General features: G+C 39.4%; 1 protein-coding gene across 3 annotated transcripts; it reads right to left on the minus strand.

The window, feature by feature from the left end:
• Positions 1–30,986: 30,986 nt before the first annotated feature.
• On the minus strand, positions 30,987–90,773 carry SLC35F2 (solute carrier family 35 member F2). Of its 3 annotated transcripts, none has more exons than XM_082628963.1 (8): positions 90,437–90,772; positions 57,990–58,165; positions 55,910–56,037; positions 45,768–45,927; positions 44,745–44,901; positions 44,146–44,198; positions 42,928–43,082; positions 30,987–31,104 (listed from the first exon to the last, which is right to left on the minus strand). In XM_082628963.1, the coding sequence occupies exons 1-8, from the start codon at positions 90,544–90,546 to the stop codon at positions 31,078–31,080; spliced, it is 966 nt and encodes a 321-aa protein (XP_082485089.1). In that variant the 5' UTR covers positions 90,547–90,772; the 3' UTR covers positions 30,987–31,077. The 3 variants fall into 3 exon arrangements, with proteins under 3 accessions (XP_082485089.1, XP_082485090.1, XP_082485088.1); XM_082628964.1 differs by lacking the exon at positions 30,987–31,104 and adding an exon at positions 32,557–32,586 and having other exon boundaries at positions 90,437–90,771; XM_082628962.1 differs by lacking the exon at positions 30,987–31,104 and adding an exon at positions 38,251–39,285 and having other exon boundaries at positions 90,437–90,773.
• Positions 90,774–144,179: the final 53,406 nt, after the last annotated feature.

Raw genomic sequence — 144,179 nt, forward strand, 5'->3', positions numbered from 1 at the left:
ATACTGTACTGAAAGTGAAAAACGATAATTGTTAAGTGTATCAGTTGTTTCCCCTTGTGATCACAGGGCTGACTGTGAGCAGCAGTTCACTGTCACTGCCCAGAATCATGAGAGTTCATACTACATATCACTACCTGGAAAAAGATGAAAATTCAAAATTTGAAGTACAGTTTCTACTGAATGCGTACCGATTTCACACCATCAAAAAGTCTTACATGGAAAGGTTGTAAGTTGGGGACATACAAAGAGTGGAGACAAATGAGGAGGAATGGATAGGAAGGGGACTGATGCTTCTCTGAGTATGGTTTTGACTTCTGGAAGCATGTTAATCTTCTATATATTCAAATAATGAAGTTAAATCAACAAGAACTGGGGGAGACCTAAAACCAGATGTGAACAGAAACAAGTGAACTCAATTGCATTTCAAATGAATGAGAGAACATGGAAAGCAGATTTCAAACTCTATTTTTAGTAGGTTTGTTTTTCATAGGGATATGGATGCAAGAATTCTGAATCTTATATTTATTGTAGGATTGAGTAAGAGAGTAAATGGTAGTATGTTTGAGGAAGCCAGAGTTCTCACTGTGTAAGAAAAGAGGTACAATTACAGATGGGGGAAAGAGAGGAAGACCCCTGTGGTGCTGAATTGTTGTAAGCATGAACTCATTATTTCTAAAACATGCCTGTAACACTAAACATCCCTAATGTCCAGATCTTTGTTTATAGTAGCAGTGGTATCACCAAGTTTCAGGGAAAGGTGGATGTTGTAAAGGTGGCTTGTTGCGGTCCAGAGTAGGCTGCTCCAAAATGTGCCTCAATGGCATATTGATTATTTTGAATTAAAGTTACTTAAATGGTCAACACAAGAGGGACACTCCAACCCTCCTTTCTGTTTCCCTAAAAGCAGGAGATAAATCTCTTATGTAAAAGGTGCACTCCAAGCGTCTGGAGGAAGGACACCCTAATCACCAAAGACAGGGAATTAGGGCCAAGAAGCCTATACAAACAAACTTGTTACTTCTCTAGTTTACTACTCCAAGCCCAAACTCTGTTTAGATTCTTCACTGATTGGGCACCCAAAACCTAAGTTTCTTTCTCCTGGCAATTCCTCACAAACTTATTGTTTCTTTGTCTATGAAGTATAAAAGCTGCCTGCTTTGGCCACTTCTTAGGTCCCATTTCTATAGCACCTCCATGTGCATCAATTAAAATGTGTTTCTTGGGCTTCCCTGGTGGCGCAATGGTTGATAGTCCGCCTGCCAATGCGGGGGACACGGGTTCATGCCCCGGTCCGGGAGGATCCCACATGCTGCGGAGCAGCTGGGCCCGTGAGCCATGGCCGATGGGCCTGCACGTCCGGATCCTGTGCTCCACGATGGGAGAGGCCACAGCAGTGAGAGGCCCGTGTACTGCAAAAAAAAAAAAAAGGTGTTTCTTTTTCTCCTATTAATCTGTATTGTGTCAAATTTATTATTAGTCCAGCCACAAGAACTCAAGAAGGGTAGAGGGGAAAATTTCTCCCTCCCCAACAGGCTTATGCTATGCGAAAAAATTTAACGGGTATCTACATTTCACATTATTAATGTAAATTCCAGAATGTGTTACATATGTGAAAGGTAAATCCATAAAGCAAATAAGAAAAAAATTAAGAAAATATTTTACAAACTTAGTGAAGGATTTCTTAAACAAGAACTAGAAAACAGGGACTTCCCTGGTGGTGCAGTGGTTAAGAATCTGCCTGCCAATGCAGGGGACACGGGTTCCATCCCTGGTCCAGAAAGATCCCACATGCCACAGAGCAACTAAGCCCATGCACCACAACTACTGAGCCTGAGCTCTAGAGCCTGTGAGCCACAACTACTGAGCCCACGCACCACAATGACTGAAGCCTGAGTGCCTAGAGTCCATACTCTGCAAAAAGAGAAGCCACCGCAATGAGAAGCCCGCACATTGCAACAAAAAGTAGCCCCCACTCGCCACAACTAGAGAAAGTCCATGCGCAGCAACAAAGACCCAACACAGCCAAAAAAAAAATTAAAAAAAGAAAGAACTAGAAAGCAAAAACCATAAGGAGAAAAGTTGATGAGATTTGACTATATCAAATAAAGGATTTCTGTTCAACAAAGCATACCATACCGTGCAGTGGTATGGTGACAGATTAGAAAATGTTTGCAACATAAAAAACCAATAAGGAATTAATTTCTAGGTTGTACCAGGAACACCTGGAGACATATAGGAAAAGGAAAAGACATCCATCTTTTAAGGTAAGTAACATAAATAAATAATCTGATTCACAAAATGGAAAAAACAAATGACTAGCAAATATATGCCCCTCAAGACAAGGTCTTTTTCTTCATTCAACACACAAGATTTTCTTGTTCTGGCCATTGAGTCCCTGAGCCAGTCATTGCCTCAGTCTTTAATGCTTTTCTCCTAAAACTTCCTATGAATGACTCCTTCTTACTCTTCAGATTTTAGTTTAAATGTTATCTTTTCAGAGAGGTCTTTCTGAAACCAAGAGGGGTCCTGTGAGGCTCCCCGGCATGGAGGACTTTTTGTCCCCATTTCTTGTAGGCAAGACTCCAGCCTCCATGACCTTCCCTGAGTTCCAAAGGGCAGATTCAAACAATTGCTAATGAAGGGAGGAGCAGCGAGGAAACCACCAGACGCAAGATTAAAGGGAAAAGAGAAGCTCATCAAGATTAGGAGATCCACCACCTGAGACCCTGCACACACCCTAATCTTGTCAGCAACCTCACCCTTTTGAAACTTTGCAGAAGAAAAAAGAATACACAACTGTCACTGCCTTGATCCTTTTCACTTACTCCTGACCACAAGCCCCAACTATAAGACCTCTCCCTAATCCCCAGGGATGGGGGGGCATGGTTCTTGAGGGCATGGTTCTTTGACTGGCAAAGAAATAAAGCCACTCTTTCTTTCTTATCCATAACTGCCTCCATATTTCTGTTTGGCATCGGTGCACAGAGCGTCAAGATTTTGGCATCAAATTTTCGGGGTTTGTCTGGGATAGACTCATAGGCAGGCAGCCTCATAGGGCCCCTTGGATTGATCGGACCCTCAGGGATTTCTCCCCGCACCAGCCTCCTCAGGGAGAGCAGAGGGTTGGAGGATTTCTCTGGGGCCAGACTGCCAGGGTTCCCCTGCCGTAGGGCCGCTCCCCAATCACACCCGGCTTGCCTTCTCGGTTGTGGAACTCCAAGGCTGCAGTGGAGAATGGGGGAGAGGTTGCTCCAGCAGCTGCTGAGGCTTTCTTTGCCTTGAGGACACCTCCCTTTTCCCTTTCTCACATCGGCCCAGGCTTCTACTCTGAGAAGACATTAACTCTTGAAGGATCAGAAAGAGGGCATTTGGTACATTGCGACACACCTGCCAGCAATTTGTTTAAGTCCCACGGAGTGCACACCGGGATTTTTTGACTTTGTCCGTTTGGGGAACTTCAGTTCCAATTTGGAGAATTATCCCTGTGAAGGGAAATTCCGTTTGTAAGGTGTCAATTTGGACAAAGGTCACGGGTCTAGTGGTACTGGGGAGTCACGTTTGGGGCATTTTTGCCATTTGGCTTTTGATTTCTGGGCTTCTCTTTGCCTTTTGTTTTGAGTGTGTCTTCCGGCTGGTGAGGTTTGGTTTGGTTTGGTTTGGTTACTTTGGTTTGAGTGCACAGACATCTGTTACTAATTGCTTGAGCTAGGATGGGAAGCACTTCCTCTAAAGTTCCACCTGAGAGTCCCTTGGGAAAAATTTTGAATGACTGGTTGACCTATAGCTATGATTCAGTGACAAAAAGAAAAATGGCCTGAAAATGGGTCTCTTACAATTAGCTCCTGACATTCTAAACGCTCTCCTTCTAACTTTTCTGAACTCTTAAGGGGAAACCAAGTTTCCCCTCACTCCTGCAAGTTTCCGTACTCCTTCAGATTCTTCTGATCAAACTAAGACCCCACCTCCCCAGAGGTACTATCCCTGCTGGGACAACATTTTATCAGCCAGTCTGCCCCTGTTATCAGGGCCAATTTAAGCACTAGGTGGTCTAAATTTTAGCTATGAAACTATGACCATGGAAAAAGAAATGATTTTTGACAGTGTGGCCACAATATTCTTTAGACTCTGGAGAAAATTGGTTAAGATAAAAACTTTTTTTGGAAATTGCAAAATCCGTTCTTTTTGCACGTACAATTAGAGAAAAGTAGCTTGTTAAAATACTTTTTTTCAAAATTCTGACCCTGAGGGAACAAGCCCTACTTGGACAACTTGCTTTTCTCTCCCTGTGCCTTGAGACCATGGCTCTCAGAAACACTTATCTAATCTAGATGATCTCCAATTCCTGAGACTGAGAAAAGAAAGGGGGTGGGGTGTGGGGAGAAGCCTTTTAACTTTTTTTTCTTATACCAACTGTTATTTATAAACTAGTGAGTTTTATATTGTGATATCTGATTCATGACTAAGTTTGGAAAATGAAGCTATGAGATCTCTTGTGTCTGTCTGGATATATGTATGTCTCTGTATGTGTCTTTGTCTTTGGATATTACTGCTGAGGTTAATTTGTAAAGCACTCTATTTAATTGGCTTAAAGAAAAGTAAGCACTTACAAATCAAACAATTCTAAATACAAGAGAAATTAAGCTAAATGAATTTCAGGTTCACGTGAACTGGGAAATATTAGTATTAAATTAATACATGGTAATAATGTTTAAGTTTGTTGATTTAATTTATATAGACATATCTTATAATACTTTCATTGCACCTAGGTTTACTATAAGTTAAATAAGGCCTTATTATATCTGTTGCAAATTTGTCAGCAAGGAAAGTAACTCAACGTGAAGAAACTTTTAAGAAACGAAAATGCAAATGAGATAAGAGCTTTTAGATAAACTCTATTAAGAATAATTATGCTTTAGGACTAAAATAGTCTCTCCAGATTCTGGTAACTTAAAATTCTAGAGTTGTGCTAAATTAAGTGATGGAAGCTTATTGAATAGCTAGTTCATTCCCAAATAAAATAAGATACTGAAACATTAATTACTGAACATTGGCTTCCTTTTACAGAGAAACAAAAGGTATTTAGGACTATTAATGATGTTTGGTGCCACGTTCTCTAAAGAAAGCAAATGTTTTTAGAAAATATCACTGGTGTTTATGTCCACCAGTCTACAGAATGCTAATGTAAAGGACAGTTTATAATTGCTTACTTCTTAGTTTTCACAAGAAATTACGGTTTTAAGAGCTAAGGATTCTAATTTAAACATATAATTAAAGCTAATAGAAATAATAAAGGAAATATTTCAGTATACAGTAGGAAAGAAGGATGTATGTTTTCAGTAAAGAAGCCATGAGGAATGGAATTGCATTTTATTAAGGGAAAAGGAAGCAGGCCTGACTTATAGCTGGCTGTTTCTGAATGGGAAATAAAGTGATGGATATAGAAATGATAAAAAGATTTGTGGAAAGTGGACCCCGAGAAAAGAGTTTTGCGCATGGTCAGGATTGATTAAGATTAAAATAAATTTAATTGAGTAATATGAATTTTAAAAATAAGTGGGTACAGGGCTTCCCTGGTGGCACAGTGGTTGAGAGTCAGCCTGCCGATGCGGGGGACACGGGTTCATGCCCCGGTCCGGGAGGATCCCACATGCCCGGGAGGATCCCACATGCCACGGAGTGGCTGGGCCCGTGAGCCATGGCCGCTGAGCCTGGACGCCCGGAGCCAGTGCTCCGCAACGGGAGAGGCCACAACAGTGAGAGACCCGCGTACAGCAAAAATAATAATAATAATAATAAGTGGGTACAAAAATTGAATTTGTTTTTTCTCTCTTAAGAGGACAAGATTTCTTAAAATGTTGAACTGCCTTTGATAACAGATTTCAAGTTTTATTATCCCTTAAGTGATCTGTTCTGTATTTGCCTTTGAAATACTTTATTGTTACTTTGGCTAAGTGAGTAACTATTGTTTCACAGTGACCTGTGATCCTATCTGATTGAGTGTTCTAAACCCTTTTTGACATTTTTTTTTTTTAACAAAACTTCCTAAATCAAAATGAAGCCCTTTGGCTTCCCTGGTGGCGCAGTGGTTGAGAGTCCGCCTGCTGATGCAGGGGACACGGGTTCGTGCCCCGGTCCGGGAAGATCCCACATGCCGCGGAGCGGCTGGGCCCGTGAGCCATGGCCGCTGAGCCTGTGTGTCCGGAGCCTGTGCTCCGCAACGGGAGAGGCCACAACAGTGAGAGACCCGCGTACCGCAAAAAAAAAAAAAAAAAATGAAGTCCTTTGACCTCTAGCTAACTTTGGGATGATTCAAAGGGCCCTTGAAACATCCCAAAGAGAGATATTAAACCAATTAGCTTCATTTGGTATGTTAAAAGTACAGGGGAAGTATTGTCAAATGAGTAATAAATCTTCTTAGGTTATATTGTATGGTAAATGTCTACTAATATAGATATTCTGGAAATTATATGGAATTCCTAAAGATCTGACATGTCCTGGTAAAACGTTATCAGTCATAAGTCAATCTTAAAGTATTGTATGTCACAGTAGTAACCAAGTTGCTTTGTCAATTTTATTGTAAACAGATTTTAAACATGCCTTCTTAAGTCTTTTGTCATTATACAGTTATGGTTTTATTCTGATGCCTTTGCAAAAATGCTTCCTCTTCAAGAAGATTTAGAGAAAGGACTTTTGGATAAATACAAGTTTTTGACTTTCAGGCCATAAATGCTGAACTGGGTAAGAAATTGAAGAATATTAATGAAAAACCTGATGGCTTCATAAAGCCATTAACAAAAAGGATTAGTTACATAGAACTGAGTGAACTGGTGAATATGGTTATAAGTGTTATAGCTTTTATCTGAAAAATTATTAGTTTGAATCTGTGTTTTCCAGGTGCAAGGAAAACCTTCCCTTCAAACTAATTATGACTTACAGTAATTTGGTAAATTTTACCTTTGTAAACAAAATTGAAACCTTTATCTTTTCTCTCTATCTGCTCCCTCCAGAGATTGGAAACTCTTAGGTTCCCAACAGCTTTATCAGATAAATTAGGAAGGCTACCTCACTAACAGGTACAGAAATCTCAAGGTATTTTGGGAACCTTGAAAAGGGAGGAATTCACTTAGATCTGTTAGGTGAAATTTGTGATAAGCCCTTGGCTTTCCTAGCTCTGAGAAGTCTTTTTAAAGTTCAGTCTGAGACTCTTATAAAAGTTCAGTAAGTAAAAAGTCTATATAATCAATTACAGTTATATAAATCATCAGGCCAAATTTATTGAGACCAGACTTATTTTGCAAACAAATTAGTCTTGATTTGGTTACATTTGGTAGAAAAGAGGGTAATTTTAGAGAGAAAAAGATTATGTTTCAGTGAATATTAAATTCCACCTTTGTTAATGGAGGTCTGTATTTACTAAGACTCCCTCCCAGATAGTTCCTTGCTGTTATGTTATATTAATGTAAAGTTTAATTATTAAAAGGACACTGTTTGTCTCTGAAGCTCTTCTTAGTAATCTGTCTTTGCCTGAAGATCAGATGCCCCACAACCAGCAACCAGGGATTATGCATACTGGAAAAGACATAATTTAAAGGACTATTCCCAAACCAGATGAAAGGACCCATATCAGGTACTCTTAACTAGTTCATGCATTGTAAAACTGAAGGGAATGGCCCGTTGGATTAATTTTCACTCACAAAGGGCCCCTGCACCAGACTGGCCTCTAGAGAGGATGGCTGACCTCAAAATCATCTTAAAACAATGCTCAAACAAAGGAGAAACTACACTCATACCAGGACTAAAAGAAGACAACATCAGAAGTAGATAGCTTACCCAAGATGCTGGACATGATTCGTATGATCATTTACAATGTTTTCTTGACTTCTTGGACCCTTGCATATGAGTCAAATGTTTTCCTATCTTGGGCACGATCCTGTTCTAGTTTTTTTTTTTTTTTTTAAACTAATCTAATTGTTGGATTTGTGACCAATTACCTGTGTCTAGTAATTCTGGGTTACCTTGGTGGATTTCTCCACTCCAAGGCTCTAATTGGAAATTTATTTTAAAAGAAAAATTATAGTCATGTTCAGGCCACTATTGATAATACTAGGTGAAATCCCCTCACCTAGCAAGTTAATAATGCCTGCTCTGACTCTGGCCATAAATATGAATTTTCCTCAACTACTCAAGTTCAGAGCAACAAGCAAACTTTCAGCCAAAGAATAAACCTTCCACAATTATGGGATGGATTTATGTAGTTAACAGCTAACTATGGTAATTTAAGTTTAAAGTCACCTCTATGTTGGGAACTATTAAATCATACTAAGGATAATCTGTCTAGTAACATTAGGATATTAAGCTGGGTGCCTTATGGACAGTGCCAATACATAATTTCCCTTAGAGATAAAGATTGGTACAGAACAGACTAAGTCAGATGACCTAGGATATACTGGGCCTAATGGAAGTTCTTGGCTTAACTCTTACTTATGACTTTACTAATACTGCTAGCTATGTTATTTGCAGTTTGTCTGTTTTACAAAATTGTTTCTTATATTACCAAATGTGTGACTGAGCCTCTGATGAAATGATGTGTAGTTCCATACGAGATCAATGATTGTAATAGTGTAACTACAGATATGGGAATAAGCAAAAAGAGGGAATATTTTCCTGGACCATAAGAGATCAGTAAGGCAGGTGTTCCAGAGACTTTAGCTGCAAGAAAAGCTTAGTCCAATATTAGCACATTGAGTGGTCTATCAGTGAAATCTTCACCAAACCTGGAAATGAGCATTCCTAGCACTGTGGGATGAAATGGTCATGAAATGACCCCCAAACCATGGTCAAATTTATGACCTTGAAGGGGCCTTGTCAGCTGAAAATTGGCACTTGCCATCTGCCTCTGCAAGGATTAAGTCAATGGCCACTGTGGTCACTGACCTTCAACACCCCCTGAAAGGAATTCAGGGTGGAGATCAGGAATGAGGCACTCTGTGCTCTGAGAAAACCTGGCACAACAGGCCTTTAGATAGTTAGATGTTTTCAGGAGATTTTATGAGCCCAAATTCTAGCATCTTCTCATATCTAGAAAAACAGTGAAATCAGTGACATCTGCTTTAACATTGAGGAGGGGACTGCATTTGAAAGTCAAAGTGGAGTAACTATGGTAAAACTAGATGACCATTGTGGATGTGATTTCAAATGCATTCATTCCTGTTTTTTTTTTTTTGCAAACTTGAATTTTCTGAACTATATCAGACTTCACAAAGATTTTAAAATTCCCCCATCCTCTTCAACTGATCAAGGTTGAATAGAGGCCTTTCCAGCCAGAACTGGAAAAAGCATTGGAAGTTACAAAAAACCTTCTTAAGGACATTATTAAGAAAACTCTCACAAAGCTATGCAAAAAAAAAAAAAACTCATCTAAAATGGGACAAGGTCTTGCCAATTATGGCAAGGTCTTGTTCAACAGATTGGTCAAGTGTTAACCACTATGCATGAGTTTGTGTTCCACAGGTCTCCCCCTCACCTGAAAGCTCCCTTGCATGCCTTCAAAGCAGAAGACCAGGTGCTGCTGAATGTGTGAAAAAGAGTAATGACCTGAGCAGCAGCTTGAAAAAAAAATGGATGGGATCCTATGATGTTCTTCTCTCTAAAACTGAATGGAGTAAAACCGTGGGTATATCCCACCAGAGCAAGAAGATTACCAGGGACTGATCAGCCAAGCCTGCCTACAGCCAGCAAGCAGACTCCTGGGAAGCAGACATCTCACCCTTTGAGAAACTTTAAGTATTTGTTCTGACAAGCAGAATGAAAGTTCTGTTTTCTTATCCTTTCTCATACTTTATTCATACACTGATTCCTTCAATAATTCTAACTGCTAGATATGTGGTCAGCTTCCTATTTCCATGTCTTCAGGATTGCCTTGATGGATTTTCCCCATACAGGGAATGGTTTGGAAACAACTGGCTTCAGACTTATTCTCCTAAATACCTAAGAAAATGAAATCTGGGCTTCCCTGGTGGCGCAGTGGTTGAGAGTCCGCCTGCCGATGCAGGGGACACGGGTTCGTGCCCCGGTCCGGGAAGATCCCACATGCCGCAGAGCGGCTGGGCCCGTGAGCCATGGCCGCTAAGCCTGCGCGTCCGGAGCCTGTGCTCTGCAACGGGAGAGGCCACGACAGTGAGAGGCCCGCATACCGCAAAAAAAAAAAAAAAAAAAGAAAGAAAATGAAATCTGTTCTGTCTACTAAAGTTGACACTTCTTTCACCTCTAACTGGATCTATTGCACCAAAGTGGCAGAACAAGGGATTGAAATCTTAATCATATAAGACTCGGATCCAGGACTTGGAACACAAATATTTCTAATTTGGTATCTATTCCCCAAAATTTAGGCAGGACTATGCCCCATCTCAGCAGGAAGTAGTTAGAGCAGTTGTCGCCCTGTTCCCTGACAGATTTGGGGAAAGAGAAAACCGAAGTAGGGATTAAACCCCCCTAAAACCAAGTTCTTCTGCTGAGTTTATGATTAACATCTCTATCCAAAACGATTGTTCCCTTCCTCATCCAACATATGTTCTCCTCAAGATTGAGGAGTATCAAAGAAAAGGGGAGAGTGAAACTGAGCAGAGCCCTGTGGGGCTCCTGGGTATGGAGGCCTTTTTGTCCCCCATTTCTTGTAGGCAAAACTCCAGCCTCCATGACCTTCCCTGAGTTCCAAAGGGCAGATTCAAACAATCGCTAATGAAGGCAGGAGCAGCAAGGAAACCACCTGAGGCAAGATTAAAGGGACAAGAGAAGCTCATCAAGATTAGGAGACCCACCACTTGAGACCCTGCACACACCCTAATCTTGTCAGCAACCTCACCCTTTTGAAACTTTGCAGAAGAAAGAAGAATGCAAAACTGTCACTGCCTTGATCCTTTTCACTTACCCCTGACCACAAGCCCCAACTATAAGACCTCTCCCTAATCCCCAGGGAGGAGGGCACAGTTCTTGAGGCACTAGCCTACTGGGTTCCCTCTTTGCCTGGCAAAGAAATAAAGCCACTCTTTCTTTCTCCTCCATAACTGCCTCCATATTTCTGTTTGGCATTGGTGCATAGAGAGCCAAGATTTTGGCATCATTTCCATTCTGCTCTACTTAACATAGCCATCCCACTACTTGCCCCATCATTCTTTATTACACCAACCTGTTTTATTTTCATCATAAATTTATTATTCAGTGGCATATTCTTCTTTATCTATATGTTAATTCCTCTCTCTAACTCCATAGTAAGACCCATGGAGTAGGAAATTTGTCTGTCTTGTTCAACCTTGTGCCAATGTTTAGCACATAGTTGGTGTTCAATTCATATTTGTTGAGTTAATAAATATATTAATATATGAAAAATGTAATGCAATCCCTGTTGCTGGCTTAATGGGTTTTCCAGACAAGAATGTTCAGTCATAATTAAATGACTAATTAATGGAATCTTGCTAAGTAATGTCAAGTATCAGATGGAGAACTGGACAGGATGACCATTTAATAGGATCCTTCTAAAAATAATATATTATGAGCCAAAGGAACACAGTTCCCTTGGATACCTTGTTTTGACCACAGTGGCTAGAGCTCATTATTTTAGTCCAATGGATTAAGCCAATTGAAATTCAATCTTCTTTAGGACTGTGCACATTCTAAACACCATCAGGCAGAGGGGCCCTGATGTGAATTCCATCAACAGGAGGTGGTGTTTGTGTGGAATATTCCACCAGGCAGAAATACTCATGAATCTTTGTGACTCAACAACACAGACAGTTGCTTCCCACTTTAAATCCTGGGGAGTGACAGTCACCACATGATAGTGGAAAACCGCTACATTTTGCTAACCAGATCCCATGTGAAAAAAATCCAGTCAATTTCTTATGATCATATCTCACGAGGAAGCAAGATCTAATGGTACCACATCTGCCATTTCAGTTAAGGTGTGGAGACCCTGATTTAACAAATTGTTGAATTTATCTCAACAGAGTAATTACATGCTTGGAAAATCTGTCATAGGGCTTCTCAACATGCCATGTGATTTCTAATGATCATTTTTGTAATTTTCACTTGCCCAGTATAACATGAGCTTCATCCCTGTGGATTTGCAGGGATGTCTATTTATGAGGTTTGGTTTGGTTTGGTTTGGTTTGACCTTAGGTGAAGAGTTAAATTAAATATAATCCTAATTCTTAACACATTATCATCATCAGTCCAGGCAAAACACCTCTCTTGCTCTATTTTATCTCTTTACTCTTTGACTTCATTTCTGACCCCCAAAGACACTAACTATAATGTATTTTATATAATATTCTGAACTAGGCATATATCCTCATGAAATTTGTGGTGTTGTATGTTTATGTACTTTTAATATAATTTCAATCTGTTTCTTCCATCACTTCAACACCATTTTTAAGATATATCTATTCCTGCATGTATATCTAATTCAAAGCTTCTATTTCAGTCTGTACTCACTTATTTTAATTACCCATGCTTTTGTGCAAATGTTACTGCTATTGTCAACAGAATTCTACATTATTTTCAAGTTTGTTATTACTGGCCTGGAGAAACAGTGTTGATTTTTTTATAAGTTGACCTTGTAACCAATAATTTTGTCAAATATTATTAGTTCTAATATATTTCCATGTTGAATATGTCAACCAAAAAATTAATCAGTAGTCAATCTAAGAAAGAAATGGAAAATTTTACTTGAACCAACCTGATTATAACCTGAGAGACAGTCTTTCAGAAATCTCTGAGGACTGCTCTGCCCATTAGAGGTCAAATCACAGTTATATACATATTTGAGATAAAAGATTATACATCAAAAGTATTGACAGTTTATACAATTCATATCTGCACATACAGAATGACCCCTTATAAGCTTAAGAAAAAATGTTATCTCCTAAGGAGGTCTGGCTAATGCAGATACACAATGCACACTAAAGGGGAGGAAGGAGGCCGAAAAAAGCAGAGAAAAATTTTATTTAAATTTTTCTTGTCTTGCCATAAAATATGGATTTTATTTCATCAGATAGATTGGTTTTATCTCTTTCTTTTCAGTCCTTATGTCTCTTGTGCCTTTTTCTTGTTTTAGCACTTTTATGTTAAAACAGTAGTGAACAAGGCTATTCATTGCTGTGAAAGCCTAGAGAGAATCCAAATATCTATCAATAAGGAACTATTTGGATAAACGATAGCACACCCACACAATTTTATACAGTACTATACAACTATAAAAGGAAATGAGGAAGATCTCTTATTTTGCTATGGAATAATCTCTGAGATATATTGTTGAATGAAAAAACAAGGTTCAGAACAGAGTATATAGAAACACTCTGTTTCTTTTATCTAAGGAATAGAGAGGAGATAGATACAAATGAGAGAGAGAATTTGCTCCTATAAATTGTTTAAAATGATTAAAGAAGACAATTTAGGTGATACAACTTTGAACTTCAGAAAGTGGGCAGTCTTCATTCCCAAAGGTCCAGAGACCTACGAAATAGAGCAGGAGGCAGGAAGATTTTATAGGATAAAGAATAAGGAGCAAGTCAAATAAAAATAGAAAATGAATAAAGAACAAGGAAATAAGAATAGAGCCCAAAGTTGGCTTGGCATTTGGGGATTGGCTGACTAGACATGCTGGGCTTCTGGTCAACTGGAGCATTTACAGGGATGTGAAAGTTACCAAAGTTTGCTGATGTGTACCTGTCACCCTGGGCAGGAACGACACTATTTGGGGCCTAGAAATTTATTTCAGCCAAACACTCCAGGATTTGGTACAACCTAGAGTAGAGCCAGAGCCTTAACTCTATATGCTTCTAGGAGAATTTCTTGACCTGACATCCCAGCTCAGTAATTATTGTCTGTATTCATTCTGGCTAGTGCCATATCTATTGAATCCAGTTTTCAACTATTATGTTTTCATACTCAATATTAAAAAGCAAAATTCAACTGAGTAAATCTGAAGATCTAATTAAGCGATTCATGAATTTAGGCAGCATCCCATCTAGCAACTAAAAGGGCACTAGCAACTAGAAGCGGTTGTACAAATGGAAGGTTTTTGTAGGAAGAAGGGTGGGGCAAGGGAGCTATTAGCAAAAGAAAAGAAAGGATTATTTTTAGGCCAGGATATTTTCTTTTTTGTGGGGATGGAATTTAGCAAAGGTTTTACCCTGCAGATGCCTCTTCTCCCTCTGGGGGATGAAGAGGACCCATGTAGCAGATTACTTCATTGGTGCTGACCAGAAAATTCCAGACTGGTTGGTTAAGATCACATTTCTGGTGAAGGTTGAAACTGCAGTTAGGTCAGGTGTTAAATCTAGGCTTTGGCACAAGTGGTGCTATTTGGGGCCTGTGGTTTTTCTCTTTAACACCGGAATATCTACTTGGGTCTTCTTGGTTGCTTTCTGTCCCTGCTCAATATTACCAATATCATCTTCTATTTCTTTGAAGAGATTTATTAAGCTTAAATTAAAAGCCTTACTCCAGTCCCCTGGAGGTCCAGTGGTTATGACTAGGAGCTTTCACTACCATGGCCCAGGTTCAATTTCTTGTCAGGGAACTAAGATCCCGCAAGCTGCGAGGCACTGCCAAAAATTAAATAAATAAAGCCTTAGTCCATGTTTTACATCAATTCTGTTTCCTCTAGCAAAGGTCATTTGGGTGGTATTCTTTCTCTCAAACAGACTGGACTCCCATTATCTCGATATTTTTGCCTCTGAGTTCATTTTCCCCTGGTGATATGCCCAAAGTGAGGAGTTGTGGCCCAGACCCTTGCTTGTACTAACCCTGGGGAGTTGGGGGAAGAAGGTATTCCACTTTTTGTACCTTCACCAGGTGACCCTGACTTAACCTCTAGGTTGTTGGAGAGGCTACATAAATCTCTCAAAAATCTCCCCGAAAGATCTTTTTTCTCTCTGCATTGTAATTGTCCAATCCTTCTCGACACAAAGCTCTTAAAATTCTTGGAATTTCCTAAATGAGAAGAGTGATAAAAGTGAAAGGAATGTCCGTGTTATTCATAACAAACCCCTTTCAGCCACAACTGAGTTTATCTTAATGTGATGACTCTTGGAGGATGGGGGCTGGTTATCAGAAGAACGAACCAGTGATTAGAAGGATTCAGCCCCATCCTTTGACCTCTGGGGAAGGGAGATGGTATGGAGATTGAGTTCATTCACCAATGGTAAATGATTTAATCATTCATGACTACATAATGAAGCCTCCCCAAAAACTATAACCAAAGTTCAGAGAGCTTTTGGGTTAGAGAACACGTCTAAGTGCTGGGAAGGCCACCCTGAGTAGGCAGTGAAATCTCCATGTCCCTTCCTACAAAACCTTGCCTTATGCACCTCTTCCATCTGACAGTTGTATCCTTGTATAACAAGCCAGTAATCCAGTACATAAACTCTTTTCCTGAGTTCTGTGAGCCATTCTAACAAATTATTGAACCTGAGAAGGCTGCCACTGTTGAAGGAACCCCTAATTTATAGCTGGTCAGTCAAAAGTACAGGTGACAATCTGGGGCTTGTGATTGACATCTGAAGGGGGATGAGGGAAGTCTTGTGGGACTGAGCCTTTTAACTTGTAGGATCTGATGTTAACTCTATGGTAGATAGGGTCATAAGTAAAGCAGCACGAGTATAATAGTAGAGAAAAACAGTGTTGTTTGTTCTTTTAGGAGGAGATGGGAGGGAGTAGGGAACAAACAGTGGCTCAATAATCTGACTGCATCATTGTCATCTGCTCCACACCACGGCCAATCATCCTGCTGACTCTTCAAGTCCTGGACCAGAGCTGCTATATTTCTGTTCTACATTACAACAGAGCTCTCAGTGACCCACTGTGGGCGATGGATAAAAGAGCATAACTCAAAATTTCCCTCCCCTGTCTTACTGGAGCCTGGTCTTCTATCCCATGTTGAGCTTTCCTTCCCATACCAGGTCATAATCACTTTGTATTTCCCCAAGTGTTTCTCATGGACTTCTCATGGATTTTGCTCCAGTACTTCAAATCCTAGTGCTTTTCTCTCATTTCTGTGATATGACTATGGTTCCGTTAGAAAAAGAGCCAACAGTCCTGTTAATTCACTATCATGTCTAGAACCAAAAGTAGCTTTTGTCCCTTATCAGCACTAGTTGAAGTCTCATTTGACCTTTGATTTTTGAAACTTTATGCCTTATAATCCTGTTTCTTCCATCTACTAGAGATTTGATCATGAGCAAATCAACCCTCTGCAATCTCTGATTTTTTGTCCCATCTCACGTAAAATAACATGCCAAATCTTCTGTAAAATGTGTTGTACAAAGTAAATAGAGAGTAATTTAGAAGCAGCATAGTGTTAGCCTTTACTGCTTAACAAACTATCCCAAATCTTAGGGGTTTAAGACAACCTGTTAAAAAAAAATTTCAACTGAATAAATTTAAAAGATCTTATTGGCTGTATTCAATGATTCATGAATCAGGCAGCTCTGAGAAGCTGTACAAAATGAAAGATTTCTTTATTCAGAAGGAAGCAGGAACAAGGTAGTTATACTAGGCAAAAAACATATTGGTTATGGTGATGTCACTTTCCTTTAGGGGATCAGGCAATTCCTGATTAACTGGTTTAAGATTCTATTTCTGGAAGAGCTGAAAATATGTCTCGGTGACGTGGGGCTTAACATAAGTGACTCCATTTGGGGCCTGTTGTCTTGCTTTTAACAAACCACAATTTATTTAACTCATGATTTTGTGGGTTAGCAATTTGGCCTGGGCTCAGCTGGGTGGTTCTGGGAATTGGCTGCTGTCAGCTAGAATAAAAGAGTATGGGGAATTAAACTGCTGGGAATTAAAAAGGTACTGCCAGACCCAGCAGCTCTGTGGAACAGCATGGGCCTGTCCTAGAAAACACAGAGATATGTTTGTCTGGGCCAACAAGTGAGAGAGAGAGAGAGAGAGAGAGAGAGAGAGAGGGAAAACAAAACACTGGAACACGTGTTTCTCATCAACCAGCAGGCTAACTCCGGCTTATTCACTTGGCGGCAAGAAAGGTTCTTATAGTGAGAGCGGAAGCACGTGTGGTCTAGGCTTGGAACTGGTACAGTGTTTCTTCTGTTGCATGTGATTGCCCGAAGCAAGTCATAAAATCAGTCCAAACTCAAGGGTTAGAGAAGTAGACTCCACCTCCTGATGGGAAGAACCATGAAGTCACAGTCCAAGGCCTTGGACACAGAGAAAAGCAATCTGCACCCACTCTTGCAATTCACCACAATTTGTTAACAGAATTTCTGGAGACTAATTGCCTGGGTTTGAATGCTGGCTCTGTCTCTTAGTGGTTGTGTGACCTTGAACATTACTCGACCTCTCTGTGCCTCAGTTCCCTCATCTGTTAGATGAGGATAATTATAGCACGTATCTCATAGGGTTATTGTGAATTAAATGAGTCGATGCTTTTAAAGTACTTAAAGCAGTGCCTGCCACAGGAGGCCTATATGTGCTTCCTTTTGTTTTGTTTTGGTTTGTCTTCCCCTTGTCTCTCTCTACTTCCTTGCCTGTGCTCATCATGTTTCCTCTTAGACAAGAGATCAATCTCTATCACCCTCCTTCCCTCCCATCAAAATTCCACCCATCCCTCAAAGTTCTGCTTAGATACTTCTTACCCTCGGCACTCTCCCTTTTTCCTTTTAATTGGCATTACTGCTTGCCCCTCTGCATTCCAACATCACTCTTTGATAGCAGTTGTCACATTCTGCCTTGCATGGATGATATGTTTATTCATCCCCCCAAAATAATGAGCTCCTCCATATTCCAGGAATGCAATAAAGGGTGATGAACAAGATATACAAAGTCCTGGGCTTACTGGACTACAGTAGAGAAGACAATTGTGTATATGTTTGTCTATTCTAGATTATAGCTCCTTATGGTGGGGATGAAGTCAAATTCATTTCTTCATCTTTCACACACTCTAGCTACAGTAGGGACTCAAAAGCTGTTAATTGAATCAAAATATATTGAATTGAATTAAATTGACTCAAATGTTATCAAATTGACAATGCTTTATTTGGGTCACTAGTTAACTCTCTTTTTGGTTGCTTGTGCCCAGGTAGCAAGCTAGATTGCACTTAATGTTTCAATAATGTCCCTCCCAAAACATCTCCTCGAGCTCTCCCTCTTCAGGCGCTGAAATTAAGACATTTTCTCCAGCTAAAACCAAAAGGGTTAGCTTCCAGAGCAAGTGTCCCTTGTGGCTTTTCATAGAGTCTGTGTGAACAAACCCACTTATCTTCCCCTTGTGCTACTTCCTGTAAGATGAAATTTTGTCCATGACTCAGTGCTATAATAGACCGTGTAGTTAGAGCTCTGACTTGGAAAATACCCTTGTGCCCTGAATCACAGAGAATTTTGATGGTACTAAGCTTGTAGGAGCCTCTACTATGGAGTGGTTTGAGAAGTCAGTATGGTGTAAGATAAAAACAAACTGAATCAGAAAATAAATATAGGGGGCTTCCCTTGTGGCGCAGTGGTTGAGAATCTGCCTGCCAATGCAGGGGACACGGGTTCGAGCCCTGGTCTGGGAGGATCCCACGTGCCGCGGAGCGGCTGGGCCCGTGAGCCACAACTACTGAGCCTGCGCGTCTGGAGCCTGTGCTCTGCAAGAGGAGAGGCCGCAATAGTGAGAGGCCCGTGCACCGCGATGAAGAGTGGCCCCCGCTTGCCACAACTAGAGAAAGCCCTCGCACAGAAACGAAGAGCCAACACAGCCAAAAATAAATAAATAAAATACTGAATATATAACTACTTTAAGAAAAAAAAAATCCTAGCTTAAAAAAAAAAAGAAAATAAATATAAAGAAATCCATAACGTTCTGATTTTTCCTATGACAGCTATTTTTTTAAATAGAAATTATCAAATTCTTTCAGAATATTTTTTCTCATTTTTTATGGGTGGGGCTGGGAGGGCCCTAAGCAAATATATGGTCTACATATTTAATAGCCCAGAGTGGAGCCAGCTGTTGTTATTACTCATAATTAACAAAACTGAGATGAAGAAATAGGGTAAGGGAGGTAAGGGATTTAACAAAGACCACAAGGTCAGTTATTAGCGGAGCTGAAACTCCAGACTTGCTTCTTGCACACTTCCCAATAGAGCATTCTGCACAAATAGCAATGTGTGTGTGTGTGTGTGTGTGTGTGTGTGTGTGTCTGGGTGGGGGTTATGTGTTGGGATCAGAAGTAGAAAGTATCTGCAAAAAAACAAAGAAAAAATAAAACAAAAGAAACCCAAGGAAGGCTGGAATTCTGAAGGTCTGGTTTGATCTGTTATCTCCCTGTGGACACAGTTGCTATGGGGAATAAAAATTCCCAGGAGAGTTGGATCAAGGTCTCTGGAACTTGGAATCTCAAAGTGAAGCACCCATCCAGGGTACCCTGGGCCAGAGAGGGAGCCAGTTCTTGCCTAACCGCCATGGAGCAAGAATCAGGGTTGCTTTTTGGGGTGGGGAGGCAGCAAAAGTGTCAATCCATCTGTTGTGTCTGGTAGCAGGGCTTGGGAGAGAGTGTGAAAGAAATAGCAAGTAGAGCAGATTTTCAGTTTCACAGATGGATGGTAAAAGAAATCAGAATGCAGTCTTATAAATCTTAGAAGCTTGATGTCTGCAGCCCAAGCTGGGGGAATATGGAGCCGCCAAAGTAATAATCTTAATCAGAATAATGTCCTTTCACCAGTTATTCATTATCAGGATGTCAGGAACAGGTTTCAGCTGAACAAAGTCCCATACACCTTTTGTTCCTGCTTCCGTCAGTTGTTTATTTTCCAAAATTTTCATTTCAACACCGCCACCTAGTGTCCAGTTATCTGATTTACCAGGCCTCAGGTTATCCGTTGAAGGAAACACTATTCAACTCTTAGGAAAGTTAATATTCTCTGCCTTAGAAAGATGTCTATGACACCTTGTTGAATGAAAAAAAGGAAAATTTAAATTGTACTATATAGCTATGTACTATATAGTTCCATACATGTAGATCTGTGTGTATATATGTGTGCAAAGTTTAATTATATATCCATATGCATAAAAATCTAGAAAAATATTCTCTAAATTATTGATGGTATCTCTGGTTGGTAGGATGTGAGGAAATTTTTTGCGATTTCCTTATGTTCACTTCGTCAGTTTTCCATAACAGTAATAGATCATCTGTGTTAATAAGAGGAAAACTTATTTTAAAGGACCAAATGAGCCCCACGATGAAAATCCACCCAAAAAACGTTATTTTCTGGAGTTAAATAAATTCAACAGAAATGTACTGAGCATCAACTATATACAATGCATAATTTTGATCTGAAAGTATACCTCTAAAGTCAGATAACATCCTTCTACCTTTTAATAAGTGTTTACTATGTGTTAGGCACCATGCTGAGTTTTTCGCATTCTGAATCTTAATCCTGAAGGTGAAACTACTAAAGTGAGAGTGCTGAGGCTCAGAGAGATTAAGTAACTTACAGTTAACTTACTTAAAGTCACAAAAAATATATGAGATTCAGGGCTTCCCTGGTGGTGCAGTGGTTGAGAATCTGCCTGCTAATGCAGGGGACATGGGTTCGAGCCCTGGGCTGGGAGGATCCCACATGCCGCGGAGCAACTAGACCCGTGAGCCACAACTACTGAGCCTGCGCGTCTGGAGCCTGTGCTCCACAACAAGAGAGGCCGCGATAGTGAGAGGCCCATGCACCGTGATGAAGAATGGCCCCCGCTTGCCACAACTAGAGAAAACCCTCGCACAGAAACGAAGACCCAACACAGCAAAAATAAATTAATTAATTAATAAAACTCCTACCCCCAACATCTTCTTTAAAACAAACAAAAAAGCATACGCCCTTAATACACACACACACACACACACACACACACACACACACACACACACACACACACACACATATATATATATATATATATATATATATATATATATATATATATATATGAGATTCAAGTCCAGGTGTTTCCCCAAAACCTGAATACTGAACCACTGTACAATTCCATTCCAAGTTTCTAAGGAATTCCCCCACATTATCCAAAAGGGAGGTTTTTTATTTTGTTTTTTTGAATGCTTATTGTCAGGCACCATTCTTTTTTTTTTATATATATATATTTATTTGGTTGAGTTGGGTCTTATTTGTGGTAGGCAGACTCCTTAGTTGGGGCACATGGGCTCCTTAGTCGTGGCAGGCAAACTCTTAGTTGCCGCATGCATGTGGGATCTAGTTCCCGGACCAGGAATTGAACCCAGGCCCCCTGCACTGAGAGCACAGGGTCTTAACCACTGTGACACCAGGGAAGTCCCTCAGGCACCATTCTTTAATCCTCATAGAAATCTATGAAGTACATATTTTTTAGAGTACAACCACATTATAAGTAAACAAAAGCCCTTCTTTATATGATAACTTTACCTAAGGTCACAGAGATAATAAACACAACAAATAGTGTGCTGAGCACTTGCTATATGCCAGGACTTGTTCTAAGAGCTTAAGATGTGTTGACAGTTTAATCCCATGAGGTAATAGGAATGATTACCCTTCTCATTTTGCAGATGAAGAAAAGGATCAAAGAGGTTAAGTAACTTGCCTACAATTTAAGCCAGTAAATAATAGAGCTGGGATTTGAACACAGGTCTGACTAACTACAAAACCCAGGCCCTTCCCTCAATCTGATTTTTCTCTGGGCTCAGGGTACTGATCAACACATATTTCAGATAAATAATTTAAAGATGAGGCTGCCATCATCCCCATTTTACAGAAGAGGATCAGGGCCCAGAGACTTGAACAGAATAATTGTCCATGGTCACTCAGCTAGTTGATAAGAATAGAACCAGGATGTCTGACACTCAGCCTTCTTGTACCCCTATACCACTTGACCCCTGGATGCAAGTGTATATTAACCACAAATGGTCGGTGTATGTTTTCTAGTGCTGTGTAACAAACTACCACAAACCTGGGGACTTAAAAGAACACAAACTTACTGTCATATGGTTCTGGAGATCAGAAAGCTGAAATGGTCCTCACTGAACTAAAATTAAGGTATGGGCAGGGCTGTGTTCCTTTGCGGAGTCTCTAGTTTTCTTGGCTTTTTCCAGTTTCTAGAATCTACCCACCTTCCTTCTTTCATGGTGTCCCACCATCTTCAAAGTCAGCAATGGCCAGTCAAGTCTTTTTCATGTTGTATCACTCTGATTCTGCTTTCATTGTCACATCTCCTTCTCTGACCCTCCTGCTTCTCTCTTTCACTTATAAGGAGCCCCTGTGATTACACTGGACCCGCCCAATAAACCAGGATATTCTCTCCATCTCAAGATCTTTAACTTGATCACATCTGTAAAGTTTCTTTTACTATGTAAGGTCACATATTCACGGGTTCCAAGAATTAGGACTTGGACATCTTTGGGAGGCCATTATTCCACCTAACATGGCATACTGACCTTTAGGATTTTTACTTATTTAAAATTATAATTAAAAAAATTTATGCCTATATTAGTTTGTCTTCATTAAGTTAATAATGAGTCCTTGAAGGAGGCTGCTATTTGGAGTGTCAAGTTCTCCTCTCACAAAGAGTAGACAAAAATTTCCTTACTTGTTTGGCAGGAGGCTCCTAACCCTCTAGGAGAATTCTAAGGCTGGAAGGTCCTATCCCACACCCACACTTCTGGACTGTATGCTGTTTACCACCATACCAGGCTCCACAGGGAACTGTCTGTGTCATCCTTGTTGTGCAGCACTTCCTTCACAACCCACTATGGTTTCCCCTTCTGAGAAGTACCAAGACAGGTCACAGCTGGAAGGTGGAAGGTAGAACCCAGGTGGGTCATATAGAATAGGAGCAATGTAAGATGAGATAGATTTGAATAGAAGGAATCAATGGCCATAAAAAGACTATTCGAGAGAGACCTTAGAGATGGAGGGGTAAGACGCGGAGATCACCTTCCTCCCCACAGATACACCAGAAATACATCTACATACAGAACAACTCCTACAGAACACCTAACGAATGCTGGCAGAAAACCTCAGACTCCCCAAAAGGCAAGAAACTCCCCACATACCTGGGTAGGGCAAAAGAAAAAAGAAAAAACAGAGACAAAAGAATAGGGACGGGACCTGCCCCTCCGGGAGGGAGCTGTGAAGGAGGAAAAGTCTCCACACACTAGAAAACTCCTTCACTGGTGGAGACGGGGGACAGGTGGGGTCGTGGTGGGGAAGCTTCAGAGCCACGGAGGAGAGTGCAGCAACAGGGGTGCAGAGGGCAAAGTGGAGAGATTCCTGCACAGAGGATCAGTGCTGACCAGCACTCACCAGCCTGAGAGGCTTGTCTGCTCAGCTGCCGGGGTGGGTGGGAGCTGAGAGCTGAGGCTCAGGCTTCGGAGTTCAGATCTCAGGGAGAGGACTGGGGTTGGCTGTGTGAACACAGCCTTTAGGGGACTAGTGTGCCACAGCTAGCTGGGAGGGAGTCCGGGAAAATGTCTGGAACTGCCTAAGAGGCAAGAGACCATTGTTTCAGGGTGCACGAGGAGAACGGATTCAGAGCACCACCTAAACGAGCTTCAGAGGTGGTCACGAGCCGCGGCTATAAGCGCAGACACCCCTAAACGAGCTTCAGAGATGGTCACGAGCTGCGGCTATAAGCGCAGACACCAGAGACGGGCATGAAACGCTAAGGCTGTTGCTGCAGCCACCAAGAAGCCTGTGTGCAAGCACAGGTCACTATCCACACCTCCCCTCCCGGGAGCCTGTGCAGCCTGCCACTGCCAGGGTCCCATGATCCAGGGACAAGTTTCCCAGGAGAACACACACACACCTCAGGCTATTGCAATATTGCGCCGGTTTCTGCCGCCGCAGGCTTGCCCCACATTCCATACCCCTCCCTCCCCCCGGCCTGAGTGAGCCAGAGCCCCCGAATCAGCTGCTCCTTTAACCCCATCCTGTCTGGGTGGGAACAGATGCCCTCAGGCGACCTACATGCAGAGGTGAGGCCAAATCCAAAGCTGAACCCCAGGAGCTGTGCGAACAAAGAAGAGAAAGGGAAATTTCTCCCAGCAGCCTCAGGAGCAGCGGATTAAATCACCACAATCAACTTGATGTACTCTGCATCTATGGGATACCAAAATTGAGAATGAATCATCCCAAAAGTGAGGTGGTGGACTTTGGGAGCAACTGTACACTTGGGGTTTGCTTTCGGCATCTAATTTGTTTTGGTTTTATGTTCATCTTAGTTTAGTATTTAGAGTTTATTATCACTGGTAGATTTGTTTATTGATTTGGTTGTTCCCTTCCTTTTTCCTTTATATATATATATTTTTTTCCTTTTTCGTTATTTGTGAGTGTGTATGTATATGCTTCTTTGTGTGATTTTGTCTGTGTAGCTTTGCTTTTACCATTTGTCCAAGGGTTCTGTCCTTCTTTTTTTTTCAGTATAGTTTTTAGTGCTTGTTATCATTGGTGGATTTGTTTTTTGGTTTGGTTGCTCTCTTCTTTCTTTCTTTCTTTCTTTCTTTTCTTTTTTCATTACTTTTTATTTTTAATAATTTTCTTAATTTTTATTTTAATAACTGTATTTTCTTTTCTTTCTTTCTTTCTCTCCCTCTTCCTTCCTTCCTTCCTTCCTTTCTTTCTTTCTTTCTTTCTTTTTCTTTCTTTCTTTCTTTTCAGTCTTGGTGCTCCGGCCGGGTGTCAGCCCTGTGTCTCTGAGGTGGGAGAGCCAAGTTCAGGACATTCACCCACCAGAGACATCCTGGCTCCACATAATATCAAACACCAAAAGTTCTCCCAGAGATCTCCATCTCAATGCTAAGACCCAGCTCCACTCAACGACCAGCAAGCTACAGTGCTGGACACCCTATGCCACACAACCAGCAAGACAGGAACACACCACCACCCATTAGCAGAGAGGCTGCCTAAAATCATAATAAGGTCACAGACACCCCAGAAGACACCCCCGATGTGATCCTGCCCACCAGAAAGACAAGATCCAGTCCCACCTATCAGACCACAGGCACTACTCCCCTCCACCAGGAAGCTACACAACTCACTGAACAACACTTAGCCACCAGGGGCAGACACCAAAAACAACAGGAACTATGAACCTGCAGACTGTGAAAAGGAGACCCCAAACACAGTAAGTTCAGCAAAATGAGAAGACAGAGAAACACAGCAGATGATGGAGCAAGGTAAAAACCCCCCAGACAAAACAAATAAAGAGGAAATAGACAGTCTACCTGAAAAAGAATTCAAAGTAATGATAGTAAAGATGATCCAAAATCTTGGAAATAGAATGGAGAAAACACAAAAAACTTTTAACAAGGACTTAGAAGAACTAAAGAGCAAACAAACAATGATGAACAACACAGTAAATGAAATTAAAAATTCTCTAGAAGGAATCAATAACAGAATAACTGAGGTAGAAGAACGGATAAGTGACCGGGAAGATAAAATAGTGGAAATAACTACCACAGAGCAGAATATAGAAAAAAGAATGAAAAGAATTGAGGACAGTCTTAGAGACCTTCTGGGACAACATTAAACATACAAACATTAGAATTATCGGGTTCTCAGAAGAAGAAGAGAAAATGAAAGGGACTGAGAAAATATTCTAAGAGATTATAGTTGAAAACTTCCCAAATATGGGAAAGGAAATAGTCAATCAAGTCCAGGAAGTGCAGAGAGTCCCACACAGGATAAATCCAAGGAGAAACACGCCAAGACACATATTAATCAAACTATCAAAAATTAAATACAAAGAAAAAATATTAAAAGCAGCAAGGGAAAAACAACAAATAACACACAAGGGAATCCCCATAAGGTTAACAGTTGATCTTTCAGCAGAAACTCTGCAAGCCAGAAGGGAGTGGCAGGACATATTTAAAGTGATGTAAGGGAAAAACCTACAACCAAGATTACTCTACCCAGCGAAGATCTCATTCAGATTTGACAGAGAAATTAAAAGCTTTACAGACAAGCAAAAGCTGAGACGAGTTCAGCACCACGAAACCAGCTTTACAACAAATGCTAAAGGAACTTCTCTAGGCAGGAAACATGAGAGAAGGAAAAGACCTACAATAACAAACCCAAAACAAGTAAGAAAATGGGAATAGGAACATACATGTCAATAATTACCTTAAATATAAATGGAATAATGCTCCAACCAAAAGACATAGACTGGCTGTATGGATACAAAAACAAGACCCATATATATGCTGTCTACAAGAGACCCACTTCAGACCTAGGGACACATACAGACTGAAAGTGAGGGGATGGAAAAAGATATTCCATGCAAATCGAAATCAAAGGAAAGCTGGAGTAGCAATTTTCATATCAGACAAAATAGACTTTAAAATAAAGACTATTACAAGAGACAAAGAAGGACACTACATAATGATCAAGGGATCCATCCAAGAAGAAGATATAACAGTTGTTAGTATTTATGCATGCAACATAGGAGTACCTCAATACATAAGGTAAATGCTAATAGCCATAAAAGGGGAAATGCACAGTAACACGATCATAGTAGGGGATTTTAACACCCCACTTTCACCAATGGACAGATCATCAAAAATGAAAATAAATAAGGAAACACAAGCTTTAAATGACACATTTGACAAGATGGACGTAACTGATATTTTTAGGACATTCCATCGAAACAACAGAATACACTTTCTTCTCTAGTGCTCATGGAACATTCTCCAGGAGAGTTCATATCTTGGGCCACAAATCAAGCCTCAGTAAATTTAAGAAAATTGAAATCATATCTTTTCTGACCACAACAATATGACACTAGATATCAATTACAAGAAAAAACTGTAAAAGGACCAAACACATTGAGGCTAACAATACACTACTAAATTACCAAGAGATCACTGAAGAAGTCAAAAAGGAAATCAAAAAATGCCTAGAAACAAATGACAATGAAAACACAACAACCCAAAACCTGTGGGGTGCAGCAAAAGCAGTTCTAAGGGGGAAGTATATAGCAATATAATCCTACCTCAAGAAACAAGAAAATAAACAACCTAACATTACACCTTAGGCAATTAGAAAAAAAGAAGAAAACAAACCCCAAAGTTAGCAGAAGGAAAGAAATCATAAAGACCAGATCAGACATAAATGAAAAAGAAATGAAGGAAACAATAGCAAAGATCAATAAAACTAAAAGCTGGTTCTTTGAGAAGTTAAACAAAATTGATAAAGCATTAGTCAGACTCATCAAGAAAAAAAGGGAGTAGACTCAAATCAATAGAATTAGAAATGAAAAAGGAGAAGTAACAACTGGCACTGCAGAAATAAAAAGGATCATGAGAGGGCTTCCCTGATGGTGCAGTGGTTGAGAGTCCGCCTGCCGATGCAGGGGACACGGGTTCGTGCCCCAGTCCGGGAATATCCCACATGCCATGGAGCGGCTAGGCTCGTGAGCCATGGCTGCTGAGCCTGCGTGTCCGAAGCCTGTGCTCCACAACGGGAGAGGCCACAACAGTGAGAGGCCCGTGTACTACAAAAAAAAAAAAAAAAAATCATGAGAGATTACTACAGACAACTCTATGCCAATAAAATGGACAACCTGGAAGAAATGGACAGATTCTTAGAAAAGTACCTTCCAAGACTGAACCAGGAAGAAATAGAATATATGAACAGACCAATTACAAGCACTGAAATTGAAACTGTGATTAAAAATCTTCCAACAAACAAAAGCCCAGGACTAGGTGGCTTCACAGGCGAATTCTATCAAACACTGAGAGAAGAGCTAACACCTATCCTTGTCAAACTTTTCCAAAATATAGCAGAGTGAAGAACACTCCCAAACTCATTCTACAAAGCCTCCATCACCCTGATACAAAAACCAGAAAAAGATGTTACAAAGAAAGAAAACTACAGGCCAATATCACTGATGAACCTAGATACAAAAATCCTCAACAAAATACTAGCAAGCAGAATCCAACAGCACATTAAAAGGATCATACACCATGATCAAGTGGGGTTTATTCCAGGAATGCAAGGATTCTTCAATATACGCAAATCATTCGATGTGATAAACCATATTAACAAGTTGAAGGATAAAAACTATATGATAATCTCAATAGATGCCGAAAAAGCTTTTGACAAAATTCAAAAACCATTTATGATAAAAACTCTCCAGGAAGGAGTCACAGAGGGAACCCACCTCAACATAATAAAGGCCATATATGACAAACCCACAGCCAACGTCATTCTCAATGGTGAAAAACTGAAACCATTTCCTCTAAGATCAGGAACAAGACAAGGTTGCCCACTCTCACCACTATTATTCAACATAGTTTTGAAAGTTTAACCATGGCAATCAGAGAAGAAAAAGAAATAAGAGGAATCCAAATCAGAAAAGAAGAAGTAAAACTGTCACTGTTGGCATCCTAAAGATTTGGTAAAGTAGCAGGATGCAAAATTTCTGCACAGAAATCTCTAGCATACTTATACACTAACGATGAAAATTTGAAAGAGAAATTAAGGAAACACTCCTATTTACCACTGCAACAAAAAGAATAAAATACATAGGAATAAACCTACATAAGGAGACAAAAGAATTGTATGCAGAAAAGTATAAGACACTGATGAAAGAAATTAAAGATGATACAAACAGGTGGAGAGATATACCATATTCTTGGATTGGAAGAAGCAACACTGTGAAAATGACTCTACTACCCAAAGCTATCTACAGATTCAATGCAATCCCTACCAAACTACCAATGGCATTTTTCACAGAACTAGAACAAGAAATTTCACAATTTGTATGGAAACACAAAAGACCCAAAATGGCCAAAGCAATCTTGAGAAAGAAAAACGGAGCTGGAGGAATCAGGCTCCTGGACTTCAGACTATACTACAAAGCTAGAGTAATCAAGACAGTATGGCACTGGCACAAAACCAGAAATCGATCAATGGAACAGGAAAGAAAGCCCAGAGATTAACCAATGCACATATGGTCACCTTATCTTTGATAAAGGAGGCAAGAATATACCATGGAGAAAAGACAGCCTCTTCAATAAGTGGTGCTGGGAAAACTGGACAGCTACATGTAAAAGTATGAAATTAGAACAATCCCTAACACCATACACAAAAATAAACTCAAAATGGATTAAAGACCTAAATGTAAGGCCAGACATTATAAAACTTTTAGAGGAAAACATAGGCAGAACACTCTATGACATAGATCACAGCAAGATCCTTTTTGACCCACCTCCTAGAGAAATGGAAGTAAAAACAAAAATAAACAAATTGGACCTAATGAAACTTAACTTTTGCACAGCAAAGGAAACCATAAACAAGATGAAAAGACAGCCCTCAGAATGGGAGAAAATATATACAAATGAAGCAACTGACAAAGGATTAATCTCCAAAATTTACAAGCAGCTCATGCAGCTCAATACCAAAAACACAAAGAACCCAATCCAAAAATGGGCAGAAGACCTAAACAGACATTTCTCCAAAGAAGATATACAGATTGCCAACAGACAAATGAAAGAATGCTTAACATCATTAATCATTAGAGAAATGCAAATCAGAACTACAATGAGGTATCACCTCACACCAGTCAGAATGGCCATCATCAAAAAATCTACAAACAATAAATGCTGGAGAGGATGTGGAGAAAGGGGAACCCTCTTGCACTGTTGGTGGGAATATAAATTGATACAGCCACTATGGAGAAGAGTATGGAGGTTCCTTAAAAAACTACAAATAGAACTACCATACGACACAGCAATCCCACTACTGGGCATATACCCTGAGAAAACCATTAATTCAAAAAGAGTCATGTACCACAATGTTCACTGCAGCACTTTTTACAATAGTCAGGACATGGAAGCAACCTTAGTGTCCATCACAGATGAATGGATAAAGAAGATGTGGCACATATATACAATGAAATATTACTCAGCCATAAAAGGAAACGAAATTGAGTTATTTGCAGTGAGGTGGATAGACCTAGAGTCTGTCATACAGAGTGAAGTAAGTCAGAAAGAGAAAAACAAATACCATATGCTAACACATATATATGGGGTCTAAAACAAAAAACAAAAAAAATCCTTCTGAAGAACCTAGGGGCAGGACAGGAATAAAGACGCAGACATAGAGAATGGACTTGAGGACACGGGGAGCGGGAAGGGAAAGCTGGAACAAAGTGAGACAGTGGCATGGACTTATATATACTACTAAATGTAAAATAGCTAGTGGGAAGCAGCCACATAGCACAGGGAGATCAGCTCGGTGCTTTGTGACCACCTATATGGTTGGGATAGGGATGGTGGGAGGGATATGCAAGAGGGAGGGGATATGGGGATATATGTATATGCATAGCTGATTCACTTTTTTATAAAGCAGAAATAGCACACCATTATAAAGCAATTATACTCCAATAAAGATGTTAAAAAAGACTATTAGATAACCAGGTAATCAATACTCCCTGGCAAGATGTAGACTATTTCCATTATCCTAGAAAGTTCCTTCATGCCCCTTCCAATAACCCTTGTGCTGTCTTGAGGCAGCCACCATCCCAATTTCTATTCCCATAAATTAGCTTTTGAACTTCATATAAATGGAATCATACAATATGTACTCTTTTGTTACTGACTTCTTTCACTCATATAATATTTTGTATTCATGTTATTACATTTATCAGTAGTGTATATTTTTTTGTTTCTGAGTGTTAGTACATTTGCAAATATACCAAAATTTATAAATCCTTTCTCCTGTTGATGGATCAATTGTTTCCAACATTTTGTTATTATGATTAAAGCTGTAGTAAGCATTCTTGTTAATGGAAGGCCACTGGACTGACAATCTCTGTTATCTCAAAGGGCCCCGGGTAGTAGTACCCCACATTTTAGTTAGCAGAGTAGGGAAGTATGTAAGTAAGTAATGGGGGAGACCTGGTACATATGCCACTTGAACAGTTGTACCTGAGGTCAGATACTTACAAGAAAACTGTGTGAACTTGTCCTTAGCCTTCTTGAAGGTAGGGAAGTAACAGAAATACAGCAGGACATTCTGAATGGAGGAATGTAGTTGCTTGTGCTATACATTTGATAGGTGAATCGTTTGCTGTGTTGGTAGGAGACATAGTAATAGAAGAATACTCACTATACCTGGTGATATTTTCCATTCGTCTGTCAGTCTGGAGATCATTGAATATGGACTTGGAGGGCTTTTGACTCCTCCAAAACCAAAAAACAAACTGAGGGTCAATTGCTAAAATCATGGCATTTAGAGTAAATTATCAATGACAAATAATTTGACAAAAGAAAAGTTGGTTGATGGAGTGCATGAAGTGCCACATTGCAAAGGATCTACCATCAGGACAATTTGGAACAGAAATGCAGGATAAGCAGTCCAGCCTACCTGGTACAAAATTTGAATGAAAGTACCCCTCAACCATTTGGAATTGCTGAAGCCCCTGTGTTTTCAGGTAATTCAGGAAATGGGGAGAGCCCCTAAAAAGAGAACTTCTTACTAATAGGATTATGAGTTCTAGAATAATTCATTAGTAAAATAAATGAGACATAACAGTGCCCCCACTTTATGGAGCAGTTTATATTTGTGACATTAATAATGACATTACTTTGCACTTCCTTTATTTTTGGATCTTCCTTCTTCACTGTCAACAACAGAAACAGCTGGGGGTCTTAAGATAACAAGGTAGTGAGATAATGAAACTTGAAATAGCCAAAGTGTATGAAGAGAGTGACTGCAAGCCTAGGTAGGCAGAACCAGCCCCCTCAGAGGACAGTGGGCCCCAAACATTGCCAGAGGGGCAGTACCCCATGTGCTCAACACTTGACATGCATTCTTTCACCTAATCTTCACATTTTCAGATGAGAAAACAGACACACAAATGAAATCACTTGCTGGAGGCTCACTCAGCAATAGGAAGAGCCAGGATTGTACCCAGCTGTGCTCACAATCACTATGCCAGCTGCTTTGTGATCCCAAGGCTGATGGTTTCCTCCAGAAGAGCTCTCTGGTCAGGTTTGCCAATCTATTTGTGAACTCCAATTCACCCAGGAGTTTTTTGGTTTGGTTGCTTTTTCGTTAATGGTTCTTTTAAGCTGTAGATGAAGAACTCCATCTCTCTCAGGGTTTAATATAGCAGCACATTAACTATTCTGGCTGGCATGTCTAATAGTTCCCTGGGTAGCAGGCCTGTGTTTGGGAAGCAGCCAAAAACTGAAGCTCAGAACTTACTTTCAAATTCCCAAGGACTAAAAACACTCTCTGGCAGGCTTGAATGCTACCAAATCAAGAACTGTCAAATGGTTGTTCTTGAGTGTCAATGCTTAAAGCTCATAATTCTCCATGTATCTAAATAATAATTATTTAATTATATTAGGGGCAAGTCCTTCTTCCACTTCTTCTTTTTGTAGTTAACGCTTACTTCATTGTCCAAGCTTCAGCTCAAATCCATCTCCTCCTCCTAGTAGATGGAGTCCACAGGGTTCTCTCCCTTCTCGGAGCACTCGTAGCCCTTCCTCTCTTGTCCCACTCAGCTGAAAACACGTGAATTATTCCCAACTGCATTATCTATCACTGTTGAAACAGCAAAATTAGTAACGAGGGAAGAAAATTAAAAGGATAACCAAATTGAAAGAGGTATTGTTTTTAATTGTTATAAATTGGTCCCCAGATAGGCCTGTGGCCTTAGAATGTGCTTTAACCTTCTAAAAGGGACATTTCTCCACCTGCTATGTTAAAAGGTGAGGCAGATGATGAAGTGAAGGAGATAGAAACCATGATGTGCTTCAGTTCAACTTACTGAGCTTAATGGTAGGATAGCCAGCTGGAGAAATGTACATGTTAGAAGGTTAAAGAACATTCTAAGGCCACAGGCCTATTTGAGGGCCAAATTGAGTTGTCTGTCTTTGATGCCCCCAGTTACTTTTCTTGAACTCATCCTATTACCAGGGGCCTAGGACTCACACTTTCCCCAGTTTCTTCTCCCTGCACACTGCATCCCTGTTTGGGGGATCTATGTGAGTGTCCTCCCATAATCTAGCCAGCCTTCCTCTAAAGGATTAGCATGTGGCCACTGAACTCCAGGCAATTTGAGAGTTCCCTGCTCTCTGCAAATAGATCTCCCAGACAGTGTCCTTTGGCCTAGCCTAGATTCCTCCTGCACTGCTCTCCACAAGGAGATGTGGACTTGAACCATGTTTCTATGTCATGACCAAAGAGTTCTCAGGACTGTGCTTACCTGTCAAATTTAGCTCTCAACTAAGCCAAATCCCCCTGCTCTGGCATGTCTCACACTTTAGTTATCAGATCAGATATTAAGACTTGACCCTCCCCCTCCTATTGAATGCTCTAAATTGATGGGAGACCAAATAAATTGTGTATACCCACTGTATCCAAGTAAAGTCACTATATACAGGCATATGTTGGAGATATTACAGATTTGATTCCAGTCCTCTGCAATAGAGCAAATATCACAATAAAGTGAGTCACACAATTTTTTCTGGTTTCCCAGTGCATATAAAAGTTACGTGTAGTCAGTTAAGTGTGTAATAGTATTGTGTCTAAGAAAAAATGTATATAACTTAATTTTAAAATACTTTATTGCTAAAAAGTGCTAAGCATCATCAGAGGCTTCAGCAAGTCTTAATTTGTTTGCTGGTGGAGGGTCTTGCCTCAATGTTGATGGCTGCCAACTGATCAGGTTGGTGGTTGCTAAAGTTTGGGGCGGCCATGGCAATTTCTTAATATAAGGCAACAATGAAGTCTGCTGCATCACTTTACTCTTACTTTCATGAATGATTTCTCTGTAGCATGCAATGTTGTTTGATAGCATTTTACCCACAGTAGAACTTGTTTCAAAAAGACCCCTAATAAGGAAGTCAGCCTGTCCTTTGAAGCTTTGAAGCCAGGCAATGATTTCTCCTCTCTAGCTATTGAAAGTCCTAGATGACATCTTCTTCCAGTAGAAGCCTCTTTCATCTACATTGAAAATCTGTTGTTTAGAGGAGCCACATTCATGAATTATCTTAGCTAATCTTTTGGATAACTTGCTGCAGCTTCTACATCAGCACTTACTGAGTCACCTTGCACTTTCATCTTATGGAGCTGGCTTCTTGTCTTAAACCTCATGAACCAACCTCTGTCAACAGCAAACTTTTCTTCTGCAGCTTCCTAACCTGTATCAGGCTTCACAGAATTGAAGAGAGTTAGGGCCTTGTTCTGGATTGGTCTTTGATTTAAGGGAATGTTGTGACTGGTTTGATCTTCTATCCAGGCCACCAAAATTTTCGGCACATCAGCAATAAGGCTGTTTTGCTTTTTTATCATTCATGTGTTCACTGGAGTAGCACATAATTTCCTTCAAGAACTTTTCCTTTGCAGTCACCACTTGGCTGTTTGGCTCAAGAAGCCTAGTTTTTTCAGCTTTCAACATGCCTTCCTCACTAAGCTTAATCATTTCTAGCTTTTGATTTAAAGTGAGAGACATGTAACTCTTCCTTTCACTTAAGCACTTAGAGGCCACTGTAGGGTTATTAATAGACCAAATTTCAATATTATTGTGTCTCAGGGAATAGTGAGGCTGAGGGAGAGAGACAGGAGAATGGCTGGTTGGTGGAATAGTCAGAATACTCACAACATTTATCAATTAAGTTCACTATCTTATATGGACACAGTTCGTGGCACCTGAAACAATTACAACAGTAATACCAAAGATCACTGATCACAGATCACCATGACAAATATATAATAACAAAAATTTTGAAATATTGTGAGAATTACCAAAATGTGACACAGAAACATGAAGTAAGCATTTGCTGTTGGGAAAAATGGTGTTAATATACTTGCTCAATGCAGGGTTGACACAAACCTTCAATTTGTAAAAAACCGTGATATCAGCAAAACACAATAAAGCAAAGTACAATAAAATGCGGTATGCCTGTACACTTAATCCAACAGCTGGACTAGGAAACTGAAGTTCTATAGAAATGCCTCTGGATGTGTGTCAGGGGTGAGGGCAGATTCCCTGAAACTGCTTCAATCAATCTTATCAACCAACTGCAATTTCTGGAAAAATAAGATGTCAGGGGGAGTGGTCTATGTAGGAGTTGGTGATGGTGGTGATGGTGGTGTGTGTGTCTGTGTGTGTCCCAACATGTAAAGGTACCTGCACTGGACTTTTTATGAAGACCAAGGCGGATAAGGTCCCACATGGGACCACAAGACCAAAGTCAGAATATGAATCTGAAAGAATGTGAAATACTCAGGGAAAAGTGGAAAAGCACAGTCACCAAGCAGAAAGAAGGCAACATCTGAGGTCAAGGAAAGTGGGACTCCAAGCTCCAGCTACTAGCACTGTAAGTCCTCTACATCTCACCTGGTGTATAGAGTCTGACCTCCCCACCGGGCAGGCTGTGAAGAATAGCTCACTGAGTGATGATTATATGGCACCATCTGAATGCTTGTTATGGTAAGTTGGAGCCAATAATTGTTCAAATGGCCCATGTTTTTTATTTGTATCATTTCTCTCCCCTTTCCAATTTTCTTCTCCAGAAGTGTCTGCACTTTAAGATTTCTAAAGAGGGCAATATTTAAACCAGGAATAAAGTGTATGAAGAAAGCATTGGGGGAAGAAACTTTGGGACATTAAATCCTACAGGTAAAATTTTGCTATCCTAAAGAGGCTTTACTCCTCTCGATATTCCACATATACATAGACAGACTTCTCAAAACACTCTTTATAAAAATACTATTGAAGAACTGCATGTTCAGCATTACCTAATTTCCTCATAAATCTCTTGCCTTTTAATAAGCTAAGTGGCTATTTGCTGAATTTCTCTGATTTATTGGTATCTTTTGAGGGCTGAGGATATATCCAGATACTAAGTGATTAAATGTGGATGAAAATGGTACATCACCATAATAATGACAGAAAAGAGAATCGTGACTAGGCATACAGAAGACCTCACAGAGATGCATGTCGACAGCTTCTTAAAAGGGCAGGCTCCAGAGCCGCAGAGAAAACTGCACCATCAAGCTAGTTTTTACAGGAAAATCTTCCCAGTTCCTCTCACTGGAGGTGCATTCCACAGGGACTACAGCCCCCTCAGAACTCAGTTTCAAGAAGCAGTGGGAACTTCAGGCTGCCAACTAAACTGAAGGGAATCCTGGATCCTGTATTCACTTTAGCCACCAAACTATGTGACCTGCAAAGGATATTTCAACTTTTCTGACACCTGCATTCTTCAACTGTTAATCAAAGGCAATCCCTGCTGAGGACAGTCATCATAATACCCTCTCTTAAAACAAAACACTTTGATTTAACAGAACATTATGGAGGCACTACAAAATGAAAGATTATGTCACAGGTCTTTTTTATAATTGTTAAAGCGCCACCTGCTGGAAATACTGATCTTACATGCCAATTCTCTGTGAGACATTGGTATCAGAAAGGTGAGAAATGTTAACTACTCATCCACAAAAGAGAACCTAGATTCAAAATGCAGATAATGAAAATGGCGCCAGCAAAGCCCTCCCTTCTTACAGTGTTACCACAGTCCAATTGCACAATTTATTACCCCTATTCAACACTAGGGAATGACCTAGCAACTCTATTATATTATTCAGCAGGATTTTTTTTTAATGGCACAAATATCTCCAAAAAATATAGAAAAATCAATATTACTCTAATAGGCTGAGAAAGAATTTATAGGAGGTTTTCAACTTAAGAACGTGTTGTGTTTCAAAAGTTTGTGTGTCGGGCTTCTCTGGTGGCCAGTGGTTAAGGATCCACCTGCCAATGCAGGGGACACGGGTTCGAGCCCTGGTCCGGGAACCCACATTCCACGGAGCAACTAAGCCTGTGAGCCACAACTACTGAGCCTGCACTCTAGAGCCCACAAGCCACAATTACTGAGCCCGTGCGCCACAACTACTGAAGCCCACGCACCTAGAGCCCGTGCTCCTCAACGAGAAGCCACCGCAGTGAGAAGCCTGTGCACTGCAATGAAGAGTGGCCCCCGCTTGCCACAACTAGAGGAAAGCCCGTGCGCAGCAACAAAGACCCAATGCAGCCAAAAACAAACAAACAAACAAACAAATAAATAAATAAATAAGAAGCTTGTGTGTAAGTCAGATGTTTGAAAACCCATCTTCCATGAAAGTGGTATTATGCAGGCTGGTTAAACTGACAGTCTTCACAACTTCCTTAAACCTTGCACAGCCTTGCAGTACTATTGTTTAGTTGCTGAATGTCATTCATAGCATTGCTTCTTTGGAACACTATTCTGAGTTTTAATTTGGGATGCCCAGGTTGGAACTCCTCTGCCCTTTCCAAAGGGAGCAAGCAAGGAGAAACACCAGGATTAAGGGTGATGGGTAGAAAGAGAGTAGGGTAGGATAACTTATTCCCTATAGACATGTATCTGCATAAAAGGCCTCACTTTAGATCAATATCTCCCCTTAAACGTTCTGAACTGAGACCAAAGACAAAATTCATTTAATAATCACTCAAGAAGTAAGATGACCAAAGGACTAGAAAGGTGATAAATTGCTGTTGACCTGGAAGAGCTCAACCCATGGTGAGGAGAGGCAGGTAAACAGCAACACCTCAATTCAATAAGTGCTACGAGGAAGATGTGAACAAGCAAGGGCCCTGGGAACCTAGAGGAGGTGGGGGACCCAGCCCAGATGGCCTAAAAAAGCCTTCATAGTAGAGATGACATTTGAGCCTAGCCTCAACAGACATGTGGGATATTGTCACCTGAGATTCTCTACTTCACCACTATCCCTATATATACAGGTTTATTATTAAGCAAGATATTTTAAGAAATAATCAGTGTATTAATCAAACTGGAAGTCTTCTCCAAAAGGCCAAACATTTTAACATAATCTTTTTTCCACTCACTGACAGTTGTTAATGGTAAGGAGTGAAAACCAAACATCAGTTTTAATTGGCTGCAGGAAATGAAAGGTTATTTCACTCCAAAAGGTTTTTTTAAAAACCCATTAAGGTAATTCAAAAATTTTAAATGTTTATTCCAGCAAATGATCTGGGAGCTTACTCTGATTTCCCCTCCATTCTGGCAGAGCCCCAAATAGATAGGTTTGCTTCGCCTTAAGAAGACATGATTCTGAAAAGTTGGATATGAGGAAAGCTTAAATATATTAAGTCATTTAAAATCCACAAGGGGAATTAGGTAATCAAAACAACCACACAGTAAATATATTTCCATGAAATCAAAATTTTTTAATAATATGAACACTTACCCTCAATTTCTTTATTATATTTTTACCTAAAAAAGTTTACATACAGAGTTTTTGTAAAGTGGCATACTAGTAGTTGATATCATAATGATGCTACATATTAACACTCTGTATTGAAGAAGTATCATAAAAATCTCATGGCACATTATTTGCTAAGAAGTGGCATAATAACAATTGGGAGAAGGTTCCTAGGTTTACTGTACTCTACTTTACGGCTTCTATGGTACTCACAGTTGTATCTCAGGATTACTCAAGTACTGCCCCACCCATGTTCCCAACATGTGAAATCAGTCACCAGACCTCATCTAGTGGCCTAAAGGCCACAAGGCTTGTAGAAGGACAATAACTGCCTCAGCAGGACAAAACTCAGATGCCTCCAAATGAGGAAACCTACTCCAAAACCATCCTGGGCTGCCCCTCCTCCTGACTACCCCGCCCAGCCTGGACAGCCTGCTTTCAGGCTCTGTCCTGAGGCTGGCTCACACCCAGGTATCTATCCAATCCTGCTTTCCTACTTGTACCTCTAAGACCCCAGTGTGGGCCCCATTCCTTGTCTCCCTGACACTAATAGGTATTGGCCCTCAAACACACAGAAACACAATTCTGGCCTTGGCTTCTGCCCTATTTTGGAATTTCTACTTTTGATACATTATTTTGTATTCCTTTGTAAAATCTAACCACTGGATCCAATCCAATGCTACAGAGTATTCACTCTGAGTCTGATACTTTTCCAAGTATCCCAAGGCAGTAGGCTCTGCTTTATCCAGGTGACAGCTTCCAGCTTCCCAGGAAACCCCAGGTGTATGTGTGTGCCTTCTTCTCCAGCTACAAGACTGCAGAGTGGGCTTCCTGGAGGTTCTCCTCAAGCTTCAGTCCCAGGTTGTCAATTCCAATGCTGGTGACTGGTGGCATGCTGCTTTCAGCCGGTTCTGCAGTGCGTGTCGGGGTGGAGCAGTACAGAATGAACCCCACCATGATGACGGTGAAAGAGAGGATGTAGAGTCCTGAAAACTAGGAGGAGATAATTGGCTATGGACAGTGCTCCCTCACATACACAGCTTTGCTGCTGCCTTTTGTCAACGGAGCTTTGAGGGTTACCTTCTCATAAATTTTTTTCCTGAAAGTTGCCCAAGGAGATGCTAATGACCAAAACTGTCCCATGTGTGTGTACTGGTGAATGTGTGAGCTCTGCCCACATCACCCACCACATCAGCCAACTGGATTCTTGGATCTTTAGGAAATGGACTTTTGCCTTTCTCTGTGATAACCCAGCTGCATCCCACCTCACAACTAGTCCCACTTACTTAGTGGAGAGACTAAAAGTTTAGCATGGTACCATGAGAGACCCAGATTCAGACCCTAGGCACAGCTTACAACACTGGTGTGAAACAATAAGAAAACAGAATGGTTTGGAGAAGAAGAGAAAGAAGATGAGAGAGAAGAAAAAGTAAGACACACTCCCAGGCTTCCCTGGTGGTACAGTGGTTGGAAATCCGCCTGCCAATGCAGGGGACATGGGTTTGAGCCCTGGTCTGGGAGGATCCCACATGCCACAGAGCAACTATGCCCGTGCGCCGCAACTACGCCCATGCGCCACAACTACTGAGCCTGCGCTCTAGAGCCCATGAGCCACAACTACTGAGCTCGCGTGCTACATCTACTGAAGCCCACGCTCCTAGAGCCTGTGCTTTGCAACAAGAGAAGCCACCGCAATGAGAAGCCCACGCACCACAATGAAGAGTAGCCCCCACTGGCTGCAACTAGAGAACAGCCTGCACGCAGCAACAAAGACCCAATACAGCCAAAAATAAATGAATAAAATAAATTAATTTAAACAAAAAAGATATACTCCCAAAGGTAGAAGGAAAAAATGAAATGGGTTTTGAAATGAGTATTAAGTAGATTACAGTCATCTCCAGGTGTGGGCTTCTATGGGTCACCATTGGCTTCAACATGTTAATGTTTCATAGATGCTCAATTACTTCTTAACCTTAAACCGTTAGAACTTTTTAAGGAATGGAATAGCCACAGCCCTCCCCAACGCTGGAAGGCCTCCACTGGATTCAGTGATGATGCAAAGCCAGTGATAATGTCACCCGGAGCAGCAGCCAAACTAATTTCCTCCACAGGTTTCATTCTTGGATCCAATCTCAGCACAGCACCCAGCACATAGCTGGTATTGAATAAATTTTTTTGGGGGGAAAAATGATTCAGAAAAGATTAAAGGGAGTTAAAGCTATTTAGAGTACCCTAAACTTTTTTTTTTTTTTGCAGTACAAGGGCCTCTCACTTCTGTGGCCTCTCCCGTTGCGGGGCACAGGCTCCGGACGCGCAGGCTCAACGGCCATGGCTCACGGGCCCAGCCGCTCTGCAGCATGTGGGATCTTCCCGGACCGGGGCACAAACCCGTGTCCCCTGCATCGGCAGGCGGACTTTCAACCACTGCGCCACCAGGGAAGCCCTACCCTAAACTTTTAAAGTCAGTATCATGAAGGTCAATCATGCTCTCCAATAGAATGTTCACTGTTACCTGTGGGAAAACCTAAGTAACTTATTCAAAACATGTCCTGTTTGGTTTGGTGGTTTTAAATGTTTATAAGAAAAAAGTATCTTGTTCCTCTTAAGAAGGCACATGATTAAATGGAGACACCTTTATTAGAAGAGAAAGACTCTGAAGGAGTGAGATAAGTCTCCTGAATCAGAGGCCGTTTTTTAAATTTTACCCTTTGTGTCTGGATCTATACAGGAAATTTCTTGTGGCTACTCTGTTCAGTGAGTATTTACTCAAGATCAATCCAGAGGAGGCAGAGTCTGACACCAATGAATACAGAAATTGTTTAATGTCTTTTTCAACTGTGTTTCAAAATATCAGAGCCAAAGTTATTTTAGATACTATACTTTTTTTTAAATTAGTGACATATTGAACTTATGATTCTGTCTTTAAAAATTTCTTCTAAGGTCCTAGATATCGTCTTTATGCTCTGAGTGATTTCCCACCTCTGTAATTTACTCTGAAGATCATAGCAGACCTCCTCTTTACTCTACAAGTCTTGAAACAGCCTTTGACCAAAAAGAATAAAATCTGATATGAGTTATGAGTGAGCTGCTAGACATGCAGGGACAAAGAAACATAAAGCAAAAGAACTGCAAAGGAACTTATAGTTTGCATGTTCCACTTTTGAGAATAATATTGTAATGTGGCCAAAAAAAATGACACACAAGGCTTTTTCTCACTGAAGTTAATACAGTTAAAAAGCAAATATCTACATTAAGGGAGCTTATAATAGTTAGGTAGCGACAAGTGTACTTTCACTTTGAAGCTTTTATTTCTTTAACCTTACTTCCTCCTTGGACATTATTTTACTAATGAGGGAAAAGTAAAAGTTAAACTACTAAAGTTACCTCAATATGTTTAGTTTAAAAAAAAAAAAAAAAAGCACAGGTAAGCGGGGCCAAATGTTATACTGCAGAGCTCTCAAGCTTTCTCTGGGTATGGGTAGCCGTCAACTGGCCTTGAACTGCAGAATAAAACACCATGGTCCCCTAGTGGTGGCCATGTGAAATGCAAGAACATCACCGCAGAACAGCTAACTTACTTTTTTTTTTTTAACTCACTTTTAAGGCCCCCTTTGTACCCCTTAATGATTGCTATCATAGAAAAAGAAATCTAGGGTTGTCAGGATCACTTCCCTGATTCACTTTGACATTTGTTATTTTTTAATGATGCCACCAAAAAGCTATAAATACTTCTTCAGTCTTAGTTCAGGAATACCTTAACCAGCAAGTTTGTGAAGATAACAGCTGGTTCCTGTGACATGTAAAAGCAAAAATGGTTTATGCTTCTTAAGCAGAAATTTCTGAGAACACACTGAACTAGGCATTGTGAGTTCCTGGCCAATTCCTGGGAACAGTGTAAATCAGTGCCAAGCAATTTCCACCCAGATACAAAATTTTACATGGATAAAGAAATAGAGTTGCTATCCCCAGCTAAAACCAAAATTATCAAGCAACAGTCGACATTCTAACTATTTGTTCAAATGACTGTAATAGCAGCCAAGTCAACAAGCTTTCTACTATGGAAAGATGGATTTCTTTTTTTTTTTTAATAAATTTATTTATTTTTGGCTGTTTTGGGTTTTCATTGCTGCACGTTGGCTTTCTCTAGTTGCAGCAAGCAGGGGCTACTCTTCGTTGTGGCGCACAGGCTTCTCATTGCAGTGGCTTCTCTTGTTGCAGAGCACGGGCTCTAGGTGCACGGGCTTCAGTAGTTGTGGCTCACAGGCTCAGTAGTTGTAGCTCACGGGCTCTAGAGCACAGGCTCAGTAGTTGAGGCACACGGGCTTAGTTGCTCCGCGGCATATGAGATCTTCCTGGACCAGGGTTCAAACCCGTGTCACCCGCATTGGCGGGCAGATTCTTAACCACTGAGCCACCAGGGAAGTCCCAGAAAGATGGATTTCTAAGGCAGTAGTTCTCAAAGCAAGACTCTTATAATAACACTAACATGCTATTTGCCTGGAGTGAGAGTGTCCAAAGAAATTCTTGCCAAGAAGATGAGAAGGTTTCATTTTTGGATCTAAAATCTTAAAGAAACCCATTACTTCTTTTAAACCAAAAAAAGTGTTCTGATTTGAACAAGATCTATTTGCTCACCTTATAGCCAAATAGAAAGAGTCCAAAGAAAAGACTGTAGAGGTCAGCTGTCAGGATGCCCAGGTTGACAGAAGTGGCACTAGTGACTTTAATCACCAGTGGCATGAAGCTGTACAGGCAAAACATACAGAGGGCAAATGCTACAAACAGCAGGGCTGTGAAAAAAATGGAATAGCTAATGTTATAGGAAGAAACCAAAAGTTAAAGGCGCTGTGCTTTTAAAGCTTGACTGATATATAAAATTCCCTGATCCTTTAACATACCATCCACAAAGCCCCTTGTTAACAGTAAGCATTGCAAATGAGACATACAAAGCTCTCAGGAAAAAAATAACAACAAGATATGATGAAGAACTTAAAAAATTCAACAGAGTGTTAGATGATCGAGGCCATAGAATCTTGCTTATGGTGTAAGTCAACAGCTCTTATCACCCCATGTTATCCACCTGCCCAGGGCAGAGAGATGCCAATGATAAAAGGCATCATGGTTGGACATGATTTGTGTGGTTGAATCAAAATAAAGTATTTTTCAGGTATCAAGGATAGTCGTTAGGCCCATTATCTTTTGTTCATCTCATAAGAGCTAGTCATGTGGGTGCTAAGAGATAAATACTTATAGCAGTTATCTTTGCTTCACAACCACTTCTCCAACCTCGCTCAACACACACACACACACACACACACACACACAGAGGCAATCTAAGTTATTTACTTGAATGAAATCATTCAAGCATGGTAAATGAATTTTAATGACACTTCATGTAGTACTTAATTTCTTTCCACGCATCATTAAATAAGGTTCAAATCTTTCCTATCAGATGAGAGTAGCAATGGAACGTGGTGGTGATTACACACCATCAGATTATTCAGGTTAATACTTCACAAATTACATCAAGCAGACAACCTTCACAAAAAGTCTGAGGACTCGAGATACAGATCTAGTTGAAAGTTAGTGTGACCAAAGGTCAGTCTTTTTCAGAATTCCTAGTAAAGAAAGGCTATTCCTGAAGGTAAAGATTAAGGATTAACTTTTATGGGGGGGGTTATTTACAAGTTCTCAGACAAAACTCAATGTAAACCACTATAGTTCTCTGTGTACTAAATTACTCTGTGATTTTATATAAAAATGTCTAAATAATATTACTAAAATGAAGTATTTATTTCTTGATGTGTGTCAGTTAGGGGAAAGACTAACAAGAATTATTATGTATGTACATACCAATTTTCCAGTCCCAGTGAATGCTGGCAATATCCTTATATTCCACAATCAATCTGTGATTAAAACAAGAGGTCACAGAGAGATCTTTATACTAATTTTCACTATTTTATAAGCAATTAAATTGCTTCAAGCTTTAAGTACTTCACCATGGTGATTAATTATGTTGACTTTTGGATTTTTCTTAGAGAATAAAAATAACTATCTTTAATTAAAATGACAAAGAATAAAACCCAGAGGAGTCCATAAACACATGTTTGACACCCTTAGAAGCACTCTACAGTAGTCAACTACAGAAGGAAAACATGACACTATGTGTTCCCTTTGAACAGGAAGTTAATATTTTCTAGGAATAATTGAAAAAGAGAGTCTTCACTGGTAATATAAAGTCTACCACATTATAAGCAGTAATCAAGCATCACATGTATAAGAAAATGAGGCATAATTCTTGATGTTTCAAAAATCTTCTAATAGATATTTAGCAAGTTACTGATTTCAAATGTGAATTTGGGCCAAATAAACAATGAATATTAGTAGCTGGAAAGTAATCATCTATGACATATTTGCTTATATTGTTTTTAAGGATAAGTTTAGAATCTTACAGTTGTATGCCACTGATAATTGTTCCAAACAAGCCCACCATTCCTAAAAACTCCTGTCTGCTCAGCTTCTTCACGATGTATTCTTCACACACATTAGAAACAGCATAGAGGGAAGCCCCAAGAAGGACCAAGATGTCACCAATCAGTACATCACTACCTATAAGGAGATAAGCCACAAAAAAGAATACATTTGTCACTAGGGAAAACTCTCCAGCTTGCTTCCAGGAGTTTATCTGGCTCATATTTATTTAAGTAAGATTTTACAGAAGAAGAATTCCTGATTTTTAGAAGTTTAAAGACTCTTGCCCATCTCACTTTCTGGCACAATTCTGCTTTCATTTTTCTTATTTTGGATCCTCAGGAGACTAACAGATTGGAAGATGGTGGTGTATGCCATAATGTAAGGCCTAAGAAAATGATTCTATGACATTAGAAATTAATGGAAATTATTGATGGGAATTCATTGAAAACTATAGGGAAGGAAGCTAGGTAAGAAAGGTAACTTTCTCAATCAAACGAGACACTGAAGTCACTTGTATATTGGGTGAAATCATAGACCTTATTTAGATTTTACATTATCAACTATCTGAACCTTGACATAAAGAATATCAAAATGTTCTCATCTACAGAGTAACTGAAAAAAGAGATCATTCAGTGAACACAAGGTCTCCTTTTTGATGAAAACAAAAACCAAGAATCTACAGTAGGATTTCCAGTAACTAATCCAAATGTATGGGCCAAAAAAAGATTATTGCAAATATATAAAGAAACTTCTCTCTCATGACACAAAACAAACTATTTAGTGTGACAAAACACAGCAAGGACTCAGGGCCGGTAGAAACATAAAGACTGCTTTGTGGAAATGGTTATAGTACCAGAAGCAAGCAAATCTAAAAGTAAAATTTTAAAGATAGTTAATCAGGACACATTCTCTGCCTTTTACTTTATCTTTGCACAATAAAAGTGAGGATATAAGCAAGACATTTTCTGTGACTAAACCAGAAACAAGTAACACAGTCTCACCTGAATTGTCTTCCCTCCCTGCTAATATGTCTGCACCAACCATAGTTCCTACGCCCAACAGACAGACAGCCACAGCGATGAAGTGGATCACTCTGTATCTTGCACAAAGAATAAACCACGAGAGAGCCATCAACACAGGAATCCCAAAGCAATCCAAAAGCTGCATGGAAGGAGAAACAGACGGCTTAAAACATCTCTCAGCTAAAAGATGATTAAGTAATAACAGGAGTCAGTGTTTATTGAGCATTTATTATTGCCAGCCCTGTAATAAATGCTTTACCTGGATTAACTCATTTAATCCTCACAACAATTCTATGAGGTTAGAACTGCAATCTCCATTTTACACACGAGGAAAACAAAGGCACAGAAAGGTTAAATGAGTTGCCCAGATTCACATAGTTAAAAGTGGTGGAGGACTTCCCTGGTGGCACAGTGGTTAAGAATCCACCTGCCAATGCAGGGGACATGGGTTCGAGCCCTGGTCCGGGAAGATCCCAATGCCGTGGAACAACTAAGACTGTGCACCACAACTACTGAGCCCGCGTGCCTAGAGCCCGTGCTGTGCAACAAGAGAAGCAACCGCAATGAGAAGCACATGCACCGCAACGAAGAGTAGCCCCCACTCACTGCAACTAGAGAAAGCCCACATGTAGCAACAAAGACCCAACACAGCCATAAATAAATAAATAAATAAAAGTGTTGGAGCCAGTTGATGAACCCAGGAATTCTGCCCAACAGCCTATGCAGTTTACCTCTACACTCCCACCTGTGTTTATCCTTAAGTCCAGTAGACATGTGCCCATTCACTCAGTCAACAAATATTTAAGTATGTGATATGTGGGAGACATTATGAGAGGAGCTGGAATATAGAGGAGAACAAGAGAGACACAAAGAGGAGTATACAGAAGGCTAGACAGACACAGAAGAATCACACAACCAATATTTAAATGTAATTGGGCTAAGAGCCACAGAAAAGTACAGGTTATTATGAGAGAGCAAACAGACACCACCTCCCTGACAAAGTGTCCAACCCCACCATATAAGACAGATGCTTGCTCACAGCAAATACTCTTGCTCATCTTCATCATATACTCCTCCATCACCTGTTGGTCCTGGGTCAAGAAAATACTTGTTACACCCCTGATATTGCCAGTCTGAAAGGCAGGGGGATTAAGAGTGCCAAAATTATAGTAAATCCAAAATCTTTGTAAGATAAAAGAAAAAGAGATTTCATTCACTGGATTCTTAAACTCACAAATTTGGTAAAGTGCATTCAAGGCTAAAATATATTCCTTTTACTAATAATGTTCTGATGATGTTTTTTTGATTGCTCATCCTGTTCTTTTTTTAACCTTGTCCCTGATTTGCTCTGTATCTGTTTAGTCTTGGACAAGGCAGGCCCCAAAATCTCCAACAGCCTGTTTGATCCTGTCCACAGTTGTTTACTGATCGCCTTTCACTGCAATGTCAAGTATAGGAATGGGCACCTTGCCTTGTGTTATTTATTCCAGCTGCAGAACTCCAATCTCTTAAGTGCTTTATTGAGCCTGCCTGAATAACAAACCATTAAACGATGCAAATGATAATAGCTTGTCCTGGAAGACACCAACAGAATCCAGCCAAAATGAAGTAACAGAGTCTAAACTACATTTCTTAAACAAAAAAAAGCAGAAAAAGTCACTCTAAAAGCTATTACAGGAGACTTGCTATCCTCAAATTGTGTCTTAAAGTCAAACTTAAATCTGCTCTATTTTTAACAATTTTTGGTGGGCAATGAGTAGCCATATAAGGGATGCACCTACATTTGCTAAGAGCTCCCAAGGCCTCAGGCCCCAGACCTACCATTGACCAGCTGTGTGATCTCTAGCTAGTCACCCTTTGAGTCAAGATATGAAATCAAGAGGTCAGACCAAATGATCTCACAGGTACCTTCCCACTCTAAAATTCCATGACTTCTAATCTGATATCTATCACATTCAGTCATTTATCTACATTGGATCTTTTCAAAATGTGTGTTTGGTGACAGATGCCTTCTGTTTGATGCTTGTAGTTCTAAGAGCCTCCCTATTTAATTTAATCTTTAAAAATTATTGTACAGTCACAGTAAGCAAGGAACTAAGTAAGAACGTGGAATGAGGAGAAGGCATGGATATAAACATGAATTAGACTTTATTAGAGATACAGTGGAGTATAGAATAGAAAGTGAAATTGAATTAGGCCTTAGAGAAGGGGCTTCGAAAAAGATTCATTCTAGAAAGAATAGAGCAACATAAGAGAGAGAAGCCCCCTGTGGGTAGGGAATGTGTAGATGTGGCAGTGAAGTGAGAAGAGACATGAGTAGAAACCCAGGCCGGCAATGTCAATGGCCACATCAAGAACTACTACATTACTATTTGCAATTACAGAATCTTTGAAGGAATCCTTAAGAAGGAGGTTCAAAGACCATCCAATCTAAACTTCCACCTTTTCAAGGGGAATTCCCCAGTGGTCCAGAGGTTAGGACTCCAAGCTTCCACTGCAGGGGATACAGGTTCGATCCCTGGTCAGGGAACTAAGATCCCACATGTCACGTGTGGTGATCAATCAATCAATCAGTAAATAACTTCCACCCTTTCAGATTAACCAGGCCAGAGACATACTCAAGGAGAGAATCCGCTTGAAGAATTCCAATGAGAGGCATTCTCTACTGCTGGAAGCACCTCTAGTTGTCAGATGTGTTTTTTATCATAGGGCTTGCTAGGACCATAAGTACATAACTTTTTGTTGTTGTTGTTGTTTTTTGCTGTACGCGGGCCTCTCAATGTTGTGGCCTCTCCCGTTGTGGAGCACAGGCTCCGGATGCGCAGGTTCAGCGGCCATGGCTCACGGGCCCAGCCACTCTGCGGCATGTGGGATCTTCCTGGACCAGGGCATGAACCCGTGTCCCCTGCATCAGCAGGCGGACAACCACTGTGCCACCAGGGAAGCCCAGTACATAACTTTTGACGACAAAATGCTTAGGTTTTTCTAAGAGGCTAAGATGAAAGAAATTGTTTGAGATTAGTTTAACGCATGACCGTTAGTCACAATAACCCAGCTGTCAGTGTTTTGTTTAGCTGTGTTTAGACCTTGTACCAATTCAAAACTTCTAATAGTCATTAGTCAGAGATCAAAGTTTCTGCAAATTGTAATCAAGTAATTAAACTGTGTGTGAGATTATGAGGGTAGATGTGACTAGAAAAATGCCATTTTCTATATACTTATACTCATTATTCATTGCTGAAAGTACACTTAATACTATTTGTGATGAACTGTATCTTCTAGGGAACTCCTGGTTTTAATTTTTATGAAATTCTGGGTTTTTCACGTGCCTCCTATGATGTCTGCCTTAACAAATATTTCCTATCTTGGCTTTTTAACCCATGCCAGTCAAAACCCAAGAGATTTGCTGAGGAAAATGCTTAGCACAATATTAAAAGGCATTCTGGAAATTTGAGAAGATGGCAGAAGAGTAAGACGCAGAGATCACCTTCCTCCCCACAGATACATCAGAAATGCATCCACACAACTGCTCCTATAGAACACTGACTGAACGCTGGCAGAAGACCTCAGACCTCCCAAAAGGCAAGAAACTCCCCACGTACCTGGGTAGGGCAAAAGAAAAAAGTAAAAACAGAGACAAAAGAATAGGGACCAGTGGGAGGGAGCTGTGAAGGAGGAAAGTTTTCCACACACTAGAAGCCACTTCGCGGGCGGAGACTGCAGGTGGCGGAGGGGGAAGCTTCAGAGCCATGGAGGAGAGCACAGCAACAGGGGTGTGGAGGGCAAAGCGGAGAGATTCCCACACAGAGGATCGGTGCCCTCAGGCACACACCAGCCCGAGAGGCTTGTCTGCTCACCCGCCAGATGGGCGGGGGCTGGGAGCTGAGGCTCGGGCTTCTGTCGGATGCAGGGAGAGGACTGGGGTTGGCGGCGTGAACACAGCCTGAAGGGGGCTAGTGCACCACAGCTAGCCGGGAGGGAGTCCGGGAAAATTCTGGAGCTGCCGAAGAGACAAGAGACATTTTCTTGCCTCTTTGTTTCCTGGTGCGCGAGAAGAGGGGATTAAGAGCGCTGCTTAAAGGAGCTCCAGAGACGGGCGCCAGCCGCGTCTATCAGCGCGGACCCCAGAGACGAGCATGAGACGCTAAGGCTGCTGCTGCTGCCACCAAGAAGCCTGTGTGCGAGCACAGTTCACCGTCTACACCTCTCCTCCCGGGAGCCTGTGCAGCCCGCCACTGCCAGGGTCCCGTGATCCAGGGACAACTTCCCCGGGAGAACACACGGCGCACCTCAGGCTGGTGCAACGTCACGCCGGCCTGTGCCGCCGCAGGCTCGCCCCGCATCCGTACCCCTCCCTCTCCCCGGCCTGAGTGAGCCAGAGCCCCCGAATCAGCTGCTCCTTTAACCCCGTCCTGTCTGAGCGAAGAACAGACGCCCTCAGGCGACCTACAAGCAGAGGCGAGGCCAAATCCAAAGCTGAACCCAGGGAGCCGTGCAAACAAAGAAGAGAAAGGGAAATTTCTCCCACCAGCCTCAGAAGCAGCGGATTAAAGCTCCACAATCAACGTGATGTACCCTGCATCTCTGGAATGCCTGAATAGACAACGAATCATCCCAAATTGAGGAGGTGGACTTTGGGAGGAAGATTTATTATTTTTTCCCCTTTTCCTCTTTTTGTGAGTGTGTATGTGTATGCTTCTGTGTGAGATTTTGTCTGTATAGCTTTGCTTCCACCATTTGTCCTAGGGTTCTATCCGTCCGTTTTTTGGGGTTTTTTTACTTAAAAAATTTTTTTCTTGATAATTTTTTATTTTAGTAACTTTATTTTATTTTATCCTCTTTCTTTCTTTCTATTTTTTCTCCCTTTTATTCTGAGACGTGTGGAGGACAGGCTCTTGGTGCTCCAGCTAGGCGTCAGGGCTGTACCACTAAGGTGGGAAAGCCAACTTCAGGACACTGGTCCACAAGAGACCTCCCAGCTCCACGTAATATCAAACGATGAAAATCTCCCAGAGATCTCCATCTCAACACCAACACCCAGCTTCACTCAACGACCAGCAAGCTACAGTGCTGGACACCCTATGCCAAACAACTAGCAAGACAGGAACCCAGGCCCATCCATTAGCAGGCTGCCTAAAATCATAATAAGGCCACAGACACCCCAAAACACACCACCAGACATGGACCTGCCCACCAGAAAGACAAGATCCAGCCTCATCCACCAGAACACAGGCACTAGTCCCCTCCACCAGAAAACCTACACAAACCAAACTTAGCCACTGGGGACAGACACCAAAAACAACGGGAACTACAAACCTGCAGCCTAGGAAAAGGAGACCCCAAACACGGTAAGATAAGCAAAAAGAAAAGACATAAAAACACACGGCAGATGAAGGAGCAAAGTAAAAACCCACCAGACCTAACAAATGAAGAGGAAATAGGCAGTCCACCTGAAAAGCAATTCAGAATAATGATAGTAAAGATGATCCAAAATCTTGGAAATAGAATAGAGAAAATGCAAGAAACCTTTAACAAGGGCCTAGAAGAACTAAAGAGGAAACAAGCAATGATGAACAACACAATAAATGAATTAAAAATACTCTAGAAAGGATCAATAGCAGAATAACTGAGGCAGAACGGATAAGTGACCTGGAATATAAAAGCGTAGAAATAACTACTGCAGAGCAAAATAAAGAAGAAAGAATGAAAAGAACTGAGGACAGTCTCAGAGACCTCTGAGACAACATTAAACGAACCAACATTCGAATTATAGGGGTCCCAGAAGAAGAAGAGAAAAAGAAAGGGACTGAGAAAATATTTGAAGAGATTATAGTTGAAAACTTCCCTAATATGGGAAAGGAAATAATCAAGTCCAGGAAGCACAGAGAGTTCCATACAGGATAAATCCAAGGAGAAACACACCAAGGCACATATTATTCAAACTGTCAAGAATTAAATACAAAGAAAACATATTAAAAGCAGCAAGGGAAAAACAACAAATAATATACAAGGGAATCCCCATAAGGATAACAGCTGATCTTTCTGCAGAAACTCTGCAAGCCAGAAGGGAGTGGCAGGACATATTTAAAGTGATGAAGGAGAAAAACCTACAACCAAGATCACTGTACCCAACAAGGATCTCATTCAGATTTGATGGAGAAGTTAAAACCTTTACAGATAAGTAAAAGCTGAGAGAGTTCAGCACCACCAAACCAGCTTTGCAACAAATACTAAAGGAACTTCTCTAGGCAAGAAACACAAGAGAAGGAAAAGACCTACAATAACAAACCCAAAACAATTAATAAAATGGGAATAGGAACATACATATCGATAATTACCTTAAATGTAAATGGATTAAATGTTCCAACCAAAACACATAGACTGGCTGAATGGATACAAAAACAAGAACCATATATATGCGGTCTACAAGAGACCCACTTCAGACCTAGGGACACATACAGACTGAAAGTGAGGGGATGGAAAAAGATATTCCATACAAATAGAAATCAGAAGAAAGCTGGAGTAGCAATTCTCATATCAGACAAAATAGGCTTTAAAATAAAGACTATTACAAGAGACCAAGAAGGACACTACATAATGATCAAGGGATTGATCCAAGAAGAAGATATAATGAAATTGAAACTGTGATTAAAAATCTTCCAACAAACAAAAGCCCAGGACCAGATGGCTTCACAGGCAAATTCTATTAAACATTTAGAGAAAAGCTAGCACCTATCCTTCTCAAACTCTTCCAAAATATAGCAGAGGGAGGAACACTCCCAAACTCATTCTACGAGGCCACCATTACCCTGATACCAAAACCAGACAAAGATGTCACAAAGAAAGAAAACTACAGGGCAATATCACCGATGAACATAGATGCAAAAATCCTCAACAAAATACTAGTAAACAGAATCCAACAGCACATTAAAAGGATCATACACCATGATCAAGAGGGGTTTACTCCAGGAATGCAAGGATTCTTCAATATATGCAAATCAATCAACGTGATACACCATATTAACAAACTGAAGAAGAAAAACCATATGATCATCTCAATAGATGCAGAGAAAGCTTTCGACAAAATTCAACACCCATTTATGATAAAAACCCTGCAGAAAGTAGGCATAGAGGGAATTTTCCTCAACATAATAAAGGTCATATATGACAAACCCACAGCCAACATCGTCCTCAGTGGTGAAATACTGAAAGCATTTCCACTAAGATCAGGAACAAGACAAGGTTGCCCACTGTCACCACTCTTATTCAACCTAGTTTTGGAAGTTTTAGCCACAGCAATCAGAGAAGAGAAAGAAATAAAAGGAATCCAAATCAGAAAAGAAGTAAAGCTGTCACTGTTTGCAGATGTCATGATACTATACATAGAGAATCCTAAAGATGCTACCAGAAAACTATTAGAGCTAAGCAATGAATTTGGTAAAGTAGAAGGATACAAAATTAATGCACAGAAATCTCTAGCATTCTTATACACTAATGATGAAAAATTTGAAAGTGAAATTAAGAAAACACTCTAATTTACCATTGCAACAAAAAGAATAAAATATCTAGGAATAAACCTACCTAATGAGACAAAAGACCTGTATGCAGAAAATTATAAGACACTGATGAAAGAAATTAAAGATGATACAAATAGATGGAGAGATATACCATGTTCTTGGATGGGAAGAATCAATATTGTGAAAATGACTGTACTACCCAAAGCAATCTACAGATTCAATGCAATCCCTATCAAACTACCACTGGCATTTTTCACAGAACTAGAACAAAAAATTTCACAATTTGTATGGAAACACAAAAGACCCCGAATAGCCAAAGCAATCTTGAGAACGAAAAATGGAGCTGGAGGAATCAGGCTCCCTGACTTCAGACTATACTACAAAGCTACAGTAATCAAGACAGTATGGTACTGGCACAAAAACAGAAAGATAGATCAATGGAACAGGATAGAAAGCCCAGAGATAAACCCACGCACATATGGTCACCTTATCTTTGATAAAAGAGGCAAGAATATACAGTGGAGAAAAGACAGCCTCTTCAATAAGTGATGCTGGGAAAACTGGACAGGCACATGTAAAAGTATGAAATTAGAACAATCCCTAACACCATACACAAAAATAAGCTCAAAATGGATTAAAGACCTAAATGTAAGGCCAGACACTATCAAACTCTTGGAGGAAAACATAGGCAGAACACTCTATGACATAAATCACAGCAAGATCCTTTTTGACCCACCTCCTAGAGAAATGGAAGTAAAAACAAAAATAAACAAATGGGACCTAATGTAACTGAAAAGCTTTTGCACAGCAAAGGAAACCATAAATAAGACCAAAAGACAACCCTCAGAATGGGAGAAAATATTTGTTGCAAATGAAGCAACTGACAAGGGATTAATCTCCAAAATTTACAAGCAGCTCATGCAGCTCAATAACAAAAAAAAACCAAACAACCCAATCCAAAAATGGGCGGAAGACCTAAATAGACATTTCTCTAAAGATATACAGATTGCCAACAAACACATGAAAGAATGCTCAACATCATTAATCATTAGAGAAATGCAAATCAAAACTACAATGAGATACGTATAACTGATTCACTTTGTTATAAAGCAGAAACTAACACACCATTGTAAAGCAATTGTACTCCAATAAGGATGTTAAAAAAAAAACAGAAAGAAAAGAAACATAAGAAGTTGCAACTCAAAAAAAGAGAGAGAGAGAGAGAGAAAGGCATTCTGGTAATAATAGAATTTAATGCATATTCACATTGGAAAAATACTGTTTTCATTAATCCTTCTCTTAAAATAAATCTAATCTCACTTCAGTTTTTCCCTGTTCCTAAAATTTGGAGATAAGACCACCTCTGTTTTATATAAAAAAGTGATGTATCAGGAATTCCTTGGTGGTCCAGTGGTTAAGACTCCATGCTTACACTGCTGAGGGTGCAGGTTCAATCTCTCCCTGGTTGGGGAACTAAGATACCACAAGTCGTGCTGTGCGGCCAAAACAAAAGAAAGTGATGCATCAAAAGTCTTAAATTCAGGGACTCCCTGGTGGCGCAGTGGTTGAGAGTCCACCTGCCGATGCAGGGGATACGGGTTCGTGCCCCGGTCTGGGAGGATCCCATATGCCGCGGAGCGGCTGGGCCCGTGAGCCATGGCCGCTGGGCCTGCGCATCCGGAGCCTGTGCTCCGCAACGGGAGAGGCCACAGCAGTGAGAGGCCCGCATACCGCAAAAAAAAAAAAAAAAAAAAAAGTCTTAAATTCAGTAAACTGTGAGTTCTAAACCTGGTATTGGAATCTATCTTACTTTCATCTCCATTTATAGCACATTTTGTTGTTAGCTATGGGAAGTCAGTGTTATGATACATCACACAGTTTGCTAACATTAAGACAACTCTTTTCTTTTTTTTTTTGGCTGCATGACACGGCTCGTGGGATCTCGGTTCCCCAACCAGGGATAGAACCAGGCTACAGCAGTGAAAGCTGATAATCCTAACCACTAGACCACCAGGAAACTCCCTAACATTAAGACAACTTAAACAATCTTCCTCAACTCCACCAGGTTGAAAAGTACTGCTATGTAGAAACATTTTTCTTTCAATCCAGTGAGAATAAACCTAGAAAAGGAATAAAGATATAAGTTTTACTTTTGGCTACCATCTCTACCCAAGATGTCTCATAGGTTCCTTCTAATTGTTCTTTTGTCTTGAATATCCACTTTACTTGCAAACCTCCAACTTTTCTATAGCACAATGGTATATCCACTTTATATGCCATGTTTAAGCAACACATAAAACAGAACTCTTGCCAACATCACAGCATCCATTGCCAACTAAATATTTATGTTTATTTTCGTAGCAACTGTTCTATTCTACTATAGCATTAGCAGTTTGGGAACTGATTAACTTGTACACGTTTTCAGTAATTCCAGGAAGCCTTACTCATTAGCACATATGCTCCACTGGAAAACAGATAGCATCCACCTCTGCTTAAGTTTTCTTCAAGTGAACAGGTTCTTAATAAAATTAGGTGAGCACATATGAGCTCAGATTCTTCTTTTAAAGCTATAAAACCTAAACTGGTAAGAGGACTCCTTCTTACCTGGACACTGGTTAGAGTTGTGTACTGGTATGCTCTGACAATCAGGTAATTAGCTTCTACATCTGCTAGTCCAAGCAGGATGTACTTCCACCATTTCTTTTTCAAGATGTATAAAAGGTTATCACTACCTGGTTGAAAGAAATCTAGATTAGTACATGTACTTGAAATGATTCCATGCATGTTAATTTAGAGATAAAGAGTCAAAGCAAGGGTTTACTATGTATTTTGAACGTGGACCCTCCTAATTTCCATTACTCATAACCCAAACTCCTGCAACAGCTCAGCAGTCAGATTTTTTTTCTAGTATGAGGCCCAAGCTAAGGTGTCATCACAGACCAAGTGTTCAATGAAAACACCAAAGAGAAAGGAAGTAAAAGTGGTTAAATTCCCTTTCCTACTGCAACAGAAATATAACATCCAGATCCCTAGGAAATGAAATGTTTTCTTATGAATTCATTGGTTATTTAACCTCTATTCATGAGCTTCTTCAAAGAAAACTCCGCATGTGGTCATTCTTTTGGAAAAGATGTGCTTTCAAGAGAAAATTAAGCCAGTGGTAAGTATGGAGAAAAGATTTAGTGGCACCATTGAAGAAACACCTTTTATCCCCTAAATTCTATTTATTCAAGTTAACTGTGATTCATTCCTTTGTAGAATCTAGCATCACAAGGAGATATAGAGTTGGCATATATACAAGAAGGCTTTATGGGTAAGATAACCTGCAAGGAAATAAAGGTAGTGAGAATCGTAGCCAAATAATTATCATGAAATCCCAATCAGCAGGAACATCCTGAAAACACAGTTTGTCTTCCTCAAGATGATATGGCATGGAAGGCATCTAGTAACAATCCCTTAGGAGGACTTCACTGATATACTTATGAATCACACTGACTTCCTAAAGGCCAATGCTTACATAGAGGAGAAACGTCTGGGGCTATTAACCATGTACCAGTTCTATTTCCAACTCCTAAAGTTCTTGCCAAATTTGGAGCTTTCCCCTTAAGATATCTCTTTACCCCTTCCCACAACTTGTTTCCATTTTCTTTCAAAATAAATTATTTATCCTGACACATAGAAATACCATTGATGTATTAAGGTTCATATTAAAAGACGATTAGCAAATACCACACTGATTTTATTATATGCCTTAAATGTGATGAAAATGGGAGTATTGCACCCTACCAGTCAGTCTGGGTTACCCATTGTCTTTACACTCTTGAATTCAATCTTATTTAATTTTTTTTTATAATACCATACTCTTCTTTTGTGGGAAGGATGGCTCTTATCATGACAAGAAGCCCCTAATACAGCATGGTGGTGAGTGCATGGGCTCTGGGGCAGGTTGCCTAGGTTGAAATCTGGCTCCACCTGCATGACTTACAGCAAGTTATCTAAGTACTACATGCCTCAGATTACTCATCTATAAAGTGGAGATAATAATAATACTCACTTGATTTGTTAGGAGGCTTCAATGAGTTAAGCAGTTAAAATGATACCTGGTGCAATAATGTTAGCCTAGTTTTTCCCATTTATAAATAGTTAGCTAGAAATGATAATTCTACAATGATTCTAAAACAACTTAACCAGCCAGTGATAAGATGTTAATTCCTTGCCAATTCCTTGTTTTGTTTCTCTCACAACATAGACTTGATCTATCAATACGTGCAATTGGTGGTCCATTTAGCATTCTCCACTTAGCTGTAAATACATATTTTGGACAGTGAGGTTCTTGACTTTTTAAGTGTTTCTAATACTGTCTTTTAAATATATCAACCATGGGGGGAAAAAAAGAAGACCTAATTTGTAATGGCATTTACACTTTTTTTTTTTTTTTTAGACAACTCCTACATTACAGTTTGGTGCTACTTATTTTAATCAACAATTTCAGAGAGTTATACACAAAGCTCTAGTCACCAATTTCATAGAATTCAAAGGTGTCATACTTTTCTAATAACTTTTATAAAAACAGCAGTAGTTTCCTGTTCTTGGTTTTGCCCCATATTTTATTTTTTGAACGTCAAGAGCCAAAAATTTTTATGAAGATAATTTGTTGAAAAGGTAATTCCAACATTTGACATACCTGATTGAAATGCCAGCATCACTGTATAAATTAGAAACAGCAAGCAATAGTTGATAAAGCTCTGAAGCATGGGGGTATTCACCTTGTATCTTTCTGCCAAATACTGGCTGGTGATGGCTGTCCCACATATACACAAGGACAACGTCTGACCCAGGGCAATTGTTTTCAAAATATTCCTAGAAAATAAAGGAGGAAATCAGAGGAACTGGCAAGTAAGTTATATCTTACACACACACACACACACACACACACACACACACACACACACTTTAGGGCTAAACCAAAAGGAAAATGCTAACAATTCCAGGTGGTTCTTTATTTCATTTTATCACTTACTTCATATGCACAAAAATTAAATTGTTGGATTTTGAGAGACTACAGTTTTATTCTCTTTTACATTTCTAATTTTCCCCTCATTACCACAAAAATACATATTCCTCCAGTTCACTGATGATCTATTTAGAGATCATTTTGATTACTTTAGCTATGTCATATTTTATTTGAATTATGTGTGTATGATTTTTTAAAACTCAACTTTAACTCTAGTTTTAAAGTCTTCCTATTCATTAAATGTTTAACATTTTCTCATCCTTTCATTCTCCCAGAGACTTGGTTCCTTCAACTAGAAGCAGAGGCTTTCAATGTTACCTATACGTTAGAATCATGGAGCTTTTAAAAATGCTAATATCCCAGGCTGCATCTGAGACCAATCATATCGTCGCCTCGGGGGGTGGGCCCAGAACTCAGTGGAGTTCAAAGGTCCCCAAGTAATTCCAAATGCAGCCAAGACTGTGAATCACTGTTCCAGAGGTTGGCACTTTGGATCCAGAGAAGAATAAGATCTAGACCCTACCCTTTGGCATTTTAAAAGAGAAGTACCTTAACAACCAACTATGAAACTGCAGAAAGCAAACTACCCAACAACAGTCTTATAACAGTGGTGTGATTAAAGGGCTGAGAGAGCACACAGGTATTATTGGTTAATTCTGAGTGAGGGAGTTAGCAGGCAGGGAGAAAACTGAGAAAAGTTTTATGGAAGAGGTGATTTTTCAGTTAGGTTTGGAAGCATGTATATAAGAGATTTCTAGAGGAAGAAGTAGGGAGAAGGGAACCCAGGAAGAAGTAACTGTAGGACCAAATGTAGAGGCACGAACATGCAATGGTGGGTTCAGGAAATATCGAGTGGCCTATGCCTAAGGCATAAGGTCAACAGCAAAGAGTGGAGGGCAAGAAGCCTGGAAAAGTAAGTAGAGGCCAGACTATAAAAAGGTAACTCTGGTTACTGTGAGAAGGACTGAAGGTTAGAAGGTTAATATAATGATCCATGGCTGAACTAAAGCCACATCAGTGTGAATGTTAAGTAGAGAATGATGTGAAAGACTCACAGAGCCTAGTGATCCATTAAATCTCAGGAGGAGGTATTGAAAATGATCTCTGGGCTTCCGGACTAGATGACTGGATAGATATAAGGCTGCTGACCAAGACACAGAATACAGGATGAGAAGCAGGTCTGGGCAAGGGGGGAGTACTGAGCTCAATTTGAGAGCACTAGAAATTGAGGTGGCTGGAAGGTCTAAGAGAAAAACATTAAGAGGTTTGTGACAGGCGGACTCTAAGATGGCCACCAGTGAATCTCTGTTTCTGGGTAGTTTTGCTCTGTGTAATCTCTTCCACTTGAACATGGGTTGGATCTTTGACTTGATTCTAACCATTAGAATACAAGAAAATTAATGGGACACCATAATGTACAACACAGGGAATATAGCCAATACTTTATAATAACTATAAATAGAGTATAACCTTTAAAAATTGTGAATCACCTGTAACTTATATAATATTGTACATCAACTATACTTCAATTTAAAAAAAAAAACTTAAAAAAACCCCCAAAAAACAGGATACCACTTCCATGGATACATTACCTGAGGTTATAACTTCCATATTGCTACCCAACTCTATTGATTCTCTTCCTTGCTGGCTCTGATCAAACAAGCTGCTATATATAGAGAGGCCCACATGGAAAGGAACTAAGGGTGGCCTCTTGTCAACAACCAGCAAGGAACTGAGACCCTGAGTCCAACACTCTCCAAGGAAATAAATCTTGCCAAAATCAACATGAGCTTGGAAGCAGATTTCCTCCCCAGTCATGACTTCAGATGAGACTCTAGCCCTGACCGACACCATGACTACAGCCTTATGAGAGACCCTGAAGCAGAGGGCAGGGCTAAGCCATGCCCAGATGCCTGATTCATAAAAACTATGAGATAACAGATGTGTATTGTTTTAAGCCACTAAATTTGAGGTAATTTGTTACACAGTAGCAACAGATAACAAATACAAGGTTGAAACCCTGGACTTCAGAAAGACCATATCTGTTTTACTCTCCACTACATATCCAGTGCTGGCATTTTGTTGTCACTCAATAAATATTTGTCAAGTGAATGTAAATGGATAAAGAAATTACCAGATATGCCCAAATATATGGTTACCTCAAATATAAGACACTTCCCCACTTCCCCAATGAAGTTCAATAGTCAGAGAAAGACAAGAAATTATGAGTGCCATGATACAGAAACTAAGAGTAGAAAAACATTTCAAGAAGGATGAGATCAATACTACAGTGTCAAAAACTGCAGAGAGAAAAGTTGTCATCATGGCTAAAGAGACGCAGTTGGACTGGCAAGCTGGAAGGTGCTAGATGGCTTGGAAGGAAAGCAGTTTGTTAGTGGTAATGACTAAAGTCAGATTCTAGTGGGCTGAGTGAGTAGAATATGAGCAAATTAATGCACCAAACATAAATAGCTCTTTTTTTCTTTTTAATAATGAAAAGGAGAATAGCGATGGGGAAAGAGTTTGAAGAACAAGCAGTGTGTTGAGGACAAGTCTTTTGCTTGTTTGTTTGTTTGTTTAATTATTATCTTGTTAAAGAAGGGACACAAACAAGTTTGGTAGATGAGCAGAAGGCAATATGGGTGAAAACATGAAAGAAACCTTAAAAGAAATTAAAAGAGATGATGAAGACATATAGTTCCTGGAAGGTTCAGGGACCAGGAGTGAGAATACTGCAACTTTTATTTAAATGTTCTCTACATAAATACTTCCTTCCAGAGTTGCTCTAAGCACAATAGAAAATATCCAAATTGCCGAAGACAGAGACTATCTGTTCTAAGAGTTTACAATGTATTTTTTCTTTGGAATATTTGCTTCAGTAATTTGCAACTAATCTCAAACAATCCTAACACAGGCAAAAAGAAAAAGGGGAAATTTGCTGGGTAAGTCAACCCTAAATATATACTTATAGAGCATCTACCATTTGCCAGGCCATGAAGATACAAAACTGGATAGGCACTCCCTGTGCCTCAGAGGCTCAGAGACCACTGGGGATAAGTAGGCACATAAACTAGTAATTAGGGTACAGACAGACAAGTACAAAAATGGGCTAGTTACAAGAACCTCAGGAGTTCACTAGACATGCAGAGTAAGGAAAGGTATCTCAAGCGGAAGGAATAGCAAGTACCAAGGCACAGAGTTCTAAAACAATATGGCACATTCAGGGATTTCAAGTGGGTCGGTGTAGCTATAACCCAGAGTGTAAGAGAAAAACAAAAGCAGCAGATGATGGAAAAGTCAATAGAATCGAGATCAAGAAGAGATCTAAAACAGGTTCTAAAGTTGGTATCTTATTTTGCTGGTGGTAAGCTCATTGAAATCTTCTGAATAGGAGAGAGTAAAGAGATTAGCAAGGCAGGAATTGAGCATTCCTTGGTCCCTAAATATGTCATGGCACATTATGTCACAACACAGAGCACCAAAACCTAACCCTTAATTCCTGCCATGGAAGCCAATTAAAGAGGAAAATTGACAGAGACAGATCTATCTAATATAATACCCAGTTTTCTGGATCAGACACCTGTGTAGATAACAATGTAATTAATCAAGATCCCAAAGACAAAAGGAAAAGGCACATTTGGAAAAGAGATTAACTCCATTTTGGACATGCTGGGTTTTGTTTAATTATGAGAAAGTCAAGAAGAAATGTCCAGTAGACAGTTTGGAGCTGGGAAAAAGGATTGGACTGGAGAAATAAATTTGGGAATCATGATCATAAAAGTGGTAATCGAAGTTGGGATATAAATGAGATCACTAAAACATATACCTAAAAATTGAAAAGAAAAGTGGGTAAAAAAGAAACTTTCTGGGAAACTTCCCTGATGGCTCAGTGGTTAAGAATCCGCCTGCCAATGCAGGGGACACTGGTTCAAGTCCTGGTCCGGGAAGATCCCACATGCTGCAGAGCAACTACTGAGCCCGTGTGCCACAACTACTGAAGCCCATGTGCCTAGAGCCCATGCTCTGCAACAAGAGAAGCCACCGCAATGAGAAGTCCCACCACAATGATGAGTAGCCCCCTCTCACCACAACTAGAGAAAGCCCACGTGCAGCAACGAAGACCCAATGCAGCCAATAAATTTAAAAATAAATAAATAAATTTATTTAAAAAAAAACACTCTGGGAAACAGCAACATTTAAGGGGCAGAGGAAGAAGAGGAATTAGAGATGGGGATGAAAGGGCATGGCCAGAGAGAGGCAGGGATAAAACAAGGAAAAACACTCTGGAAGCAAGAGTAAGTGGCATTTCAAGGAGGAAGCGCTCTACAGTTTGAACTGCAGCAAATTTCCCCAACTGCTCTTCCTGCTCTACTCTCTCTCCACAAATATTGGCAAAATTAACATATCCCCCTTGTGTTCTCCCCAATCTCTTAGCCCTCCTGAGATAAGTACTTTCTAGAACTTGGTATTTAACATTCAATGCATTTCCATATATTTTCATATTTACAGAAGTATCCTTATGCAATGTATAAAATTGTTTTGTCTGTTTTAAATTTTTATATAAACAGCATCATTACTAAATGTATACTTTTGCAACTTGCTTTTTTGATCAACATTGTTCAAGAGAGTCCTCTATATTGATATGTTAGTTCTAGTTCATTCCTTTCCACTACTGTATAGTACTCCACTATGTGATTATATCACACTTTATTTATCCATTCTTTTATCGATTATTAGGTTGTATTCCAATTTATTCTTGCACTTATAAACAATGCCTCTACAAACATTCATATGTATGTCCCCTGACATAGATATCTAAGAGTTTTTCTGGGTTTTAGCAAACTAGTGCAAATGGGTTACTTATGTGTTAACATATAATCTCCTCCGCACTCAGGATGGCCTGATGGGTACCATCTAGACATCTGCTGGAAGCAGTGAACTCAGAGTACTCTACAAATATAATGAGTTTCTATTTGTGTCATGAAGTTTAAAGAAATCATTTGCTCTGGAGATATATTTAAGAGTAGAATCATTGGTTTTAGGGCATGTCTTCAACTTTACTTGTTTTGCTAAAATGCTCTTCAAAGGGTTATATTACCCCATGTAGTTTACTCTGTTACTTTCAAAAGGAAGGAAATGAAGCAACTTCACCTTTCAACAGGCAGAAATTATATCAGGAAATGGCCAGATCCAAAGACATTTTACTAGGCTACCAAAGGAAATTTTCACCCAGGTGAGCAAGAAGTTAAGGACTTGCTCCCACAGAGTAGTATTCTTTTTTAAAAAATTTATTTATATATTTATTTATTTTTGGCTGTGTTGGATCTTCGTTGCGGTGCGTGAGCTTCTCGTTGCAGTGGCTTCTCTTGTTGGACTCTTGTTGGAGCATGGACTCTAGGCGTGCAGGCTTCAGTAGTTGTGGCTTGCAGGCTTCAGTAGTTGTGGCTTGCAGGCTCTAGAGCACAGGCTCAGTAGTTGTGGTGCACGGGCTTAGTTGCCCCGTGGCATGTGGGATATTCCCGGACCAGGGCTCCATCCCGTGTCCCCTGCACTGGCAGGCAGATTCTTAACCACTGCACCACCAGAGAAGCCCCAGAGCAGTGTTCTTTCTAGGGATGTTCTACCTGTCACAGGCTGATGAGGCAAACCGGATCTGCGGGTTGCTACCTCTTTCTCTTATGCTCATTTCTTCCTGAAGGAGGCATAGTTTGCATTGATTCTGGATGTTATGCTGCCCTATCCTAGGCATAAGAAATTCACCACTGGGTCCTGTATGGTGTACTGGGAACCTACAGAAGTATAGGCCAAATCCAAAGAGTGAAAAAGTGCATTCATTTTGTGTCATTGTCCCCAGCCACATACTTCCCTCTGGAATCATGTGGGGAAGGGTACCTGGCCAAGGAAATGGTTCCAATTTTCTGGTATTTCATTGTTTAATGACCTCCTTTCTTTAAACTTCTCCTCCTCTCTTCCATGGAACAAAGTCTCAGAATTGCTAGATTTTGTTACTAATGCCCACTTTTTTAAGTTGAGGAGACTGTGGCCCAGAAGAGGGGTGTGTCTTCCCTAAGATCATCTCAGGAGCAGAGTCTGTGCACAAATTGTCTGACCACTGCACATCTGCTGTGCCCGCTATAGAACATGGTCTTAGGATAGTAAATGAGGTCGTCTCTCACAGCTGATATCTTCTTACCTCCTGTACCTCTTTGTCCTCACTCACCTTTCCCCACATTCCTCTCTTTACCCTCCTTCACTTCTCCATTATTTTATAACAGAGCTTATATTAGGAAACACCTTCTTCAAAGGATCCCTGCACCTCACCTTGCAGCCAGGAAACAAAGGGTCTAGCCTAATTTCCCTGCTACCAGTATTAACACTGTTTCTCCGTATGTCAGGAGGGCATTGGATGTCCAAAGTACAGGGCACTAAAAAGCTAATCAAGGGGTTGATAACTTTATCAAATTCAGAACATTCTTTGCACACCATAATGAGCTCGAAAGCAATAATAAATGTGAAATATGTGAGAATAAGAAATGTGGAAGCACTAAGCCCTGTTCACAAATTGACAAAATTCCTCTAATAAGCTCACATTTACATTAAAAAATAGCACAATTAAGCAAGCTGTCCTCCAACTATAAAGTATAACCACCTTCTAAAAAAAAAAGAGTCATAAATTGAGTATGGAGATTTAAAGTTACAGGAATGCACTTCTCTTGGCTCCAAATCATAATGACCTCATCTATAATGGAAGAGGAAGAGAGCAAGAATGAGAGCAAGTGAGAAAAAGAGAGAGAAAGAAAGAGAAACTGAAGGGGGTGGAGGCTGAACAAAGGCGAAAGAAGAGAAAACCACTCAGACTCATAGAGATACCATAGGCCTCAAAACAATTTTTGTTACTTATGGCTTCTTATTTAAGCATTTGGATTTCACAAGGTCCTAGTGCATATGAATTCTGAATTAAACAAAGGAACTCTCTCTACACCATAATAAAACCTGTTACTCTCTAAGGGAAGCTGCCAGAAGCAACATGCATCTAACCATGGGACATATCCTGCCACTGTTTTTCAAACGGAACCTCCACTGAAGTGAACTTCAATGTCAGGATATGATCCAACTCCAAGACATATTTCCCAAGGCAGCTTCATGCTGTGGGAGCCAGGCCACCAGAAAGCAGGGCAAACAAGTCATGGATCATCAGGGGTAGGGGTGGGAAAACATGTAGAAAATAAACTAAATAACATCACTTCTGACCACATTATTATTTGGATATATTGTATGAATTTAAGGAATAAAAGAAGAAAAGACTTTAAGGCATTTTATTTCCCCCCTTCTTTCTTCCAGAAAAGCTAAAGTACGTATTTTAACATCCCTTTCATTTCAAAACACATACTCATGCACATGCTTTCCACTGAAACTATAACTTCTTTTATTCATTTATTCAGTCAGTAAACTCTTCAGTCATGTACTTACTAAAGTTTCTTGGGTGCCTAATATGTGCTAAGCACAGGGAATTTAGAAGGCCCATGTATCTCATGGTCCCAGGCCCACTTCTCTCCAGAACAGGTCAGCAGGCTCTTGTTGTGTGCCCTGAAAAAATACCATATCCCTCTATCCTAGCACCTATCATGCTGCTTGTGGTTCTTCTTCCTCCAGGACTCTAAGCTCCAGGAGGACAGGGACATTATATTCTCCATGAGTAACACAGTGCCTGGCACAGAATAAGTGCTTCAAGGATATTTGCCATTGTTGAACATGCTAAGGAGCTTTCTGTCTAGTCGAGGAAACAGACCTCACAACACAGAACCACAATAAAATGGGAAAGTGTCAAAACAGAGTTGTATGTGTGGCCAGGGTAAGGAAGAGTCAAGACTGCTTGGAAAACATTCAGAAAGAATGAGACACTTGATCACAGACCAGAAAAGTGAACAATTTCCAGGAAGATTCAGGAATGAAGAAAAGGCTATAATATGGATTTTTGCCTAATTCAAACACTAGCTTTATATAAAATATACACAAGACACAATGACAGGACTGATTCATTTATTCAGCTCTTCTTCATTTGGAATGTCAGGTTAGATTGATAGTCCTTTACCTGGGGGTACATTTAAAAATCATTGGGAGCTTTAAAAAAACACCAAAACTAAGACATCAGCCCAAACGAGTTGAATCACATTCTTAGGAGGTGGCATCCAAATATCAGTCTACTTTAAAAGTCCCCTAGATGTGTCTAATACACAATGAAGATGACAAACCACTGGATTATTTGAAGAAAAAACAAGTGTCAAATGAGTGATACAATGCATTGTTTGAATGCAAATCACACATTTTTGTTCACTTTATGTCTCAAATCCATGCTGCTAGGTTGCACATTATCATCTAAAGGCAAGATTTAGTATCAAAGCTAAAAGACTTCTATGGAGCCGTCTTCTTGGGGAGATTTTTAAATCTATCATACCGCCGTCTGTAAATACCCAGGATAGAATAATAACTTGAGCACTTCTATAAAAATCCTGTTACAAATCTGAAAAGAATAAATCATCACATTTAGCACATAGATTATCCAGTGTCTATTAGTAAAGTATTTTAAATTAGACTGGAAGGAAGCTAAAAAATGATAGTTTTTCTTTATGTAGTGAGTAGCAGCCTAGATGACCTGTTATATTCTTTCCTTATCTACATTTCTATGATTCAAAAATTTAGCCATTAGTGTATCATCTAATGCTAATAAGCATATGTAGGTAGCAGTTTCGAAGAACCCACATTCTGATGTAATAAAGGCATATTCAAAACTCAAAGTGGCCAAGCAAGCCAAATTTCAAAGAATAGAAAGGGCAGTAGTATATATTATTACCTCAAAAGGAAGGCAAGTAAGGAAAGGTAATTTTCTTTTCCCCCCGTTGGATTATGTCTTACTCATTGTAGATGCTCAGCAAATATATACAGACTATTCACTGTAGCACTATTTATAATAGTAAAAATCTAAAGAAAAAAACCTGTATGTCTAAAAATATTGTTGCAGGAAAGAAAGTGGGCACAAGAGGATGGTCACATCCCTGGTCTCAGGCGAGTCCCTGGGACGGCTGCCAAGTGTAGGTTCTTAGCTTCACACAGGAAAGAATTCAAGAGTGAGCCATAGTAAAGTGACAGAAGGTTTATTCAGGGAGATACACCCTCCATAGAGTGTGGGCCACATCAGAAGATGACAGGCACTAGGGTATGCAGTTGTCAGTTTTTATAGGGGTGGATAATTTCATAGGCTAACGAGTGGGAGGATTATTCCAACTATTTTGGGGAAGAGGTGGGGATTTCCATGAATTGGGCCACTGCCCACTTTTTTGCCTTTTATGGTCGGCCTCGGAACTGTCATGGCACCTGTGGGTGTGTCATTTAGCTTGCTGATGTATTACAATGAACATATACTGAGGTTCAAGGTCTAGTGGAAGTCAATCACCCACCATCAGTTTGTTCTAAATGGTTTATGCCGTGTCCTCAATGGCTGTCATTCTTTTAAAGGTTGTGCCCTGCCGCCTTCCTGTCTCAGGGGACTAGCTTAATAAACACAAAGGAATACCATGCGGCTATAAAAAGCAAAGCAAATATCTCTATACACTCTATAAAATGACGGCCAGGATACACTAACAAAAGAACCAAATGAGGAGGAAAATGGGTATGGAATGCAAACATTTACCTATATTTGTTAGTATTTTTAAATGAAAACAGGTAACTTTTTAAAGTTACCTATAGGTCAGGAGAGAGAGAAAGTAAGAGGTACATTATGTCTGAATATGCCTTGCTTTATAGATTTGTCTTAGGAGCCATGTAAGTATTTTACATAATTATAAAACAAAAATTAATTTTTTAAAAAAACTACATATAAAATTAACAAGAAAATTTTAAATGAACTTAAGGATGTCTTAAGTTGGTGGCAAAACCAAATAGAAAGGAATTATTTCAAGCGACTTTAAAACACACTCATTTGACAGTACATTCCTAATAGAATATACCATAGAAACAATAAGAACTGTAAAATATCTTAAACTGTTTAGAGGTAGTGTTGATATTATTCTGAGACTGTGTGCATACTGTGGAATAAAGCAAACAAGAAATGATATTAATGTATTGATTTTTGGTACAGGAAAAAGGAGATGAAGATGTAAGACTGAAGAGGTTAATTAAAAACCCTATGGTTCTGAACTTTATTAAAAGTTAGAATTAACTCAAAGGGCAATCCCGCCCTTCCTATACAAATTATACTTCAGGGTAATGAGTTGATGACAGGGAGTTTGTAGAAATACTTATATAATAAATAAAAATGGAATGACAGAAATAGAATACCATTTTACAACCCCTAATAAAATAATAATCTAGGCAATAAAACTTGATAGCTCCTAATATAACAACAACAACAGCAACAACAAAAAAAAGACAAGCAAACGTTCTGCATCTCCTGAAGATAATACACAATATCTACGAAATAGTCTTGCCAAAAATGTAGGACCACAAGGTTTTTAACAGGGGTCCACTGATCAGGTCCATAAAAATATTCTGGGAAATTATGAACTTGGATGGGAAAAAAAATACATCACAATACTTTCCCTCCGATTGTGAACGTGGGTAACAAACTGTAGAAGTAAGCAGTACCGATGACTTTGCTGCCAAAGAATTCACAGATATTTTCATATCATATGACAACTGTTGCTGAAATTTCAAAATATCATCACTACTCGAAAATCATGGTAAATACCCATTGTGATATCTTGTTATTTAACGTGTTTTTTTTAAAGAAAAGAAGCACATATATTAACATCATAATGTGTTTTTAATAGTTTAATACCTAAACAGATGTAATTTGTTTCCACTATAATCCTATGTATTTTATTTTCTGCATTTAAAAACAGTATTCTGAGAAGGAAATACTGTACACCCACCAGAAAGATACAATCAGCAAAACTGAGAGTGTGGAAAACTCTCCATGACAAATGAACTGTTTCTTCAAAAATAAACTGCAAGAAAAAAAAAGAGCCAAGAAAAGAAAAAGACAACAACAAGAAAAAAGAGCCGAGAGGAAGAGGAAACGTATAGAAGAAAGAGATGTAGATATAACAACCTGTTGAAATGCATGGGCCTTATGTGCATCTTGATTTAAAAACACTATTTTTAAAATTAAGTTATAATTGGGGAAATATGAACATGGACAAGATATATGATAGTAAGGAACTATTGTTAATTTTTAAGTGGAATAATGGTACTATGACTATGTTTCTTAAGCCCTAATCTTGCAGAGATTAATACTGAAATATTGGTGCATGATATTATATGATGCTTGAGATCTACTTTAGGATAATCCAGAAGGGGTGAAGTGGAGCAGTGCAAATGAAATGAGTTGATAATTATTGGGTGATGAGTACATCACAGCAGGTAATAGTCTCTATTTTTATTTAAACGTTTCCATAATATTTTTTAAGCCTAACAGAACCCCCACATTTACCCATGAAAAACCCAAACATCACATTTACTTACTTTCAGTTACCAACTAAGCATGGTAACACTCATTTTCTCTTGCTTATCAGAAGTTTTAGTGTCTGATTAGTTAAAAGAGAGAGAAGGAAAAATAAATTCATTATTACTTAACAGACGCAATTTAGAGGAGTTTCAAAATACATTAATTCCTGGCAGAGAAGTAATGAAAAGGGGTTTATAATGGAGGAAAACCCTAAAGATTGCTGATCTAATAAAATGTCCCACATTATACTCTACTTAGTATGTGTTTGGCTCCCCAGGTAGGTTGTAGGCTACTAAAAGGCAGAAACAATGTCCTATTCATTTTTTTATCCAGTATGTGAATCAATATGGGCAGGCTGAATTGCTGCAAAGGTAAAAAATGCCACCAGAGAGGGGCTTCCCTGGTGGCGCAGTGGTTGAGAGTCTGCCTGCCGATGCAGGGGACACGGGTTCGTGCCCCGGTCCAGGAGGATACCACATGCCGTGGAGTGGCTGGGCCCGTGAACCATGGCCGCTGAGCCTGCGCGTCCAGAGCCTGTGCTCCGCAATGGGAGAGGCCACAACAGTGAGAGGCCCGCGTACTGCCAAAAATAAATAAATAAAATTTAAAAAGCCACCAGAGAAAGAGGCCTTTTGAAGCCTCCATTAGCCTATCTTCAGCAGGGGGAACTATTTATGGGCTACAAAAACAAATTATTCTACAGTGTAACTTGGAAATGTGTCAACTCTAATGCCACCGGAAAGCAACTTCAGAATATTACTACAGCTAACTAATGAATTTGGTAAAGTAGCAGGATACAAAATTAATGCAAAGAAATCTCTTGCATACCTATATACTAACAATGAAAACCAGAAAGAGAAATTAAGGAAACACTTCCATTGACCACTGCAACAAAAAGAATAAAATACCTAGGAATAAACCTACCTAAGGAGGCAAAAGACCTGTATACAGAAAACTATAAGACACTGATGAAAGATATCAAAGACGATTTAAACAGAGAGATATACCATGTTCTTGGATTGGAAGAATCAAGATTGTGAAAATGACTATACTACCCAAAGCAATCTACAGATTCAATGCAATCCCTATCAAATTACCAATGGCATTTTTCACAGAACTAGAACAAGCAATTTTACAATTTGTATGGAAAAACAAAAGACCCCAAATAGCCAAAGCAATCTTGAGAAAGAAAAACAGAGCTGGAGGAATCAGCCTCCCTGACCTCAGACTACAAAGCTACAGTAATCAAGACTGTATGGTACTGGCACAAAAACAGAAGTATAGACCAATGGAAAAGGATAGAAAGCCCAGAGATAAACCCACGCACAGAAGGTCACCTTATCTTTGACAAAGGAGGCAAGAATATACAATGGAGAAAAGACAGTCTCTTCAATAAGTGGTGCTGGGAAAACTGGACAGCTACATGTAAAAGAATGAAATTAGAACAATACCTAACACCATACACAAAAATAAACTCAAAATGGATTAAAGACCTAAATGCAAGGCCAGACACTATAAAACTCTTAGAGGAAAACATAGGAAGAACACACTTTGCCATAAATCGCAGCAAGATCTTTTTTGACCCACCTCCTAGAGTAATGGAAATAAAAACAAAAATAAACAAATGGAACCTAATGAAACTTAAAAGCTTTTGCACAGCAAAGGAAACCATAAACAAGATGAAAAGACAACCCTCAGAATGGGAGAAAATATTTGCAAATGAAGCAACTGACACAGGATTAATCTCCAAAATGTATAAGCAGCTCATGCAGCTCAATGTGAAAACAACAAACAACCCAATCCAAAAATGGGCTGAAGACCTAAATAGACATTTCTCCAAAGAAGATATACAGATTGCTAACAAACACATGAAAGGATACTCAACATCACTAATCATTAGAGAGATGCAAATCAAACCACAATGAGGTATCACCTCACACTGGTCAGAATGGCCATCATCAAAAAATCTAGAAACAATAAATGCTGGAGAAGGTGTGGAGAGAAGGGAACCCTCCTGCACTGTTGGTGGGAGTGTAAATTGATACAGCCACTATGGAGAACAGTATGGAAGTTCCTTAAAAAACTACAAATAGAACTACCATATGACCCAGCAATACCACTACTGGGCATATACCCTTAGAAAACCATAATTCAAAAAGAGACATGCGCCACAATGTTCATTGCAGCACTTTTTACAATAGCCAGGACATGGAAGCAAACTAAGTATCCATCGACAGATGAATGGATAAAGAAGATGTGGCACATATATACAATGGAATATTACTCAGCCATAAAAAGGAACGAAATTGAGTTATTTGTCGTGAGGTGGATGGACCTAGAGTCTGTCACACAGAGTGAAGTAAGTCAGAAAGAGGAAAACAAATACCACATGCTAACGCATATATATGTAATCTAAAAAAACAGTACTGATGAACCTAGTGGCAGGGCAGGAATAAAGACGCAGACGTAGAGAACAGACTTGAGGACACAGGGGTAGGGGAAGGGGAAGCTGGGACGAAGTGAGAGAGTAGCACTGACATATATACTCTACGAAATGTCAAATGGATGGCTAGTGGAAAGCTGCTGCGTAGCACAGGGAGATCAGCTCGGTGCTTTGTGACGACCTAGAGGGGTGGGATAGGGAGGATGGGAGGGAGGCTCAAGAGGTAGGGGATATGGGAATATATGTATGCATATGATTCACTTTGTTGTACACCAGAAACTAACACAACATTGTAAAGCAATTATACTCTAATAAAGATGTGGAAAAATAAAATTTAAAAAAAGCAAGCATTCAACTTCAAAATGAAAATGTAATATAAGTTGCAATGCATATTGAAATGGGACAAAGTGACCGTTGTCTGCTCTGCTGGGCAATATAAATCCTAGAAAAAGGAAACTTGCCAAATTATTACAATTTCTCTAGTCCTATACAGCAACAAGAATCCATTAAAAAGTCAATCTTAACTGCTTGGAAGTCAGATACCAAGAGTAGAAGAAAAGACGTCATGAAGTAAGGGGAGACATACTTTCTTTTGTCCTTGTTCCAGATTTAACAAACAACACCATATCTTGTAATTCCTGCATAGATTTTTCAGTTGGGATGATTTCACTATAACCAGCTGTCAAATTTAACAGTAACAATTCTCATTATAAATTAATACATTTATTTTCAAGTATAAATGTAAGTTTGAACAGCAAGAGCAAATTTATCTAGAGCCCAATCACCCCCAAATGAACTGATCATGATATACAGAAGTGGAAAATTCCACCAGGGAACGGGAATCCAGAGTTTCAGATATCAGCTTTCTTATCTTCAATGCTAGAAGCATGTTCATAAAATTTTGCCAAAACCACAGTCTATTATTTAATGAAGTAATGAAGCAAGCTTGTCCAAAAATTGTCCCATAAATTATAACACCCATTATATTTTCTTGTATTTATGATTATTATACAGAATAATGGAATAGGACACTTTGAAATTAGCAAAACATTTTTCTCTACTTAACTTCCCCGTATGTCATATGAACTTCTTACACTAGAAGGGGAGGGGAGAATCTAACCAATTTTACGGTACTCTATGACAATACAACATAGTTTAGAGAAGAGCAAGCTTAGTGTGGGTCTAGATCCAACAAGTAACCCACTGGATTACATCCAGTCACTTTAGTTGTAACTCAGGATGTTTTCAAACAAAATGAACTTCAACCTCTGGCCTTAACAACTCTTAAAGTTTCTGGAACTCTCATTCTATTCTGACTCTGCAGAAACAAGAGAGGGCCTAGAGCCAAAGGATACTACTGAAAAAGGTAAGAAATCAATGACTAGATTGGTCGATGGATCAAACTGCCTGATTGAACCTTAAAATTAATGGAGAATTTGGGTGTGATTATAGGACTTTTGTTGTTTTCTTTATCCAGTTTGTACACAGCAAGATTTCTAACAATGAGAAATCTATTTTTAAAAATCTATTTTCTTTCTATAAAAACCTGTAAAGTGAAGGGACCAGAAGAGAACATAACATTAGAAGACTTCTTTGACTCCTCATTTTGAATCCTTGCGCTAATGTGGATTCACAGCTCACCTTTGCTTCTCCCCCAACCTCCTTATTACCTGTGATTCTCAGCTGACAATTCAAGGTTTCCAAACTGCTGACTTAAAGCTCCCTGGACTCGCCAATGGGGCATCCATCATCATCAAATATTATTTATTTATTACATTCACACTAATGGACCCCATCAGAATACCTAACTTTATGTTTCTTATAGTGCCTCACAATTTACAAAAACTTCTCTCTACCCTCTTTGATTTTTGATCCATTTGACAGTGCTGTGGAGTTACAGACGAAGAAACCAAGACTGAGAGAGGTGAAATGGGTCACCTAACCGATGTTGTTCAAAAGTGGCAGAATTAGGTACAAAATACAAAACCCCAACACTAAGTAGAGTGCTTCTGCTAGCCCACCATGTTCTCTCCTACATGATTCTGTTAAAATAACTTCAGAGTAGAGGATTCATCTCTTCTTTTTTTTCTATAACCAAATGTTTGATGACAATGGATGAGGCTGCAAAAATACAGGTTGGTGCCATCTCTCTCTATAAATGCCTGACTTCTTATGTGATCATTGAATATGACTTCAATGTTATATTTCCCCATATGTTTTGTAATAGATAAAATATTCCATAATAACTGCAGACTCGGTTTGCATAGAATTAAATCAGTTATCATAGAATTATGATTATTTTACATTTTACTTGGAATTTTGTACATAAATATATCCTAACACACGCCAAGCAATTTAATAAATACTATGCACACTAGTGAAGTATATAACCGTCTGCAATATCTGGCAACTTTAATCATCACAGTATCATCCCACAGCCAATAAAAGAGAAGTCTACCAATATCAAGCCCTCTAGAAAATCAGAGTTAAGCAGAAACACACACACACACACACTCATCCTCATACAAATAGAGAAGTGTGGAGAGAGAAAAGCATTTGAGGTATTTGAAGGTAACTGCACCTGTGGAGTAGAAAGCTGCAGCTTGTTCAAGGGAGATGGTCTATCTCAGGGATGATCAAATCAAGTTAATAACTGTGTCTTTTTTCAGAAGAGGGGTAGCCTTTGCAGTAGTACACCACTCCTACCTAGAAACTGCTTAGTGGAAATAGTCCACCAGGCAGGCAATTGCAATAACCCATGGTGACCTTTATTACCATCTTCTTAATGGTATCCTTTTCAATTCAGCAAATATTTTTTTAGTTCCTGACAGTATGTCAGGCTCTGGGAATATAGAATAATAATAGATAGAGAGCCTGCCTTCATGAAATTCACAACACAGCAGTGAAGAAAAACAGTAAAGAAACACTTGGGATGGGACCTAACCTAACTTGAGATTTCATGCAAGGCTTTCCTCATGAAGTGATATTTCATCTGACACAAAGAATGAAGTCAAGTTGCTCAGGTTAACAGAAAGGGACTAGGAACTGCTGTTCTGTTACCCGAAAACTGGGTTCACTTCTTAGTGGGTGTTGAGCTAAAAGACACAGCCAAGCCAAAGAGTGGGAGAAGGAAGGATTTATTACTTGCAGCAAGTAAGAACAACAGGTATCTTTCCCAAAGCAGTGTCTCCCCAACAGCAAAACTGGGGAAGTCTGAAGCTGAGGGTATATGCATATTCATTCTCTGCTAATTCTAATTCTCAAGCAGAGAAGAATTCAGCATAGAATTGGGACAAAGGTTGACAGAGTCCAAGCTTTAGCTGAACGAAATCTCGTGGGTCAGAAAAGCTCAACATCATCATTCCTTAGGTTCCAGCTGCATTGGGCAGGGGATGGGGTTGGGGGGCCTCAATTCTGTAAAACAGCCCAAGAATGTGCTTCTGGCTATCTTTACCATTGAAACAGAACTGAGAGCCTTTATAACTGATTTATTCTTTGCTACTGTTACTTCTCCTGCCTAAGAACTCATTTGTTCTTTTGTTCCCTTAAGATCACTAATTACTGAGACCTGTTCAAGGGCATTGTGTCCAGGCTTAGATCACAAAATGGCTTAAGTTTTTCTCTAATGTCAAGAAAGCCATGCCTGGTTCTCTTTCTCCAGGGACCCCCTACCCTATCTGCTTATAGGGTCTCAGCAGAGAGAATGGTATTGTGAATTCTCCAGCGTGCCTGGAACCTAGAGATGCAGCTCATCCAAAGAAATTAGCAGCTACCAAATCTCTTTCAAACCTGTGGTACAACCTGAAAGGAGTACCAATTCTTGGTTGATTATTTCAAACACTGACCATGTGCAGAAGGTGTGGGTTAGATGAGCTGAGAAAAGGTTTAAAAAAGGTTTCCTTGACATTTTATGAATTATTGCTTACATTTTTACCAGCATCCAGGTGGTCTTTGTGCTCTAAAGCTGGGTTTTTTTTTTTATTGGAACCAATTTTAGACTCTATCACCAAATGTCGTAGGCAGAATGATGTCTCCCCAGAACTGTCCATGTCCTAGTACCCTGGAACCTGTAAATAGTTCACCTTACATAGTGTGATATTATGATATAAGAAATACACATTTTACTCTTGGTTTCTGGCCAGATCCTAAAACCCTTGTAATTTTCTAAATGATAAGAGTGAAAGGAGCACCTTTTTTTGTTTGTTTGTTTGTTCGTCCCCAGTTCCTGAAATAGCTGCAGAGTGATAAAGGTGAAAGAATCATCTTTTGTTATTCATAACAGGCCCTCTTCAACCACACCAGAGTTTATGTTAATAATATGACTTTAAGAAAGCCCCTAAGGATGGGGGACTGGCTGCCAAGGGAACCAGCCAGTGATTAGAGGGCTGGAACTTTCAGCTCCACCCCCAGGGAGGGGAGAGGGGCTGGAGACTGAGTTAATCACTAATGACCAATGAGTTAATCACTCGTGCCTACATAACAAAGCATTCATAAAAACCCTAACCAAGGTATTCAGAGATCTTCCAGGTCGGTGAACACACTGAGGTGCTGGGAGGGTGATGTACCTGGAGAGGGCATGGAAGCTCCATGCCCCCTCCTCCATAGCTTGCCCTATGCATTTCTTCTACCTTACTGTTCCTGAGTTGTATCTTTTTTACAATAAACTGGTAACCTAACAAGTAAACTTTTCTTGAGTTCTGTGAACCACTCTAGCAAATTATCAAACCCGAGGAGGAGGTTATGGGAACCTCTGATTTATAGCTGGTTGATCAGAAGTACAAGGTGACAACCTGAGACTTGTGAGAGGTGTCTGAAATGGGAAGTTGGGGGATGGGGGCGATCTTTGGGGACTGAGTCCTTAACCTGCATCATCGGCACTAGCTCCAAATAGTGTCATAACTAAATTGTAGGACACCCAATTTGTGTCTGGAGAGTTGAAGAATCGGTTGGTGTGAGAAAACCACGCACCCCCACCCTGACATTTGTTGTCAGAAGTGCTGAGTTTAGGAAAATACAGTTTTTTCCTTTTACATGGCAAAAGAGACTTTGACGATGTCATTATGGTTAAGTACATTGAGATGAGTCCTTAAAAGGAAGAATCTTTCCCGTCTGTGGTTGAGGAAGGTATGACTATGGAAGAAGAGTCAGAGAGATGCAAAGTTGCTGGCTTTGAAGATGGGGGAAGGGGCCAAAGGCCAAGGAATGCAGGTATCCTCTAGAAACTGAAAAAGGAAAGGAAATCCTCTCTCCCTAGAGCCTCCAGAAAAGAACAAAACCCTGCTGACACCTTGCTTTTAGCCCAGTGAGACCTGTGTCAGATTTCTGCCCTAAGGAACTGTAAGATAATAAATCTGTGTTGTTTTCAGTTACTAAATTTGTGGTAATTTGTTATGACAGCACTAGAAAACTAATACACCAAGTCAACTTAGTTGCATATGACACTTAAAATAATACTTGAATCATAATATTATTTAACTATTTACATTCATCTCAATGAATGGCCTTAGTAACAAGATAATCACATCAAGTAAAAGGCCTATTAAGTAACTTCAGACAAAGTTGATCAGGAGCCATCCTGGATTAAAACACTTTCATCATTTGCTGGGAAAAAAATGAAACCATGCCATTAAGACAGAAACTACCGAACTAGTTTTATTCAAACCAACAAAAGGAAAAATTGGAAATCCAGTGATTTCCTTACATATTATGTCCTGCATGATTCCTAGGTAGTCAAGAATACAAGGGAAACATACTAATACTCACCGTCTATACAATAAAAGGGAGACAAGTGCCAGTCACTGTATTGAGCTTTTACATATATTATCTTACTGGATTTTCATATAAACCTAAAATGTAGGTAACATTTTGCAAAAGTTCAAAGTTTTTTAACCAAGTTGATATGACAAATAGATAGTAACACTAGATTAAAATCCAAACAAGATTCTAAAGCCTGTGATCTTTCCATTCCTCTATGCTAAGAAAATGAAATAATTGTGGGAAGAAAGATAGTAAGAAGGGTGCCCAGTACCAGAATGATGTCCTCTCAACTCCTACGGCATTTGCATTGTAACTTTCCTTCCCATTTTCTACATCCTGTCTGTAGTGTTCTATATGCCTGTTGTATTTGTTTTACTAGATTATAAATGCAGAAACTGTCACGGACAGGAATAAAGACACAGACCTACTAGAGAATGGACTTGAGGATATGGGGAGGGGGAAGGGTAAGCTGTGACAAAGTGAAAGAGAGGCATGGACATATATACACTACCAAATGTAAGGTAGATAGCTAGTGGGAAGCAGCCGCAGAGCACAGGGAGATCAGCTCTGTGCTTTGTGACCGCCTGGAGGGGTGGGATAGGGAGGATGGGAGGGAGCCGCAAAAGGGAGGGGATATGGAAACATATGTATATGTATAACTGATTAAATTTGTTATAAAGCAAAAAAAAAAATAAAAAATAAAAAATAAAATAAAAAGAAAAAGAAACTGTCACGGATATTTTTGTGCCTCCCCCTTATATACATATCCACACAATATCTAGTATTGTTATTATTGTTGTGTTACTATTTTTACCATTACTATTATTACTGTTACCACTGTCATTGTTTACAGTAGTAATAACAATATCTGACACTTGTTGAGTTCATACTATGTACCAAGCACTGTTCTAACAATTTCACAATTTCATAATCCTAATGCATTTAATCCTCCCAACAATCCTAAAGGTAGGTTTTTTTTTTCTTTCCACACCACGCAGCATGTGGGATCTTAGTTGCCCAGCCAGGGATCCAACCCGTGCCCCCTGCAGTGGAAGCATGGAGTCTTAACCACTGGACCACCAGGGAAGTCCCAGGTAGGTACTACTTTTGTTGCTCTTTATAAAGAAACTGAGGCACAAGACATTAAGCAACTTTCCCAATATCACACAGCTAGTAAGTGATAGAACCTGGAGAGCAGCCCAAGCAGTGTGGCTCATAATCATTGTTATATTGGAAGTACAGTAGCCCCCTCCACTTTATCCATGAGGGATACATTCCAAGAACCCCAGTGGAAGCCCAAAAACGTGGATAGTACTAAACACTATATATGCTATGTTTTTTCCTATACCTACATACCTATGATAAAGTTTAATTTATAAATGAGGTTAACAACAGTAACTAATAGAATAGAGCAATCACAACAATATACTGTTATAGAAGTTATGTGAATGTGACCTCTCTCAGAATATCTTATGGTACAAATCTAATGCCTTTTCCATCTTAACTGAGCATTTATTACACACTGTGGCTGTAACTTTTGCAGTTTGAGGTGCTGCAGCAACACCAGCACACATTTCTTTTTCCTTCTTCACAACTTCACATCTAGAAGATTTGTTCTTACCATGTATCTTAGCAACCTCAGCTGACAATTTTTTCCTTATTAAGTAGAGAACTTTCACCTTTTCAATTAAAGAAAACACTTTATGGCTTCTCTGTGGTATATCCAAATTGCCAACATCACTACTCTTTCATTTGGGGGTCATTTTTAAGTAAAATAATGGTGACTTGAACACAAGAACAGTCAATCTGATAACCAAGATGTTACAAGTCACTAATGGGCAGGACACGCAGGACAAAGGGATTCAAGTCCCAGATGGAGCAGACGGCACAGGATTTCATCATGCTACTCAGAGCAGCACGCAATTTAGAACTTATGAATTGTCTATTTCTGGAATTTCCATTTAATATTTTCAAACCTCAGTTGACCACGGGTAACTGAAACCGAGGACAGTGGGGATGCTACTTGCATTTATTATGAACTCAAGAAACCTTTATTATTAACCTAACAAAAGTGAGGTGGCTTAATAAAAACAACTGTGTGTCAGGTGCCATACTAAGTGCTTATATGTGTTGTTTCGTTTAAATCTCACAAAAGCTTTTGTAAGAAAGGGATTACAAGTACAATTGAATAGGTGAGAAACTGAGCTTTAGTTGTTCAGTTTGTATTTTCTCATCCTACACAGTGCCTCCCTGATAAGAACAAAAATAAAATATACAATATTGAGGATTATAATACCATACAGGGAGACCAACTGATACAAATTACCCTGCATCCCTAACAATGGGCATTAACACACTCGTTTGATCATATGTTCTACAATGAATTATTTTAATAAGGGGTGTTCTAATGAAAATAAGATGACATAAAATCTATTTATGATATCCTCCCTCTGTCCTCCAATTTTTGATTGGCTGAAATGAGAAAGTCTGAAACACATATTCAACTCACCTATTCTCTTTGGACACAGGTCAGAGAAACTTGAGTCCTACAGCCTACAAGGGGGGAGGGGGCAGCACTAAACTGTGGGCAGCATGTAGAGGATATGGCTTCTACCTCCAGGATTCTCCCTCTCCCCAGACTCCTGTGTGAGAATTCTAAGAGGGGCACCAGGTGAACACCCTCCAAAGGCTAGGAACAGGAGCTCCAGGAGGGCTGACGAGATGGGCGCAGGGATGGGGGAAGGGTAGATTCAGAAGGATGGGATTAGTATTGGGTAATGAGTGTGCTGCTGTTTCAAGAGTCTAGATGACTAGAGTTTATGACCGTGTGACAGATATACAGCCCTCTCCCTACCCAGCCCAGTCCGGCAAATGCACGAAAGAAAGCAGACTAACCCTGTTCTCAATGGGCAACCAAGAAGCCACGACCCATAAAATTTTAAATTGCTAATACTGCCTGCCCATTGAGGCTGAGGCTGAATAGGAAGTTTGAAGAAGTTTTTTTTTTTTTTTAACCATTGGAAAATCTAAATGTACATCCCTTGTGGATTATCAAACAAAAATACAGATTTCAAAACTTGAGGGTTTTGGGTTTTTTTCTGTTTTGTGTGCTTTAAACTGTAAAACCTAATTCTCAAATGGAGATAATCATCTGGTCTGCAGTTAGAAGAATGAAATCAACAGTGAAAGCAAAGCACAAATAAAGAGACAGGCAGAGAATCCCAGTGTGGTTTGGGTTCCTACCTCCAGCTGCTTCTCTGCTCTCTGTGGTTTGGCACTTTTACCCTCCTTGAATTCTGTGAAGTCGTAAACCCTCTATTTTACCTACAACAGTGGTGAGCTGGATTTCTCTGCTAACAATCAAACTAATACACTATTTAAACACCAGCCAGGCACCAAAAGAAAACAGGAGTCTAAACCTGAATTAGAAAGTTCCTGAGGACTGGGCCTGGGAGGCAAATGGAGGTGTAAGGGAGATTTCCTGTGAGTCATGTGAGTCTTTCAACACTCCACAGGCCTCAAACCAGAAAAACTCATTCCCCTCCTTAATCTGCTTCATTTGCTCCTGATTTACACCTCCCAACTCTCAACTACTCTCAGCCTTTTCAACTGAACCACCACTATCAGGCAAGGAGAAGTAAATGAGCATTAGTGGGGAACCTGATACAAGCCCCAATGTTTTCAACTCTCTGGTGGTATCTTTAAAATCTATATAAATTGCATTGTGTATAGAGACACCATTTAATATAAAAGTAATGGCAAAATATGGGTATTTCACAGGTAATATGAGTATTTCTCAAAAGTGGAAACAAGGCCAATAAACATACACAGAGACCCAGCTTCATTAATGATCAGGGATATGCAAATTAAGAGATACTCTTTTACATTCATCTGACTGTCAAAAATTTTAAAGTCTGACAATATCAAGTGTTAGAAAGGTTATTTGTTTCACAGGACCTCTCATACTCAGCTAGTGGGAGTGTAAATTGATACAACCACTTTGGAAAAAGTTTGGCATTATTTTATAAAGTTGAACAATCACATACCCTATAATCCAGCAATTCCCCTCCTAGATGTATGTATATGTGCATGTGTGTGTATAAAAGAAGCTCTTACAAGTGATCAATAGGAGCCAGGTAGAAGAATGTTCCTAGAAGTCCTGTTCACTATTGCAAAAAACATAGAAAAAAGCCCAAATGCCCATCAAGAGAATGAGTAAATAAAATGTGGTATACTCACAGGAAAGAATATATGAAGCAAAAAGGAGTGTTTTGCAGCATCAGGCAACAATATGGATGAAACTTAGCAATGTGATATAGGTGCGTAAAAAAATCCCAACAGATTATATATAGCATACCCTTTTTAAAAAGTAAAAAAAAAAAAAAAAAAGGATAATAAAAAATAATTTTTTAGAAATACATAGAGGTACCAAACTATATCAAAATGAGAGCAAGGAAATGGTGAAAGGAGGATTCAGGATGGTGATTATCTTTGGTTGGGGAAGAAGAGATATGAAAGAGGAGATGACTAATAGGTAGATGAAAATTACCATCACAATTCCAGTTTTAGGGCTGGTTGTAGGTATACAGGAACTTACTGCACACAAAAAAATTAACTTATTCATGAGCCAACAACGAAAGGGTGTCATGAGCCAGGGATTATGATTAATCCACTCCTGTGCAACTGGAATCTAAAAAATAAATTAAATGATGCCCCAGAAAGAGCATTATATTTATCCTGTGAATTTACATACTCTCTGGCACCCCAAGGCGATACAAATAACCCAGAGCAAAAACCCTAGGGGGTAAATTGTCCAAGGCCTTTTCTTTCTGTTTATTGCCCAGCTCATAGGAGGCAGGGTCACCACTCTGGTTAGTAGCACAGGCTCTGTGGCCAGACTGACTTGGTGGAGGAGATGAAACCTGGCTGCTTTCCTTACTACTGTGTGACTAATCCTGTTAGGGAATACGATTTAACCTCTCAGTGCCTCAGCTTCCAAATGTGTCCAGTAGGCTGGCAATGATAGTATAATACTTACTGCAGAGTATTATTGTAAGGATTACATGAGTTAATCCACATGAGGTGCTGGAATAGTGAAGTTGCTCTAGGTATACTAAATAAACTTTACTCAACAAAGATTGGCTTTTATTATTTTTTTTATCTCTGGCTTGATACCACAGTGAAAAGCTTAAGAAAATATTCTCCTAAACTCTTTTGCACAGTACTCCTCTGGGAAGCTCTAAGCTTCAAGCTCTCAATAATACTAGCCTCAAGCTCTCAGTAGGATTTGTTGGACTGAAAAAACTGAGTTAAAACGTTCCTTAAATACTCTGGTTTCCAAAAAATGACTAGAAAGAAGTTTGGGACTCAAAGGTGGTTTTTCATGGAATCTTTCTCTGCATCATTAGCATAAATAACCAAGTTTTTGTGACATATTACTTATCTGATGACTTTAATTAACATAGACTCCTGTAACCATCCAAAAAAAAAGTCCCAAAATTTGTGGACTTAAAGTTTTTATAATTTATTAAAATAAAAACCATTTAAGTCTTTATACAGGGCCTATTTATATTTTCACTATGAGCAATTCTAAGAAACTGGGTTACCTGGTTTCTACAGCGTTAACAGGTTAGAAGTCATAATTTAGAAAGAATGCAGACTTTCAGAGATATGCTCAGTAATACAGAAAAAAATCATGTGTGCCAAGAAAGAAGTCAGAAAAAAATAAGACAAAAAATTAACCTCTGATCATATTACGACCACTCAGCATAATAATTTTAATCATCATAATCATCATAATGATGATCCTGAATCATGAAGAAAAGGTGATATGTTGAATGCACTTTGTTTATTAAAAGGCAAGTAGTCTCATATATCTGTTTTAAATATACCATGAAGACTTCTAAATAATGGGTTTTTTCCCTTGGTAAAATCTCCAGGATTAGTTGCAAATGGACCCACTAAGTAATTCAATGGGTTGGCCTACCCTAGAAAGTTGTTTGATACAAACCAATTAAATGTTGAAGAACTGCTGCCCAAAATTATGAATAAATTAATTAACAGAAGTGAGTAATCCATTACATAAACAGTGTCATTTTAATTGGGCTTAAAAGTAAATTTTAATACTTTAAAAGAGTGGGTCATAAGTTTTCTTTAAAATTCACCTGCATGAAATGATTCATTTTCTCTGATGTTCCTCAACAAATAATAATATAAGGAAGCTTTATAACTTTTTAACGAAGTTACCAAAACTTATATACACAAGCAGTTACCTTGAGAGCCAGTTCACTTCTTCCACAGCTATGGCTAGTGAAAATTACCTTTTTTGTCACAATATGGTAAATGTAATGAGTTAGGAAACAGGTAACTGAAGGACATAGAGGAACATCCAACAGAGAGACAGCAAGGAGCCAGGGAAGAAGACTGCCTGACTTGATGCTGTCTACAAAGAGTCTTTAAGCAGCCATGAGGTCAGATAGGAAGGCATTCAAGGAGGGAGGTACAGGTGTAAAGATGCAGACTGTGATGTGTAACAGCAAGGGACTCAGAGGCATGCTGTTATTGCTGGGCCGCCACATGAGAGATGGATGTTCTGGGAGATAAGCTTGGAGAGGGAAGTGGGCCAGTGATAGGGGGCCTTAGAGTTCACGTCAAGAACCTTGAGTTCCCACAAAAGGACAAATATTGCATGATTCCACTTATATAAGGGATCTAGAATAGTCAAATTTGTAGAGACAGAAAGTAGAATGGTAGTTACCAGGGGCTGAGGGGAGAGGGGGATGCAGAGTTAGTGTTTACACAGGTTCAGAGTTTCTGTTTGGGATAATAAACAAGTTCTAGAAATGGAGAGCGGTGATGGTTGCACAAGATTGTGAATGTACTTAATGTCACTTAAAATGGTTAAAATGGTTAATTTTATGTTATATATATTTTACCATAATAAAAACCACTAAAAATATAATAATTGTGTTCAGGCAAAGAAGAAAACGGAGGGAGGAGGGGAGGGGGGAGGAAGGCGAAGAGGGGACCAACAGCCAGGAGCAGTAGCAACAGCCACAGCTTGAGCTCCATCCAGTAACCAGTGGCTCTCAGTCTTGTTTTAGCTGCAGAACCCTTTCTTCAAACATCTTGCACAGAAGCCCAACTATAAACCAGGCAAAGCAACAGACGGGTGGGGGTCAGAGGCCAGCCCAGGAGCCACCAGCTTCTGTTTCCTAACTTGCCCGCATAACGGACCCAGAGGAGTCTCCAGGGAGCCCCAAGAGCTCCCTCAATTTGCAAACCACTGGTGCAGGTGATGGGAGGAAGCCAAAAGGTTTCAGCCTGAACATGGTGCAGTGAGATTTCTGAGATAGTACTGTAAAACAGTCTGGTTTGGAATCAAATGAAACTATTTCAACTCTGCCTCTCACTAAGCATGTGCCTTCAGGCAAGCTACTTCTATGCTATCAAAGGGACTAAAAAAACTTTTTATAAGGACTGATGAAATGTTAGTAGGATGCCTTGATAGGGGGTAAATTCTCATTTGATGACAGCTATTGGTACCCTTTAATTTTATTTGACATTACTCTGGTTCCTGTGAAATAATATGATTTAGGGTAGGTGGAGGCATGGATGGAAGCTACAACAAAAGTCCAAGTAATGATAAAGGCCTAAACTGAAGTAGTGATAATAAGGATTGGAGGGGAAGGTGGACTCCAGAAATATTCTGGAAGTGCTGTCAAGATGGGAAATAAGCACTGGCAGCCATCTCATATTCCTCCAAATCAACCTGAAGAAAGGAGAAGAGATAAGCAGGAATAACCCAAAGGTTATTCCTAGAACTGGTCTGGGGGAGGGACAGGACTATACCCGGGGCACAGAACAGCCAGAGGCCAAGTGGAAGGCTTTTAATGTAAACCCTTACCTCTCCCCTACATTGCATTACTGCCTATCCCTTTAACAACTTCCTGCAGTGTTGAGAAGTTAAAAAGGTTAAGGTTTTCTAGCCAGGAGCCATTCCTCCACCCACCTCCCTCCAAGCTCCCAGGGCTAATAGGTTACAACCTAGAGAGACTGCCTCCTCCTTCTTCCAGAGCAGCTGGTGATAAAGCCATGGTCACAGAACAGCCTGATGGAGGGGTGCCAAACAAAAGCAATCAACAGTGGTTCTGTAATGCCCAAGGATTCTCCATTCTGGGATTCATCCCCTCCCTTCTACTTAAAGCCACCTGGAGGGACTTGACCAGGCCTGGCCATTGACTCTTCCCCAGTACACAAGGGGACATGTATGAGAATGCTCATCAGTGTTGTTTGTGGCTGGGAGTTGGAACTATCTGAGTGTCCATCACTGAAGGACCATGGAACCGCAGATAGTTAGAAACAACAGGCTAGATCAGTGATTCTCAACCAGGGTCATTTTGTCCCCCAGGAAACATCTGACAATGTCTGGAAAGATTTTTGATTATCACAACTCAGAGGTAAGGAGGTGGAGAGAGTGCTATACTAGCATCTAGAGGGTAGAGGCCAGGGATACTGCTACATCCCACAGTGTACAGGCCAGCCCCCAGATCAAAGAATTATTTGACCCAAAATGTCAATAAGGCTGAGATTGAAAAACAATGGAGTAGAAGAAAAAAACATGACTGGGTCATAAACATATAGTGCTGAATAGAAAAAAAATTTTTTTTTTAAAGAGATGTGATCTATTATAAAATTCCTATTTGGAATTAAGGATTCATATAGTCACATCCGATATTCATTGTGTATGTATTTGCAAGGTAAGCGCTACACTTGGCAGAGAATACAATAGTGACCAAAACTAGATTGGATTCCTTACCTCCTGAAGTCTAGTAGAAGAGGCAGATATTAATTAATCTTGCAAATTAAAAGGGGAAGGGAGAAGATATTTTGGAGACTGGTAGGATCTAGAGTTCCCTAATCCCCCACTTGCAAAGGCCACAGAAATTTCTTCAATTTACAGTACCTTTCAGGAGGGCTACATACCGGCTTAGGATTGTGTTGTGCACACAGTGAGTGCTCAATAGATGTTTGTTGAGTGAATAGATGAAGGCTGTACAGTTAAACACCACTAAATGACTCCTTCCAAATTTCTGCGCCTTAACCTTTGAAATGAGGAAACCAAACAGAAAGGAAGAATCAAAGGGCCAGGCCCTTTACTAGACAGTAACAAGGAGTACACGTGTAGACTGACCAACTACTACTGTTCATTCCTCCTCAAGACTGTGCCCCCCTCAAACCAAGCTATTTGCAGTTCCTTGAGCAAAATACTCTTTGGCATCTCTAAGCCTGGACTGTCCTTCCTCACCTAGTCCACCTGGAAAACTCATTCATGCTTCAAATTCCCGATCACCTTCTCTGTCGAGCTCCCTCATGCTGGTGGACTTGATCTCTGGCCTCCGTTGTGCCATCTGTACTTTGTGCTCACCTCTACAGTACTTATCATAACTTCTTCTTTTTTATGATTTTTTTTATCATAACTTCTTACCATAATTTGATCATGAGTTCTCTGGGAACAGGAACTATATCCTATTCATCTTAATAGCACAGAGACTAGTCGAGAACCTAGAACATCATAGATGCTGAAGGTTTGTCGAATGAAAGACTGAATGAATGAATACATGTCCTGCACTGTACTACAAAAAGAATGGGATAAAACCTATGCCCTCAAAAAGCTTACCATCTATTTGGTGGGAAAAGGATAAATACGTGAAATAATAATTAACAATTTTTGCTAGAGATATAAATTTGATAGTCATTATAAGAAACATGCATTTTGTCATATTTGAATTAGAGTATACATTAGGATATAATCTGCTAGATAGGATACATACGATTAAATAATATCCTCAGGTATTCCTGGAAATCCATATCCTCCTATCATAGTATTTGTCGTTTGAGTTGATAGCAATAAGTGACAAAAGCTGAAATTACAAGCAGAGTCTACTTGGAAACATAGAGTGCTCATTATCATGAATGCCTGGCATGTAGTGTGTCCTCAATAAATTTTTATTGAACGAGTGACCTGATATTTTTAATCATAGAGAAAAAGTTATCTGTCTACTACTGAGGCAGGCATATCAGGAGTTGGTGTTACCTAGAATATATCCCTCTCATAATGAAAGCAGAACCAGCTCAAGGTCCTAAACTTTTCCTCTGTTATTTAGTACCCAGTTGCCAAAAGAGGTATTATTGCCCCCTTTTGGTAAAAGGAGTAGAAACCAGTTGTGTGGTCACAAACTATTCCTTTATATCCTATCCATATGATAATAACACATCTACTCACCAACCTCTCTCTGTCCCATAATGGTTAGGGATTCATGGAGCTAAACTCAAATTTAGGGGATGAGTTTTAATACTGAGAGTTTAAAATACTGAATATAAGAAGTCCTAGATATCGGGTAAACTGCATTTTTCTGATTGCTGGGTTAGACAAAGAGAAACTGCAAACAAGAATTCGTGTTTGGACGGTTGCCAGAGGTAGGACTGAAAATCCTAATGAACAAAAGAGCTCAGCCAACCAAAAAAAAAAAAAAAAAAAAAAGCTCCAGCCCAAGACCCTCAGAATAAAGATCAATAAAGGGAAGAGTGTAGGGAGTATGGCAGAATGGAAAGGAAGCCTCAAGAACCTTAGTCATCCCTCATTCATTCATTTATGGGGTTGTGGGAAATACAAAAATTTAAAAGACTTGATTCCTGGTGTTAAGGACTTCGTCCATCAGGAATGCAAGATACACATAAATAGCTATCACACAGGGAAGAAAGTAAAAATCCATAAGGGAGGCACAAAAAAAGTGTGTTCAGAGACAGAAGAAATCTTCTATCTAGGAAGCTATCAGATGTTCCTGGTAAGACATACCAGATTTTGAAAATATTAGAGCATTAGGAAAAAACAATTATTGCTAACCCTTGTTATGTCTTGCTCAACTAATCCACCATATTGTCTGTCTTCTCATCAGGGTTGCTTGTCATCTCCTGAAGCAACACCACATCTTCCTATCACCCAGGAATGGAGGGTGTAAACTAACCCATGCATAGTACCATGAACAAGGCTGTCTGCCACTCCTGCGTAATCAGCCACTTAATCTCCACAATAACCTAACAAGGTAGGTACTGTTATTATCCCCATTCTACAAGTAAGAAAAGTGGGGCACAGAGAAGTTAAGTGACTTGCCCAAGGTCACCCAGCTGGTAAGTGGCACAAAAACAGGATTTGAGTCCAGGATCTGTACCCTTAGACATTACACTACACTGCCTCCCAGCTGAGAACTTATGGCTAAATTTATCAGACATACTGTATACAGCTGGATAATACAAGGTGATTTTTGGCCCTTTAAACACACAGCTATTTAAAACTTATTTACATGAAAAAATACATACACCATTATTGATCTAGTTTTGAATATAGTATGACTTTTTAAGACAGTTTTCACAACCTTTAATGGAAAATTCATTTTGTTAATCTTAAAAAAAAAAAAAAAAAAAAAAAGAAGTGCCAGCGGCCAGGAGTAGTTAAGCCCAGTTTAGACTGGGGCTGGCAGGCGCCACCCCTTACAGGTCATCGCATGGCCTTGGGGAAATTGCTTCGCCTTCTTTGTTTCTCCATCAGCAAAGCAGGGATAACAACAGTGCTATCTCATAAAATGGTATGGATTAAATGATAGTATCCATATAAATCGCTAAGCACAGTACGTGACATAGTGAATGCTCAGTGAACGTTCGCTTTCATTATTTAGATCCTGAGTTATCTGTATTTCCAGGATGTGAGTCGTCCAGTATCCACAGAAATGCTTTCCCCGTCCCAGAGTCTCTGCCGATCCCTTGTGCACATTTCTCTCTATTTTCCACGTAACACAGTGACAAGAGAAGCAGGCTTCCCTGGACCCCAGACCCGAAGGTAGCTACGTCGCCTCGCTCAGTCCGGGAAAGAGGCAGGCTCTGGATTTCCTCGGGGCGGCACCACAAAACTCAACCCAGACTTCTCACTTGGGTGAACTCAGCTGTTAGTGAGGGATCACCCGCCCACTCTGCCGGGCTCCGCAGCAGGGAATGTGGGCACCGGCGGCAGGAAGAGGAGCTCACCCACCTACCAAGCCCGAGACTGGGCACCCCTCCTTCACAGCATCCCTGGGGACTTCGTCCCCTCCCCGCTGGGAGGCCACTGGGGATCGACCTAACAATGCCCAGACAGTGAATTTCCCCTCAAATCCTCTGAAATACATCCCCACGATTTCTAAGAGGGAGTCAAGGGAGGGACACCAAGAGCTTCATGAAGCCAGTAAACAGCTACATCCCTGCAGCACACGTTCAGCCGCCTGAACCAGCACCCCAGTGCTTGCCGCCGCCACGTGCGAACCCGGGAGCTCCCAGCAGCGCCCGCCGCCCAGCCAGTCGCTGTGCGCGGCCTCCACTCACCAGGTGAAGAGTTTGTCCTTGATCCGGCGCAGCAGGGTGGCGGACTCGCTCGCTGCTCCCTGCGCGTGCGGCTGCGGGCGGGCGGATACCGCCGGCGAGGTGGCCTCCATGGGAGCCCCGCGGTCTCCGGCGCCCGGAACCCCTAGACGTGCCGGGTCCCGGAAGACGGGAGGCGGTGCCTGTGCTGCCGGTGGGGGCTCGGCTCGGCCAGTGAGTCCGCGCTCCGGGTTCGCTCGCACCGCGGCCGGCGGGCTCCTTCAGCGGCAAATCATTAACTGTCAAGCCCCTAGGGCCAGACAATACATTTGCAGATTGCAACCTGGCACCTCGGGGAGGCAGGAGCAGGAGGAGAAAGGGCGCTTCTTCTTTCCGCCTTGGCAGTCGAGCTTCACTTTTGGGTGACACCCAATATACATTTCAAGTTCTTATGGTCCCTTATTTAAAATCAGCAGATGAGGTGAATCGAGGTTATGCCAGCGTGTACTAACCTAAGAAGCAGTGATTTAGCTACTGCCTGACCTTTGCTAACTGGGAAGGTCCGGCTGACCCCTCCCCTGACCCAGTCTCCCTCCCTCTGACTAACTTATAAAAGATATTTCCCATCTAAAAGAACTGAAGACGCCTTAGTTCTGTGTTTCTTGTTTTCGCAAAACATAGGTAAAATCCTATGTTTCCTATCCGTAAAAGGATGCCGGAAACATGTCTTCGTGGTCCTTGTGGTGTGTCTCGTTCCTTACGGTGTGTTCGGTTTGCCTTTCAATATTCAGAATTATCTCTGAGGTGCTAGAGAAGAGTGTCAACCCTTGGCGCTCAGCTAGGGCGTCCTGGGCCTGGGTCACGCCTTCCGATGCTTCTGCGGGCCAAGGAGGGACTAGGAACTGGGGTCCAAAAGTTCCTGACTCACTGACAGAAAGGACGTTGGTAGGTCTGGTAGACTGCTACTTCCGGAAAGGAGATCAGGAAGACAAAAGGAAAGGTGTTGGGACCATGTTTTTCCTGACCACCTCCTTCCCGCGCAAGGTCCGGGAGGCGGGAGTGGGAGCAGGCTGTGAGAAGATTCTAAGACAGAAAATAGATTTTGAAAAATGAAATGTAGCTTTAGGAACCCCAAGTTTAGCAACTACAGAAACCCCAAAATTTAAATGAAATGATTTTTTTTAATTGTTTAAGAAGAGAGAAGGTGATACGATAATGGAAGCAGAGCTTGGAGTGATAGCTTTGAAGATGGAGGGGTCTCCACAAGCCAAGGAATAAAGGCAGCCAGTAGAAGTTTAGAGCCTTGAGAAGCAAGTAGCCCTGCCGACTTAAGCCTTCACTGTAGCCCAGTAAAACTAATTTCGGACTTCTGGCCTCCAGAACTGTAGGAGAATAGACTTGTGTTGTTTTAAGCTACTAAATTTGTGGTGACTTGTTGCAACAACCGTAAGAAACAAATGCAGATGTAGTATATACACTAACTTGTAAGTGATCATGGGGTACTGTCAAGTGAAAAAAGTTGCAGAATAATTGTATAATATGATTCCTTTTTAGTAAAAAACACCAACTAAGTAACTTAATATCTTTATATATACATATACATCTATATGCATATCTTTATGCTCACTTGTGTTCATATGAGCAAAAGAAGGTTGTGAAAGAATACACACCAGGCTATTGTTACAAGTTTAAGTTGTGAGGGTGGTGGGAATGGGGGGGAGTTGAGGAGGGGAATAAGGGAGAATTGGTTTATACATCTTTGCTTTGTGTTTTTACTATGGGCATATACTACTTTTGCAATTTGAAAAATATTCAATTAAGACATTTTTCAGTAAGTCATGTTTGGCTCAACATATTACCCCCACAGGAAAATGGGGCCAGGAAATGTAGTCGACCACTAATGTGGATTCTAAAGTTATGGGCAAAGTTATATGTATTTTCTAAACAGAAAATGCTCCTCAAAATTAACACTAGTAGTATTGCTCTGCAGTGCTCCAAAATGAGCTCACCCTCTTACTGAGGATTATCCATCAGTCTACATTACATTGGTATCAGGATTAAAATACATTGAGTGGATCTGTGGACACTAATCCACAAGTTTTTGTCAGAGGAAATTTACTGAAAAAAATTGTTTAGGTGTTGGAGATTTTGCCCAAAACAGCCTTACTTCTTACAAGCACCAAAAAAGAGCTGCCTCTTATTGAGCACCTACTGTGTGCCAGATAGTATATGTAATTTTCAATCCTTTTCCAGTTATCTATTGTTATGTATCAAATCACCCCCAATCTTAATGGCTTCAAACAACAATCTTTTTATTATCTCCTGTGGTTTCTGTGGATAAGAAATTTAGGAAAGCCTGGGCCAGGCGGTTCTGGCTCAAAGTCTCTCATGCAGTTGCAGTCAGAAGGTAGCTGAAGCTGGAAGGCAAGGGGGTGAGGGTGGGGGGGTGTTAGGGCTACAGCATCTAGGGGCTGACCAGCGTCTCTCTCTCTCCACTTAGTTCCATGTCGTCTCTTATTGTGGGCTAATTTGGGCTTCCTCACAACCTGGTGACTTTAGGGTAGTTGGTCTGCTTACATGTCAGCTGGGTTCCCCTCCAAGCAAGTGTCCTAAGAGGAAAAAACCAAAATATTGTTTACGTTCTCCAGCCAAAGACTACCATGAATATACATGTAGTTAAACAAGTTGAATTTATTACTCCTTGCAGTGAGGGAGAACAAACCCATTGGAGAATTATTGGATGTCTCAGTAAGAGGATGTTAGAAAGAACCTATTACAGGATTTGGGCTTTGGTTGAGTGGTTTGAGGGAGGGTCTAAGGAAGCAGGAGCTGATTCACCCTAGACTGAATGCTGTCAGATTGCATGCAATTCTGATTGGTATCTCAATAAATCAGATGAGGGTGAAGATAAAACTACAATTGATAAGGAAGTAGCAGTCACTCATTTTGACCAAGGGAGAAGGAGAGTTGGTATTTTGGGGGTGCCACAGTGAGTGACCTTGTTTTTGTGTTTAGATAAAATAATGAAGTGGCCTTTTTTGTCCCATTTTATCATGGTCTCAAAGTAGTCTTGTCTAAGAGTGGTACTCTAAGATTGTTTACATCCAATAAAAGAAAAATATGGCCTAGCTATGAGTACCAGGCCAGCTTCCAAATGTTAAAAACTGCTTTTTATTTTCTTTCTCAGTATCTTCTTTCATGACCTAATCTCAGAAGTCACATAGTATCATCTTCACCATAATTACAAATCCATCCAGATACAAGGGGAGTGAATTTAGACCCTGTTATGGACGGAATGTTTGTGTTCCTCCAAAATTCATATGTTGAAATCTAATTCCCAATGTGATAGTATTTGGAAGTGGGGCCTTTGGGAGGTAATTAGGTCCTCATGGAAGCCAAAGAGCTGGCTTGCTCTTTTTCTGCTATGTGAGGACACAGTGAGAAATTAGCAGTCTGCAACCCCGAAGAGGGCTCTCACCAGAACCCAACCATGCTGGCACCTGGATCTTGGACTTCCAGCTTCCAGAACTGTGAAAAATAAATATTTGTTGTTTAAGGCATACAGTCAATGGTAATTTGTTAAGGCAACTTAAATAAGAAAACCCCCACCTCTTTTTATTATTATTATTATTATTATTATTATTATTATCTTTTGGCCGCGGCGTGGGGCATGTGGGATCTTATTCCCCATCCAGGGATCAAAGCCGCACCCCCTGCACTGGAACCACGGAGTCTTAACCCCTGGACCACCAGGGAAACTCCCACCTCTTGATGGGATATGTGTCAAAGTCACATGAACATGAGGGCTTGGAATGGGAGCTATTGTTGCAGCCATCTTTGGAAAATATAGTCTGCCACAAATACTTTCCAAAATGCTAGGCTTATTCGCACTGCTTAGCTTATTAGCACTATTTTTTAAGATGAGTAACCTAAAGCTCAGAAAGATTAAGTAACTTGCCCAAGATCTTCAGAATAATAACTGACTGGCTCTGAAATCAGGGTCACCCGGCTGCCTCTGTGATTTAACTGACAAGCATGCATGAGCCTCTTTCCCACTACATTTTCTCCCCTGTTTATAAAAATAATGGTAAATAAACATACTTTTAAATCTCACCAAACACAACGTCTTATATAATAAAAGCCATTATGGATATTTAAGTGTCATATTAAGATTGTCATCAATCAAAAAACATAAGATTATACTTCTAAGCATTTATGATTTTGTGTTATGTTCTTTTATGAGGCATATTTTTTTAAATATTTATTTATTTATTTGGCTGCATTTGAGTCTTAGTTTCGGCACGCGGGATCTTCGTTGCAGCATGTGGAATCTTTTTTTTTTTTTTAATTTATTTTTGGCTGCGTTGTGTGTTCGTTGCTGCGCATGGGTTTTCTCTAGTTGCAGAGAGCGGGGGTTACTCTTCATTGAGGTGCATGGGCTTCTCATCATGGTGGCTTCTCTTCTTGCAGAGCACAGGCTCTAGGCACGCGGGTTTCAGTAGTTGTGGCACGCGGGCTCAGTAGTTGTGGCTTGTGGACTCTAGAGCACAGGTTCAGTAGTTGTGGCTCACAGGCTTAGTTGCTCTGCAGCATGTGGGATCTTCCCGGACCAGGGCTCGAACCTGTGTCCCCTGCATTGGCAGGTGGACTCTTAACCACTGCACCACCAGGAGAGACCCCATGCAGGATCTTTTGTTGCGGCGCATGGGCTCTTTGTTGCAGTGTGCGGGCTTCTCTCTAGTTGTGGCACGGGAGCTTTAGAGTGCACGGGATTGGTTGCCCTGTGGCATGTGGGATCTTAGTTCCCCAACCAGGGACTGAACCAGCATCCCCTGTGTTGGAAGGCGGATTCTTAGCCACTGGACCACCAGGGAAGTCCCTGTGAGGCATATGTGAATACTAAAAATACCATAATAGTAATGAACTTCAACTTTTTTATTGAAAAGGATCAAAAAGAAGAAAAATTCTAAAGCAGATATCAATATTTAAGACTCCCTTAAACTGGAACCAATGTTTAAGATAAACTAAAGTCATTTATAACAATTTGAAACATAGTGGATTTACAATATTTGTTAGTTTCAGGTGTACAGCAAAGCAACTCGGTTATATATTTTTTCAGATTATATTCCAATACAGGTTATAAGAAGATATCAAATATCATTCCCTGTGCTATACAATAAATCCTTGATGCTTATCTATTTTATGTATAGTAGTTTGTATCTGTTAATCCCGTACTCCTCATTTGTCTTTCTCTCCCTCCCTCTCCCCTTTGGTAACCATAAGTTTGTTTTCTACGTCTATGAGTCTGTTTCTGTCTTGTATATAGATTCTTTTTTTTTTTTTTTGGCTGTACCACGAGGCTTGCAGGATCTTAGTTCCCCAACTAGGGATCAAACCTGTGCCCCCTGCAGTGGGAGCATGGAATCCTAACCACTGGACCGCCAGGGAATTCCCTAGATTCATTTGTATTATTTTTTAGATTCCACATATAACTGTTATCTCATAGTATTTGTATTTCTCTGTTTGGCTTATTTCACTGAGTATATCAGTCCATCCATCCATGTTGCTGCACATGGCAATATTTCATTCTTTTTTATGGCTGAGTAATATTCCAGTGTGTGTGTGTGTGTGTGTGTGTGTGTATACCACATCTTCTTAAACTAATCAACTGTTGATGGGCACTTGGATTGTTTCCATGTCTTGGCTATTGTAAATAGTGCTGCTATGAACATTGGGATGCATGTATCTTTTTGAGTTAGACTTTTCATTTTTTCCAGATATATACCCAGGAGTGGAATTGCTGGATCATATGGTAGCTCTATTTTTAGTTTTTTAAGGACACTCCATATTGTTTTCCATAGTGGCTGCACCAATTTACACTCCCACCAACAGTGTAGGAGGATTCCCTTTTCTCCATATCTTCTCCAGCATTTATTATTTGTAGACTTAGTGATGATAGACATTCTAACCAGTGTGAGGTGATACCTCATTGTGGTTTTGACTTGCATTTCTCTAATAATTAGTGACATTGAGCATCTTTTCGTGTGCCTGTTGGCCATCTGTATGTTTTGGAAATTTTTCTATTTAGGTCTCCTGCTCATTTTTTTATTGGGTTGTTTGGGTTTTCTCTGATATTGAGTTATGAGCTGTTTGCATATTTTTTTATATTAACCCCTTATCATTCGCATCATTTGCAAATATTTTCTCCCATTCTGTAAGTTGTTTTGTCTTGTTGATTTCCTTTGCTATGAAAAGCTTTTAAGTTTGATTAGGTCCCATTTATTTTTGCTTTTATTTGTTTTGCCTTGGGAGACTGATCTAAGAAAATATTGCTACAATTATGTCAGAGAAAGTTTTGCCTATGTTCTGTTCCAGAAGTTTTATGGTGTCATGTCTTATATTTAAGTCTTTAAACCATTTTGAGTTTATTTTTGTATATGGTGTGAGGGAGAGTTCTAATTTCATTGATTTACATGTAGCTGTCCAGCTTTCCCAACACCACTTGTTGGAGAGGCAATCTTTTCTCCATTGTATATTCTTGCCTCCTTTGTCATAGATTAATTGACCACAGGTGCATGGGTTTATTTCTGGGCTCTATATTCTGTTCCATTGATCTATATGTCTATTTTTGTGCCAATACCATGCTGTTTTTTTAATAAATAAATAAATTTATTTATATATTTATTTTTTTGGCTGTGTTGGGTCTTCGTTGCTGCGCATGGGCTTTCTCTAGTTGAGGCAAGTGGGGGCTACTCTTCATTAAGGTGTGCAGGCTTCTCATTGTTGTGGCTTCTCTTGTTGCAGAGCACAGCTCTAGGCACACTGGCTCCAGTAGTTGTGGCATGTGGGCTTAGTTGCTCTACAGCATGTGGGACGTTCCTGGACCAGGGCTTGAACCCATGTCCCCTGAATTAGCAGGTGGATTCTTAACCACTGTGCCACCAGGGAAGTCCCAATATCATGCTGTTTTGATTACTGGAGCTTTGTAATATAGTCTGAAGTCTGGACCTGTTATGCCTCCAACTTTGTTGTTTTTCCTCAGGATTGCTTTGGCAATTCTGGCCCTTTTGTGATTCCATATAAATTTTAGGATTATTTGTTCCAGTTCTGTGAAAATTGTCCTGGGTATTTTGATAGGGATTGCATTAAATATGCAGATTGCTTTGAGTAGTATAGCCATTTGAACAATTTTAATTCTTCCAATCCAAGAGCATGGGATATCTTTCCATTCCTCTGAATCATCTTCAGTTTCCATGATCAATGTTTTATAGTTTTCAGTGTATAGGTCTTTCATTTCCTTGGTTAAGTTTATTCCTTGGTTTTGTTTTGTTTTTTTTTTGTTTTTGTTTTTGGACACAATTCTAAAAAGGATTTTTTTTTTTACTTTCTCTTTCTGATATTTTGTTATTAGTGTAAAGAAATGCAGCAGAGTTCTGTATATTAATCTAGTATCCCACTATCTTGCTGAATTTATTTATTAGTTCTAACAGTTTTTGTGTGGAGACTTTAGGGTTCTCTATATGAAGTATCATGTCATCTTCAAATAGTGACATTTTTACCTCTTCCCTTCCAATCTGTATACTATTTATTTGTTTTTCTTGTCTGACTGCTGTGGCTAGGACTTCTAATACTATGTTGAATAGAGGTAGTTAGTTAGGCATCCTTGTCTTGTTCCTGAATTTAGCAGGAAGGCTTTCAGCTTTTCACCATAGAGGATTATGTTGGCTGTGGGTTTGCCATAAATGGCTTTTATTATGTTGAGATATGTTCCCTCTATGCCCATTTTGGTGAGAGTTTTTATCATGAATCGATGTTGAATTTTGTCCAATGCTTTTTTTTTTTTTGCATCTATTGAGAAGATCTTGTGGTTTATGTCTTTCCTTTTGCTAATGTGGTGTATTACATTGATTTATTTGCTTATGCCAAACCATTCTTGCATCCCTGGAATGAATCCAAATTGATCATGGTGTATGATCTTTTTAAGTATTGTTGGATTTGATTTGCTACTATTTTGTTAAGGATTTTTGCATCTGTATTCATCAAGGATATTGACCTGTAATTTATATTTTTTGTAGTGCCTTTGTGTGGTTTTGGTATCAAGGTGATAGTCGTTTCACAGAATGAATTTGAGAGCGTTCCCTCCTCTTCAATTTTTTGGAATAGTTGAAGAAGGATAGGTATAAGTTTTTCATTTTACGTTTGGTACAATTCCCCAGTGAAGCTGTCCAGTCCTGGACTTTCATTTGCAGGGAGTTTTTTTATTACAGACTCTATTTCACTGCTAGCGATCAGTCTGTTCAAATTATGTGTTTCTTCTTGACTCAATTTTGGCAGGCCGTATGTTTCTAGAAATTTGTCTATTTCTTGTAGGTAGTCCTATTTTTTGGCATATAACTGTTCATAGTATTCTTTCATTATTTTTTGTATTTCTGTGGCATCAGTTGTTATTTCTCCTCTTTCATTTCTTAATTTGTTTTTGTTTTTTTGGCGGGTCACCTCTCTTTTCTTCTTGGTGAGCTTAGCTAGAGGTTTGTTGATTTCATTTACCTTTTCAAATAACCAGTTCTTGTTTTTACTGATATTTTCTATTGCTTTTTAATTTCTATTTTATTTATTTTCTCTCTGATCTTTATTATTTCCCTCCTTCTGATGACTGGGTTTTGTGTGTTCTTTTGCTAATTCTTTTAGGTGGTAAGTTAGGTTGTTTATTTGAGATTTTTCTTGTTTCTTCAGGAAGACCTGTATCACTATGAACTTCCCCTTAGAATTGCTTTTGCTGCCTCCCATAAATTTTATAAGGTTGTGTTTTCATTTTCATTTGTCTCAAGGTATTTTCTGATTTCTTCTTTGATTTCATCATTGATCCATTGGTAGTAGCATGTTGTTTACTATCCATGTGTTTATTCTATTCCCAGTTTTCTTTCTATGGTTAATTTCTAGTTTCATACAGTTATGTTTGGAGAAAATGCTTGAAATAATTTCTGTCTTTTTACATTTGTTGAGATTTGTTTTGTGACCTAGTATGTGCTCTATCCTAGAGAAAGTTCCATGCATACTTGGAAAGAATCTGTATTTTGGGTTTTTTTTTTTTTTTTGGATGTAGGGTCTTATAGATATAAATTAAGTCCAACTGGTCAATTGTGTCATTTAGGATCTCTGTTGCCTTATGATCTCTACATTGATGTCAGTAAGGTGTTAAAGTCTCCTACTATTATTGTATTACGATCAATTTCTTCCTGTATGTCTGTTAGTATTTGCTTTATATAGTTAGGTGCTCCTATATTGGGTGATATATGTTAATGAGTGTAATACTCTCTTCTTGTATTGATCCCTTTATCATTAGATAATGCTCTTCTTTGCCTTTTTTTATGGTCTTGGGTTTTTTTTTGTTTGTTTTGGGTTTTTTTGTGTGTGTGTGGTATGCGGGCCTCTCACTGCTGTGGCCTCTCCCGTTGCGGAGCACAAGCTCCAGATGCACAGGCTCAGTGGCCATGGCTCACGGGCCCAGCCACTCCATGGCAAGTGGGATCCTCCCAGACCGGGGCATGAACCTGTGTCCCTTGCATCGGCAGGCGGACTCTCAACCACTGCGCCAACAGGGAATTCCCTGGTCTTGGTTTTAAAGTCTATTTTTTCTGATATGTGTATCACTACCCTCACTCTCTTGCCATTTCCATTTGCATGAAATATCTTTTTCCATCCTCTTACTTTCAGTTTGTGTCTTTCACCCTGAAGTGAGTCTCTTGTAGTCAGCATATCATAGTTTCTTGTTTTATTATCTAATCTGCCACTCTGTGTCTTTTGATTGGAGCATTTAGTCCATTGACATTTAAAGTAATTATTGATAGGTACATACTTATTACCATTTTAATCCTTGTTTTCCAGTTGTTTTTGTAGTTCTCTTTTGTTGTCCTCCTTGTTGTTGTTTTTCCTTTTGTGGTTTGATGATTTTCTTTTGTAGTATGCTTGAGTTCTTTCCTTTTTGTTTTTTGTGAATGTATTGTATGTTTTCTATTTGTGCTTACCATGGAGTTCAAGTATGTTGACCCATAACTATATCTATTTTCTTTAAACTGATAGTCATTCAAGTTAAAACACAGTCTAAATGATCTACATTTTTATACTCCTTTTTCCCACATTTTGTGACTTTGATGTCCTATTTTAAACCTTCATGCTTATCTTTTTACTATTAATTGTAGTTAAAAGTCATTTTACAATTTTTAAAGTTGGTTTTTAATCTATGTTCTGGATTATTTAAGTGATTTTCAACCTTTTATATGTTTGCCTTTCCTATTGTGATTTCCCCTTTCCTATAGACTCTTGCTTCTTTTCTATTTAGAGAAGACCCTTCAATATTTCTTTTGGGGTAGGTTAAGTATTGCTGAATTCTTTTAGTTTTTGCTTCTCTGAGAAATTCTTTCTTTCTCCTTCTATTCTAAATGATAATCTTGCTGGGTAGAGTACCCTAGGTTGCAGGTTTTTCTTTTTCAGGACTTTAAATATATAATTCCACCCCCTCCTGGCCTATAAAGTTCCTGCAGAGGAATCAGCTTATAGCCTTATGGGGGTTCCCTTGTAACTGACTCTTTGTTTTTCTCTTGCTACCTTTATAATCCTCTCTATCTTTAACTTTTGACATTTTAATCATGATATGTCTTAGTGTGAGTCTGTTTAGGTGTATCTGTTTTGGGGCCCCCTGTGCTTCCTATACCTGGATATCTGTTTCCTTCTTCTTTAAGTTTGGGAAGTTTTCAGCTATAATTTCTTCAAATACATTTTCAATCCCCTTCTCTCTCTCTTTTCCTTCTGAAACCCCTATTATGCGTAGGTTGGAATGCTTTATATTATCCCATAGATCTTGTATGTTACTTTCTTCTTTTTCTTTTTTTTAAATTTGTCTTTCTGTGTACTGTTTGGATTGGGTGATTTCCATTATTCTGTCTTCCAGATCATTATTAGTTCTCCAGTGTCATTTAGTATGCTATTTATTGCTTCTCTATTGGTTTTTATCATGACAATTGAATTGTCTGTTTTTAATTGGTTCATTTTTTTTTAAAGAAGATGCTGGGGGTAGGAGTTTACTAACTTATTTATTTATTTTTGCTGTGTTGGGTCTTTGTTTCTGCACGAGGGCTTTCTCTAGTTGCAGCAAGTGGGGGCCACTCTTCATCACGGTGCACGGGCCTCTCACTATCATGGCTTCTCTTGTTGCGGAGCACAGGCTCCAGACGCGCAGGCTCAGCAGTTGTGGCTCACGGGCCCAGTCGCTCCGCGGCATGTGGGATCCCCCCAGACCAGGGCTCGAACCCGTGTCCCCACACCAGCAGGCAGACTCCCAACCACTGCGCCACCAGGGAAGCCCAATTGGTTCGGTTTTTTTGGCTTCTAATTCCTTGTTAAAGTGATCTGCATTTCCATTGAAAATCTTTTAAATTCATTTAGAAATTTTATTACCTCATCTTTGAACTCAGGGTCTAGTAGACTGGTGAGGTCTGTTTCATTCACTGTTTTTTTCAGGAGATTTCTCTTATTCTTTTAATTGGGAGTAGTTCCTCTGCCTTTTCATTTTACTTAACTTTTTCTGTCTCTGAATTTAAGAGAACCAGTTATCTACTCTGATCTTGAAGGGGTGTTTTTATGTGGGGCCATCCCTATGTAGACTGTGTGTGTCCAGTATTTTTGGTGTGAGGGCTGGTTTTGTTATGGATGCTGTGCAGACTGGGTGTGGTTGGTGTTAGGGGATTTAAACCCTGTGCAGGAATGAGGCAGGGCTTCCTCTGTGCTCTGTTGCCATCACAGCCCTGTCAAGGGCAAGTTCTGCTCCCCAGTTTTTGGAGTAGAAACCCTGCATCTCAGGTTCTATCAGGCTCCATTGCCCCTGAGTGCAAGACCTGCCACAAAGGATGTGATTTCTGAAGAAAGTGAAGCCCATGTGATCACAGAGGACCTATGTGCCACCTGTGTAGGCATCCATGGTTCCACTCAGAAGCAGCCCAAGGTTGCATCTCTTCTTCTCTTGTGTTCATCCCAGATCTAGTGCAAGGCTGTGGTGTGGAGTAGGCTGGGGTTGGGGGTCAGGGCATTGTGACTGCAGGAATTACGGTGGCTGTGCTTCCTCAATATCTGGGCTGCCTCTGTGGCAGACTTCTCCCAGGACTTGTTTGCTCCAGATCTAGTATAAGCTGTGGTATGGAGTGGGCAGGACCTAAGTGCCCTCACTGGAAAAAAAACCATTGAGTACTCCTGCCCAGGTCCTGTCTGCCCAAGATGCAGAGCTTAGCCACTGTGTCCTCTTGTGGTACTGCCTTGTGCACACACTGAAGATGTTCACTGCAGCCCCTCCCACCACCTTGTGCACATGCTGACAATGGGCTCCAAGGTTCACCTGGATCACACCTCATGTGCCCTAGTATGTCTCCACATAGCTAGACCAAATCTTTGTCCACTCCTCGTGCTGGGCTGTGGTGCAGAGTGAGCAGGGCCAGAGTGTTGTGCCTTGGAATTGGTAAGTGCAGTGAAGCAGCAGCTGCCAGTGCAAGGCTCTTTCTGCCGTGATTGTTAGCAAGCCAGCATGTGTGCACTCCTCACAAATAAAAACCAGCCTTCTCCAGCCCTTCTGTCTGTCTCAGCAGATTTCCCAGCAGGCAAGAGGCCTTGCAGGCAAGACCCCAGGACTGTGATGCCCAGATTGTGGGTTGACCTGCTCACTTCCCAGAATGAGGGTCCCCCTGTGTAGACCTTCTCTTCCTTACAGATCCCTCCCAGGGGCTCAGGTCCAACCTGATGCCTTTTTTTTCATCCTATCCAGTTATGTGGAGATCTTTCCTGCAGCTTTGGTAGTATAAGAGTTCTGTCAGTTTTTCCAGTTAGTTTTCCATGAGAATTGTTACACATGTAGATGTATTTTTGCTGTGTTTGTGGGGGGTAGGTGAGCTCCATGACCTCCTACTATGCCATATTGATCCCCCCAATTCCTGAAGTCAGTTTTATGAAAAGTAAATGGGAACTTTCCAACTGTAATCTGTATTTAAGTTCATCTCAAAGCCCATATTTTAAAAGCCTTATTTTAATACAATGGAATATTATTCAGCCATAAAAAGAAATACTGCCATTTGCAACAACATGAATGAAATTCGAGGGCATTATGATAAGTTAAGTAAGTCAGACAGAGAAAGACAAACTTTGCATGGTCTTAAAGTAATTCCACTATGTGGAATCTAAAAAAGTTGAACTAACTCATAGAAACAGAGTAGAATGGTTGTCACCAGGTTCTGGGGGAAATGGGGAGACGTTGGTCAAAGAGTACAAACTTTCAGTTAGAAGATGAATAAGTTCTGGGGATATAATGTACAGCAAGGTGACAACAGTTACCAGTACTTTATTGTAAACTTAAAATCTGCTAAGAGAGTAGATCTTAAATGTTCTCACCCCACAAAAAAAATGGTAACTATGTGAGGTGATGGATGTGTTAACTAACCTTAATGTGGCAGTCGTTTCAGAATATATACATATATCAAATCATCGCATTGTATGTTTTACTCATACAAACTTATTTGTCAATTATATCTCAGTAAAGCTGGGAGAAAACCCTTATTTTTTTTTTTTTGTTTTTTTTTTTTAATTTATTTAATTAATTTATTTATGGCTGTGTTGGGTCTTTGTTTCTGCACGAGGGCTTTCTCCAGTTGCGGCAAGCGGGGGCCACTCCTCATTGCGGTGCGCGGGCCTCTCACTATTTTGGCCCCTCCCGTTGCAGAGCACAGGCTCCAGACGCACAGGCTCAGCAATTGTGGCTCACGGGCCCAGTCGCTCCGCGGCATGTGGGATCCTCCCAGACCAGGGCTCGAACCCGTGTCCCCTGCACCGGCACACAGATTCTCAACCACTGCGCCACCAGGGAAGCCCCAGAAAACCCTTATTTTAAAAAATCTTGGGACTTCCCTGATGGTCCAGTGATTAAGATTCCATGCTTCCAATGCAGGGGGCCCAGGTTCGATCCCTAGTAAGGGAACTAAGATCCCACAGGCCACACAGTAAGGCCAAAATATTTTTTAAAAAATTTTAAAGTAAAAGATCTTGTTTGTAGGGTCTACTAAATATATACTATTTCCACTACAGTTAAGGCTTACAAAGACAAATAGCTGTCTTCTGTCAGCTAAGCCTCCTTATTTTCTTTCTCAGAGGTGTTCTAAGAATCTTACTGGCAACCTGTCTTTGATTTGAATTACTAAAAGTACCCAAGGTACCAAAAATGAAAATGTCAATTATTTGTTGTTAAGCAGAGTGAATCAATAATACTGTGTGCTTAGGTGGCAACTTTGTTTGAAGAATTAACTTTATTACCATTATCTTATTATAGGACATATGGCAAATCAATCAACCAATATTAGCTGAATGCAAATTATGTGCAGACCACAGCTCTAGATATGATCAATGATATTCAAGATATGAAAGATACTTTTACCCTTCCTTCCTTCCCTCCACAAACATTTTTGTAATACCTACTATGTTTAGGACCCTGTGCTAGGTGGCAGCGAAAAAATAATAATAAATAAGACTTGGTTCTTGCCCTCAAATTGTCTACAATTTAATACAGTAAAGAAGACTTTTACACAACCCTAAAGAAGCTTATTATCTATTAAAGGAGAAGTTATTCTGGGAAATGAGTTTTTCCTGTATTATTACTTAGTCCGAGTCAGCTCCCACTCTTTCCTGCCCACAGTCCCCAAATATTTCTCTTCCTTTCACCCATTCCAGATGCTATTGTCTGAATCTTTTTTCCTGAGATAGTCCAACCTCTGAAATAATTAGTTAAGCATTGGTGAAAAGGAAACAGACATGGGGTTGAACAAAAAAAATGTTTTTAAATAAGGGGACCAAAAAATCATCTGAAGAAATTTAAAGTATGTAATTAACCATATCTATACCTTATTGTTTAGTTACATGGGTTTAAATACCGTCCTTAGGCTGACAACTCCCAAATTTTTAACTCCAGTACAGGCGTCCCCAGAGCTCCAGATTCATATATCTAACTGCTTACTTGACATTTCCATGAGGAAATCTTAAAGGCATCTCAAACGTGGCCCAAACAAAACTCTTTGTTCCCTCATTTCCTACTCTTTTCCCATCCCAGTATACAGAACCTCAATCAGTTCTCAAGCTAAGAATCCTCCTTTTCTCTTATCCTCCCCATTCAGTCCAATAGCCAGTCTTTTTCCATTTCCAAAATATATCTTAAATTCACTCACTTTTCTCTATATCCACCACTGAAGGCTAAACCATTAAAATCTCTAGTCTAGTCCACTGCAGTAGACTCCCATATCTTCTTACATATTCTATCCTTGCTTCTGTACAGTTAATGCCAAAATACCTATGAAATAAGGCCACTCTCCTGCTTACAAGCCTCCAATGCTGCCTGTTATATTTAGAATAAAGTTTAGGCTCTTCACTCTGGTTTACAATACTCCTGCCTGTCTCTTCAACTTGCACATGGTACTCTTCTTTCTATTTCTCAAATTCCAAGCCTGTCTTATTTCTGCTGTCTGGAAAAATCTGCCTCCAGATTATTGGAGCATAATCTCATCATAGTCTCAGGTCCAATGTCACATAGTCAGACAAGCCTTCCCTGATATAAATTAATCCGTTGTCTCCCAGTCTCTCTCTATCAAATTGATTGATTATATTTTTACCATAGAAATTTTTTATGGGCTGAATTGTGTTCCCCCAAAATTTATATGTTAAAATCAAGCAGGACCAAGAAGGCAAGGCCATCAAGGCAGGTCAATCACCCTGGTAAACCAGGAAGGCAGGGCCACCCTGGTTGCCCCAAAGAATAAAGCATCAAGCCAAAGAGGATTATTCTCAAGCCTTAAAGTATAAAGAAATTTTCCCCTGCTAGTTTTTGATTTGCTGGGACTTACTTGTGATGCCTTTTTTCTCTCCAGTTTATTCCTTTGGGAATGGAGAATGTCTGTCCTATGCCTGCCCACCACTTGTTCAGTTTGGCGGTATTTTTTAACATCTTTATTGGAGTATAATTGCTTTGCAATGGTGTGTTAGTTTCTGCTGTAAAACAAAGTGAATCAGCTATACATATACATACATCCCCATATCTCCTCCCTCTTGCATCTCCCTCCCACCCTCTCTACACTTGTTCAGTTTTACAGGTTCACAACTAGAGAGGAATGAGTCATACCCCAAATCTCACCCATACATTATTAAGATAATATTTAGATGAGATTTTTGGACTTAGAGTTGATGCTGGAATGGGTTAAGACTTTTGAAGCTGTTGGGATAGGACAAATATATTTTGCATGTGAGGACATAAATTTGGGGGTCGGCAGAGTGGAGAGTGTTTGGGGCTGAATTGTGTCCCACCAAAATTCATATGGTGGAAGTCCTAATGCCTAGTACCTCGGAATATGACTATATTTGGAGATAAGAACTTTCAAGGATAATAAAACAAAGTAATTAAGGTAGGCCCTAATCCAATATGACTGGTGACCTTTTAAGAAGGAAGACAATGTGAGGATACAGGGAGAAGATGGCCATCTGCAAGACAAGGAGAGAGGCCTCAGAAGAAACCAACCCTGCTGACACCTTGAATTTGTACTTCCAGCCTCCAGAACTGTGAAAAAATAAATTTCTGTTATTTAAGTCACCTAGTATGGTACCTTGTTATGGCAACCCAAGCAAACTAATTCAGAAATTAGCTAAAATTGTCTTGTTTATTTAATTTAGTGTTCCCCTGCCCACAAAGTGAGTCTTGCCCTTCTAGTAGGAACAGCCCCATAAGTGCTTTGATAATCATGTTAGAGCTCAACAAAGATGTTAAACCATAAAGCATTCAGGTAACCCCCTCCAGAAAGTTTTTCTAATCTCTTCATACATATCTTCTTCAAATTTTAATGTATTAATCTCAATTCCCCTCTCACTACCTTTTTCTTTCTTCACTCTCCTGCACTGATTCTCAGCACCCATTCCTTTAGCCATACCAGGTTACTTAAAGTTCATAAAACATGCAATGCCGTTTTGCATGGCTATGCCTTTGCACACACTTTCCTTTTATCTAGAATAACCCTCCATATCTGCTTAGGCTAGCTAGTGCCTTCTTATACTTCAAAACTCAGCTTGGGGGTTCCTTCCTCAGGGAAACATTTTTAAAGCCTCCTTGTTTTATATTTATTTTCTATTTCATTACCTTTTGTTCCAATCTATATTGTGTTTTCCTTCTACATTTTTTGGGTTTATTCTTCTATATCCCTGACTCCTTAAGTTGTATGCTAAGCCCATTAATTTTGAGCTGAATCTCACAAGTTGATGATATTTTCACTATCATTCAATTCTTAGTGTTTTCCAGCTTCCATTATGATTTCTTCTGTGAGTTAAAACATTCCTTGATTTCCAAGCATAATAAGCTATTTTAAAGTTATTTTTCTGTTATTGAGACTTAATTTAATTGCTTAATTTATGATAATGTAGCCTATAGGTTACCAAAACTTTGAAATTTGCCAAGACTAGCTTTAAGACCTACTACATAGTCAGTTTTCATAAATGTTTCATGTGTGGTTAAAATAATGTGTAAAATAATGTGTATTCTCTAATGTTCTAATATGTCTATTAGACCAAACATTAATGGTGTTCTTCAAATATTGCATCTCCTACTGATTTTTTGTCTGTTTGATCTATCAATTATTGAAACATTTGTTAAACCAGTGACTCTTAAAATGTGGTTCCTAAACCAGAAACATCAGCAGTACTTGATAACTTTTTAGAAGTGGAAATTCTCAAACCTTACCCTCAGCCTACTGAATCAGGAACTCTAGAGATGGGCCCAGCAATCTGTATTTTAACAAGGCTTCCATGGTTTCTGATGTATGTATACTAAAATTTGAACCAGTGCATTAAACAATCCCTCTATAATGGGAGCTTTATCAAGTTTCTCCTTGTAGATTTGCCAATCTTTGCTTTGGATGTTTTTAATTTTTGTTACCAGGTACATAGTAATTTTAAATTGTTTTATACCTCTAGTGAGTTAAATATTTTATAATTATGACATGGTACTCTTTATCTATAGTAATAACTTTTTGTATTAAAGTCAGTTTTTCCTGATACTAATATAGTCTCTCTAGCTTCCTTTTGGTTAGTCTTGGCCTGGCATTTTTTTTCCATTTTTTGCTTTTCAATATGTCTGCATAATAATGACGTTTATACATCTCTTGAAATAACATATAGCTGGATTTTGTTTTGTCTTTCAGTCTGACAATCTTTGTCATTTCATTGGAGTTTAGTCTATTTACATATATAGTGATTACCAGAATATTTGGATTTATTCAGACAAAATTATTATGTGGTTTCAACTTGTCTCAAAGTGTCATGAGACACTTTTTTCCCCTCTTTCTTGCCTTTTTTTGAATTGGCTATGTTTTTTCTCCTCTACTTATTTGGAAGTTGTATACTCTATGCTTATTCTTTTATGGTTGTCCTAGCTATTCTAACATGAAAAGTTAACAAAGTTTAAAATTACCAGAGATGGAAACAACCTAACTGTCCATCATCGGATGAATGGATAAAGAAGATGTGGCACATATATACAATGGAATATTAATCAGCCATAAAAAGAAACAAAATTGAGCTATTTGTAATGAGGTGGATAGACCTAGAGTCTGTCATACAGAGTGAAGTAAGTCAGAAAGAGAAAGACAAATATCATATGCTAACACATATATATGGAATTTAAGAAAAAAAATGTCATGAAGAACCTACGGGTAAAACAGGAATAAAGACACAGACCTGCTTGAGAATGGACTTGAGGATATGGGGAGGGGTAAGCTGTGACAAAGCGAGAGAGAGGCATGGACATATATACACTACCAAATGTAAGGTAGATAGATAGTGGGAAGCAGATGCATAGCACAGGGAGATCAGCTCGGTGCTTTGTGACCAACTGGAGGGGTGGGATAGGGAGGGTGGGAGGGAGGGAGACACGAGGAAAGGGATATGGGAACAGATGTACATGTATAACTGATTCACTTTGTTATAAAGCAGAAACTAATAAAAAAAAAAGTCTACAAATAATAAATGCTGGAGAGAGTGTAGAGAAAAGGGAAACTTCTTACACTCTTGGTGGCAATGTAAGTTGGTGCAGCCACTATGGAAAACAGTATAGAGGTTCCTCAAAAAACTAAAAATAAAGTTGCCATACAATCCAGCAATTCCACTCCTGGGCATGTACCCAGACAAAACTATAATTCAAAAGATACATGCACCCCTATGTTCATAGCAGCACTATTCACAATAGCCAAGACATGGAAATAACCTAAATGTCCATCGACAGATGAATGGATAAAGAAAAGGTGGTATATATATATATATATATATATATATATATATATATATATATACATATATATATATATATATACACAATGAAATATTACTCAGCCATAAAAAAAGAATGAAATAATGCCATTTGCAGCAACATAGATGGACCTGGAGATTATGATACTAAGCGAAGTAAGTCAGAAAGAGAAAGACAAAAAATGTACGATATCATTTATATGTGGAATCTAAAATATGACACAAATGAACATATATATGAAACAAAACAAACAAAAAGAATACTCACAGATACAGAGAACAGACCTGTGGTTGCCAAGGGGAAGGGGAGAGAAAGGATTGGGAGTTTGGGATTAGCAGCTGTAAACTATTACATACAGGGTGGATAAACAACAAGGTCCTGCTGTATAGCACAGGGAACTATATTCAATATCCTGTGATAAACCAAAAAGGAAAAGAATATGAAAATAAATAAATATATATATATATATATATATATATATATATATATATATATACACACACACACATATATATACGGGTGTGTGTGTGTGTGTATAACTGAGTCACTTTGCTCTACAGCAGAAATTAAACATGACATTGTAAATCAACTATACTGCAATAAAATTAAAAAAAATAAATTGGCTGTGCTGGACCTTTTAATAAGGAATCTCAAATTGCATTTTTAAAAAGTCTCTCAAGACCATGAAAGCCACACCAAGGGCTTGCCAACAGATTCCACCTGTGAAATCTATAGATTTTGGTGGATTCCTCTGCTTGAGGTCCCCAAAATATCTTGAGATTCCTGCAGCTGCTAGGAGGTAGCATTTTTTATTCATCTGATAAGGCTGCTGTTCCCAGAAACCTAAGAGTTTCCAATTTCTGAGGAACCAGGTAGAAAGAAAAGATAAATGTTTCAATTCTACTTACAAAGATATAATTTAGCTAATTGCTGTAAGTCATAATAGCTTAAGGGGAAGGGTTTCCTTATATCTGGAAAACACATATTAAAATGTCATATTTCAGACAAAACAAAAAACAAAAAAAAATTATAACCATATTTATAAGTTCACTCAGTCTTATGTGACTAGTCCTTGATTTTTATCCTTTGTTAACAGCTTCATGAATCCATCAGATTTTCTACTAGAATTCTTTAATTTCTTACCCAGTTCAGTGGTATGATCTGAAAGTTATCAGAAACCTGTACTTGTCAAAAAGTCCTTTCTATGAATCTTCTTGAAGATGAAACATTTTTTGCAAAAGCATCAAAGTAAAGCAGTAACTGTCTGTGAATGACAAAAGACTTTCTGATTACAATGCAATTGACAAAGAAACTTGGTAATTGCTGTGGCATACAATATTTTAAGATAATAACTAGAATTAATAGCATTTTACCAGGACTTATTCAACTTTTAGAAATTTTATATAACTTCGAGAACGTCTATATAAATGACATTTACCCATATCTTAAGAAAGTTTATTACCACACACTTGACAATGCTTACCATGTAATTTAATGTACCAAATAAACCTAATTAGTCTATCTTTTTTTAATAAGAAGAAAAAAACCAATTCTCTTGAGGTGTTCCAGGAGTCTTTGGAAAAACCTCGAAGTTAGCTAGAGGTCAAATGAACTTCAGTTAGAATTTGATTTTGGGGAAGTTTGTCAAAAATATCAAAAAAGTTTCAGAACACTTGGTTAAATAAGATGTTAGATAACTGTGGAACAATATTCACTTAACCAAAGTGACAATAAAAGATTTCACAACAAATACAGAAAGTTACAACAGATTACTTAAAAGGTAAAGAAATTTTATAATCTGTTATCAAAAGCAGATTAATACTCTAAGAAAACTTTGTCCTCTTAACAGAAAGAAAACCAAATTCAGGCTTTATACCACTTTACCTTTAATATTAAGTTTTATTTACTCAATTAAATTTATTCTAATCTTAGTCCTGATGACACATAGGATTCCTTTTTAAATTTTCTTTTTTTTTCTCATAAACCTAGAACTTTGTAGAACAACTTTGTATATCCATATACATTTGGCTCTTATTTTCTTTCCCATTTAGAAATAACCAGCTTTAGGACAAAATTACTTTATTTTCCCCTGAAAAAATGCATTTCTCTGCCTTATACCTTCTTTTTCCTTGCATAAAAAGATGTTTTACTTTTTAATTTTCACAGTTTTAATTACATATTTTAATTAGAATTCTTAACCTTAAAACTGAGGTTTTAAGGTTAATTTTCTAGTGAAAACTGAAAAACAAATAATTATGAACTGTTTGTCATACCAGCATTTCTTGATTGGCAAACCTATGAACATATTCTGTAACATAATTTCTTTCTTCAGTGGGGCACAAGACATGTCCAATGAACACAAACATCTTTAGTTTTTCTCTAGTAAGCAAAAGCAGGTAAACTTAATCTTGCTTAGCAATTAATGTTCCAGTATCCTATTTGGAAATGATCTGGATATCCAATGAATTCTCATCATTTAACTTAATTTAGCAGTTTCAACTTACCAAACATCTGGAGAAACTATTTTAAGTAGACAGTCCTAAAACGTAATTATTCCCAAATTGTTCACCTAAAATGTCTTATCTCATTTAATTTACTAAAAAGTTTCATCATATCAAGTTACTTTTCTTAATGACAAATTTTGTGCCAGGAATAATAAGATCTTATTTCACTTCTAGTAAAACTAGGTACAATAAAAATATTATACTTTATAATATTATTATTATATTATTATATATTATACTATATGATATTATACAAATATTATACTTTTGATGACTCTAAAGACATGTCTGTATTAATTAAACCAACAAACTTAAAGTTATTTTCATTCAATAAAAATTAATCCTAGATCATCTGATCCTGAAATTCATTTGGGTTAATTTCTTTTGTATTTCTAAGTATTTATATAAATGCTTAATTTCCTTTAAGGCCAATTAAATAGAGTTCTTTTACAAATTAATTTTGGCAATACTACACACACACACACACACACACACTGACACCATAGTTCCCATTGCAAAACTTCAGCCATGTATCAGGTACAATAATACAAAATCCATCAGTTACAAAATAGGTTGAGTTCAAATTGAGTTTCTGGCAGATGGAACAAATCAAAGTCACCCGTTTAGATGGCTAAACCATTTTTTACTAATATTTATGGAGAAGACACTTAAGATTTGTCCTAGTCCAAATTACCTTTCCCCCACATTTTTTTTTTTTTTTTTTTTTTGGCTGCGTTGGGTCTTCGTTGCTGCGCACAGGCTTTTCTCTAGTTGCAGCAAGCACTTCATTGCAGTGCACGGGCTTCTCATTACAGTGGCTTCTCTTGTTGCAGAGCACAGGCTCTAGGGGTGCGGGCTTCAGTAGTTGCAGCACACAGGCTCAGTAGCTATGGCCTGCAGGCTATAGAGCACAAGCTCAGTAGTTGTGGTGCACGGGCTTAGTTGCTCCGCAGCATGTGAGATCTTCCCAGACCAGGGATCGAACCTGTGTCCCCTGCATTGGCAGGTGGATTCTTAACAGCTGCACATGCCAGGAAGTCCCACATTTTCTCCCTTTTATTTTTTCTTTTGATAAGAGTTACCTTCCTGAAATTTGCATTTTAAAAAGATGACCTAGATGAGAACTCCTGGAGAAGACCAGGTAGAACGTTTTCATTTCAAAGGCATAGGAAGAGAAATGCAAGTTCCTCCTAGGAAGAACTTTTGTTCTCTTAAGGCCAGGTTTATTTTTCAATATTTATAAGCCTCTTAAGATAAATAGGGGACGTTTGGGGAGTGGTAAAAGGATTGTTGGGCTTTGGATTGTTTCTGGATCCACCCCTCTTGTCCTGTAAAGACTAGATTTGTAGAACCAAGGCAACTGTTTTTAATTCCTCAAAGAATCAGGTGGCCACCTCAGTGACATCAAAGGACCAACATACCCATCCACCTACACTCACTTAGCCTAAGGGAGGTCCCCCCCCAAAAAAAAATCCTATCAGGCTCTGAAGTTCAGGAGTGGTTATGAGTTAAGTCAGACCAATATCCTCCTATCTTGGTAATCCAATTACAAAAACTTTTTGAGGATCCTCCCTGGGTTTAAGAAATACTTTAACTATTCTTTACCTATGGCTTTGATCTGAAGAAGCTAGCTTACAGCCTCAGGTGTTCTCATTTCTAAAGATAACTGTCTGAAAGTCTCTTCAGAGTGGAAGGGCAACTCAGAGAGGATCACTAGAATGAGTACTCAAGTAAAGGAGGATAGAGTGGAGCAGGAGTTATGTCAGTCTTAACGTTTTTTGTTTGTTATAGGTATCTTTTATATTATTAATCCTTCATTAACCTGCTACAATAAATCCTTCAATGAAGCTATTTTGGAATTTTGAAGCCTTTGGGGGCTTCTGCCTACAAATTAAAATAAGTACAATAGTTTAACTTGAGAGGTCTATAAAACTTTAACAATTTAGACGTCTTTCCAAGTCAAAGGGTTCAAGAAGCTAAACTTACAAATATTTTTTCCTGCTCATCTAATTTTAGAAAAGAGAAAAAAACCTCTTACCACTCTTGTTTCCAGTAGACACTGCAGGCAGAGATCCAGGAGATTGACTGACATGGTAAGAACTTAACCTTCTGCTTTAATTGCGCACACAAAAATCAGTTTGGGAATGCCAAAAAAAAAAAAAGCCCCACCTTGACCATTTCAAGGAAGGATTTCCTTTAATTCCCAATTAAGTAGGCACTTGCAAGCATACATAAACAGCTGGTATCCCCATAGGTGTCTGTCCGTCAGTGGACTGTTTGACTTTTTAAATTTATTTATTTATTTATTTATTTGTTTTTGGCTGTGTTGGGTCTTCGTTTCTGTGCGAGGGCTTTCTCTAGTTGCGGCAAGCGGGGGCCACTCTTCATCGCAGTGCATGGGCCTCTTCACTATCTCGGCCTCTCTTGTTGCGGAGCACAGGCTCCAGACGCGCAGGCTCAGTAGTTGTGGCTCACGGGCCTAGTTGCTCCGCGGCATGTGGGATCTTCCCAGACCAGGGCTCGAACCCATGTCCCCCGCATTATCAGGCAGATTCTCAACTGCTGACCCACCAGGGAAGTCCAGATTGTTTGGCTTTGAGGCACAATTTCCCATTATTGGTAGTCTAATTCAGATATGAAATACGATCTGGCCAACTTTCTAAGATCAGGGTAGTGTGCTGCTTCTGATTCTAGCTCCCCAAGGAGTTAGCCTTAAGTCAGTCTGACTCTTTTATGTGTCTCAGTTTCTCCCTCTGATACTCTGAAAAGGCTTTGGGTGCCCAGAGGACTGGATGATCAGTCCTTATCTCATGCATCCTCAGAAAATTTGTATTTGGGACTTCCCTGGCTGTCCAGTGGTTAAGACACCACACTTCCACTGCAGGTGGCACAGGTTTGATCCCTGGTCAGGGAACTAAGATCCCACTTGCTGCACAGCATGGCCAAAAAATATGAAAAAAAAAAAGAAGAAGAAAATCAGTATTTACTTAATGGTTGTAGTGGGGTCCTCCTGTAGGACAGCTACACATCACAAGGAATAATCATCAGAAAATCCACGAGGTCCTTAGTTGCGTAAGGGCACCCTGTAGCTAGACGGAGCAAATGTCCCTGTTCATCAGAGCTGAATATTCAGTCTCTCACTTCACTAGCAAAAGTTTTATTCAAATCACATGTCAACTTGGGTTTTTTTTTTCAATGTAAGCCAAATTTCACAAAAAATCCTGCCACCTATATTTCCCTGGGCCTCCTGCCCAAATCCCCCTAAATTTCTGCTTAGGAAATGCACCTGTGCTGCTTAAGACTCCAAGTCTTAAGTAAAAACAGGTCTAATAAAAAATTTTTGGATCATCACTTAAAAGTAATGAGATCCAGATATCAGGAGAATTCATCAGAACACCTGAGGTGTACCAAGAAGCTGTTGGGTTTCAATGGGCCTGTGCTGGTACTGAGTGTCAGTTTGGGGAAGACTCCAGGTATCCTCTGGTGGGTTTCTCTGATATTCTGCCAGCTACACAATGCTAATGGTAGCAAAAATTAATCAACAGCCAAACTAAGAAACAAATGGAAAATTTTATTCAAGCCAACCTGACAATTATAACCCCAGAGACAGTCTTTCAGAAAGCTCTGAGGACCGTCCGTCCTCAGAGGTCAAAGCACAGTTATATAAGTTTTTGGGGAAAAAGGTTATACAACAAATGATGTATTGGCAGTTTACATGATCCAGATCTCAAGTAGTGGGTCATCATGACCCCTTACAAGATTAAGAAGGAAGAGTATCAATCTTGAGAAAGAAGAACAGAGCTGGAGGAATCACACTCCCTGACTTTAGACTATACAGACTACAAAGATTCAGTAATCAAAACAGTATTGTATTGGCACAAAAACAGACACATAGATCAATCAAACAGAACAGAAAGCCAGAAATAAACCCAAATACTTATAGTCAATTAATCTATGACAAAGGAAGTAAGAATATACAGTGGAGAAAAGACAGTCTCTTCAATAAATGGTGCTGGGAAAATTGCACAGCTACATGTAAAAGAATGAAATTAGAACATTCTCTAACACTATATACAAAAATAAACTCAAAATGGATTAAAGACCTAAATGTAAGACCTGATACTATAAAACTACTAGAGGAAAACATAGACAGGAAACTCTTTGACACAAATTGTAGCAATATTTTTTTGGATCTGTCCCCTAAAGCAAAGGAAATAAAAGCAAAAATAAATGAATGGGACCTAATTAAACTTAAAAGCTTTTTTCACAGCAAAGGAAACCACTGACAAAACCAAAGGACAACATACTGAATGGAAGAAGACATTTGCAAATGATGTGACCAATAAGGAGTTAATATCCAAAATATATAAACAGCTCATACAACTCAACATCAAAAAACTCCCCAAGCAACCCAATTTAAAAATGACCAGAAGGCCTGATAAACTTTTTCCCAAAGAAGACGTACAGATGGCCAGCAGGCAAATGAAAATATGTTCAACCTCATTAATTGAGAAATACAAATTAAAACCACCTCAGATATCACCTCACATCTGTTAGAATGGCTATCATCAAAAAGAACACAAATAAATGCTGGCAAGAAAATGGAACACTAGTACAGTGTTGGTGGGAAACTAAATTGGTGCAGCCACTAGGGAAAACAATATGGAGGTTTCTCAAAAAACTTAAAATCAAACTATCATATGACCCAGCAATTCCACTACAGGGTATCTATCCAAAAAAAAAAAAAATCAAAAAGATATATGCACCCCAACGTTCATTGCAGCATTATTTACAATTGCCAAGGTATGGAAGCAACCTAAGTGTCCATCAACAGATGAATAGATAAAAAAGATGTGGTATATATATACAATGGAATACTACTCAGCCATTAAAAAGAACAAAATTTTGCCATTTGCAACAACATGGATGGACTTGAAGGGTATTATGCTAAGTGAAATAATTCAGACAGAGAAAGACAAATACCACTTAATACACAAATATCACTGCATGATACCCCTTACATGTGTAATCTAAAGAATACAATAAACTAGTGAATATTTTTTAAAAAGGGACTTCCCTGGTGGTCCAGTGATTAAGACTTCCCTTTCCAATGCAGGGGGTGAGTGTTCAATCCCTGGTCAGAGAGCTAAGATCCCACATGCCTCGTGGCCAAAAAAACAAAACATAAAACAGAAGCGATATTGTAACAAATTCAATAAGGACTTAAAAAAAAAAAAGAGGAAGACTCACAGATATAGAGAACAAAACAGTGGTTACCAGCAGGAAGAAGGAAGTGGGGGAGGAGTAAGATAGGGGTAGGGGATTAAGAGGTACAAACTCCTGGGCTTCCCTGGTGGCGCAGTGGTTGAGAGTCCGCCTGCCAATGCAGGGGACACGGGTTGGTGCCCCAGTCCGCGAAGATCCCGCATGCCGTGGAGCGGCTGGGCCCGTGAGCCATGGCCGCTGAGCCTGCACATCCGGAGCCTGTGCTCTGCAACGGGAGAGGCCACAACAGTGAGAGGCCCGCGTACTGCAAAAAAAAAAAAAAAAAAAAAAAAAAAAAAAAAAAAAGGTACAAACTCCTATGTATAAAACAAATAAGGTATAAGGATATATTGTATAGCACAGGGAATATAGCCTATAGTTTATAATAACTATAAATGGAGTATAAATTTTAAAAATGTGAATCACTATGTTGTGCATCAAAACTTATATAATATTGTACATCAACTATACCTCTAAAAAGTATTTTAAAAGATTTTTTAAACTACTGAAGAAAAAGAAGGAAGGTTATCTCCTAAGGAAGTCTAGTTAATGCAATGCACAATACACAGCAAAGAGGAGGAAGAACGACCCAACAGGCAGAGGAAAAATATTGTTTAACTTTTTTCTTCTCTTGCCATAAAATACAAATTTTATTTTATCACCCCAAACTGGAAAACACATAAATGTCCATCAATAATAGAGTAGATCTATTTCTACAATGGAATACTATAGTGCATCAGTAAAAAAAAAAAACCAAAGTACTGATACATGAAATAACATGGGATGAATCTTACAGATGTATATTAAGTGAAAAAAGCCAGAATTACTGTACGCTTCCATTTATATTAATTTCAAGAAGTTCAAAAAATTGAAACGAATCTTTTAGGATTGGAATCTTAATAGTGGTTACTTTTGGTGTTATGGGTTGAATTGTGTCCCCTAAAAATATATGTTGAAGTCTTAACTCCAGCACCTGTGAATGTGACCTTATTTGGAAATGGGGTCTTTAAAGATGTAATCAAGTAGGATGAGATCATACTGGATTAGAGTGGACTGATTCAGTGACTGATGTCCTTATAAGAAGAGGGAAATTTGGACACAGAGACATAGAGGTAGAAGGCAGAGATTGGAGTGATGCAGCTGTAGGACAAGAACCTTCAAGGATTACTGGAAACCAGCAGAAGCTAGGAGAGAGACATAGAACAGATTCTCCTTAAGAGCCTCTAGAACAGAGAAAGAATAAATTTCTATTTTTTAAGCCACCTAATTTGTGATAATCTGTTATGGCAGCTCTAGAAAACTAATATGCTATGGGGGGATATAAACTAGGAGAGAACTTGAAGGAAACTTCTGGGGTACTAAAAAAGTTTTGTATCTTGATCTGGGTAGTGGTTATGATATATACATATGTAAAAATTCATTGAACTACACTTTTATATGCACTTAAATTTATACCTAATTTAAAATTAAATAAAGAAATTAACAGAAAAAAATAATGCATAAAGTAAAATGAGGTTTCTGAAAGATATCTTTAATATGCCTCTAGACCTAAACATTCTTGAAAACAGCTTTTGTTTTAGTAGAAAACACAAGTCATAAAGGGAGTCACAGAATGACATCACTGTGGTGGGGCAAGAGTACTTCAGGTCCAGACCTTTAGCTCTGCTGATCCAGAAGCTCCATCTGGTAATAAACCCTGAGGTGACACAGCACAGAGATATGTCTCACTCTAATTTTTTCAGTCAGGGTCCAGTTGCAGAAAACAGCAACGAGGAACTATTTTAAACATAAAACAATATAAACCAGGGAATTAGGTGCTTACAAAAAACCCTTTGGAATGCCTGGAGGAGCTGACTCTAGTCTACTCTCCAGAGATGATTTCTAGATAGAACAGAATCACAGAACTAGCCCAACCAAGGAGTTTCAGCCTCTGCAACTGGCAGGAAGGTGGAGAATCAGAGGCTGTGTCTAAAACACAAGGTAGAGGCTCCAATTCACAGATCAGGAAGTCACTGCTGCCACAAGTGCTGATTCTGAGCTCACTCCATGCTTGCCAGGTGTCCCATGCCTTGTCTCTTGCTACCAGCAAACCTAGAAACTGGACACTGATGTCCTTATAAGAATAAAACAACATCCCCATGACTATACTTGGTAGAGGAAAATACTAGTGAGGCCTTTGCCTCACTTCCACCTTTAAATCATAATAAATGCATCTAATTTGTGGAACTTATATCACAACAATGATCATAAATACAAGAGAGTCCTAAAAGTGCAGTTTGTAGATTTGCAGACTCATAATATAGGAAGAGAAAGTAGAAGGAGTTGGAAATGGAGGCTGAATTATTGTTTCCCATAATTCAGCTATTTGGCTACTCAATATCCATGCACACTTCTACTTCTGCTTAAACTTCTAAACACTGTCAAGAGCAAAACCAGCCCGCTCTTGTCTAACATAATGCAATTATCCTTACTAATAAAAAGACATGCAGGAACTTCCGGGTAAGATGGCAGAAGAGTAAGACGCGGAGATCACCTTCCTCCCCACGGATACACCAGAAATACAGCTACACGTGGAACAACTCCTACAGAACACCTACTGAACGCTGGCAGAAGACCCCAGACCTCCCAAAAGGCAAGAAACTCCCCACATACCTGGGTAGGGCGAAGCGGAGAGATCCGCACACAGAGGATCGGTGCCGAGCGGCACTCACCAGCCCGAGAGGCTTGTCTGCTCGCCCGCCGGGGCGCGCAGCGCTGGAAGCTGAGGCTCGGGCTTCGGTCAGAGCGCAGGGAGAGGACTGGGGCTGGCGGCGAGAACTCAGCCTGAAGGGGGCTAATGTGCCACAGCTAGCCGGGAGGGAGTCCGGGAAAACTCTGGAGCTGCCGAAGAGGCAAGAGACTTTTTTTTCCCTCTTGGTTTCCTGGTGCGCGAGGAGAGGGGATTAAGAGCGCTGCTTAAAGGGGCTCCACGGACGGGCGCGAGTCGCGACTGAAAGCGCAGAGCCCAGTGACAGGCGTGGGACGCTGGGGCTGCTGCTGCCGCCGCCAAGAAGCCTGTGTGCGAGCGCAGGTCACTGCCCACACCGCCCTTCCGGGAGCCTGTGCAGCCCGCCACTGCCGGGGTCCCGGGATCCAGGGGCGGCTTCCCTGGGAGAACGCACGGCGCGCCTCGGGCTGGTGCAACGTCACGCCGACCTCTGCCGCTGCAGGCTCGCCCCGCACTCCGTGCCCCTCCCTCCCTCCCGGCCTGAGTGAGCCAGAGTCCCCGAAGAGGCTGCTCCTTTAACCCTGTCCTATCTGAGCGAAGAACAGACGCCCTCCGGCGACCTACACGCAGAGGCGGGGCCAAATCCAAAGCTGAGACCCAGGAGCTGTGAGAACAAAGAAGAGAAAGGGAAACCTCTCCCAGCAGCCTCAGAAGCAGTGGATTAAAGCTCCACAATCAACTTGATGTACCCTGCATCTGTGGAATACATGAATAGACAACACATCATCCCAAATTGAGGAGCCCGGAGTCAGTGCTGTGCCTCTGAGGTGGGAGAGCCAACTTCAGGACACTGGTCCACAAGAGACCTCCCAGCTCCACATAATATCAAACGGCGAAAATCTTCCAGAGATCTCCATCTCAACACCAGCACCCAGCTTCACTCAACGACCAGCAGGCTACAGTGCTGGACACCCTAAGCCAAACAACTATCAAGACAGGAACACAACGCCACCCATTAGCAGAGAGGTGGCCTAAAATCATAAAAAGTCCACAGACACCCCAAAACACACCACCAGACGTGGACCTGCCCACCAGAAAGACAAGATCCAGCCTCATCCACCAGAACACAGGCACTAGTCCCCTCCACCAGGAAGCCTACACAACCCACTAAACCAACCTTAGCCACTGGGGACAGACACCAAAAACAACAGGAACTACGAACCTGCAGCCTGCAAAAAGGAGACCCCAAACACAGTAACATAAGCAAAATGAGAAGACAGAAAAACACACAGCAGGAGAAGGAGCAAGATAAAAACCCACCAGACCTAACAAATGAAGAGGTAATAGGCACTCTACCTGAAAAAGAATTCAGAATAATGATGGTAAAGATGATCCAAGATTCTATTTCCCAGATCCAAAATCTTGGAAATAGAATAGACAAAATGCAAGAAACAGTTAACAAGGACCTAGAAGAACTAAAGATGAATCAAGCATCGATTAAAAACACAATACATGAAATAAAAAATACTCTAGATGGGATCAATAGCAGAATAACTGAGGCAGAAGAACGGATAAGTGAGGTGGAAGATAAAATAGTGGAAATAACTGCTGCAGAGCAAAATAAAGAAAAAAGAATGAAAAGAACAGAGGACAGTCTCAGAGACCTCTGGGACAACATTAAACGCACCAACATTCGAATTATAGGGATTCCAGAAGAAGAAGAGAAAAAGAAAGGGACTGAGAAAATATTTGAAGAGATTATAGTTGAAAACTTCCCTAATATGGGAAAGGAAATAGTTAATCAAGTCCAGGAGGCACAGAGAGTCCCATACAGAATAAATCCAAGGAGAAATACGCCAAGACACATATTAATCAAACTGTCAAAAATTAAACACAAAGAAATCATATTAAAAGCAGCAAGGCAAAAACAACAAATAACACACAAGGGAATCCCCATCAGGATAACAGCTGATCTCTCAGCAGAAACTCTACAAGCCAGAAGGGAGTGGCAGGACATACTTAAAGTGATGAAGGAGAAAAACCTGCAACCAAGATTACTCTACCCAGCAAGGATCTCATTCAGATTTGATGGAGAAATTAAAACGTTTACAGACAAGCAAAAGCTGAGAGAGTTCAGCACCACCAAACCAGCTTTACAACAAATGCTAAAGGAACTTCTCTAGGCAAGAAACACAACAGAAGGAAAAGACCTACAATAATGAACCCAAAACAATTAAGAAAATGGGAATAGGAACATACATATCGATAATTACCTTAAATGTAAATGGACTAAATGCTCCCACCAAAAGACACAGAGTGGCTGAATGGATACAAAAACAAGACCCATCTATATGCTGTCTACAAGAGACCCACTTCAGACCTAGAGACACATACAGACTGAAAGTAAGGGGATGGAAAAAGATATTCCATGCAAATGGAAACCAAAAGAAAGCTGGAGTAGCAATTCTCATATCAGACAAAATAGACTTTAAAATAAGGACTACTAGAAGAGACAAAGAAGGACACTACATAATGATCAAGGGATCGATCCAGGAAGAAGATATAACAATTGTAAATATTTATGCACCAAACATAGGAGCACCTCAATACATAAGGCAAATACTAACAGCCATAAAAGGAGAAATCGACAGTAACACACTCATAGTAGGGGACTTTAACACCCCACTTTCACCAATGGACAGATCATCCAAAATGAAAATAAATAAGGAAACACAAGCTTTAAATGATACATTAAACAAGATGGACTTAATTGATATTTATAGGACATTCCATCCAAAAACAACAGAATACACATTTTTCTCAAGTGCTCATGGAACATTCTCCAGGATAGATCATATCTTGGGTCACAAATCAAGCCTTGGTAAATTTAAGAAAATTGAAATTGTATCAAGTATCTTTTCCGACCACAATGCTATGAGACTAGATATCAATTACAGGAAAAGATCTGTAAAAAATACAAACACATGGAGGCTAAACAATACACTACTTAATAATGAAGTGATCACTGAAGAAATCAAAGAGGAAATTAAAAAATACCTAGAAACAAATGACAATGGAGACACGACGACCCAAAACCTATGGGATGCAGCAAAAGCAGTTCTAAGAGGGAAGTTTATAGCAATACAATCCCACCTTAAGAAACAGGAAACATCTCGAATAAACAACCTAACCTTGCACCTAAAGCAATTAGAGAAAGAAGAACAAAAACATCCCAAAGTTAGCAGAAGGAAAGAAATCATAAAAATCAGATCAGAAATAAATGAAAAAGAAATGAAGGAAACGATAGCAAAGATCAATAAAACTAAAAGCTGGTTCTTTGAGAAGATAAACAAAATTGATAAACCATTAGCCAGACTCATCAAGAAAAAAAGGGAGAAGACTCAAATCAATAGAATTAGAAATGAAAAAGGAGAAGTAACAACTGACACTACAGAAATACAAAAGATCATGAGAGATTACTATAAGCAACTCTATGCCAATAAAATGGACAACCTGGAAGAAATGGACAAATTCTTAGAAATGCACAACCTGCCAAGACTGAATCAGGAAGAAATAGAAAATATGAACAGACCAATCACAAGCACTGAAATTGAAACTGTGATAAAAAATCTTCCAACAAACAAAAGCCCAGGACCAGATGGCTTCACAGGCGAATTCTATCAAGCATTTAGAGAAGAGCTAACACCTATCCTTCTGAAACTCTTCCAAAATATAGCAGAGGGAGGAACACTCCCAAACTCATTCTACGAGGCAACCATCACCTTGATACCAAAACCAGGCAAGGATGTCACAAAGAAAGAAAACTACAGGCCAATATCACTGATGAACATAGATGCAAAAATCCTCAACAAAATACTAGCAAACAGAATCCAACAGCACATTAAAAGGATCATACACCATGATCAAGTGGGGTTTATTCCAGGAATGCAAGGATTCTTCAATATACGCAAATCAATCAACATGATACACCATATTAACAAATTGAAGGAGAAAAACCATATGATCATCTCAATAGATGCAGAGAAAGCTTTTGACAAAATTCAACACCCATTTATGATAAAAACCCTGCAGAAAGTAGGCATAGAGGGAACTTTCCTCAACATAATAAAGGCCATATATGACAAACCCACAGCCAGCATCGTCCTCAATGGTGAAAAACTGAAACCATTTCCACTAAGATCAGGAACTAGACAAGGTTGCCCACTTTCACCACTCTTATTCAACCTAGTTTTGGAAGTTTTAGCCACAGCAATCAGAGAAGAAAAGGAAATAAAAGGAATCCAAATTGGAAAAGAAGAAGTAAAGCTGTCACTGTTTGCAGATGACATGATACTATACATAGAGAATCCTAAAGATGCTACCAGAAAACTACTAGAGTTAATCAACGAATTTGGTAAAGTAGCAGGATACAAAATTAATGCACAGAAATCTCTGGCATTCCTATATACTGATGATGAAAAATCTGAAAGTGAAATCAAGGAAACACTCCCATTTACCATTGCAACAAAAAGAATAAAATATCTAGGAATAAACCTACCTAAGGAGACAAAAGACCTGTATGCAGAAAATTATAAGACACTGATGAAAGAAATTAAAGATGATACAAATAGATGGAGAGATGTACCATGTTCTTGGATTGGAAGAATCAACATTGTGAAAATGACTCTACTACCCAAAGCAATCTACAGGTTCAATGCAATCCCTATCAAACTACCACTGGCATTTTTCACAGAACTAGAACAAAAAATTTCACAATTTGTATGGAAACACAAAAGACCCCGAATAGCCAAAGCAATCTTGAGAACGAAAAATGGAGCTGGAGGAATCAGGCTCCCTGACTTCAGACTATACTACAAAGCTACAGTAATCAAGACAGTATGGTACTGGCACAAAAACAGAAAGATAGATCAATGGAACAGGATAGAAAGCCCAGAGTTAAACCCACGGACATATGGTCACCTTATCTTTGATAAAGGAGGCAGGAATGTACAGTGGAGAAAGGACAGTCTCTTCAATAAGTGGTGCTGGGAAAACTGGATAGGGACATGTAAAAGTATGAGATTAGATCACTCCCTAACACCATACACAAAAATAAGCTCAAAATGGATTAAAGACCTAAATGTAAGGCCAGACACTATCAAACTCTTAGAGGAAAACATAGGCAGAACACTCTATGACATAAATCACAGCAAGATCCTTTTTGACCCACCTCCTAGAGAAATGGAAATAAAGACAAAAATAAACACATGGGACCTAATGAAACTTAAAAGCTTTTGCACAGCAAAGGAAACCATAAACAAGACCAAAAGACAACCCTCAGAATGGGAGAAAATATTTGCAAATGAAGCAACTGACAAAGGATTAATCTCCAAAATTTATAAGCAGCTCATGCAGCTCAATAACAAAAAAACAAACAACCCAATCCAAAAATGGGCAGAAGACCTAAATAGACATTTCTCCACAGAAGATATACAGACTGCCAACAAACACATGAAAGGATGCTCAACATCTTTACTCATTAGAGAAATGCAAATCAAAACTACAATGAGATATCATCTCACACCAGTCAGAATGGCCATCATCAAAAACTCTAGAAACAATAAATGCTGGAGAGGGTGTGGAAAAAAGGGAACACTCTTGCACTGCTGGTGGGAATGTGAATTGGTACAGCCGCTATGGAGAACGGTATGGAGGTTCCTTAAAAAACTACAAATAGAACTACCATATGACCCAGCAATCCCACTACTGGACATATACCCTGAGAAAACCATAATTCAAAAAGAGTCATGTACCAAAATGTTCATAGCAGCCCTATTTACAATAGCCCGGAGATGGAAACAACCTAAGTGTCCATCATCGGATGAATGGATAAAGAAGATGTGGCACATATATACAATGGAATATTACTCAGCCATAAAAAGAAATGAAATTGAGCTATTTGTAATGAGGTGGATAGACCTAGAGTCTGTCATACAGAGTGAAGTAAGTCAGAAAGAGAAAGACAAATACTGTATGCTAACACATATATATGGAATTTAAGAAAAAAAAATGTCATGAAGAACATAGGGGTAAGACAGGAATAAAGACACAGACCTACTAGAGAATGGACTTGAGGATATGGGGAGGGGGAAGGGTAAGCTGTGACAAAGTGAAAGAGCGGCATGGACATATATACACTACCAAACGTAAGATAGATAGCTAGTGGGAAGCAGCCGCATAGCACAGGGAGATCAGCTCGGTACTTTGTGACCGCCTGGAGGGGTGGGATAGGGAGGGTGGGAGGGAGACGCAAAAGGGAGGGGATATGGAAACATATGTATATGTATAACTGATTAAATTTGTTATAAAGCAAAAAAAAAAAAAAAAAAAGACATGCAAAATCTCTCACAAGAAAAGTACATCCAAATTCTCAAGAATCACTGCATCCATTCCTGGGTGATGTTCATTCCTCTTCTTGTTTAGTCACAATCCTGCCATCATATACTATAACCAGTGGACTAAATTATGAAGTTAACCACCAACAACACACCTTTCGAGGAGAACGGAAGAGGGGAAGATGAAGGAAATTGGTTCAAGTACCTAAATATAATACCCAAGACAAGGACTTGAGTGCCCATATTTATTTGGGAGGTGACCCCACAAAGGAGGGATAAAAGAATGGGGTGATTTAGACAGGAAAGATAGAAAGACAACAAAACCTCTATTACTGAGCTGGCACAGTTACCACTGTGGGCAACTGGAGCTGAGCTCACTGGGAATCCTGAGGAAGAGATCGAATGCAATTATGAATTGCTCCTCAAGGATGGAGGTGGGCATTTATCCAACAACATCAATCCCTGATGGTAGAGAATTGCTCCTGGGCAATAACTCCCCTTTGTTTCTAAGCTGCCCTTTGCCTGGGATGAACAGATCCCCACAACTTCAGAGAAAGCCCTGAGCAGGAAAACAGAGAAACTCTTGAAGTCAGACACAGCATGCAAAGGAATCGTCCACCAGGGGAACTACTCAAAATAACTGCAACTAAAATTAGATTCAGCACCAAAGATGTCTGCTATAATATATAACACAGACAGGAAAAATATCTGAGTTGTTACTGCAGGTCTCATTTGTGCTATCAGTCATAAAATCATATTGATATTTATAATTTCCTTCTTCATTACACATTCTATGTTCCTTTTGCTCTCAGTTAGCATCTTCACTGATTTGGATTTTACCTGATAGGATGATCCAAACTAAGACCTAGTAAAATGCAGTTATTATGAGCATGGCTCTGGAATTATGTTATCTGGGTTTGAAGCCCAGCTCTGCCACTTATTAACTCTGTGAACTTTGGTCAAGTTATTTTAATCTCTCTGTGCCTCAGTATGCTCATCTGTAAAACAGAGATAATGAAAGTGTCCACATCATAGGATTATTGTGAGAATTAGATGAGTTGATATATGTGAAATGTGAAATGCTTAGAACAGTATATGACACATAGTTGATACTACGTAAGCACAAGCTCTTATTTACTTCCTGAGAAGTCCTGCCTGTACTGGGTAGCTTAATTTTCCATTAACCTTTATCACTGGCTTGGCACATAAGAAGCAACCCAGAGGATACCCTAGATTCCAGAAAAACTCTTTTTTTTTTGTCTCCTTGTATAGCAGCAACGCTATTTCTCCTTGATGATTGAGATCAATCATTCCAGTAATGTAGTGATGCTTTATTTGCCAATAGCGAACAACTGGATACTGCATTGCTGTTGAAGATAAATCCAGCAGAAGAAACAGATAGATGGCCTCTACCTCACTTCTACCTCTCAAATCTTGACCACACACATCTTGCAAGAACCAAGCTGTTTTTGATGTTTTGTTAAATGTACTTATCAGTTAGCAATGACTTCTGAAATGTTTACAGGTACATATATGTGATATCTTAGTTTTTTTTCAATTTCAACAACAGAAAAAGTAGAAGGGAATAGGTGAAACAAGGTTGGCAAAATGCTGGTAATTGTTGAAGCTGAATGATGGATAGGTATGCATGGTTCACTCTACTAGTCTTTCTATTTTTGTAAATGTTTTAAAATGTCGATACGAAAAGTTTTATTTTAAACACATAGCCACAAAAAAAGCCTGAGAAATCTAATGTTTACCTTTCCAGCCTTTGAAAACCAGGAAGATACACTGGGAGGAAATCAAGTACTAGGAAGGATGGAGATCAAGTGCTAAGCCATGCATGATGTTACCGCATAAGTGAAACAAAAAAGAGTTGATACATAAATTAGAAAGCCCTTGTCCCACAATAGATTCCATCTGTCCAGTAACTGGAGTAATTATATCTGTGAAATAAATACAGTGTCTCTCTACCTTGGATAGTGCTTATGATTATAACTTTTCCAGCACTAGCACAGTGTTTATTAGTAATAAACACAGGTGGTATCCATTGCAGGAGTTAAATTAAGCATTGATTCTTCTTGGTTTTGCTTTCAAAACCAATAAACTTTGGGAATGCCTTACTGTAGCCCTCTTTATATTAACCTCACTCTCATTGAGGAATAATAAGGAGTCTGCATTGAAAATGTCAAAAGGAAAAAATTAAGGGGAAAATTGCATAAGGAAGCTAGGTTCATTACCTACAGTTGTTCCATGTAAAATCTACATTGTAGATTATTGCATTATTGTTCAAATACTGAAGTGCTTTGGAAAATTCTCCAAGCAGAAGTAAAAATAGGAGAGGTTGGACATTTAGGATGTAATGGACATCATTTAAAAGTGCTGTTGCTAAAAAGAAAGTAGATAAGTTCTTGAGAAATTTGGGCATATAGCATTGAGTGAACATAAAGATGATATTCTAAGCTCAAGAATGAATTAAAAGTCTCACTGAATTGCTGACAGTTTTGAAAAATATTGAAAAACTGTAGTAGCACAAAGACTTAAAAAGACAATTGATACAGTATCATCCTGTATCACACTGTATAAGCACTGTACCCTAATGTTTCTTACAAATATTCTCAGAGGCTCAACCCACTTGTCAGCAAAAATTAAATGGCAGAGTTATGGTGATATTATTACTGCTGCCTAGTTTTACAAAACACTCTTCAAGACATTTACTAATGCACTACCATATGTTTATTTAAATAATTAAAAATCAAATAAATTCAGAACAGCTAAATAATTTAAACACTTGTCAAAATAAGTCAGCTAAGAATATTCTGAGGCTTAATATATTTGATATTCATACTTTGATTTATTTGTGTTCTCACTAAATCAGATAAAATAAAATAAAAAACCGTTAAACTTTCCATTCATATGTGCCAAATAATATTGCCTTTACTGTCCTGCAAAATGCATTTTTTGGAAAGCCAATTTAAATGCATCAACAAAAAGAACTTTTAAAATTTGAAATTTGGGTGTATTTTCCACAAGTCTTGAGTGCCCCAAATTCAAATAGCAGCCCTATCTCTCCATTAGTACTGTCACATTTTCACAAACAATATGTCCTAATTTTGTCCTTGGAATCAAGGCATTAATATATGTATTAATACATATATGTATCCTTGGCATCAAGAAATTTGCAATTTATTGGAAAAACAAAGCATGCACATTAAAAGTTAAGCTCCAGGCTCAATCAGAAAAGACTTCCTGGAAAAAAAAAATCTTTTTCTGAGCTTTAAATTATGTTTAGGACTTTGGATAGGTGATGAGTAAGAGAGCATTTGGAATCAAAGTAAAAAATGGAGTATTATATATAATCATGGAAGAATAAGCAGAAGGCCTTGCTGAAAGAGGGGATTTCATGATAAGGAACAGGATAAGAAAAGGAAAAAAAGGTAGGTTGGGACCAAACTGTGAAGGACCTTGAATTTAAGTCAAGTAGTTTCAGTTTCATTCTATATACAGTTATTAAGAGGCTTTTTGAGAAGTAGGTTACCAAGAAGTCTGCTCATGTTAGAATCCATTAGAAAGAAAGGATTCTGAATATAGGACAGCCATTAGAAGTTAATTATTGTAGCACCACATTCAGTAACAAGCTCCACTCGAGTAGTGGTGGAAAGAATACAAAAGAAGGAACCAAAACAAGACTCATATCTAAAGAATCTATAGAACTTGGTGATTGCTTAACAAAGAAGAGAAAGAGATAAAAGATGACCTGAAGGTTCTGAGAATGACTGAGAGAATGATCGTACTATTGACAGAGAAAGAGAAATCTGGACAAGTCAGTTTGTGAAGTAGACAATGAGTTTGATTTTCAAGAATGTTGTACTTCAAGGAACAGCTAAGCTTACAGGGAGTCATATCTAGGCTGTTTAAGATACACAGAAAAGACAATACTAGAGAAAGATTCTTATGCCTAGAAGTGGTAGCTGAAACAATTAACTAAATGAAATTCCCTGAAGATCACAATGTATATAGAGAAAAACAGAACTAACCTAGCAAATGCCCTCACTTAGGGGATGGAAAGAGGGAGAGAGGTCATTTGTGGAGACCATTTGTGACATTTAATGGATGTCAGTGCAGGAAACAGAAATATGTAACATAAATGAGGATAATGATTAGTATTTTGGAAGTTCATCTCTCAGTATTATTCAAGCAAATATAAGATATTGAAAATGTACAAAAGAATAATGAAAAGGCAAGAATGACACCAAAGCTCATTTTCATAAACTTTGCCAACAGAAATTATATTGAGACAAATATTGCAATGTTTTCAAATTAAATGTATATTGCTCATTTAAGGAGGGTGAAGGCTAATAACGTATTTGTATACAAATATTGAATAAATAAAGTAATGAATACAAAATTTCTAGAAAGTATAAGATGAAATTACCCATAGTAATGACATATTGATGTTTGGGAAATAAATCACCTGTACTAGCTACTTGAGTCAATTAACTAATTGGGTTTTAAAAAAAAAATTGACCAAGTTGATTGAATTAATATATTTGTTTAATTGTTTTAGAATCATGTGGTCCGGAGGTGGAGTCAAGATGGCGGTGTAGGAAGACACGGATTTAATGTGTCCCCACAACTAGGGCGCCTGCTGGGCACTGGTGGGGGACTCTGATGCGCAAGGGGATGGGAAGAACCCCAAAGTGAACCAGTAGCATGTAGGGAGACTGAGGGGGGAGGAGAAGTGGAAGCCAGACAGGATTGACGCCCCTGAGGCCGGGGAAATCAGGAGCAGCAGGCAGGAAGGACTCTCTGGGAAGAGCAGGAGAGGAGCAGAGGATGATCACCTGGCCCACTTGGACCAGGAAGCCTGCTGAGCTCCCAAGCCAGTACCCCCCCACTCCAAAGCCACATCCAGGCCACATGGGTCCTGGGGGCATAGGAGGGAGTTTGGAGAGATAGGGAGAGGCAGGCAGGAGGAGCCGTGCAGGAGGAGCAGGAGAGGAGAGGAGGGATACCAGGTGAGGTGCCCTGCCCAATGAGACCAGGGGTAGGTGGCACACCTGGGTCGCTTCTGTTCCTTGAGCCTAAGCCTCACCCCCACAGCCCCCAGGGCCTTTTCAAGAACTGTGGGTCCTGAGCATTGGCCCCATCCACCACCCAAACCTCACCCTTGTTTAAGCCCCGCCCTCGACAGCAAAGGCCTCCGCACCCCTTTTCTTACTATTGTGGTACTAAAGTACATTCCAGTTGTTGATTCATTTATTTTTTTATTTTTATATTCTTCCTAACATAGCTGTTAGTTTCCTAGTCTAATTTTATTTTTTACTTTGTTATTGTTCTATTTTTTTTTCGTTTTTTGCCACCACAGGCAGTTTGTAGGATCTTGATTCATGAGCCAGGGGTCAGGCAGAAGCTCCTGCAGTGGGAGTTCACAGTCCGAACCACTGGACTAACAGAGAACCTCAGGCCCCAGGGAATATTCATCAGAGTAGGATCTCACAGAGTTCCTCATCTCAGCACCAAGACCCAGCTCTACTCAATAGCCTACAAACTCCAGTGTTGGAAACCTCGGACCAAACAACCAGTAAGACAGAAACACAATCCCACTCATAAAAATAAAAAGAGTCAGCAAAAAAATATGTCACAGATGAAGGAGCAAGGTAAAAATTTATAAGACCAAATAAATGAGGAAATAGGCAATCTACCTGAAAAAGAATTCAGAGTAATCATAGTAAAGATGATCCAGAATCTTGGAAGTAGAATGTAGACACGGATTGAGAAAATACAAGAAATGTTTAACAAAGACCCAGAAGAATAAAAGAACAAACAGGATGAACGACATAATAACTGAGATGAAAAATACACTAGATGGAATCAATAACAGAATAACTGAGGCAGAAGAATGAATAAGTGAGCTGCAAGACAAAATGGTGGAAACAACTGCTGAGGAGCAGAATAAAGAAAAAAGAAGGCAAAGAATTGAAGACAATCTAAGAGACCTCTGGGACAACAATAAATGCACCAACATTCAAATTATAGGGGTCTCAGAAGAGAAGAGAAAAAGAAAGGGCCTGAGAAAATATTTGAAGAGATTTTAGTTGAAAACTTCCCTAACATGAGAAAGGAAAGAGTCACCCAAGTCCAGGAAGCACAGAGAGTCACATGCAAGATAAACCCTAGGAAAAACACACAAAGACACATATTAATCAAACTAGCAAAAATTAAATTCAAAGAAAATATATTAAAAGCAGCAAGGGAAAAACAAAAAACAACATACAAAGGAATCCATATAAGGTTTTCAGCTGATTTTTCAGCAGAAACTCTGCAGGCCAGAAGGGAGTGGCAGGATATACTTAAAGTGATGAAAGAGAAAAACCTACAACTAAGATTACTCTAACCAGCAAGGATCTCATTCAGATTCGATGGAGAAGTCAAAAGCTTTTCCGACAAGTGAAAGCTAAGAGAATTCAGCACCACCAACAAGCTTTACAACAAATGCTAAAGAAACTTCTCTAAGTGGGAAACACAAGAGAAGAAAAAGACCCACAAAAACAAATCCAGGGCTTCCCTGGTGGCGCAGTGGTTGAGAGTCCGCCTGCCGATGCAGGGGACACGGGTTCGTGCCCCGATCCCGGAGGATCCCGCGTGCCGCGGAGCGGCTGGGCCCGCGAGCCATGGCCGCGGGGCCTGTGTGTCCGGAGCCTGTGCTCCGCAACGGGAGAGGCCACAGCAGTGAGAGGCCCGCGTACAGCAAAAAAAAAAAAAAAAAAACACAAATCCAAAACAATTAAGAAAATGGTAATAGGGACATGCATATCGATAATAACCTTCAATGAAAATGGATTAAATGCCCCAATCAAAAGACACAGACTGGCTGAATGGATACAAAAACAAGACCCATACATATGCTGTCTAGAAGAGGCCCATTTCAGACCTAGGGACACATACGAACTGAAAGTGAAGGGATGGAAAAAGATATTCCATGCATATGGAAATCAGAAGAAAGCTGGAGTAGCAAGACTCATATCAGATAAAATAGACTTTGAAATAAAGACTGTTACTGAAATAAAGACTGCTACAAGAGATAAGGAGGGACACTACATAATGACCAAAGGAACAATCCAAGAAGAAGATATAACAATTATAAATGTTTATGCACCCAACATAGGAGCACCTCAATGCATAAGGCAAATGCTAACAGTAGTGAAAGGAGAAATTGACAGTAACACAATAATAGTAGGGGATTTTAACACCCCACTTACACCAATGGACAGATCATCCAAACAGAAAATAAATAAGGAAAAGCAAGCTTTAAATTACACAATAGACCAGATAGATCTAACTGATATTTATAGAACATTCCACCCAAAAGTGGCAGAATACACTTTCTTCTCAAATGCACACGGAACATTCCACAGGATAGATCCCATCTTTGGTCACAAATCAAGCCTTGGAAAATTTAAGAAAACTGAAATCATATCAAGCATCTTTTCTGACCACAACATTATGAGATTGGAAATCAACTATAGGAAAAAAACTGTAAAAAGCACAAATACATGGAGGCTAAACAGTGCGCTACTAAATAACCAGAGATCTCTGAAGAAATAAAAGAAGAAATTAAAAAATACATAGAAACAAATGACAATGAGCACACGACAAACCAAAACCTATGGGACGCAGCAAAAGCAGGTCTAAGAGGGAAGTTTATAGCAATACAATCTAACCTCAAGAAACAAGAAAAATCTCAAATAAACAATCTAACCCTACACTTAAAACAGAGAAAGAAAAACAAAGAAAACCCAAAGTCAGTAGAAGGAAAGAAATCATAAAGATCGGAGCAGAAATAAATGAAATAGAAACAAAGAAAACAATAACAAAGATAAATAAAACTAAAATCTGGTTCTTTGAGGAGATAAAATTGATAAACAGCCAGACTCATCAAGAAAAAAAGGGAGAGCATGCAAATCAATAAAATTAGAAATGAAAAAGGAGAAATCACAACTGACACTGCAGAAATACAAAGGATTATAAGAGACTACTACAAACAACTATATGCCAATAAATGGACAACCATGAAGAAAAGGACAAATTCTTGGTAAAGCACAACTTTCCAAGACTGAAGCAGGAAGAATAAGAAAATATAAACAGACCTATCACAAGTAATGAAATTAAAACCATAATTTAAAATCTTCCAACAAACAGAAGTACAGGCCAGATGCCTTCATATTTAGAGAAGCGCTAACACCAATCCTTCTCAAACTCTTCCAAAAAATTGCAGAGGGAGAAACACTCCCAAATTCATTCTACAAAGCCACCATCACCCTGATGCCAAAACCAGACAAAGGTATCAAAAAAAGGAAGATTATAGACCAATATCACTGATGAACATAGATACAAAAATCCTCAACAAAATACTAGCAAACAGAATCCAACAGCACATTAAAAGTATTATACCCCATGATCAAGTGGGATTTATCCCAAGGATCCAAGATTCTTCAATATACTCAAGTCAATCAATGTGATACACCACATTAACAAATTAAGGAATAAAACCCTATGATCATCTCAATAGATGCAGAAAAAGCTTTTGACAAAATTCAACACACATTTATGATAAAATCTCTCCAGGAAATGGGCATAGAGGGAACCTACCTCAACACAATAAAGGCCATATATGACAAACCCACAGCAAGCATCATACTCAATGGTGTAAAACTGAAAGCATTTCCACTAAGATCAGGAACAAGACAAGGATGTCCACTCTCTCCACTCTTATTCAACATAGTTTTGGAAGGTATAGCCACAGCAATCAGAGAAGAAAAAGAAATAAAAGGAATACAAATTGGAAAAGAAGAAGTAAAACTGTCACTGTCTGCTGAAGACATCATATTATACATAGAAAATGATAAAGATGCCACCAGAAAACTACTAGAGCTAATCAATGAATTTGGTTAGGTTGCAGGATACAAAATGCCCAGAAAATTCTGGCATTCCTATACACCAACAACAAAAACTCAGAAAGGGAGATTAAGGAAACACTCCCATTTACCATCGCAACAAAAAGAATAAAATACCTAGGAATAAACCTGCCTAAGGAGGCGAAAGACTTGTACTCAGAAAACTATAAAACATTGGTGAAAGGTATCAAAGATGACATAAACAGATCTTAGATTGGGAGAATCAATATTGTGAAAATGACTATGCTACCCAGAGCAATTTACAGATTCAATGCAATCCCTATCAAACTATCAATGGTATTCTTCACAGAATTAGAACAACAAATTTTACAATTCATGTGGAATCACAAAAGACCCTGGATAGCCAAAGCAATCTTGATAAAGAAAAACGGAGCTGGAGGAATCAGGCTCCCCAACTTCAAACTATACCACAAAGTTACAGTAATCAAGACAGTATGGTACTGGCACAAAAACAGAAATATAGATCAATGGTACAGGATAGAATGTCCAGAGATAAACCCACACATATATGGGCACCTAATCTATGAGAAAGGAGGCAAGAACATACAATGGAGAAAAGACAGCCTCTTCAACAAGTGGTGCTGGGAAAACTGGACAGGTACATGTAAAAGAATGAAATTAGAACAATACCTAACACCATACACAAAAATAAACTCCAAATGGATTAAAGACTTAAATGTAAGAGCAGACACTATAAAACTTTTAGAGGAAAACATAGGCAAAACAGTCTTTGACATAAACCACAGCAAGATCTTTTTTGACCCACCTCCTAGTGTAATGAAAATAAAAACAAAAATAAACAAATGGGACTTAATTAAACTTAAAAGCTTTTACACAGCAAAGGAAACCATAAACCAGATGAAAAGACAACCCTCAGAATGGAAGAAAATATTTGCAAATGAAACAACAGACAAAGGATTATACTCCAAAATATACAAACAACTCAAGGAGCTCAATATCAAAAAAACAAACAATCCAGTTAAAAAATGGGCATAAGACCTAAATAGACATTTCACCAAGGAAGACATAAAGATGGCCAAGAGGCACATGAAAAGATGCTCAACATCACTAATTATTAGAGAAATGCAAATCAAAACTGAAATGAGGTATCACCTCACAGTGGTCAGAATGGCCATTATCAAAAAATCTAGAAACAATAAATGCTGGAAAGGGTGTGGTGAAAAGTGAACCCTCTTGCACTCTTGGTGGGAATGTAAATTGTTACAAGCACTATGGAAAACAGTATGGAGGTTCCTTAAAAAACTAAAAATAGAACTAACCATATGACTCAGCAAACTCACTATTGGACATATACCCTGAGAAAACCATAATTCAAAAGGAGACATGTACCACAATGTTCATTGCAGCACTATTTAGAATAGCCAGGACATGGAACCAATCTAAATGTCCATCTACAGATGAATGGATAAAGATGTGGCACATAATACAATGGAATATTACTCAGCCACAAAAATAAACGAAATTGAGTTATTTGTAGTGAGGTGGATGGACCTAGAGTCTGTCATACAGAGTGAAGTAAGTCAGAAAGAGAAAAACAAATACTGTATGTTAATGGATATATATGGAATCTAAAAATTTTAAAAAATGGTATTGATGAACCTAGTTGCAAGGCAGGAATAAAGAGGTAAACATAGAAAATGGACTTGAGGACATGGGGTGTGAGGGTTAAGCTAGGGTGAAGTGAGAGTAGAATTGACATATATACACTACCAAATGTAAAATAATTGCCTAGTGGGAAGCAGCAGCATAGCACAGGGAGATCAGCTTGGTGCTTTGTGACCACCTAGAGGATGGAAGGGAGGCTCAAGAAGGAGAGGATATGGGCACATGTGTATGCATATGGCTGATTCACTTTGTTGTGCAACAGAAACTAACCCAGTATTGTGAAGAAATTATACTCCAATAAAGATCTTTAAAAAAAAAAAAGAATCATGTGGTCCTGTGGACAAAGCCAAATATATTCAAATAAATGCTTAAATCCTAATTATTCACTGACACTTTAGAGATAATCCTCAAACCTACTCAGCTATGGGTCCCTGAATTCCAACTGGGTTGATCTTATTTATACTTTATGTCAAGCAATAAAGTAATGTTAAGAAATAATTACCTTGTAAAAGCATTAGACTATTGTTGATAAATTTTTATTGAAGCACCAAATTATTGGAAGAATTTAAAGAGGTTGATATTAAAACCAGGAAGCAGGTTGGCAAAATTGTATGGATTTAGGAGTCAGGCAAACTTAGACCCAGACAGACTATTTGGAGGATTATGTGAATAGGTATACTTACATTAAAAGTGCTTAGTGTTGTTACTGAAGTCAGGTCCAGCTGCTCACCACTCAAAAATCAATACTTGGGAGGCAAGTGTTCGTAGAAACAGAAAACATTTCTTTTAATCAGAAAGCCAACAATCTGGGGAGAAGGTGGACTTGTGCCCCAAACCAACTCAGAAGGTTCTGCTCGGCTATGTAAGTTTTTAAAGGGGAAAGAGGAAGTAATCTCAGTTAATCACTGAGAGAGTGAATCAGACTGGTCATTATCTCCCACTGTGTGCAGGCTTGCCAACTCTTCGTGATCTTTCTTAGATGCTGTCTTGCTCACAAGATTAGTGAAGCGGAAACTGGGGAAGAGATCTAGTCAAAGCTAATTACTTATTCTACGTTTCTATTTCTTTGATCTAAGGAAAGAAACAACAGGCTAGGCAAGGTATTATGTGATCAAAAGATTTGAGAGGTATGCTTGGGCCAGAGATGAGTAGTGCGTGGCAGTGCCTGATTTAAGGTTACTTATAATACAGCTTTGTTAAAGTGACAAGACAGAAGGGGCATCCTGCAGAGAGCTCTTTTCTGCAAAGAGCTCTTTCCTACGAAAAGCTGCTTACATTATTGAATGATCAGTTAAGGAAATTCTGACTTCAGATGCTCATAGGCAACAGAAGATACCAGATATATAAATCACCAATTAAAATAAAGTAAAATAAGTGATTACCATGTGTCAGAAACTGAGACCTAGAGAGGTATGTAAATATCCCAGTATCACACAGTTAACAAGTGATACACTCAAACCCAGATTTGCTGACTCCAGAATTTGGGGTCTTAAGGATAGATGTATACAGTCTCAAGATAGACTTGAATGGTGTTATAGAAGTAGAAAGGAAAAGGTTCTCAATGCAGGAAGGCAAGAGACTGCACTACGAGGGTGAAAAGGGATTGGGAATGACATTATTATGAAGAAGGTGACATAGACAGCTTTTTAAAAGGTAAGACTAGTCAAACAAGGAAATGGGGAGGACATTACGGGCAAAAAATGAAGACAAACTGTGAACACACAAGGTGTGGCTAGCTCACAGAAGGCATATGGAGACCCCAAGTCAAAAATGTCTGAACACCTCTCATCAACCATCAACTTGGAGAAGGGTTTGTCTTCCCCAAAAGCACAATCCTAAATAAGGAGAAATCTAGGAAACAGGTCACCTACCTTTTTATTAATTTAATAGTTAAAGACTGAGTGCTTACTCTGTGCCGGGCACTTTCTAGTTATTGCATGTAAACAGCATGGAAGATGGAGTGGGGAAGTGAATTAATTAATTAATTAATTAATTAATTAATAGTACATAGGAAGAATATCAGACAATTATAAGTGCAAGAGGCAGGAGAGAAGCAATGGGAAAGCAGAAATTGGTAATAACCTTAAACCTGAAATCAGAACTAAGTGTTAGCTTGGCTTTGCCACAGACTTGTGTTTTGTTCTTGGGCTAAGCTACTCTCTCCTCCGGATTTTAGCTCTCATCAAATGAAAGTCATTTTAAAACATAGTGTATTGAATATATATGTTTATTCTTGTTCTTCTTCAAAACTTCATTGAGTGATATAGTAAAGAGGTTAACCACATAAACAATGATAAGACTTAAACCCACAAAGACAAAGAAAACAGAAGAAAAGGCAACAGCAGACAAGGCTGCCAACCAAATACTTCAAGATAAAAGTATTTCAACAAGTGGTAAATGACAACAGAATTCAGGAAGCTGCAAACTCAGTGTGGAAAGTCAGAGACCAAAATAAGTCACCAGGGAAAATAAAGAAGGCAAAGGAAACAGACTAAGCAGAGACCAAAAGAAAACTTTAAAAATAATAATGTCATCATAAAGATAATGAAATAATACATTCATAAAACAAGAACAGTATGCTGTAAAAAGGAAATAATCAGAAAGCAACAATAGCAAAAACCTCTTGGAAATTGAAGTATGAAAGCAAAATTTTTTAATTCAATAGAAAGACTGAAATATAAAGTTGAAGAAATCTACTAAGATGTAAAACCGAAATACACATCTCTGAAGCTGGCTGATCTCCCTATTGTACACATTCTCCCTAGGTGCAGTTTCGGGTAATCTTTCCTGGTCATGTTCTCCCTTGTTCTGGGGGCTTCTCCCGTGGGAGTTTTCTCTGAGGATTGGCTTGACCAGCACTGGAGAGCGGGTTTGGTTCCTAGGGTGGTAGTCTGTGGGAGTCTTTGTTGATAGCTGGTCTAGGTACCATCTGGTGTGTCTCAAGGGGGCCTGGTGTGTTTCACAGGTATAATGCACAGTATTAGCAAGCAGTAGGGTCACCTAGCCTTCCTGTGGTTCGTGGGTTACTTGTCCTTTTGTGACGTTTCTTTTCACCCTCACCACTTCCCCTCTAGATAGACAACCAAATACTTTTGCCTGGGTATTTGTAGTAGCCTTCTAATAGCTATTCCTATTTCCATTTTGACTCCTCGTTTATTCTCAACATAGTATAGCTCTAATGGACTTTAGTTTTTAGAGCACTATTAGATTTACAGAAAAATTAAGTAGAGGGAATTCCCAGTGGTTAGGACTCTGTACTTCCCTTGCAGAGGCACAGGTCTGATCCCAGGTCAGGGAGCTAGGATCCCACAAGCTGCATGGTGTGGCCAAAAAAAAAAAAAAAAAAAGCAAATCCACAAAATATGAAGAGATAGAAAATGGGAGATAAAAAGTAAGAAATTCAGAAGATATATCCAAAAGATCTTACATCCAACCTTTATGCATTTCAGGAAGAGAACAAAGAAATGGAGTAAAGGAAATTCTCAAAGAAAAAACAATTACAAAATAAAGTCCTCCCATTGAAAAGTGAGTATTCATAATGAAAGAGTCCACAGTGAAAGAAAAAGTCACATCACTGTAAAGTTTTATGAAACCAGACATAAAGAAAGGATCTGAAAACCTTCAGACAGGAAAAAAGCAAGTAGTTTCAAGACAAAGAGTTAGGAATGAAAATGGCTTTAGACTTCTCAACTACAACTCTGGAATCTAGGAGACGATGCAAAAGTGTTTTCAAAATTCTGATGGAAAATGATTTCGAGCCATAAAACACAATATCCAGGCAAACTATTAAGTAAAGGTGAGTGTAAAATAAAAGCGTTTTTACACTTGAAAGTTCTCAAAAATTTTTCTTGCTTTGCATCCTTTTTTGGGAAGCTGTTGGAGATTGTGATCCACCAAATCAAAAAGTTTATCAAGAAAGAGAGGGACTCTCTTTCGTTAAGACTCTCTGCTCCCAGTGCAGGTGGCCCGGGTTCAATCCCTGGCCAGGGAAATAGATCCCGCATGCCACAACTAAGAGCCCGCCTGCTGCAACAAAGATCCCGTCTGCCACAACCAAGACCTGGCACAGCCAAATAAATAAATAAATAAATGTAAAACAAACAAATAAACAAACAATAGCATCACAGCCAATAAGAATTTAAAGAAAAATAGCAGCTCTCAGTTGCCTTAAAAAGAAAAAACAAAAGAGAAAGAAAGAGAGATATGGTATGGCTGGCACAGTCGATTGGCTCACTAAATAACTTTTATAACTTCTTCCTAGTGTGCCTCTCTGGTTATATAGAAGTTGGAAAGCTAAAACTTACATTTACCCAAGTCTCTTATAGCTAAGTCTTTGGTTTTGTTCATCAGATGTATGTACAAAAGACTTTAATTTAGATCTGAGGGGAGAATGAGTATATAACATGTATGGCATCTGTTTTTGCTCGTGTGGATGTAGCAAGAGAGACAAGACTCTGAAGCCAACAGTTGTGGTGGCAGCAGCATCCTGATTCCTGTGTCGAAGCTAAGAATGTATGTTCCTGGGGACAACAACTGTAACGTGGGTTTCTGATTCCCCAGCATCTTGATTAGGACAGGATTGGCAGCACTCCAATAGCCATCTTGTTCTGTGAGTCATCCCTTGGAGGCCCCACCTAGAGCCTGCTCCTCTAGCCCTCCGGGCAATTATTTTCACCACTGAATTCCTGCATTAAATCATTTTCTGCTTAAAATAGCTGAGTGATTTCCATTATCTACCTATACCCAAAAATACTGTAGGCAATAGACATTCAAGGATAGGAATCTGGGATCATATGACCTGGATTTATTTGAAAGGAGTTGGGGATGTGTTACAAATTGAAGATAGGATATTGAAAATCCAATCAGTGGCATGTTACTTAAGTGATCAGCTGTTGAACTGAAAGGAAGTACTCTTTGTAAGCAAGCTTTGGTGGAATGAGTCACAAAAGCTAAAACACAGTGTGATGTACATATTAAATACAAGAACTGAGAGGTTCAGGTTATTTTTGCTTCCCTCGGTCCCTTTAAATCCACTCTGTGGCACTAATTTTCGCCCCCGCAACTCTAGGTAAAACTCAGGCCATTGCTTGGACTTTTCAGGCCATTCTTAGGTAATAAGAAGCCATTTTAGTCCCTTCAAGTCATACAACAACACTCAATTCAATAATAAAAATCTCCTGTCCCATGATTCAAAATTGTGACTTCTCCCCAACCCCCATCTCTGGCCTGTTGCTGTGAGAAGCCTGCAACTAGGGAAGAGAGAAAGGTAGTTTCTGCTCTCTACATTACCTAGTGCTTCTCCTCTTCTCTCATCTTGCCAAGCCTGGTTTTGGGCCACTCTAGGGTCTGAGGAAGAGGAATGGGAAACAGAAAAATTCATACCATTCTGTCATGGTGATGTGGTGTCACACTCCTTGGTCTCAGAGAAGGTCTAAAACCAACTCTTTTCTTCCCGTCACTTTGGTAGATTTTGGAGGTTCTTCATAAATCCCATATCACTAGAAAACTCACTTGCAAGCCTTGTCATGGCTGCATGCACCTGTATTCTGACTGGTTGTTAGCTTCTCCTTCTGTAGTCCACAGGCATCCAGTGGTACACATCCAAGGAGTCCTCTTGGATGGAATCTAAGACACTTCCATGCTGACCCTCTCATATGCATGATTTCCTTCTTCTGGTCCATAGATAACTCATCCTTTGCCCCAGTGAAGTAGAGAAATGCAGGTTAGTCCCAACATATGAGCAACCTCTCCTTCACTCCTTCATTGGAACAGATAGCCAGCAAGGCCTTCATCTTTTAGATTTCTCATGTGGAGTTAAACATATCCCCAAACTGTTAGGGACACATACTGAACTCTCTGAGTGGTCCTGCTCAGGAGCTTTCACTTGAGATGAGAGGCAGGCCTCCTTGGGGAGGGAAGAAGAAACTCACAGAATACTCACTACCAGCTGTCCCCAAAACTCTGCTCTCAACTCCAGCAACCCATGACTTTTTGTGTTCTCTCTATAAGCAGAGGTTTATGAGTTGAACAACCAGTTTTGGGGGGTCTCTCAATTGAAATTTTTGTATTTTGGTCTAATGACTTACTTTGGAATATGTTCTCTCTTAAACAGGGAACTCATTTGAAACTTCCATCGTATCTTGTTATACTTTGGCAAAAATAAAAGTTTAAATGATGGGCTTTCACTAGACTAGATAATTCTTAAGGTCTCTGTTGCCTCTACAAACTGTATTTGTGTGGGTGGTGGGAGGTATATTTGAAGAGAAGGAGGAAATGCTAATGGGGATGGCACTGAGAAGAGGGGGAAAGGTGTGGTGTGATGTGGTCAGAGATGGGCGTAGCAACAGTATTTCCTGTTGACACTCCCTGGAAGCCTTGGAGGACGAGGCTGAAAGGATGACCACATAAGAACAGTAGTTCAAAAAACTACTGGCCAGACACCATCAACTGAAGGGACCTGAAGAAGATGGTTTAGAAAGAGAAAAACCTTTCTTCTCCATTTTGAGATCCGTACGATGTTACGGAAATACTGTTCAATATATTTTACTCTAGAGAGGATTATAATAGTGACTTTTTCAAAATATACCAGATTTCTCTATTTTTAATAAAACTAAATGAGCACTCTTTTGCAGTAATTCCATGAATGTATTATTGAAGAATGCAGGATACATTCAGGTTGCCTATTCCTAATGAAATGTTGCTTGATAGAAAATGTAGTAAAAGCTATATAATGTCTTAAGGAATAATCAAAGCCCAAGCATTTAGCTCTGATGAGGTGAATAGATCCTGAACACACTTTGGTAGACTTCCAATCAGAAATAACTGACATCTGAAAAGGCTTAGACTCGGAAGAGAGCCAATTATTTCTCTTTCTTCTCCCTCAATAATATTGAGTTCTGAGCATTGTAAAGCAAAATTTTCTAAATGTTTTA

This window comes from Mesoplodon mirus (genome assembly GCF_964341445.2).
Source record: "Mesoplodon mirus genome assembly, chromosome: 7".
Lineage (NCBI taxonomy): Eukaryota > Metazoa > Chordata > Mammalia > Artiodactyla > Ziphiidae > Mesoplodon > Mesoplodon mirus.

Coding starts and splice junctions, on each gene's coding strand:
- SLC35F2 (XM_082628962.1), bottom strand. CDS start 90,546: ATGGAGGCCACCTCGCCGGCGGTATCCGCCCGCCCGCAGCCGCACGCG. Junction 45,928..55,909: donor CAACTCTAACCAGTGTCCAG/GTAAGAAGGAGT, acceptor CCTTCCATGCAG/CTTTTGGATTGCTTTGGGAT. Junction 39,286..42,927: donor TCTTTCTATTTGGCTATAAG/GTGAGCAAATAG, acceptor ATCTCCTCCTAG/TTTTCAGGACTCTACATCCT.